Genomic DNA, 122942 nt, shown 5'->3' with positions numbered 1-122942 from the left:
GATTCGCGAACCCGCAAAGAACTCTCGGACTGACTCAAATGATTTGCGAACCCGCTACGAACTCCCTTACTGACTCAAATGATTCGCGAACCTGCAACGAACTCCCGATCTGATTCAAATGATTCGCGATCCCGCTCCGAACTCCCGAAATGACTCAAATGATTTACGCTCTGAACTCCCAAACAGACTCAAATGATTCGCGAACCCGCTTTGAACTCCCGAACTGATTCAAATGATTCGCGATCCCGCTCCGAACTCCCGAAATGACTCAAATAATTCACGCTCCGAACTCCCAAACAGACTCAAATGATTCGCGAACCCGCTTTGAACTCCCGAACTGATTCAAATGATTCGCGATCCCGCTCCGAACTCCCGAAATGACTCAAATAATTCACGCTCCGAACTCCCAAACTGACTCAAATGATTCGCGAACCCGCTTTGAACTCCCGAACTGACTCAAATGATTCGCGAACCCACTCCGAACTCTCGACCTGATTCAAATGATCCGCCAAGCTGCTCCGAACTCCCGAACTGACTCAAATGATTCGCGAACCCGCTACGAATTCCCTTACTGACTCAAATGATTCGCGAAACCGCAACGAACTCCCGAACTGAATCAAATGATTCGCGATTCCGCTCCGAACTCCCGAAATGACTCAAACGATTCACGCTCTGAGCTCCCAAACTGACTCAAATGATTCGCGATCCCGCTCCGAACTCCCGAAATGACTCAAATGATTCACGCTATGAACTCCCAAACAGACTCAAATGAGTTGCTCATTGTTGCTTTTTAGTTTTTCAGTATGCTATCCAAGCTATTTTAGTAATGAATATTGCATTGATCTTGAAGTTTCTGTGGTCATGATTGTTTGTGAGTTGCGTGTGCAACCTAGCCAGTGAATTGGCCCTTTCCACTGTGGTAAAAAATGGTGAGTCACATCCCTAATTGTTTGGAAGAAAGTATGCAAGATTCTAAGTTATTTCACAAATAATTTATATGTTTTTCCAACTTGCAGGAATCAGTAAAGCCAACTCCGACTATAGTTTTTCATGAAGCTTCAAACCCCCTCCATGCAAAAAGAGCCAGCATCAATATGGAGGGTGTCAACATTGTGAGCGCAGAAATGGATGTGATGAGGCAATGGAGTGCATCTTTTCTAATTATTTCATATTCAGTGTGGAATACCCCAAGCACATCACTCACATGATGAATTGTGTTGAGCAATACCTGTTTAAACTCTCCAGAAGCCAAAAAAAAAAAAAAAACTGTCTGTCCCAGTGCTCAAAATGTATAATCAATTATCATAATACTTTGATATTTCGTGAATAGTGCTAATGTAAATTTTGTAAATATGAGGTGTTTGATGTTATTCTGAAATGCTGATCTGAATCTGTAATTACAATTCTTTATGATATTAATTTAAATTTGTAGATTTGAAGTACTTGATGTTCTGAAATGTTGATCTGAATTTTAATCTACGTATTCACATTCTTTATGAGTGATATTAATATGAATTTGTAGATTTGAAGTACTTCTATATCTGTATATTTCCATTGTGAGTTATATTAATATGGATTTGTAGTTTTGAGGTACTTGATGTTGTTCTAACCCTGATGGGAATATAGATGAATCTGTATATTTGCATTATTTATTAGTAATAGATTAATGTAATTTTATAATGGACTTATTTTGTAATATGTAGATGTAGGTGAAACTCTATTTTCATTATTGATGAGATTTTTTAAATGGTTGGTGTTTTAAGGTTGATTTGTACATTTAAAGCCTTGAATATTTGAAATTACAGTAGCATTCTTTCAGTAATAGTAATTATTTTTGTTAATATAAATAAATGACTAGTTCTATGCACTTTGGGTGAGCTTTTTTTCAGTATTCATGGGTGACTTTTTTATGTGAATTACATTTTTACATCTTGATGTTTGTCAATTTTATGAAATATTTAATCTGGAAAGGACAAAAGAAATAATCATGAACCCCTTAAAGGTTCCATATAAAACCTTTTAAGTTCCCATATTAAAAAGGGTTCTATATAGAACCTTTTAGGGGTTCCAAATACGTAGCGCCTGATAGAACCTTTTCTTCTAAGAGTGTAGCTTTCATTCAACAGCAAATCATAACAAAGTGTTTAAAAAATAGATTATGAAACGTTCAAGATTATGTATCCAGCACGATAAAATCAACATACTTCAGAGCATTTCAAGGTAATTTCAAGCATTTTTTAAAATAATAGGCCTGCATTAAAATCCACTTTGGTGACCCATGCGGTGGTCAATAATTGATACGAGTTTAACTTCAAAAGAGTGTCAGACAGAAGCAGCGCAGGTTAATGAGGTTAATGTGTTTTGAGCTGCAGCGCTGGAGATCTTCTGCTGTGTGATGAAGCTGAAGGCCCCTCGCTGATGCTCCTCCTCATCCTCACCACTGGGACAAAGGCGCAGGTCAGGTAGGGTCACAGACACGGGTGACATCTGCTAATTGTCCCGGTGGGCCGGCGAAGCCTCGAGCAGTGAATACCAGCAGTATAGATGGTGCTGACGGCTGGCAGCTGCCGCCGAGGGCCACCTCTGGAGCCTTCAGCCATTATTTACAGCATCATAAGACCTTTGTGTGGAGGCTCCTACTGAGCACACACTCATCCTGCAGGAGACCAGCACTCTTTCAGCTGCATTAGAGTCATTACAACATTAAATCACCCTCCAAAAAACTTTATTTGCATGCATAAGTGGTATATTTAACATGGTTATTAAAACAATTACACATACTTTTACACAAAGTCTAAAGCACTCCATGAGAGAATCCATGCATTTTGCATTGTTATATTGTATTGAAATGCTTAACTGTTGCTCAGTTTTGTTCAGAGCAGATAGATGCACAAAGTCTGTCTATTTCTATCAGTTTTATCTTTGGTTTGAATAAAGAATCTATTATTTTATTATTTACATTTTTTTTTATTAAATGATGCAAATATTATGTCAATTAAAACAAATACACATAAATATACACCAAAGAACAAAAATATATTTCTACATATAAAGCTTTTTTTTAAAGTGCGTAATAATTTATAAAATACAAGTATTTTGAATTCAGTTGTATTGCCGACATATTTTCATTTCAAATAAAATTATTTGTGTATTTGATTTTGTATCTGTATTTCAATATTTAAAAAATAAATGTATTTTCAATTATTGTATTAAATGATACAATATTATGTGGCATTTAAAACAAATACACATGAATACACAAAATGATTATATATCCTATATAAAAAAATTAATGCATTTCTAAAGATTATTTTAAATGTGAAAATACAATTATTTTGTTTTGAAATATTTAACTGTTGCTCAGTTTTGTCCTTTTAAAGTAAAATGTGTCTGATATGTTTATATCTGTTGGTTTTGATATACAGTTATAAAAACATTTTATTACTATATTACATTAAAATGTATTGCTTTTTTATTTGGTCACTTAAATTATGAATCTGAATGATAAAATATAATATATATATTTTAAAATATTATTATATTATATTACATAAATATATTATTTTTATCAAAATGATTTCATGTTTTGCATTGCAATTTGTATTATTTAATATTTATTATGTAACCTAAATATTTTATTAAATAAAACGGTTTTCTCATGTCTTCAAAGCAAGTAACTTTAAAGTGTTTTTCTTCTGGAAGACTTTAGTCGATTAATTAGCATCACAACAGCTTCTCACGCGCTCGACCGCCGTAAAATCACACAATTGCAAATAACGACAAGCTCTGGTACAAAAAACGACACGACTCTTCAGAAGAGGGCACATTTTAACCAGATGCAGGGCAATAAATGGCAAAGGAAGCGTGTCACCCACTGAGACACATTCAGATGTTAAAGCGTGTAAAGGAGGAGTTTGAGATCTTTAAACATGTTAATTTTACACGCGTCTGTCTGAGCTGTATATAAGCGATCTGCTCAGATATCACGGGACTCAAGAGTTTATGGACACACTTGAAGAGACTGTCAGGATGCATGAAGAAACTGGCAATTCACCAGTGCTGGGAAAAACCTCTTTTTCCATCGCAGACATTCTGGATCCCTCCAAATTTACCGGGAAACATGACGAGACGCACGTCAACACGCGGGAAAACTCAAGTGAGTCTCAGCCATTCATGCGTTTCAAAAACTTAAATAGCATAGTAGTGCAACACATATTTCACTGTACGTTATGCAACTAAAACATATTTTTGAAAGTAAGCTATGCGTACGGCATTAAAAAAATATAAATTTTGTAATCTGCGAATTAAAAATACTACAGAAGAGGACGCTGTCTGATCACTTTTCTCGCGCGTCCTCACGTGTCTTTATCGAGATCGATCATAAAGGGAAGAAAATCTAAACGAAACGTATGCAATGTACATTTATTAACCGTGTTTTTAATGACAAAATTAAAAAACGATTATAAGTCAAACTGCGGTAAACACTCACGGACGGACGAAAGTCACGTGGCTTAATCAAGCATGTATCATCTTTATATATATATATATATATATATATATATATATATATATATATATATATATATATATACAAATTTATTTTTTAATTTTCAAAACGTTTGTATTACGTTTTAATTGTGTTAGCTCTATTTTTTTTATATAATTTTTTACTTAAAATAAATCATAAAGGAAAGAAAATCAAAACAAAACTTATGCAATGTAAACTTTTTAAACCCTGTTTTTAATAAGAGAAAAAAATGCAAATAATGAATGCAAGTAAATCACGTGGCTTAATCAAGCATGTATAATCTTTATATCGTTTATTTTCAAAAACAGATAACTTTTTTTTTTAATTTTCAAAACTATTTGTTATCATCTTTTAAATGTTTTAGGCTACTGTTACTTTTTTTTACTTAAAATAATTATATATATATATATATATATATATATATATATATATATATATATATATATATATATATATATATATATATATATATATATATATATATATATATATATATATATATATATATAATAACATTATATATTTTTTTTTCTTACATTTCAGTTTGTTCACTTGCAAATAAAGACAGTGCAAAGACGACGGAATCTGAAAACCCAGCTGATTCAAACAGTGTTTCCGTCGCGAAGGGGAAATCGAAGCGGATCCGCACAGCGTTCACACTGGATCAGCTGCGCATCCTGGAGCGAAGCTTCCAGAACAGCCACTATCTGTCAGTGTTTGAGCGCCACTGCATCGCCACGGCCCTCCGTCTGTCCGAAACACAGGTCAAGATCTGGTTCCAGAACCGACGCACCAAATGGAAAAAGGAACAAGAAGGTCATGGAGGAGAGGAGCAGAAGCACTGCGCACATCCAGCGTTCATGCAAAACTCTTGTATTTATGCGCTGCCTGGACATCACGCAAACCCTGTGCATTATTACACACCACCTCACCATCACCACACCCTCGTGATGTTCTGATCTCATTTTACTGTCTGCTTCTTTTGGGATGAGACCAAGAGACTGATCCTGAAGAATCAAGAATTTTAAAATCTGTAAATTAGAACCCTTAAATGTTCTTGAAGCATTTCCGTTGAAGAAAAGTTTATTTTAGGGAATGAATGAACACTAGCAATATATTTAATGTAATATTTAATGTCTTTTTTTTTTGTAATAATATGTATAATGTCTTTTACATTTGTATTTTATACCACATTTTAAAAGTAAGTGAATGTAAGAGGCACAATAAAGTTTATATTTTTTTGCATTATTGACTACTATCCAGCTTTTTTTAGCGGTATAAAACCGCTCATTTTGCTGTTTAATATTGAAAATGTGTGTTTTACCATATCAGTTTAATGTATTATCTTATGAGCACACACTGGTTTGTAATGCAAACAGTTTGACCGTTTAGTGCACGTTATTCTTCTTCTCATTATTTCCCGTGGCTAATGAACCGGAAGTCTTACACATAGGCTCACTTCACTTAATTTAAAAGTATTTTTTACAGTAGGCTACACAAAAAATACTTAATACTAAATATTTGCGTTTTATTTTTTTATTTTTTTTTTACTTTATTAGATTTTATATTAACTTTAATAATTTTCAAACCTAAAATTAGCCAGATATTTTTTTTTAAACACAGAAGAAAGTGAAGCGCGTCATTTAAAAAAGTGTCACAGTTTTTAAACCGGCCGCACGTAACCTAAATGTATGCTTTTAGTTTAAATGGAATTTTAGTCAATATAAACCGGTGATATGGTATTAACAGCTGTTGGTACACAAATGACCCGAAATTATTGTTCTACAGCGCATGTTTTATTTTATTCGCGCATGCGCACCTGCCCACGTGCATCCCTGTCGACGCTGATATTTACACTCTAAACATTGATTTTTAGTAGTTTTTGTGGGCGTGTTTTGTAACATATCAGGACACAACTCTGTATAATGACATGGGTATGACACAGGTATTACAAGGAGAGGGTGACTTATGAGGACAATAACCCATGTCCCCATTTTTCAAAACACTTATAAACCATACAGAATGAGTATTTTTTTTTTTTTTTGAGCAAGTAAAAATGCACAAAGTTTCCTGTGAGGGTTAGGGTTAGTTGTATGGTTGGTGTAGGGCCATAGAATATACAGTTTGTACAGTATAAAAACCATTACGCGTATGGGATGAACCCTTTCACAAAAACAAATGTGTGTGTGTGTGTGTGTGTGTGTGTGAAAATGTGTACATTTTTAGTTATAATACAATATCAGTCTTTCTACTTAAATGTAAAAAAGAACATAACTCATAAACGACTGAATTAAAAGCAGACTGATTTTCATATGGAGAGCAGAAAGATGTGTCAGACAGGAAATCAAATGATAAGCACAGAAGTGACTCACAGCTACAGTCTGGCTCATGATGGAAGAAGATGATGAACATGAGCAAACGTTTGAAATTACTCCAAATGAGTCAAACAGGAACACATCTGTCTGTATTTCTGCACATGGACTCGATTAACATTAAATGTCCGCTGGCACATCAATAAATAGTTGCTTTTCATGGTTTTGAGAGAACCATATAGACGTTTTTTTAATTTTCCAGATTGTGAATCAGTTTGCTTCATGCCAGTCGAAGCAGAAATGGAGTCTTAAAAAAAAAATATTAGCTCTTCAAGGCAAACATGCTCGAAAACCACTGAAGATTAAGAGAAAAAAATATATACAGAAAGAACAACTGATAGAGTGCTATTTCTGCAAACAAGACTCTCTTCAAAGAAAATATATATGCCAATTTTAAGAATTATTAAGTTTTAGCAAACACATTATCCTAAACATCTAATTATTGTAATGTGATATATATAATGTTACAAAAGATCCTATTTCGAATAAATGCTGTTCTTTTGAATCCTGAAAAAGAATCCTGAAAAATTAAATGTATCAGTTTTTCCACAAAAAATATGTAGCAGCGTAACTGTTTTCAACAATAATCAGATATGTTTCTTGATTATATTACAATGATTTCTGAAGGATCATGTGTCACTAAGTATGCTGAAAATTCAGCTTTGAATAAAATATATTACAATAGAAAACATCTATTCTAAATTGTAATAATATTTCACAATATTATCGTTCTATGTGTAATTTTGATCTAAAATATGCAGCCTTGGTGAGCAAAAAATCTTTGAAAGGGTTGAAAGTGTACTTACCTCCCTCTCTCTCCCTCTCAGTCTCCTCCTCTTTTTCTCTGTGGGTTTTGTCCTCCTCCTCACTCACTCAGAGGGGGATGTCAGCGGAATTCCATTCCACTAGAAGAGAGGAAAAACTGCCACAATCCACATTACATGCGACCTCCACGCTAGCTCCACTGATTCCATCTCCAGCAGTCTCCAAACATTTGGATGAACTAGACTATCTGACGAGTCCCGGCTGACTAGCTTTTGTTGTTCCAAAACACTTGGCATTGAAAAAGACACCATCTCTAAACTGTAGAAGAATTTGGTGTAGAAGACTGCAGAGGAGCATGCAGGCACCGAGGCTTCCTCTGTGTGCAGCTTTGTTTGCTCTGTGCTGGATTTTGACATTGGTTATCAATGAAGAGTTGGTTAATGCTGCCAAGCCCAACCAGAGAACAAGAAGCATCCAACTGAGCCAAAACAGTGGGATTAATTCAAAAAGAGATCTACAGGATGGATTTTCAGAAGACACTCAGATGGATGAACCTGGAGAAGAGGAGATGGTTGAAAAACAAAAACCGAAGGGTAAAAAAAAGACACCTGAGGAGCTATTAGCTGGTGAGTTGTTTTATAAAATGCTGAACATTTAGTAGAATAAGACATTTAGACTGTATTTGGTGAGGTTTTTGGTGGATGCAGCCTAGTTTCATGTAGGAGAAGAAGGCTGTGCTTTTTCATGATGACAGATAGCTGGCTTAACCAAAAGCTTTGCTGGCTCCTTTGAGGTTATGCAACATTTTTTTAGTGAAACCATGACTGGTCAGTCCACTGACATACTTTCTGCTGCTGTTTTTTTTTTCTTCTTTTTGTCTTTCATCTGGAAAAAAACTGTGATGAAGGGGGCATGTGGGAAAGAAATTACAGTTTTGGGCTAGGAAAGGGTTGAATGAGAATCACAGATGGTTTTTGAAAACATTACGGGTCTTGAATACGAAAACAAACCTTCTACAGGCTTCTCTGTCCTGTGAGGTTTGAGAAACACAGACAGGAAGAGAGACGGAGCCGACATTTGGTTTGAATTGAAACACTCGCTTAAATCTGATCTGTTTGAGACAGCAGTGTGTGTGTGTGTGTGTGTGTGTGTGTGACAGCTCTCCTTCAGTCGCATGGCCTGAAAATCATCAACAAAAGGAAGTTGCACAGCATCCTGAGGGAGTTAATTATTGCTCTTTTATAGCTCCGAAGATCTCAATCATCTTGCATTGAAGTATCAACTTAGTCTCACACGATTCTCCCAAATATTCTGAGCCAATTTGTCCTACAGTATAAAGCTGTAAAATGAATGTGGATTATTATTGAGACACTAACACATTACTGCATGTTTTCCTCTGAAGCAAAAGCATAAAGTCACCATTTTCAGTATTAATTTACATGTAATCTCATTACATGTCTAGAAAAAAAACATTAGAAATATATTAAAAAGATATTTCGGTAACTCTGTGCTGACAGTAAGCCTTTAAACATGCTTGGGTAGTAATTCATCCACGCTAAGCAGTGATTTATTTATGTTTACAATGATCTGGATTTAATCAGATAGTATTTCAAGCTTTGCTTTCACCGTCAGAGTGTTTTCAGCAGTTTATGACAACTGTAAAACTTTATAAAAGCTTTGATTTGTTAAATGTGTACAACTATGTTTGACATAATTCCAACATGTCAGTGTGACTCCTCCATGTGAAGATAAAACACCATCTTTTTTGTTTGTCAGCAGGACTTTTCGTTAGAGCCTTTATGCATGTAATTAATTAATTTTTGGCCAGTTTTCGGTGAATTAAGGGTATAGAAAAACAACCCAAACTTACATGACAGTGGTTATCATTTCCTCATTTATTGTCTAGCCAAGGCAAAGAAGGCGGCTGAGAAGGAAGCCAAAGCTAAGAAACCGAAGCCCACCAAAAAACCCAAACCCCCAAAACCAACAAAGAAACCCAAGCCCCCAAAGCCCACCAAGAAACCCAAGCCTCCAAAACCCACCAAAAAGCCAAAAGCACCGAAGCCCACCACAACACCAATGACTAAAACAACTAAACCAACCAGAAAGTCAACCATGGAGGAAGAGGAGGAGAAACTGATGCGGGAGCTGGGATGGGACACGTGTATGTTTACACAACCTTCAACACATTATTATTTTAAAGTAAATGCTATTGTGGTCTTCAAAAGTCTTTAAATACAGTCTCTGTGCTCAGTATTTCCAACAGATCCAAAGGAAACCGAGACTGAGAAACCCATTGGCCCAGACCATGGTATAACAACAAATACAACACAACACACTTACAATTAAAACCTTCTGAGCTAATTTAAGATCTTGAAATCTTTGGACCTGTTTGTAAACTCAGAATGAGAGTGGGTCTAATTATAAGTCACTGGTTGACTGACTTCCTGAGGAGTGTAAACATTGTTAAAAAAAATCCCACACACTTACATTAAAGAAGGACTTGAGACCAGATCTTGAGCGTGGAGAAGAAACCACATAGAAATCATGAGCATAATGCATACTTTACCTTAAATTTCATATGGCCTAAATTAGACAGGATGTAAAAATTGAATTAGTAGTCTTGGGTTGTTGTGTACAGAGCACATTAAGGCTGGAATACATTACATGACTTTTACACTAGGTATACACTTAGCGACTTTGTAGATGCTTGCAAAGGAAAAATAAAACATAAAAATAATGTGTTGTAAAATTGCCCCAAAATACAAAACACGTATGTCCTCTTTCAATTGGATGGAATTAAATCTGTACATACAAATATTGTATTCCAGCCTTTTAGCTGCCGTTTTCTTATCAAAACACTGCTATTCACACTTTCTCTCTGGTTTCTTTGGTATTTAACCTACAGTAGACGTCCACAGCAAGAAAGACGCATTTACACCGCCTACAATCAAAGAGCACGATCCGGATTACTGGGACGCCCGACGTATGTTTGTAGCAGCATACACACACTCCTAAAATGGTTCTTTATTAGCAAATTTGGCTTCACGAGGAAAATTGTATGTACTTAACCATGTCAAAGTCCCTTTAGGACAAGTCATATCACTAGGCAGCCATCTTTGAAACACCTATCAAATGGGGAAACATCAAATTCTCCAAAACTTTTCACTAAGCTTACAATAAAATGTCATGTTTGAAATCACCAAAGAAATCTGAAAATAACTGCCATAAATGTTGTCCCTTAGCTCAAACAGCGTTATAAAAAGCTTATTTCTCTGGCTAGATCAGTGAGTAGGCTATATATCTATGCGGAGTATCCTTATGCATCAGAGAAAGTGCGCGGCCATCTTTAAAATATAGTCTTTGAACTTGCATTTTTGCAGTAGCTCTATATAGCCTCGCTGTTTAATAGTAATTAGTTGGTGAGGTGGATTTACTTACTATAAACCTTTTTCACATTTCTCAGCAGCGGAAGTCGGCATAGTTGGTTAAAGTTTGAGGGCAGTAAATGGGAGAGTACCGCATTTTTTGCATTCCCATTTGCTCAAACAGCAAAAGAAAAACTCATGTTTTCAAGGAAAACAATTGAGAGAGCAGTCAGAAAAGAAAACGATGTCAAATTCACCGTCCCTCTCTTAGACACTTCATTAGAAAAACTGTTAGCGTTAACTTTTTTTTTTTTTGTACTTTGATGCAAAGGTGATATACAACCCGAATTCCGGAAAAGTTGGGACGTTTTTTAAATTTTAATAAAATGAAAACTAAAGGAATTTCAAATCACATGAGCCAATATTTTATTCACAATAGAACATAGATAACGTAGCAAATGTTTAAACTGAGAAATTTTACACTTTTATCCACTTAATTAGCTCATTTAAAATTTATTGCCTGCTACAGGTCTCAAAAAAGTTGGCACGGGGGCAACAAATGGCTAAAAAAGCAAGCAGTTTTGAAAAGATTCAGCTGGGAGAACATCTAGTGATTAATTAAGTTAATTGATATCAGGTCTGTAACATGATTAGCTATAAAAGCTTTGTCTTAGAGAAGCAGAGTCTCTCAGAAGTAAAGATGGGCAGAGGCTCTCCAATCTGTGAAAGACTGTGTAAAAAAATTGTGGAAAACTTTAAAAACAATGTTCCTCAACGTCAAATTGCAAAGGCTTTGAAAATCTCATCATCTACAGTGCATAACATCATCAAAAGATTCAGAGAAACTGGAGAAATCTCTGTGCGTAAGGGACAAGGCCGGAGACCTTTATTGGATGCCCGTGGTCTTCGGGCTCTCAGACGACACTGCATCACTCATCGGCATGATTGTGTCAATGACATTACTAAATGGGCCCAGGAATACTTTCAGAAACCACTGTCGGTAAACACAATCCGCCGTGCCATCAGCAGATGCCAACTAAAGCTCTATCATGCAAAAAGGAAGCCATATGTGAACATGGTCCAGAAGCGCCGTCGTGTCCTGTGGGCCAAGGCTCATTTAAAATGGACTATTTCAAAGTGGAATAGTGTTTTATGGTCAGACGAGTCCAAATTTGACATTCTTGTTGGAAATCACGGACGCCGTGTCCTCCGGGCTAAAGAGGAGGGAGACCTTCCAGCATGTTATCAGCGTTCAGTTCAAAAGCCAGCATCTCTGATGGTATGGGGGTGCATAAGTGCATACGGTATGGGCAGCTTGCATGTTTTGGAAGGCTCTGTGAATGCTGAAAGGTATATAAAGGTTTTAGAGCAACATATGCTTCCGTCCAAACAACGTCTATTTCAGGGAAGGCCTTGTTTATTTCAGCAGGACAATGCAAAACCACATACTGCAGCTATAACAACAGCATGGCTTCGTCGTAGAAGAGTCCGGGTGCTAACCTGGACTCTTTCACCTATAGAGAACATTTGGCGCATCATTAAACGAAAAATACGTCAAAGATGACCACGCACTCTTCAGCAGCTGGAAATCTATATAAGGCAAGAATGGGACCAAATTCCAACAGCAAAACTTCAGCAACTCATAGCCTCAATGCCCAGACGTCTTCAAACTGTTTTGAAAAGAAAAGGAGATGCTACACCATGGTAAACATGCCCCGTCCCAACTATTTTGAGACCTGTAGCAGAAATCAAAATAGAAATGAGCTCATTTTGTGCATAAAATTGTAAACTTTCTCAGTTTAAACATTTGCTATGTTATCTATGTTCTATTGTGAATAAAATATTGGCTCATGTGATTTGAAAGTCTTTTAGTTTTCATTTTATTAAAATTTAAAAAACGTCCCAACTTTTCCGGAATTCGGGTTGTAATACAAGGTATAGTGTTATAAATATACATACATGTTTAAAATCTGAAAATACCACTAATAGGCTAATTAACTATTATCATCTGACAGATGAAGTTCCAGAACCCGACCTCATCCCTAAAGTCAAGAAGCCGGCTAGCACTGATGACCCAAGTATATACTTACCTATCCCAGGTAATTAAGCACCAATTTACATCAGAAAAGTCTGGGAAAGGTGACACTTGTAGAAAAAAAACGGAGAAAAAAGGGAGTTCTGCACCCATAAACATCACTCACATTTTATTCAGACAAAATTAAAAAACTGATTTTACATGCAATTTTATTTATGCAGGTGAAAATGCAAAAAGGAAATGCAATGCAAATAAATAACATGTTGTGTTCTCTTTAAAAATTTATTTTTTTCCCATCTAGAGGAATCTACTAGCACTCCTCGAACAGTTGCCCCTTGGTATGAGGAATATGATTATTCTGACCGTATGTTTGCACCATTTCAATCTTTTATATTAAGTCTGCTTGAATCTGTCATTTTGAATGCTTAGTATATTTTATCCTAATTTGCTTTTTTCTGAAAATATAGTGGCGGCAAAGAAGCTGGAGGAAGAGCTGGAAAAAGCAAGAAAGGCCAAAGAGGAGAAGGGTGTGTAAATCAGTTTAATCTTTGTTCAAAAGTAAGAGAATGTGCTTTTATTGCATGTGTGCTGTAGGTTGTGGCTTGTTTTTGGGTGCTCTGCAGTAAATGAGATGTAGTAAAAAATGCCTTTTGATTTATTCATTAGAAAGTATTTAGCTGTCCAGTTAGTATTTTTGTTACAGATTTACTTTGACAAAAAAAAAAAAATCAGCAATGCATGACTATGAAAATGTAAAAATGTTAATAATGTTTGTTTCTTTAAGCAATATATATACATATATACACTTATTTCTGGCAAAATTCCATATGTTCTTAAGTAATTCATGATAATTATAAGCAGGATATATTCATAAAAAGATGGAAAATTATGAAATAATCATTAATTACAAACTAATCAAGTTTTTTAATGCACATTTACCTCTCTTTATTTTCATTAAATTCAGTATTTAGCTCCCTAAAGCAACAGTGCCTGAACTGACTGAAATTATTTGATTTATAATGAAATAAGGTTAAAAAATAAAAACTAGTTTTTCTTACCCATTGGCAGTTATTTGACAGATATTTCTTGTTTTTTTTTTCACGGGAAAACTAGATACAGATACATGTTTTTTTGCTGCCTTTTATTGAATAGATTAACTATAAAACAAGGCTAAAAACAACCAACTATTTCAAGTCTCAGTCTCTCCATTCCCTTACACAGCGGAAAAACTACGGAAGATGTGGGAAGAGGAGGAGGAGGAGAAGAGAAAGCAGACGGTTCCACATGCAGAGCCAAAGAGTGAGTATTTCTGGAAAACAGCCACAAAACACATTATAATCAGAGCAGAAACACACAGCCTTTTTAGAGAAGAGTGTTTTGTGAGCGCAGAATTGGTATTCTGTGAGTTCAGTGAACAAACTCTGAGCCCAAGGCAGAGCCGACATGGTCTTCCCACGCAAAGGTTTAGGTTTCCAGCTGGAGTTCAGCCTTTTGGACTCAGACTAAAACCGCTGCTGGCTCCAGCTTCAGCCTTTGTTCAGCACAACTGGTTTCCTCTGTAAAAAATGAAAGACAGTCAGTGTCTAAAATACAGCTGTCAGTGCTCTAATCACAGAAAGAATGAGAGTATTTCCTGTCTTTTAGAGTGTCCTCCTCTTGGCATGGAGTCTCATCGAGTGGAGGATGATCAGATTATGGCATCTTCTATGTCTCATCATGGATATTCAGCTCTGAGAGGACGTCTGAACATGCAGGTACTTAAACAGTCATACCATGTTATAGTTTTACAATTATCCAGATGTTGCATATTGATAACACCTGTTCCAAAAGTTTTTTTTGTTTGTATCTTTATGATTTAACGCCATGCGAGCTACGAAGGTTTTTAAATGTGTTCTTAGATAAAAATTCTAAAACTAAATCTGGCCATTAAAAAAACTTTTTATAAAGTCAACAGAAAAATAAAGAGTTCTGACAGACTTTAAAGCAGCACAGTGTAACTTGTTCTGTGTTCAAATTAGCAAAATGTTTATAATCGTAACTTATTTATAATAATACATTTTATTAAAACGCTAGAGCACCAAAAGCTACATAGTGCTGATTTAAACAATTACAATCCATCAAAATATGCTTCAAAGATAATTAATTGTGGCAAAAAGAACATAAAGGAGGATCTTTTCCCGCCAACCGAAATCTATGGGTTAGTCTGAAATGTTATATTCGACAGCAAGTGTAGACAAAACTACAAGATTGATTTTGTATAGTTTGTTTTGCATTTATAATTGAATTTCATCAATTAAAAAAATAAGAGCAAATATGCTTAAAAATACTCCAATGCTTTATCTTTTTCTAGTACAACCTATAATTAAAATTAAGATATATTTATCTGAGAGATAAAAATGATTTATCAAAGTAAAATAATAAACAGGATTATTTAATATTTTAAACCAAAAACAGATTACTTCCAAACTGACTAGAGCAGCTAAGTAAGACATATTGAGCTGTGCTGCTCATATGAGCAATGCATGCTCAAGTCTGGCTTGCATCATATTCTGATCTCCCCTCTTCATAACTTGAGGGAATATCTGTATATGAATGCATGAAAAAAAAATAGATTTTGAAGTGATCCTGTTTCCAGAGTTCAGCTGATGAGGATGATGTCTACGGTGGAGCGTGGTGTGCTGATACAGAGGAGAAGGAGCACTGGTTTCAGGTGAACGCCCATCGAGAGGTTGAGTTCACTGGCGTCATCACGCAGGGCAGGAGCTCAGATACACAGTAAGACATCATTTAAAACATTTGGACTCTTTCTGATCACAAGACGCCTAACTGGCAAACCATTCTCTCTTTTAGTGATGACTTCGTGTCGTCGTATTTCGTGGCCTTCAGTAACGACAGTCGTGATTGGACGGTGCTTCATGATGGTTATGCTGAGTGGGTCAGTTCACACACACTTAAAACAGCGTAAATCTACAGAGTTGGCCAAAAAATGATGAGATCACTAGTATTTTCAGCAGCTAAAAATGGTTTAAGGTCAGTTATTTCTATCTTTTGCTGTAGTGTGTCAGTAGAAAATATTAGATTGCATTTCCAAACATTCATTTTTCCCTTAATTGTAATAATACTGCAAGATTTTTGTTTGCTTCACACAGAGATCTGATCTGATCATCATCAGTCTGTCTGGAGTGACATTAAGAAACAGAACAAACTGAGACTCAATCCAGAAGAACTGTGGCAACATCTCCAAGATGCTTTTAAAAAACCATCCTGCAAAGCTACAGTGCTGTTAAAAGTTTAGGCACTTGTGTAAAAATGCTGTCAAAAATAATATCAGTTAACTTCTGTTAACTAAATTAAATCAACATTTGGTGTGAGCATCGTTTTTCCTTTTTCAGGAAGCTTTACAGGATGTTTTCTTGAAGCGTCTTGGAGATGTTGCCACAGTTCTTCAGGATTGAGTCGGTCTCAGTTTGTTCTGTTTCTTCATGTTATTCCAGACAGACTGCTGATCAGATCAGATCTCTGTGTGGAGCAAACAAAAATTGCACTGGATTATTACAATTAATGGAAATGCAATTTGATATTTCCTACTGACACACTACAGCAAAAGATAGAAATAACTGACTTAACACTATTGCTTTAGCTGAAGAAAATACAAGTGTTCTAGTCATTTTGGTCACCTCTGTATATTATAATCAAACATCATACATACAAAGTACATTTTGAGATTTTGACTAGTTTTAATACTTTTTTTTTTTTTTTTTTTTTGCCAAATCCTGTTGTTGTTTTTATTCTACAGCTCTTTTATGGGAATGTGGATAAAGACACTCCAGTAATGACCGAGTTCTCGTATCCAGTTGTGGCGCGTTACATCCGTATCCTCCCGCAGAGCTGGAACGGCAGTCTGTGTATGAGGCTGGAGGTGCTCGGCTGCCCATTACCCAGTAAGCACTGCAGCTCTCACCTTAGTCTGACAGAGTACTCATTAGTTTGATATAATGCTACAAAATACATTTATATGATATCAATCCTAATTATGAGATAAAAAGTCATAATTACAAGATAAAAGGTCTAAATTATGGAATATTTAATCATTAATTAAAAAGTCTAAACTGACATACCAAGACATAATTCTGAGATAAAATGTAAATTCTGAGACAATCATAATTATGAGCTAAAAAGTCATAATTATGAGATAAAGACATAATTATGAGGTAAAGACATAATTGAGAGATAAAAAGTCATAATTATGAGATAAAAGGTCTAAATTATAGAATACTAAATCATGAATTACAAAAAGTCTAAACTGACATACTAAGTCATAAATCTGAGATAAAAAGTCATAATTATGAGATAAACTGAAATTACATACTAAATCATGATTATAATAAAGGTTTTTGTGTACATACCATATGCATGTGTACACTGTGTTTATTTATAATATGCATATAAAATAAAGCTCAGTTAAAAGTAATAACTGTAATACAAAGTCTAAATTATGGCATACTAAGTCATAATTCTGAGATAAATTTAAATGACATATTAAATCAGAATTCTGATATAAAAAATCTAAATTATGAGTTAAAAATACATTATTGTGATAAACGTTCTAAATAATGACATTCTAAGTCATGAGTAAAAACGTTGGAATTGACGAACTAAATCATAATTATGAGATAAATTGAAATGACATACTAAGTTATAATTATAAGATAAAACGTCATGAGTTAAAAATAATTGTGATAAAAAGTCTGAATTATGATGTAATAAATCATAATCCTGAGATAAATTGAAATGACATACTAAATCATAATTATGAGATACACTGTCAAAGATGATTAGTTAAAAAAATCATAATTGTGATAAAGGACAAAAAGTCATACTAAAATCACAATTTTAGTATTATTATTTATGTCAGTCATAAATAATGAAATAAAATGTGATGATTTAAAAAATAATAATTATGGTAAAAATAAGTTATGGCATACAGAGTAATTTTTCTGAGATAAATTTAAATGACATAGGCCTACTAAATCATAATTATCAAAAGTCAAAATTATGAATATTAATTGTGGTTAAAAACAAATCTATATTATGACATACTTAGCCATAATTATGAGACAAAGTATGTAAGATTAGATATGACACACTAAGTCATAATTCTGAGCTAAATCAAAATTACTTACTAAGTCATAATTCTAAGAAAAAAAGCTAAATTTTGACAATCATAATTATGGAAAATTACATACTTATAAGCATGACATGAAAATTAAATTATGTCACACAAAGTCATGACACAAAAAAATCTAAATTGACATACTATGTCAAAATTATATTGACTTTTTATTTCTTTTAATCTCATAATTTTGATTCATCATGATTAAGAATGTTTGACATTTTATACATTTATACTGTCAATGCCAGAATTGTTGTGTTTTATTTTCTAATTAAAACATTTTAATGTCATGATTATGATGTTCCAGTGTATTAGTTTTTCTATGGGTCTCCATATCCAAGTCATATAAAAAAAAAATGTATATGTCATTTTTAAATACATTTGTAATCATATTTTTGTCACATAAGTCTAATAGCTCAAATGATTTTCTCTTTCCAGCTAGTTATCCAACCGAGAACGATGTTCCACCGACAGATGATCTCGATTACAGGCATCACAACTACAAAGAGATGAGACAGGTGAGACGTTTACAGCCACACAGCTATTTTCAAGGTCAAAGGGGGCCAACGCTGAGGTTCAGAAACACGTCAAAACGTGTCCATGCGTGAAGTTTGAACTCTATCTTGTGACTCTTTTGTGGTCTTGTTGAAAAGCTGCTATCCTGCGAGAGTTTTCATGTAAATGTGTATGTATAAAAACAGATGATGAAGATGATCAACGAAGAATGTCCCAACATCACCAGAATATACAACATTGGAAAAAGCTCTCAAGGGCTGAAGATGTATGCAATGGAGATCTCAGACAACCCTGGAGAACATGAGACAGGTAGTTTCCAAGAGGGCTAGATCAATAAACCAAACCAAAAACTGTTACTTTAAATAAAATGAGTGTCCTTTAAATTTCTAATTAGTCTAGAATGGGGGCAAAAATGCTCCTATTTTACAGTTTTCTAATTCAATAATAAAAACATTTTCGTTACAGAAATGTGACCCTGGAGCACAAAACCAGTTTTAAGTCTCTGGGGTATATTTGTAGCAATAGCCATCAATACATGGTATGGGTCAAAATTATAGATTTTTCTTTTATTCTTTTATACAAATCATTAGGATATTAAGAAAAGATCATGTTCCATTAAGATAATTTGTAAATCTCCTACTGTAAATATGTAAAAAATTAATTTTTGATTAGTAATATGCATTGCTAAGAACTTCATTTGGACAACTTTAAAGGTGATATTTTCGTACCCTCAGATTCCATATTTTCAAATAGCTGGATCTCAACCAAAATACTGTCAGAGCCTAACAAACCATAGACCAATGGAAAGCTTATTTTATTCAGCTTTTAGATTATGACTGGTTTTGTGGTCTAGTGTCACATACTTAGCTTAACAGTTCAAGTTAAAAGTTCCCATGTTTTCAATGTGGTCTCAACCTTTTGCACCTCATTGTGTACAAATACAGTTGTTTTGAAAATGTTAGTTTGCTAAGTTTTATTTCAATTTAAACTAACCTTGTTTCAAAAGGTGAGCCCGAATTCCGTTACACAGCAGGGCTTCATGGGAACGAAGTTCTGGGCAGGGAACTTTTGTTGCTCTTGATGCAGTTCCTCTGTAAGGAATACAATGATGACAATCCACGAGTCCACCGCCTTGTGGAGAGCGTACGCATCCATCTAGTGCCCTCGCTGAACCCTGATGCCTATGAGCTGGCCTATGAGATGGTGAGACAAACTTTTCAAACAAACATTCCCTGTTCTCCACCCATGCATTTCTCTTTATCATGCGAGTATTTATTTGGGCGGATGCTTGTTTGTCTAGGGCTCTGAGCTGGGGAACTGGGCTCTAGGCCACTGGACAGAGGAGGGATATGATATTTTCCAGAACTTCCCAGACCTAAACAGTATTCTGTGGGGTGCGGAGGACAGGGGATGGGTACCACGGGTCATTCCGAATCACCACATTCCCATTCCTGAGAATTTTCTCAATGGCTCTGTGAGTAAAATGTTTTAAGGAGTTATGTTGTATGGAGCCGATAAAGGGACATGGTGATGAAAAGTAGTAATAAGATGGGAGGAAATATATGCCTTCTCTTGCAAAAGTATTGCCTTCTCCTTGAGTACTTTGACTTGCAAAACTTTTGCGAGGGAAATAATTAATTTGAGGTGGGTGGAAAACATATTTAATTGCTTCTGCAGAAAAATGAACGCAGTTTCCCAGAGCAACGCAAATGTTTTGGAGGCAAAAACAGAGTTTTTTGTAAGTAAATACAACGTTTTTGGGTGAACGCAATGGTTTTTTTGAGAGAACGCAAACATTTTGCAAGTGAAAGCAGATGTTTTGCGAATTAACGCAAAGTTTTTTGGGGAACGCAGTAGTTTTGTAACAGAACAGAAATGTTTTGGAGGCAAAAGAAAATGTGTCTTGAGCAAATGCAACGTTTTTGGGGGAACAATAGTTTTGCGAGAAACGCTGATGTTTTGGAGGTTAAAGCAGATGTTTTGTAAATTAACGCAGAACTTCTCAGTGAACATAAATTAATTTATAATTTTTTTACAATAATAAAGTACACAGACAATGAACAAACTAAATTTTACAGTCAACATTCATAACGAAAACTAATATTGAACAGAACTCAGTATACTATTCATAATCATTATCTGGAGGCAGCGTGTCAGTACTTTTGAGTTTCAGTTTAATTTACTTAACAAATCTGAACTGTAGGTCGCTGCTGAAACTAAAGCAATCATCAGTTGGATGGAGAGGACGCCGTTTGTTTTGGGCGCTAATCTTCAGGGCGGAGAGAAGCTCGTCACGTACCCCTTCGACATGCAGCGTCCACCGCGGGCCACAGACGGCAGAGGAGGTCAGTCGGTGCACGAGTACCAGCACATGAACGAAGAAACCTGGGCCAGGATTCAGCGACAGAACGAGGGCGCTCTCCGCGAAACGGCGGACGAAAACCTGTTCCGCTGGCTCGCGATGACGTACGCACACAGCCACCTGACCATGACGGAAAACCAGCGCGGCTCCTGTCACACCGATGACGTCACGGGAGGCCAGGGCATCATCAACCGCGCCAGCTGGAAGCCGGTTGTGGGCAGTATGTGATGATAAGAAGTTCAAACAGTATAGTTTTATTTATTTCTTTTTTTTCTACTCTTTAAAAAATACATTTATATATTTTTTCACGTTTAGCACAGCATTTTATACAATTAAGAATAAATATTTTCCCATTCCACCCATGAAAACCCTTACCGCCAAAATAATTAAACAAACAAACAAGCAAAAAATTACAAAATCAATAATAAGAATAAACAATTTTAAAATAATTCAAATAATAAAAAAGGAAAACTTTACAATATTGTACACATTAACAGATGGATAATATCATTGCAGAAATAATAAAAACGAATAAATAAATAAATTAGCGCTGTCAAACGATTAATCGCGATTAATCGCATCCAAAATAACGTTTTTTGTGTACATACTATATGCATGTGTACTGTGTTTATTTATTATATGCATATAAATACACATATACGTAATATTTACATGTATATACATTTATATTTTATAGTATATAAAATATATTTAGTATATAAACGTAGCATATTTTTCTTAAATATATACATGCATGTGTTTGTATTTTAATGCACATAACAAATATACACAGTACACACTCATACATAATGTCAACAAAAACTTGCAATTAATAGCGATTAATCATTTGACAGCATTAAAATACATATACAGATAATAATTCAATACTCTAAACATACATTAATATAAAACAAATCAACATTGGTGATCATGTTTTCATTTCCACAAATCTCCTTATAATGATCAGTTAAGGGGGAAAGTCTTCATCTTTTTAGAAATATGTGATCATAGGTCTCAGAACTGTGTAAATGCAACGAAAAAGAAGCCCATTAAACATTCATTAAAACACTTTTTTACAAACCAATTACACATTTAGAAAGCACCGCTAATTATAAGACACTGTGCAATTATAAATCCTCTGTAGGTCTGCAGAAATATTTGTTGCATTGACATAGAAAACTCATTTTTTTCTATAAATAAAAGAAAAACATATCCTCTTATCTTTCAAAATTTCATTTTTCTGTGTTTCTTTAGGCATGAATGACTTCAGCTATCTTCACACCAACTGCTTTGAGATTTCCATTTTTCTGGGGTGTGATAAGTTTCCTCATGAGAGCGAATTGGCAACAGAGTGGGAAAACAACCGAGAGGCTCTTCTGGCTTTCATTGAGCAGGTTATAAAACACATACAAATCAGATCTCTTTGTGGCATAGTGGCTGAAGCCAGAAGGTGGACGGATGCAGAATTTCTATTTCCAGATAAACTGTACATTGTAAAACAGTGACAAAGCTTTAAAAATGGTTGATCATGTGACCCACAGGTACATCGAGGCATTAAAGGAGTTGTGAGAGACGTCGATGGGAATCTTCTAGCAAATGCCACGGTGTCAGTGGAAGGAATCAAACATGATGTCAAAACAAGTAACTAATTCATATTAAAGCCTGTTTTTTCACCATACAATAAAAAATGTCTCAATTCACAATTTCGCATTTCTGCCTTTTCTTTCCCTCTGAATTTGCGAGTTTGCATCTTGACTTTTTTTGTGTGCTGTCAAACGATTAGTCGTGACTAATTGCATCCAAAATAAACGTTTTTACTTACATGATATATCTGTGTGTACTGTGCATATGTATACACAGACATACAGTATATATTTCAAAAATATTTACATGTATATATTTATATTCATAGAATTTATATTATATATATAAATATATTTAATATATAAACATACCTTTTTTTTAAATATATACATGAATGTGTGTGTATTTATATACAGTAAACATAATAAATATACTCACTATATACTATGTGAACAAAAACTTGTATTTTGGATTAATCGCGATTAATCATTTCACACCACTACTTTTTTATATTATATTATATTATTTCATTTTATATCATATCATTTTATTTATTATTCTTATATATTTATTTTTAAATTGTGACAAAAAACTTAGACACATTATATCCAAACTTTTTTTTCTATTTCAAATTTATTGTCACAATTTTGAATTACCATCTCAAAAAACTTTTTCTTTAACCTGTTAACTGTCACTCACATTTTTGAACATAGGCATGATCCAAACCTAAATTTTTATAATGCATGACTGAAAATATTTTGTAACATGATTTTGATGTACCATTTTCTATGGAAGGCATTTTCTGCCAAATTTAAATAAATAAATGAAATGATTAAAATTAAAATTAAAACCAGATTAACGATTTCATTACAGAAAACTGTACGCAAAATATGTGACAAAATTGAGAATGAAATTAAATGATTTCATTTTCACGGTGACATACCTGTCAAATTGAAAAATAAAATGCAATTGGTGATTTCACATTTCATTTTCAATACAGTCTCGAGGCAAGACTGCCAATATTAAAATGAAAAGCCAAACGTGAAAAAGAAACTACACATACAGTTTTTACAAAGCTCTTTATTAACGCTCACGCAATAATAGTGACACAATTCAAATTTAAATGTCAATTTTACTTGTCATTTTAATTCCTCTTTTATTTCACTGTTTTCATTTTCGTTTTCATTTTCAAAGACAACCTGCATGCAAATTATATGTTAATGAGTGGGTGTGGCTCAATTACGTTGTTACGTGGAGGAGCTATAATGGCGGTTATGGCCAGTATAGCAGCAGAATTAAACCAGCTAGCAAACATTTCGGATGATAATGACTTCATTTTGCTACGAGTTGAATCTATATTGGATACACTTGGACATTTTGCAGCCGTCACAAACTCAGCAGACAGCAGATTTTCCGGGGGGGTCTCGTGGAGGCTCAGGCCGAGGAACTGCAGTGGGTCGAGGGTTTGACGCATGCTGGTCAGGCTGGTTGTTTCTTCCACATTCTAATGCTGCAGCAGCTTCCCGCAAAAGCTCACTAACAGATTCGCCATGTCTCGATTACAATATATTCACATTTTAATGTCGTTTCACACATTGTTTCAATCACCATTCAACTCATGCACACGAGACTTCGACGACTGTCTCTAGCGCCGTTACTTGAATAAGCCACACCCACTCATTAACATATGTAGGTTGAAACTTTGGTTGTCATTGAAAATGAAAACGAAAATGAAAACAGTGAAATAAAAGAGGAATTAAAATGACAAGTACAATTTACATTTAAATTCGAATTGTGTCACTATTATTGCGTGAGCGTTAATAAAGAGCTTTGTAAAAACTGTATGTGTAGTTTCTTTTTCACGTTTGGCTTTTTATTTTAATATTGGCAGTCTTGCCTCGAGACTGTATTGAAAATGAAATGTGAAATCACCAATTGCATTTTATTTTTCAACTTGACAGGTATGTCACCGTGAAAATGAAATCATTTAATTTCATTCTCAATTTTGTCACATATTTTGCGTACAGTTTTCTGTAATGAAATAGTTAATCTGGTTTTAATTTTAATTGTAATCATTTCATTTATTTATTTAAATTTGGCAGAAAATGCCTTCCATAATTTTCATGGTAATGCAATGTTTGAATTTAAAATGGGTTTCAAATGATGCATTTTGAGATTTAAAGTTTTCAAGTGATATATAATTTCTGATGATTTCTAAAGTGTGATAGAGAAAAAGGCAACAAAGAAGACTTTTTTTTTTTTTTTTTGACAAAGGTCAGAACTCCTGTTATGATGTAGATTCTTGCTATAAATTAATCTATTACTTTTCCTACATAATTTTTTAACAAAAAAAGATTGGTAAAATCTCTATTTAGGAGTCTTAGACCTTTCCAATGATATATAGTTTGTCATGATTAGATTAGGATTTAATTGTAATATAGTGAAGTAAACGTTGGGGACCCACAGAGGGGCCAGGTGGCAGTTAACAGGTTAAATTGCAAGTTTGTAGGAGAATTGACTTTCAAATTTATTATTTGATATATTGTATTATTATTTGTCAGTGGTTTTGCTGACCAAATAATTAGGGAATTGCTGCTTTGATGTGGCATATTTTTGTTTAGTATGGTATATTAATCCAAACTTCTTTTTTTAAAGCTGCCACTGGCGATTACTGGCGGCTTCTCAACCCGGGCGAGTATCGTGTTACTGCAAGAGCTGATGGTTATTCTTCTCAGACTCGTCTTTGCATTGTGGGATATGATGCTAATGCAACACCCTGCAGCTTCACTCTGACCAAATCCAACTGGGCTCGAATTCAACAAATCATGGCCCAGGGGAGGAAGAGGCCAAGACTGATTGCCAACACCCCTGTGAAGCCCAACAACCGTGTCAACGTGGAGAGCACAGGGGCCGCCGAGGGCCCCCAGAACGAACGTCTGCGCCGTGTGCGACTGATGCGCATGCGGAAGCTGCGTATGGAGAGAATGAAAGCAAGCACGACCACAGAGATGACCACAACAACGACGACTACGACAACCACACTTCCACCCACCACAACAGAAACCTCAACTATAGACACCTGGTTTGACCAGTGGTTTGACGTGGACAGCGCACCCACTCAGGATTATAACTTTGAGTACAGAATAGATGAAGATTAGAGAAGGATTGTATGGAAATGTGTGGAATATTGCCCCTTTAAGCTTAAAGCGTTCAGGCTCTTACATTACAGATCACGCTCTATGTGGAACAGTAAAAAAGACAGAAATATCATTCTTATTTAATTCAGGGGGTCTTTTGTGAGTAATCACAAGAATGAGGCATTACTATTGAATGATGGCAAAAAAATTGCTTTTTCTGAGCTGTCTTCAAATAACATGCTTGTTTGTGTACACAAATATTATAATGTGCACATGTTTTCTAATAAAAAATCTCAATATATCATTGTGTTATTGACTCACTTATGCACAATCAGTATTTATATATACAAATATAGCTCAGTGGTAGAACATTGCGTTAGCAGTGCAAAAGGTTGTGGGTTTAAATAAATGAATTTGATTTTTTTTTTTTTTTTTTTTACATATTTTTTTATATATTATATTATGTATACAGTTGGATGTAATGCAACATTTCTTTTCTGCCACGGCTCTCAATCAAGGTTGCCCTTCCCCAAAAAAATGTTTGGGCACCTGTGATCTAAACACTTTAGTTTTGCGCACGTATGTCAGGGACTTTTATTGTTTTTCTCTCCATCCGCTTTCACGGAGAGACTTTTGTTTTGTGCACGTCAGCTTGTGCGTGAAGGACTTTTATTTTGAAATGCCGCTTTCTGCCAGCTAGCAAGTTTCTGAAAAAAGAAAAAAAAAGATATCCTCGGAGACTTGTGTGAGCTGATTAAACACATTCAGCAAACTACTCTGGATGCCACTGATATTATAATCCATTATATAAATAATACTTGTTTTTTTCAATTCCGTAACAGCGTTCCAGAGACACCGCTGTCAGATTAGACAAATAAATAAAAGTTGTTTTGATCTGTTTAGATTAGCTGTTAGCAGATTTAGCTCCAGTCTTGGCTGTTTTACACACAGCAGGTAAGAATGATAATTCGTTATGTATATCTACAATGTCAGATGACTGTGTCTGTTCAAGAAAGATTAAGAAGGATTATGCCGTCGATCTCGGGGTATTTGTAGAGCTAGCACGACTGCTAAGCAGCTGTTTAGTCATCACTAGCCTGTTGAACTGTATTGAATCATTGTGAACCATCTGCTTTATAGACGTTTCGATAAACAGATCCAATGTTATTAAGTTTTGTGCCCCTCTTCAGAGGCCTGCATGGGCTGACCTGAGATATTTGGGTGTGGTGTACGTTAGTTGTTGAACATCTGTCTGGGCTGGTAACTAAAAGGTTGTAGGTTTAATCAAGATTGCAGGAGAATTATGTTTATCTGTTTTAGGATGTTATATTGACTGCAATCTTGCCTTGTGTTTGTTTACCTTGTCACATTTGAATAATAACTTTGTCTTTAATTAATAAAAAATTAAACACTTAGTTTAATTCAATAATAACTTTTAAGTGTAAGTTGCTCAGTTTAAGATATGCTAAATATGAATAAATTGGTTAGATCAACCTTAGAGTTGTATTTTTTATTATTTAGTAATTAAAAAAAAAAAATTAATAATAAAATAATCGGTTGATTCAATAATAATTAGCTCAGTATAAAATTATTTGCTAAATATGAATAATCAATAATAATAAAAAACAGTACTTAATCAACCATGGTGCTGTATTTTATATTATTATGTGATTTAACTATTAAAAAAAATAAAAACAATTATAATTATAATCCACCATGGTTGAATCAATAATAATTGCTGTGTAAGTTGCTTAGGAAATAAAAACACCTGCTAAATATGAATAATCAATCAATAAAACCAGTTCTGAATGAACCTTGTTGTTTAATTTTAGATTTTATTATTTTGTAATACTTTATAGAATAAATAAATAAATAAATGAATTAAGTAAAATAACAAAACAAACAAAATAAATAGTGCAGTGTAGGTTGCTCAGGATAAATCCTCTAAATATGAATAATCAATCAATAAAACCAGTTCTGAATGAACCTTAGTGTTTAGTTTTATTATTTTGTAATATTTTTTACTAAAAGAAATAAATTAATTTAGTAAAATAAAAATAAAAAATAGTGCAGTGTAGGTTGCTCAGGATAAATCATCTAAATATGAATAATCAATCAGTAAAACTAGTCCTGAATCAACCTTAGTGTTTAATTTTTAATTTAGTTTGTAATATTTTTTTTAAATAAATGAAGTAAAATAACAAAAAATGTTAAGAGCAGTGTTGGTCGTTCAGGATATAATCATCTAAATATAAATAATCATTCAATAAACACAGTCCTGAATCAACCATCATATTCTGTATTTTTAATAGAAACTGTGATTGTGTCATTTTTGTTGTGTCATTGCAGATCCTGTTCAGAAACACCATGAAACTCTACAGTCTGAGCATCTTGTATAAAGGCTCGACGAAGGCCAACCTGCTGAAGGCGGCGTATGATCTGTCGTCATTCAGTTTCTTCCAGAGATCCAGGTACAATATCTAGGTTCTAAGCTACAAAACTATTTTAGATGGCCAACAAAAACGTTCTCATTGCAGCGGACTGTAAACCGTTTCTGTTTTGCAGTGTACAGGAGTTTATGACGTTCACCAGTGCGCTGATTGTTGAGCGTTCATCATTAGGAACACGTGCAACTATCAAAGAGCAAGGTCAGTGATAACATTATCAAGAAGAAGTCTTATTAAATGTTTGCACTGGCCTGATTCTAGCTGTTGAGTTTAATTATAGCTTGTTCAGGATGAAGGACTAGTTATTAGGTTCACTTTGTAATTAAAGCACCAAACATTTCCATTGCCATTTTAATGTTTTAGTAGCTTTTATACACTATGTGTGTCTGTATTTTATAAATGTTTTTGTATAATTAATTAAACTTAATGAAAATAAGAAACATTGCATTGGCATCTAGCTGGAAAAAATTTGACTTTATTTCAGTTAATGTTTATTTCAGCTGTTTATTTTAAGGTTTTCATTCTAGTTTCAAATGAACTGACAAGCATTTACGTCACTGCATTTCTATCGAAACTTGTATGTCATGAATTTAAATGTATTTTTGATTCTTAATTGTTTTTCATATTTTTTGTGAATTTTAGAATTATAATCATTCTTATAATTTTGTTTGTTAGTCAACACATTACAACCCGAATTCCGGAAAAGTTGGGACGTTTTTTAAATTTTAATAAAATGAAAACTAAAAGACTTTCAAATCACATGAGCCAATATTTTATTCACAATAGGACATAGATAACGTAGCAAATGTTTAAACTGAGAAAGTTTACAATTTTATGCACAAAATGAGCTCATTTCTATTTTGATTTCTGCTACAGGTCTCAAAATAGTTGGGACGGGGCATGTTTACCATGGTGTAGCATCTCCTTTTCTTTTCAAAACAGTTTGAAGACGTCTGGGCATTGAGGCTATGAGTTGCTGGAGTTTTGCTGTTGGAATTTGGTCCCATTCTTGCCTTATATAGATTTCCAGCTGCTGAAGAGTTCGTGGTCGTCTTTGACGTATTTTTCGTTTAATGATGCGCCAAATGTTCTCTATAGGTGAAAGATCTGGACTGCAGGCAGGCCAGGTTAGCACCCGGACTCTTCTACGACGAAGCCATGCTGTTGTTATAGCTGCAGTATGTGGTTTTGCATTGTCCTGCTGAAATAAACAAGGCCTTCCCTGAAATAGACGTTGTTTGGAGGGAAGCATATGTTGCTCTAAAACCTTTATATACCTTTCAGCATTCACAGAGCCTTCCAAAACATGCAAGCTGCCCATACCGTATGCACTTATGCACCCCCATACCATCAGAGATGCTGGCTTTTGAACTGAACGCTGATAACATGCTGGAAGGTCTCCCTCCTCTTTAGCCCGGAGGACACGGCGTCCGTGATTTCCAACAAGAATGTCAAATTTGGACTCGTCTGACCATAAAACACTATTCCACTTTGAAATAGTCCATTTTAAATGAGCCTTGGCCCACAGGACACGACGGCGCTTCTGGACCATGTTCACATATGGCTTCCTTTTTGCATGATAGAGCTTTAGTTGGCATCTGCTGATGGCACGGCGGATTGTGTTTACCGACAGTGGTTTCTGAAAGTATTCCTGGGCCCATTTAGTAATGTCATTGACACAATCATGCCGATGAGTGATGCAGTGTCGTCTGAGAGACCGAAGACCACGGGCATCCAATAAAGGTCTCCGGCCTTGTCCCTTACGCACAGAGATTTCTCCAGTTTCTCTGAATCTTTTGATGATGTTATGCACTGTAGATGATGAGATTTGCAAAGCCTTTGCAATTTGACGTTGAGGAACATTGTTTTTAAAGTTTTCCACAATTTTTTTACGCAGTCTTTCACAGATTGGAGAGCCTCTGCCCATCTTTACTTCTGAGAGACTCTGCTTCTCTAAGACAAAGCTTTTATAGCTAATCATGTTACAGACCTGATATCAATTAACTTAATTAATCACTAGATGTTCTCCCAGCTGAATCTTTTCAAAACTGCTTGCTTTTTTAGCCATTTGTTGCCCCCGTGCCAACTTTTTTGAGACCTGTAGCAGGCATTAAATTTTAAATGAGCTAATTAAGTGGATAAAAGTGTAAAATTTCTCAATTTAAACATTTGCTACGTTATCTATGTTCTATTGTGAATAAAATATTGGCTCATGTGATTTGAAATTCCTTTAGTTTTCATTTTATTAAAATTTAAAAAACGTCCCAACTTTTCCGGAATTCGGGTTGTAAAATAAGTGTAATAACAGAGCATCGAAACAACTTAAACATGACTTAATGTAATTTAAAGTAAAATATTTAATTTGACATTACAAAGTGTCTCTTTAAGTAAACTTACGTTGCATTTTATTTGAGCATTATTATATTGTCTGCAAGTGTAGTTTTTGAGAAATAAACTTTTAAGATTTGAAGTGCATATTCAGAACAATTACACAAATGTGTTCAGAACTGCAGTGGATTAATTAATCGTTTGTTTGTGTGTTCCCTTGTTAGAGTACTTGTGTCACGTGTACGTGCGAAATGACAGTCTCGGTGCTGTTGTGATCGCAGACAGTGAATATCCCTCCAGAGTCTGCTTCACTTTACTTGATAAGGTGTGTCATGTTGTCTGTCTGTCTATCTGTCTGTCTATCTGTCTGCCTGTCTATCTATCTATCTATCGGTCTGTCTGTCTGTCTGTCTATCTATCGGTCTATCTATCTGTCTATCCGTCTGTCTGTCTGTCTGTCTGTCTATCTGTCTGTCTGTCTGTCTATCTATCTATCGGTCTGTCTGTCTGTCTGTCTGTCTATCTATCGGTCTATCTATCTGTCTATCCGTCTGTCTGTCTGTCTGTCTGTCTGTCTGTCTGTCTGTCTATCTATCTATCGGTCTGTCTGTCTGTCTGTCTGTCTATCTATCGGTCTATCTATCTGTCTATCCGTCTGTCTGTCTGTCTGTCTGTCTATCCGTCTGTCTGTCTATCTATCTATCTATCGGTCTATCTATCTGTCTATCCGTCTGTCTATCTATCTATCGGTCTATCTATCTGTCTGTCCGTCTGTCTGTCTATCCGTCTGTCTGTCTATCTATCTGTCTATCCGTCTGTCTGTCTGTCTATCCGTCCGTCTGTCTGTCTGTCTATCTATAAACCATGGCTTTTAAAACTATTTCAATCTTAAACTTAAATCCTTCAAACTTCACGCCATGTGTTACTAGTATAAAGACTGTAATACAAGTGTCCAAACAATATTTATTTGTTTTTTTAAATGAACTGTGTACATTTAAATGAAATTCAAATGTGTAAGTTTATATGAAAAAAAAAAATAATGTGTATATATACATATATATAAAATGTAAAATTCTATTTTGAAAATAATTTTCCAGGATTTTTCTTATTTTTTTTTTTATGATTAGGAATGATCATTTTCTCTCTGTAATGGTTTCGTGGTTGTCTGCAGGTGCTGGATGAGTTCTCCAGACAGGTCAACAGTACTGACTGGCTGTCTGGTTCTCCAGCGACCGTTCAGTACACAGCACTGGACAGCCATCTGGCTAAATACCAGGTGAGTTATGTTCACTAATAGTGAAACTGTGTAGTATAATGTCCACATTGTTATTCAAGGGTTTTAAAGGCAGTTTATTAGTAAACACAACACGTTTTATCACCCATAACAGTTTTAGCATTCCCGTTTAACAGAATCCACGTGAGGCTGATGCTATGACCAAAGTGCAAGCAGAACTGGATGAAACCAAAATTATTTTGGTGAGCATTCTTTAATACACACTTTTTGGATCGTTTCAATCATCTATTTCACCTACATTGTTATTCAGTCTGCTGTATGTGTAAGTGTGCCGTGACTGTACACACAGAAGAGTTTGTTTGCCTTTAATGCGTTGGCATTTGTATTTAATTGAATCTGTGCTTCCCCAGCACAACACAATGGAGTCACTTCTGGAGAGAGGCGAGAAGCTGGATGATTTAGTTCAGAAATCTGAGCATCTGGGAAACCAATCAAAAGCCTTTTATAAAACGGTCAGTATTTTACATGCTTATGGAACACAGCAACAGATCATGCAAGTTATACATTTGAAAGCTTCATTATATAACTCTCTCTTGTTATTGCACAAGCTTATGGCTAGTGATTTGAACAAATCCCTAAAACCAAGTATTACACCTAGCAACTACCATAAGGCAAGAGACCCGAGATGAATAGCGTTAAAAAAACGAATATATATATATTCCCTTACAAATATGTTTACAATTCTAAATGTAATCAGTTTGGTATTAGACATATTAAAGTAAGTTTAATTTTTTTCACAAAAGAGATTTTGGGTTTCTCTTTTCGTCATTCTGCAATTTAGAAAATGCTGTCAGCAGACAGAAAAAAAAAAAATTAGGAATTAGATATTATATAAATGAGTGTAAATGATATATGAAAAAATCCCACAATTCAGAATATAGATATGAATAAAACTGTAAAATTTGGATTATGTAACTACTAGCCAAGTGAAGAAAAAACTAATTTTGCGAAATCATCCTCTAAAGATATGTATTGTAATTGTCTACAGACGCAAATAGTTAAAGTCAGGATTAAAGTTATTGTTTCATTGTTGAAATATTAGCGTTTTTACAGAGGGGATTTTAGGTATCTGTTTTTATCAGTACATAAATTAAAAATTACTGTCAACAGGCAGAAAGAAAAAATAAATAAAGTGAAAAAAAAATAAATGAATAAAGTGGTGTATAAAATCAGGTGAATGATATATGAACAAACTCTCCAGTAAAAATCTTCAGAATATAGATATGAGCAAAACTGTAAAATTTTGTTTATGTAAGTGCTGCTAAAGTGAAGAAAAAACTCTTTTAAGATAAGTGTTATAATTTAATCTACTGATGTAAATAGATAAAGTCTAATAATAAAATAATTGTGAATGATTAAATCAACAAACACCTCTATATAAATGTTTAGAATATAGATATGAATAAAATTTGGCATTCATAAGTCCTACAGAAGTGGAGAGGAAAAAAACACAATAAAAAAAAAACACGTGCTTTAAAGATATGCATTATAATAACAAAATCTACAGACGCAAGATAAAGCTCAATTAAACAAACACTTACATTTTCTTAAAGGTTTTCTTTTAGGCAGAAACAACACATTATGCAAAGCCAAATATCCCAAAATCTCAAAATTGAAATCTTTTTTTTTTTAAACCACATGGAAAATACTGAGAAAGTTGCTAATGTGAATAGGCAAGATCTCACATTTTCTTCAGAAGATGTAATGTTGATGTTTTTATGTTGTAGGCACGCAAGCAGAACTCGTGCTGTGAGATCATGTGATCGGACTGAACCGGACTCTTCGGCCACCTCTTCTTTCTGGTTTTCTATTTTCCCCTCTTTCTCTCTGTCCTGGTGTGGGCTGGTGCTTTTATCACGCAGCAGTCATAGCGAATACACGAGAGGGCCGATCCAACGGTATACAACAATGGGCTCAGAGGGGGCTGATTTCCCATGATGCACCACACTCACTCTGCCATCGGTTTTCATGTTGTGTGAGAACTGGGTGTTCTTCTTGACGGTTCCTCAGGGTCCGGCACAAGCTCAAAAACGGATCCGGATAAAAGCATAGAGGGGCTCGAGTCAAACGTCCCCGCTGTGCCTTACTTTAGATGCAGGTGTGTTGAATTAGCCTTATCTCAACGGAGGACATGCAAGTAAAATGCTGTAATCTCTGTATTTCGACTCATTATTCAGCTTTGGCAGTTTTGACACGCCTTGTAGAGTGAACTCTTTTTAAATGTGAAAACGGTAAATAATGTGATAAGTATTGATGTGTTCATAGCGTTCGGATTCTCAATATTGTGTGTAAGTGACTGACCAAATTCAATGTTTCAGAGTCTGTTTGTGCACAATTCTAATGCTTTTTTTTCTCTTGGAAATGTAAATAAATTACTGAATGGTATTGGCTTTGGTTTCTTGCATCAGGAGTCGTTATTGCAATTTGGTTTTTAATACTTAAGAAAAATTCCTGCTATATATACACATTTGGAGGCTGATAACGAACATGTCGTGTAATATTTAAGAGTCCTAATAAAGCCTTAAAGTGTGTTTTTTTGTGAAATCAGCCCCCTTGACCCTTGTGAGACGGTAAACGCAGTTGTGTGTAAATCTGTGCTGTGTTAGTGATTGATCACATGACTCTCGCTGGACCTCTCAAATGTTGAATCAAATCTAACGACGCTTTGCTGCTAACAGCCTGAAGACTCGACTCCTGAGTCCTGGTTTCAAGTTAATGTGCTTTTTCTATTTCTGTAAAGCTTAAATATACATGCACAAACGTTTGGGTTAAACCAGCAGTATCTGGGTGAACCTGTCAAGATCATGTCCAGGTCTTATTTCACCTTAAAATCAGAAAAAAATCTCATTTTAGACCATTTATGTTTCTGCATTTTGACAATTAAGTTATATTAATGACATTTTCTCTCTGAATTTCCATGGGAATGTTCTTACTGTAAAAATAATAATATGTTAATGCATTCTTTTAACACTATCTTTTTATTTTAAGTTCTATTTATATTTTAGCATTTTGACAATTTGTCAAAACCCCCCAATTTGTGATATTGACATTTTTGCACAATTTATCATGAGAATTAAATCTCATTTTTAAAATATAATACATAAATTAAGAAAATAAGTTAATGCATTGTTTCAAAAATAATTTAATAATAGGATTTAAAAAAAAATTCTATTCTGTTTTGATTCCGGAAATGACATAATTAGAACCTTTTTGCATTCTGACGATTAAAAACAGTTTTCCCTAAATTTGTCCCAATTCGTGATATTAAAGATATTTTCTCATCATTCTTTCAACAATAAATAGAATGTTTGAAGTTGTATTTTGTTTAGATTTAAAAAATCTCATAATTAACATTTTTGTATTCTTAAAGTAAGAACACTCTTACGCAAACTTGCCCAATTTGTGAGAAATTACTTTAAAAATAACAATATTTGATGCATTCTTTTGACAATAATTAAATAGTAGGTTATAAAATAATAGCAGTAATTATAATAGTAATTAAATTTTGACTAATAGGAATAATTCTCCCCCAGTCATCATAATTGTACTGGAATAATGTGTATGTTGTAAAGTACTTAATATACTATAAAATGCCTTTCAGTTTATTTAGATGCAAGTAATAATAATAATAATAATGTATCACACAGTTAGGAATAACAGGATTTTAAGAAAAAAAAATTAAAAGTCTGACAGTAAAAAATGTCTTACAGTAATGAGAATTTGGGGTTAAAATGTGCATAACGGTCATGAAAACAATCTCAAATTACTGTCTTAAAATATGCTTTACTATATTTACGTAATTTTTCCTTTGCTTTTTTGAGGAGAAATATAACCCTCTCTTTGGGATTCACTCATCTTAAGCTCATCACTATGACATGTTCCTCTAATGTTGTGCTTTTTATACGTCAGTAAAGGTGGACTGAGAGTGTCGTGTGTGTAGATGTCTATGTTCAGTTGAGGTTCTCCAGCACTGGAAACATGACAGTGTTATATTGGGATCTAAATGAGTGTGTGTTTAATCTGTCTGCCCTCAGCAATGTACAAGTTACACTTCATGTGTATGACTAACTAACCAACTGCTGATGTAGTGTCAGACCGTTTGAGGTGCCTTTTTCTGGTAATTGCCAAACCATTGCCGGCTCATTTTAGAAGAACACAATCACTAAGTGATGTTTCAGACTAGTTGTTCCCCTTCACATACTCATTAATTGTACTAAAACTTAAAATGTTGACTAATAAATATTTGGCAGGAACAAAACATGCCTTTCATCAGTTTTTAACCAATAACCTGTGCTATAACTTGTCACATGATCAAATGAGTAGTTGATGTTGAAATCAAGTAGCCGAATCTGTCCATTTCTCCATTTTATACAGCTATAAAAGCATTATCAAAAGGTTTATATTAGCTGATGAACTATTGAACTGTTAATATGAATAGTAAATCTCATGAAACATGTCCAAGTCATATTTCATCCCAAAATCAAGACAAAAATAAAACATCATATATTTTTAAATGAGAACTTTAAGTTGTTTTTGCATGTTTTTGATGACGGGGGGTCATGATGATGGGATTGTCTTCGAAGTACATCAGTCACACAGAAAATCAATGACATCCAATCACTGGACATAAGAGATGAACTGATTGAAATGAAGCGATCACAAACCTTTAGCTTCTCTCTCTGTCAGTCTGGCCTCCTTTACCGCCTGCTTCATCACCGATCTCATGGCATCCTGGGTAAATTAAAGCACATGAGAGACTCGTCAGGTGAGCCAAACCACAAACACAGCTTCAGTTCTGTGTGAGGGCACAAACATACCCAGCATCTGTATCTGAATCCCTCGATTTCTTAATAAGCTAAAGACATAGCGTTTTTATGTTCAAAACACTGTCATGTGTGCTGTTTGAAAACAGATGGGGAAATTTTTTTTTGTAATTTATAATAATGAATTATAATAATATTATATTTTAGTATATTAAATAGCAATTAATCGCATGCAAAATGTGTTTTTTTTTCACATAATATGTGTGTGTGTGCTTAATAATTATATATAAATACACACATGCATTCATATATTTATATAAATGTTATGTGCAAATATTAAATAAATGTATATATAATATGAATTATATGAATATAAATATATAAATAAATGGACATATTTTGTCCATTAAATACAGCAAAATACAGGTGTAAATACACCAAAATACAGGTGTATCTCAAAAAAATTGAATATCATGAAAAATGTCTATTTTTTATCATTTAATTTTTTTAAAAAAGCTAACTTTCTTATATTCTAGATTCATTGCACACAAATTGAAGAGTTCTTAGTTTTTTTTATCTGAGGATTACAACTTACAGCTTAGAAAAATAAAAAATGTATCTCAAAAAAATTGAAAATATTTTAAATATTATATATTTTGAGCTTAATTAGTTTGATTAATTTTAAATATAAATACTGAGTACGTCTTGGGTTAGTTTAGAACATGCAACCACAATTATGGGAAAGACTGCTGATCTGACAGTTGTCCAGAAGACGATCATCAACACCCTCAGACACAGACACTGGTAAGACACAGAAGCTCATTGCTTCTGTCTCAAAAGAGTGCTGTATCAAAATATATTCATAGAAAGTTGACTGGAAGGAAAAAGTGTGGAAGGAAAAGGTGCACAAGCTACATGGATGACACAAGCCTTGGGAAGATTGTCAGGAAAAGACAGTTCAAGAACTTGGGAGAGTGTCACAAGCAGTGGACTGAAGCCAGAGTCAGCGCATCAAGAGTCACCACACTCAGACGTCTTCAGGAAAAGGGCTACAGCGGTCACATTCTTAGAAACAAGCCACTCCTGAACCAGGAAAAACGTCAGAAGCATTACACCTGGGGTAAGGAGAAAAAGAACTGGACTGTTGCTCAGTGGTCCACAGTCCTCTTTTCAGATTAAAGTAACTTTAGGGGAAGACTGGAGAGGCACAGAATCCAAAGTCCAGTGTGAAGTTTCTGAAGTCAGTGATGAGTTGGGCTGCCGTGACATCTGCTGGTGTTGGTCCATTGTTTTTTATCAAGTCCAAAGTCAATGCAGCACTCGACCAGGAGATTTTGGAGCACTTTATGCTTACATCTGCTAACAAGCTTTATGGAGATGCTGATTTCATTTTGTAGCAGGACTTTAGCACCTGCCCACAGTGCCAAAACCACTTAAGTGTTTTGCTGACCATGATATTACTGTGCTTGATTGGCCAACCAACTCACCTGACCTGAACCTCACAGAAAATGGTATTGTGAAGAGGAAGATAAGTAACATCCGACAAATAATACAGAGGAGCTGAAGGCTGCTATCAAAGCAACCTGGGCTTCAGTAACTCCTCAGCAGTGCCACAGACTGATCGCCTCCATGCCACGCTGCACTGAAGAAGTAATTCCTGCAAAAGGAGCCCCAACCAAGTATTGAGTGCATAATTAAACCTGCTTTAAATATCTTGAACATTTCTGTTTTGTAAATCTTTTTTTGATTGATCTTTGAGAAAATATACTCAAATATTTTTTGAGATACTGAATTTTTTTTTCCTAATCTGTAAATCGTAACTATCAGAATTAAAACAAAAAACTCTTGAAATATTTCAGTTTGTGTGCAATGAATAGTATACAACAAAGATTGCTTTTTATTATTTTTTTTTAAAATTAAATTACAAAAAAATAAAGCACTTTTCCATGATATGCTATTTTTTAGATGCACCTGTACAAAGAAAGAGAAATTGAAAAATCTTATCTCCCTCTCTTTTTCCCCAAAATATATTTATACTTGTGTAAAAATAACTTAAAAATGTCAATAATTTGTAATTATGTAAATTCTATTTAAATGTATATAAATATTTTTCATTAACTAATATGTAATATTAACATATATATGTAAATAATTTTTTTTTTTTTTATTATTTGTGTATATGTAAATTATTTTTGTTTTATTTAAATTATATATGTAACAAATACAAATATATGTATCCTTGTAAATAATATATATATATATTACAAATTATCAGTTTTATTGTATTAATAACAGTATTTGGTCAGGAACTTGTAACCATATAAAAAAAAGAAACGTTGGCATATAACCTAATAAAATAAAATTTGTAAATATTAAATAAGAAATATATCATGTTTTCTATTTCAGAAACGACAGTGCTCCTGTTAACATGGAAACATAATGTTTAGTCAAACACAAACTACAATCAAACCGCACAAAACTAACTGTTATTAATATATAATGGTGTCTGGCATTTCAAGGCAGACAGACTTTAATATTAATAACAGCGTATCCTCCATCATCATCACACGTGTGTACAGTCGTGGCCAAAAGGTTTGAGAATTACATAAATATTAGTTTTCAAAAAGTTTGCTGCTAAACTGCTTTTAGATCTTTGTTTCAGTTGTTTCTGTGATTAACTGAAATATAATTACAAGCACTTCATACGTTTCAAAGGCTTTTATTGACAATTACATGACATTTATGCAAAGAGTCAGTATTTGCAGTGTTGGCCCTTCTTTTTCAGGACCTCTGCAATTCGACTGGGCATGCTCTCAATCAACTTCTGGGCCAAATCCTGACTGATAGCAACCCATTCTTTTATAATCACTTCTTGGAGTTTGTCAGAATTAGTGGGTTTTTGTTTGTCCACCCGCCTCTTGAGGATTGACCAGAAGTTCTCAATGGTATTAAGATCTGGGGAGTTTCCAGGCCATGGACCCAAAATTTCAACATTCTGGTCCCCGAGCCACTTAGTTATCACTTTTGCCTCATGGCACGGTGCTCCATCGTACTGGAAAATGCATTGTTCTTCACCAAACTGTTGTTGGAAGAAGTTGCTGTTGGAGGGTGTTTTGGTACCATTCTTTATTCATGGCTGTGTTTTTGGGCAGAATTGTGAGTGAGCCCACTTCCTTGGATGAGAAGCAACCCCACACATGAATGGTGTCAGGATGCTTTACTGTTGGCATGACACAGGACTGATGGTAGCGCTCACCTTTTCTTCTCCGGACAAGCCTTTTTCCAGATGCCCCAAACAATCGGAAAGGGGCTTCATCGGAGAATATGACTTTGCCCCAGTCCTCAGCAGTCCATTCACTATACTTTCTGCAGAAGATCAATCTGTCCCTGATGTTTATTTTGGAGAGAAGTGGCTTCTTTGCTGCCCTTCTTGACAGCAGGCCATCTTCCAGAAGTCTTGGCCTCACTGTGCGTGCAGATGCGCTCACACCTGCCTGCTGCCATTCCTGAGCAAGCTCTGCACTGGTGACACTCCGATCCCGCAGCTGAATCCTCTTTAGGAGACCATCCTGGCGCTTGCTGGACTTTCTTGGACGCCCTGAAGCCTTCTTTACAAGAATTGAACCTCTTTCCTTGAGGTTCTTGATGATCCTATAAATTGTTGATTTAGGTGCAATCTTAGTAGCCACAATATCCTTGCCTGTGAAGCCATTTTTATGCAATGCAATGATGACTGGACGCGTTTCTTTGCAGGTCACCATGGTTAACAATGGAAGAACAATGATTTCAAGCGTCACCCTCCTTTTAACATGTCAAGTCTGCCATTCTAACCCAATCAGCCTGACATAATGATCTCCAGCCTTGTGCTCGTCAACATTCTCACCTGAGTTAGCAAGACGATTACTGAAATGATCTCAGCAGGTCCTTTAATGACAGCAATGAAATGCAGTGGAAAGGTTTTTTTGGGATTAAGTTAATTTTCATGGCAAAGAAGGACTATGCAATTCATCTGATCACTCTTCATAACATTCTGGAGTATATGCAAATTGCTATTATAAAAACTTAAGCAGCAACTTTTACAATTTCCAATATTTATGTAATTCTCAAAACTTTTGGCCACGACTGTATGTGCACAGACGAGTGAGACATTAAACCGCGCTGCGCCTCAGCGCCACCCACGGTACTGGAGGAGAACAGCAGGTCAAACCACAAGACCTCGCTTTCATACAAGTACTACCAACTATGGAGAATAACAAAGACTTTTAAACTATTTAAGAATTTTTACATCGCGTTTAATGTTTTTGTACGGTCTTTCGTGTTTTATTTACAGCCAAACGCGGTTAAAAGCGTTTCACCTGCAGTTACTCAGTCTGGCCGCTTGATGCCGCTGAAGAGTAACGCCTTTTTGATGACCTGACAGAAGACAAACAAACGCATCAACATAGAGGAAAAACAGAGAACGAATACAAAACACTAGTAAGTTTACCTTCTTAAATATCGCAGGACATTAATCAACACTTCTCCTAATAGATAAGTCTGTTTGTGCGGGAAAACTGCATCAAACTGCTGTCACTGTGACGCTAATGCAGTAGGACGTAAATATCACACGTTGCTGTTGACCTACACAACAGCCAGAATATTTATTTCATAAGTTTAATTCGTGCATTTCTATTGCGCATGCCAAAAGCACTCAGTATACTTTCTTTTGCATGCAAAGGAGAAAAAAATCTGATATGGAACACATGTATAGCTATATGATGAGGATTTGTTCATTATGTATGAAGATACACTTTTGCATGATTGTGCATGAAGATACACTTTCTGATTTATGATTGTGTGAACACTAAATGAGTGTGTGTTCAGATGAGGCAGCGTGTGTTCACCGGGTTGGTCACACAGATGCAGGAGCATCATGGGATTGTGGATCAAGAGGTTCATTTTCCAGTGAGGTCTGTGTGTTTGCTTTATTCTGAATCATAGTAGTCTTAACCTGAGTTGATGTGATGATGTGAGGTGTGTTTGTGGTTTGTTCTGTAGTGTTGTAGTGGGTCGTGTGCCTCTGGTGGGAGAGAAAGTGTTGGTGAAAGCGGTTCAGGACCCCCTGAAGACCATCAGCTGGACGGCACAGAAAGTTCAGACGCTGAATGGACAGGTGCTCAGAAAGGTTTTTGGCTAATATTTTATTAACATCCTCTTAAAGAGGTCGCTATAAGGTCAAGTTTATTTATATTTAGCCTTTTTAAACAGTATAAATGCCGACCAAAGTGCTGCACAACATACCAAACAAAACATCCTTGTACAATACATTTTTTAATACATCCTTGCAGAATAAAACTATAAGAAAATTTTTTTTATAGAATCTTATTGCTCCTAAATTGTAGTGTGCATGATTTAATTTGTGCACATATGTTGACTATTTTAAGAAAATAGAAATTTGCATGTAAACATGGGCCAACAATGAATATCTGTAACAATGAAAGGTTTAATTTGCCTTAATTATAAATAATGTTTTGTTTCTTAACATGATGGTTCTCAGAGGTTAAAATGAAATAAAATTTTTAATCTAAAAATGTAAATATTTGGTGTCGAGACGCTGCATATACATTATGCATTTAATGAATTACCATGTTATTTTTCAGAAGGTTTGTCTGTTTCTCTGGTTTCTTTCTGTCAGCCCTTCAAATCTCCTCCTCCGCTGCTGCGCTCCATGTCATCCAATCCCAAGCCTGGCATTTTAGGGACCAAACCCCAACCTCTGCTGAAATCTCCCAAAATACCACCACTGATTCCCAGCATGCAGCCAAATCCCGGTACACGATGCAGAGTTGTTATTATTGTTAACTGAAACTGTCAGGAAACATTATTGTTAAAGCAAAAATAAATTACATATTTATTTATTTATTTATTTTTAAAAGGCTCTATTCTGCTCACCAAGGCTGCATTTATTTGACTCATTAAAATTGTGAAATATTTTTACAATTTAAAAGAGCTGTGTTCGGTTTGAATATGTGTTAAACTGTAATTTATTTCTGTGTATTTTCAGCTTCATTACTCCAGTCTTCAGTGTCACATGATGCTTTCGAGTGATGTGTAATATGTAGCGGTCTCATATGTGACAGGTGGCATGATGCAGATGTCCTATCACCAGCAGATGTCCTGGAGCGGTGCGTTTGATGGATGGGGTGGAGGACTGAAGAGACACGCTGAGGTCATGCGAGGACGTAGAGGTGGACCCTGGTTAGACACAATGCAGAAGAGACTAGCATGCTTTAAAAAAAAAAAAAAAATCCAGTATGCATTGATTAAATGGATTTTAAACAGCTTTATGCTTCATTGTTGTCACATGACTGCACGACATTTCACATTATACTGTAATTTGGCTCCAAATCTAAGGAAAAAAGTAAAACATTTTGACCTCTTCCTAATAAAAAAATATGTAATTTGCAAGTTTAGTCTGATTAAATAATAAGGCAAAAGAGAGCTTGATGAAGGATCTGTATCAAGCGTTATACTAGATATGTAAGCTTAAGTTGAGTGCATTGCATTGTGAAAATTGTGAAATATTATTACAATTAAAAAAAAAAACATTTTCTGATTGAATTAACTCTAAAATGTTATTTATTCCCATGAAGCGCAGCTGAATTTTTCAGCATCATTACTCCAGTCTTCAGAAATCCTTTTAATATGCTGATTTGCTGCTCGAAAAACATTCCTGATTATTATCAATGTTGAAAACTGTTTATGGAAACCGTGATAAATGTTCTTTTTCTGAAATGTCTGATCAATAGAAAGTTCAAAAGAACAGAATTTGTTTGTAAATGTCTTTACTCCTCATTTCTAAACGATTTAATCCTCTCTCTGAATAAAAGTATTGAGCATTACAGATTTATTTCAGCGCCTCGTTCTGTTGTTTCTGTGTGACCGTCCTTGAAGACTGTCCTGATTTTAACATGTCTTTGTGGCGTGGCTCAGGGAGGACGGCGGCCTCCCTGACATTATTACAATATACTGCCCACCTCTTTTGACATTAAGGGTGGGCAGTATATTGAGTTTGTACGATATATCGATTTTTCTGCCATTCGATATGAGGCAATACCGTTTATATCGATATACAGTAGTTTGTTTGTAGGAGTGGGAGAAAAAAATCGATTCTCTGATGCGTTGCCATTCTCTCTTCAATGATTCTGAATCGTTTCTGAACATTGTTTATTTTTCCTGCACGTGTGCACGCATTAGACGCGGATGGCTTCATTGCACAGAATTTACACTGTGAGACACGTGCACATTGCTTGACAATCTGTGCTTCCACCCGCCGTGTTTTATTGTAGATATGCTTTAATTTCTGCCGTTTGCAATGCAGCTCAGTTTCTGCTGCGATTAAATGCACTTGCATTTTCAAATACTCTTATACGAATTTGATGTACACACAGTCAGTTATGTTTTCAGAGCAGGACAAAACATCTGATATCGAAATCGACCTGTGCGTGAATGCAGCCTGTTAAAGCGGCCACATTCTATGATCTCATCAGCGACAATCAAACAGCAATAATGATGAAATAAAAATCCTCAATGATTGTCTGTAAACTTTCGGACACTTAAAGAAAACTTATTTTAAATAAGTGATTGTTTTAAAAAAATAGCCTGCTGTGCTTGTATGATAAAAAAATTAATAAAAGTTGGTTTTGCAGAAAATCAATTTGTGCAGTAATATTGAAAACTGAGAATGTGACGCAAAGTGATATTGAGTTGATAATGACATTCGTAATTGAATTGAATTGTGAAACCAGTCTAGATTCAGACCCTATATTAAAGATAGCAGAACTGACATAAAGAGATTCCAACTATAAAAAAAAAGCATATAACTGCAATTTTGTTTAAGATGTAAAGTTGTAAAGATTTATTTGCACAGCAGAAGAATTAATTGGGGAAAAAATGTAGATCAAGAATCATTTTGGAAATGGATTGTGACACCCAGAATCGTAATTGGATCGGCTCATGAAGTACCTGAAGATTCCCAACCATAACAACATTGTGATGCATCGTTAATCAAATCGTGAGATACCCATAGATTCCCAGCCCTAGTAGTTTGATACTGAAAATATAGCGGACACAGACTGAGCTGCTGCAGAAAAAATGCATAATCCAGTTTGTTCTTAACATGTGACAAGCTTCATATTAAAGCATTTAAAAACTGGTAAGACATAGTTTATAGTTCCTTTCACAGTAGTTTAAGCAGCTCGGTCCTTCATATGCTCTGACAGACGCACTGTTTAATGTGTTTGAGATGTGCTGTCTTCCTGAATGCAGAACTTACATTGCACAGGTAAATGTGAGAAAGCCATGGAAATATATTTTAATGTTTCTGTCAGAAGTGCATGAGGCTTCTGTTCTGGGATTCTCCGCTAAACGTCAGTGAACAAGCACCAAATGCAATAATTATAAACACACAAGTCTATTTTTATGATAGCACTGAAATGAAATGTGAAATGGGATTTGTGCACATAATATAAAGGCTCACATGGTTACCTTTACTTTATTTGTCTTCATAGCCTTTAATATGTATTGTGTTGTTAGATAACATTGAGTTTATTTATTCCAAACACAAAAACGAAAATCGCAAATCGGCCCAAGAATACCAAGATATGATTATTTGCCCAGCACTAGTGACCATGCAGTTCTCAGATTCTCAGATTCAGATGTGTTCTCTGCAGGTTCTGCTGTTTTCGATGCCGTGTCTTGAGGACTTGTACTCACAGTGTTGTGACCTCTCAAAGGAGGCCGTGCATCCCACTGCACTTCTCAAAGTAAGAGCATTCAGTCCTCAACGTCTCTGAAACCACATAATACAAGCTCCAAAACTAAGCTTTTACAGCGATGCGCCAAACAACCTTTTAGTGAACAATTCTTACACTTTTTCTTACTTTGAAGAAGATTTGAGTAATTTAAAGAACATTTTCCCACTATTACAAAAAAACATGAAAAGATTCCATAGAAAAAAATGGGTATTAAAGTTTCTTTATTTTATTAAATGATACTCTAAATAAGAAACTAAAACTGTCCTAATGATTGAGTCATTAATTTATCTTATTCATTCAGATGGCTGATTCATTCAACAAACGAATCTTTAAGAATGAGTCACTGAATCATTGACTCATTCAATTAGTTCAAAAGCAGCAAATTCATTCAGTATCACTTACTTATAGAAGCAGTAAAGATTTGAAGGTCTACATTTTTTGCAATTATAATAAAAGGCCCTTTTCTTGCTAGAAAGTCTAAACTATCAATCAGATGACGGAAAACATGGAGTAGTTTGTGTGTTGATCATTTAGAGGTGGGGATGGGTATTATCTGTATTCATTGTTTTATCTAAATATATGGTGTATATATATATATTTGTGTGTGTGTGTGACCCTGGAGCACAAAAGCAGTCTTAAGTCTCTGGGGTATATTTGTAGCAATAGCCAACAATTCATTGTACGAGTCAAAATGATAGATTTTTCTTTTATGCCAAAAATCATTAGGATATTAAGTAAAGATCATGTTCCGTGAAGATATTTTGTAAATGTCCTACTGTAAATATAACAAAACTTAATTTTTGATTAGTAATATGCATTGCTAAGAAATTCATTTGAACAACTTTAAAGATGATTTTCTCAATATTTAGATTTTTTTGCGCCCTCAGATTCCAGATTTTCAAATAGTTGTATCTCAGACAAATATTGTCCTCCCAATAAACCATACATCAATGGAAAGATTATTTATTCAGCTTTCAGATGATGCATAAATCTCAATTTCGAAAAATGTACCTTTAAGACTGGTTTTGTGCTTCAGGATCACACACACACACACACACACACACACGCACACACACACACACACACACACACACACACACACATATGTATGTATGTATAACTGTGTTCATGTAGCTCCTCCACATGATCTCTCTTTTGCAAGTAGCAAAAATGCATCATCACAGACGAATGTCCTAATATCCTAATATTTTATTGGCATAATATAGAAATAGTTGGTGTCAAGGGCGTAGATTTGGTTTGAACATTGGGGGGGTTGAACGTTGTATGCTGCCCGTTATTTTTTTCAATTTTTTTTTTTTATGTGTATTGTCATTGGATAATTTATTTATTCCTATCTATCTATCTATCTATCTATCTATCTATCTATCTATCTATCTATCCATCTATCTGGCAACATGTTTTAACTGATTACAAATTCAACATATACAAATATGAAAGAGACAACATTTAGACATTTATTTTAAGATTTTTACATTCCACCTTAATGCATTTTAATTTTCTTTTTTAAAGGGAAACATATCTTTAAAACATTAAAGGCATTAATGTATACCCTAACTTTAAAAAGCTGCTGTTTTTCTATACTGTTTCCTATTTTATTTTATTGATTGAATGGCATCTTCTTTACCTGATCACCTGCTCCTCCTCTCCCTCTGCTGACTTTTCTACCCTGCAGCTATATTTACCTCGAATCTGTTATAAAAACATGTTAAGAGATTATAAACTTCATAACGTTATGAAATTTGTGTATAATCATCATTCATAAAATTCTAACATAGTAGAGATTATCAAAAGAAAGAAATTAAGTATTGAAACCGCCAGTAGGCGGCAGTGTTTCACTGTTTTAATGAGTTAGACACTTAAATCGTTCATTCATCCAATTCGTTCAAAAGTCAGATTAATTTAGTAAGAAAACAAAACCGATGTGAATACTTTTGTCGTTGATAATTACAGACACTATTGAAAAATATACTAGCAAAACAGACAGCTGCTTTGGTAACTTGTTATACTGATAGTTATAGCTAAATACATTGCAATGGATTAGCTAGCTAAAATATATGTGGTGTGTACTAACTATTACACAATATTCTCATACCTCATTCTCAGTACATGCTTTGCTTTATTTTTTTTTGCATCCCTCTCTGACCAGCAGTTAATTATAGTCCTCTGTGCAGCGCTTCTCTTCATTTTTGGCGTTAACATTAACCGTGTGCTCTCCCATTCAAACACCACTCGCTTGTTTTGGTGAAAGTGCGACTCATTGGTTGGGCGTTACCAATCGGTTCAATGGAGGGGGAGTATTTTTTGTCTGATTTATTATGACATACTCATATTTGATTAGGAACAAAATTATTTTTACAAAATAAATGAATTCTATTTTTTCATATTATATTTTTCATTTGATCTACTGTGATTTTCATGTTGAAATATTGGGGGGGTTGTAACTGATGTATTTGAATATTGGGGGGGTTACCTCCCCCCCATCCCCCCCATAAACTACGCCCCTGGTTGGTGTATGTGTATTTATTTAATTCACCCGTACGGATAACAGAACCGTTAACGCCAGAGCTTATCAATGCACCGCTCGTTCATAATTTAATACCAGGTCTCGAGTTTGATGTATAATTGTGTCCCTGGCTCTGTCTCTGTGTTGTAGTTCGTGATGGTGGACAGTGGAGGTGAACTGCGGCTTCCAGGAGGTCACTGGTCACCCAAAGCCGACGGACAGGACAGTTCGACGCTGGTCAACACTGCAGTCCGCTGCGTGAAGGAACAGAGCGCTCTGGACCTCTCAGCCTGCTCACAGTGGTCTGTAGATTTCAGTCTTCATTTCACTTCAATACAGTTATTATCGAGAATTATCGAGTTTTGTCTTGCCAAAGTGGGTTGTTATTGTTTATATATGGCTTTATATATATTTTATATGGCTGTAAGTCACTTAATAATAAAAAGAAAAACATAAGAAATGTTTTTTTAATACTCTATCATTCATAATCTGTTTGGGCTTCATAAGATTTTTGTTTTTTTTAAAGAAATTAATATTTTTTATATTTTGCAATAAATTGATCAAAAGGGACAAAACACATTTCAAACCTTACAAACTTTTCTATTTCAAATCAGTGCTGTTCTTTTGAACTTTCTATTCATCGAAGAATCCTGAAAATAAAAATGAAGTTCTCGAGCAGCATATTAGAATGATTTCTGAAGCAGTGGTGCTGAAAAAATTCAGCTTTGCATCACAGGAATAAATTATATTTTAGCATAACCTCACATATAAGACAGCGGTTTTAAATTGTAATAATATTTAACCATTTTTTACTTTATTTTTGATCAAATAAATGAAGCCTAGATTAGCAATAGAGACTTCTTCCAAAAACATTCACAATTTTACTGAGTCACGTTATGCCTTCTATACATTCATTAGTTATCGGCACACGTCTCTAAATGTCTTTCTCTCCCTGAAGGCACAAGATAGCGGAGCTGAGATATATTTCCGGAGATAAAATCGAGACAGTTGTGGTGTTGTTGCCAGATGTGTGGAATCTAGTGGGAGCAGACGAAGACTGGACAAAATTAGCACAAAAACAGCTGGTACTGACCGACTGCATAGGAAATTCAGATTTCTAAGGAGTTCAGATTTCTTCCCTGTCATCCAGGATGGTGATTTGTCACTTCCAGAAGGTCTGTCTGTGGTTGTACACCCCTCCGCTGGACTCAATCTGTCTGTCGTGTCTCTGTCCTCACTGCTGGAGCACCAGACGCCTCAGACGCGGGACAGCTGTGAGGTGGGTACTTATTATATATATCTATATTTCTATATGGCTCAGTCATGATTGAGATGCTGAGGCTCTGATGTGCTGCTGTCAGGTGAGTTTGATGGCAGAGGTGTTCAGTGAGATGCTTCAGAGGGATTTTGGGCTTGAGTTGTATCAGTGTCTGTGTCGTCTGCCGCAGGACCCCAGCGTCAAAGAGGACCGCAGCGCTCTCATGGTACACCAGATTCACACCTGTGTTACTTTAGCATCACTGAGATACTGGAATCATTTTAATGTTCTCATTCAATTATTATCTTTTATATTTCAATTTTTAATTCGTTTTCGTTTTGTTTTGTAAGACTTTTTTTGTTAAAGTCTATTTTAAGTTTGCAGCTAGCTGAAATAAAATACTTTTTAATAATTTTTTTTATTAGTTTATTTTATTTTTGTTAGTCTATTTTAAGTTTGCAATAAGCTGAAATAGAATACATACATACATGCATACATACATACATATATATATATATATATATATATATATATATATATATTAGTGCTGTCAATCGATTAAAAACTTTAACTAGATTAATCACACATTTTTTCTGTGATTAATCGCAATAAAAAAAGAAATGTTTTTGTACATTTTTAATATATTTTTTAATGTACTCATTTCACAGTTAATCAAATTAATGTAGAAACAACATAAAGACAGTATATTTTAAATACTTGTTTAAATGGCATCTTTTTATTTATTTATTACTGATATTAATACAGCTACTGATTTTTTTCTATTTTTTTACATTTATTATTAGTCTTCAAAAATATAACAGTTTTTAATTTAAGTAAACTTAAAACAATAATAAAGCATAACCCATAATAAATGTCATGTTTACTCCTGCCCTTCCTCTCTTAACAGTTAGGAAATATACAGAAATTTAATAAAGTTATCAAAGTTATATGCAGTCTGCACTGCATAAACTATAAATTAAATAGTTAATCCTTATTAAAGCTACAAAAGTTATTTAGTCAAGAGCAGCGAGTCATTTTCTCTGTTCCCTTTGTTCTTTAACTTTACTGACAGGAAGCTTTATTGGCTGCTGTCCCTTTAAGAGCAGACAGACACGCGGATCTCACCGTTTATATACTGTTTATGGATCTCGCCTCATTCTCTCACAACTCTTTTTGTTCATTTTAGACTTTATATAAATCATTTAAGATTGCTCTTATGAGGATAATCGACAAAACTGGCACTTTGGGATGTTTATTGTTAGTGCAAGCGCTTAAGAGAATTGGATTCTGGCGCCCTGTCTATGCATTGTGTGTGTGTGTGTGTGTGTGTGTGTACGTGTGTATGTGTCACATAAGCAGAGGTGGAAAGAGTACAAAAATATTCTACTCAAGTAAAAGTACCATTACATTAATTAAATTTTACTTAAGTACAAGTAAAAGTACCAGTCTAAAAAAATCAACTCAAGTAAAAGTAAAAAGTAGCTCATTTAAAATTTACATTTTAACAGCGGGAGGGAGTCAAAAATGGGACAGGCCAAGAGTGTCAAACTCAGTTCCTGGAGGGCCACAGTCCTGCACAGTTTAGATTTAACCCTAATTAAACACACCTGATCCAGCTAATCTAATCATTTAGGTTTATTTGAAAACTACATGATATGTGTGCGGGAGCAGGGTTAGAACTAAACTATGGCTATGGCCCTCCAGGAACTGAGTTTGACACTCCTGGGATAGGCCTATTAATCTCAAACTAGTTGTTTTTAATTAAAGGAATCAGTTATTTAGAATAATAAAACATTTGGGCTGTTACCAGGCAAATCAGTATCAACAAACTCATCTTTTAATGCAGAGGAAATGCAGAAGATTCATTGGAAGTGGCATTTAGATGTATTTACACACTGTTTAGTGCAGGACAAGAATGCATTTAACCTGCAGTTACAAATGCATGAATAATGTTTTGATATGCCAGACATAAAATGTTGAATGCTCATTTGAAATTATAAAAACTTAATTATATATAAAAAAAAAAAATTCAAAAGATACTTTAAATGTGAAATTAAAATGGCCAGTATGTGTCAGCAAGTCACTGTTAATAAGTGAGTCATTGCGATTGAACCAAATCATTTAAACGGTTGATTCATTCAGAAACGAAACACTGTCATGTTGCTCAGAGATGCAAAATTTTGCTTTGGTGGCTGTGTTTGGAATAAATTTTTGTTGTAGAAAAAGAGCAAAAACCGGCAATATGGTGTCTAAAACGCAAGTCTCTTAGTTTACTGTCCTGTTGTAAAAAAAAAAAAAAAAAAAATATATATATATATATATATATATATATATATATATATATATATATAAATAAATATATATATATATATATATATCAGTGGCGGCTGCTGGTCTTTCAAAGAGGGGAAGCTCATTTTCGGCCTACATTATAACCCTCTGATGGTCTTCATTTGTAGTGACACTCGGGGTCTTTTTGACCCCAGACAATAACATTTCATTTTGTAATAGTAAAATATTTACATTTTTTACAAATATAATTTTACTCTGTTCATTTATGTTTTTACTAAACTTTGTACAGTTTTTGGAGGATTTAAATCTTTTACATTTCTATAAATAAATATTTATTTAAATAGGCTTTTTTTTTTTTACAAAAAAAGAAAAAAGCATTTCAGGTAAAATTCACTTCATATAAAAGACCCAGATTTCTAACTTTCATACATGGGGATACCATGGATAATTTTATAAGGTTTAATGTAAGATTTTTGCCCATTTTTGGGGAAATTCAGTTTAAAAATTGTAATAAATCACTTTAACCACTAGATGGCTATAGTGTGTGTGTGTGTGTGTGTGCGCGCGCGCACATTTTCAATCTGTCTTAGTTACCAATTCAATTTTGTGGTGGTTCTGCATTTTACAAATATCAAGAAATATTGCCGCAGTTTGTCTTTCGAATACACTTGAGAAATCCGCGATCATGGGACTGAGCGTGAAACAGCTTCACCGACTTCTTATGGTGCAGACCGCTGTCAGTCAAAAGGAGATCGACAGATCCTCCAATCATCACGCGGAAGCCCAGTCTTCATTCACCTCCAGAGACGCTGAGCGTCCGTGGGCGGGACATAATCGCAGCATTTATCCAATGACCGTCTAGCTTCGGAGCACTGAAAAAAACTGTTCAAAGCAGCCCCATTGAAGTCAATGGACGCTCGGCTTCTTTAGGGAAATGCACTGTGACGCTACGGGAATGTATGAAAAGAAAATCGAGTCAGCCGACATGTAGCTGATTAACACAATACATAATACACAATAGTACATATTTGACCGCTGGTTTTTTTTTTTACATTAGAGGGGAAGCTGAGCTTCCCTTGCAGTCTTAAAGAAATCCCCACTGATCTATATATATATATATATGTGTGTGTGTGTGTGTGTGTGTGTGTGTGATTATGATTTTTAGAGGAAAAGACAGCATTCTTTGTGTGATTTTGATTCTAAATGATTTTGATTGATTTCATTCTAAATGCATTTCAACAGACTGAATCACACAGTGAAAGAACACTCTAAATGCGCGCGTACATCATTAAAACAACAATTATGATATTATTGCAGACGATATATATCGCACACTCCGCACCAGTCTTTTTGGCTAATTTGTTCAAAACCTCTTGCTAAAATGTCAAAGCATCATTTTAACCACCAATGCAATGACGCAATTATTTAGCTCACCTCTATATGCTTACGTGGGGTTGATGTCTTGTCGAGATTTTATAAACTGCTAGTTTGGTCTCCCTAGGCAAGCACAGCAAACACAGCATAATAGAGTATAAATATGGGCAGGGGTTCACTTCATTTCCTTCGAGTTCAACTTCAGAATATGACGGGGTTTCGTTTTCAGCGGTGTCTGCACCACTATCGCCTGTTTTGTCCGTCTGTATCTTTCTTGTGATTTTAGCGGCAGTTTGCCCTCCTGCCCATTATTTACTGACATAGCTTCCAGGGAGCGATTTTTTTTTTTACTCAGTAATTAATGTGTTTTAAAATGTAGCGAAGTACAATACTTCAAACAAAATATACTTAAGTAAAAGTAAAATTACAGATTAAAAAAAATACTTAAAAAAGTAGAAGTACACAAAAAAGCTACTCAATTACAGTAACACGAGTAAATGTAATTCGTTACTTTCCACCTCTGCACATAAGGGCATTCACAGACAGCGCATTCTCTTTTGTCTTGCCGCGCTTGAAATGTTTAAAAGCATTTAAATGAATAAGAGCGTGATCATATAATGTAAAGCTAGCCAACGGATGCTGCGTTAATTGCGTTAAATATTTTGACACATTAAACCAGACAAAAATTAATCGCATGCGTTAACGCGTCAACGTTGACAGCACTAATATATATATATATATAGAGAGAGAGTTAGATATAATTTTATTTTATTTTTTTAAGTCTATTTTAAATTTAGGTACTGGAAGTTCTTTTTATAGTTTTAATTTTAGCACACACTCTCATCTGGATGTCAAAGGGGAAAGCATACAAGCTCCTAAACAAACGTGGCTTTTATACTTTATAAAATAATTTTGTAGTTTTTAGCATTGTATAATTTTGTGTGAAGTCCACTTTTAATTTTGGATAAGTTTTTTTTGACCGAAACCAGTTATTAAACAGAATTAAATAGACTACTGTACCTTTAAGGTTTCTAAATGTAAATGACCTCTGTTATGATTGGCTGACTAATAAATAGGTGTTGAAATGTAAATGTGAGCCATCTAATGTTTTACTTAAAAAAAGAAAAAAAAAGAAAATCTAGTTATTAATGTAACTTTTACACATTTTTGTTCTCTGTAAAGGAAGATGAGCCCGAAAAGACAGACAAACAGACAGGAAAAAAGATAGGCTTGATCGATGCAAAGAAGAGAAAACTCAAAGAGAAGGATGGGGAGAGAGAGACAGAAGATGAAAGGGAACCTCTAAAAGAGAGTAAGAGTCAAAGTGCAGGAGGAGACAAAGACAGCGTAAGAAATCCCAATTCTCTTCTGCATCACGTGTCTGGTGCTTCTTCTCCGAACATCTCTGTCTGTGTGCTTGAAGGAACGTCCTCTGGGCTGGACCGCTCAACTTCCCCGTAAAGTGCTTCTCTCCTGGGTGTTCTTTGACCGTCAGCTGACAGGAAGTCTTCGAGAGGCAGACCTGCTCAACATCCTGTTGTCTCTCGGCCTGTTTCTCAGTCCTGCTCAGGTTTCACTTTCTAAGATGTTTTTATAGAATTCAGAAAAATAATGGTTTAACACACTCAAGGCAGACGTATTGTGATTGTATTGTTGTTCTGTAAAATAAAATAATTATAATTATTAACAATAAATTATTATTAAATACTTTTTTTATTTTAAAGACAAATAGCATGATTGTAATAGTAGTATATTCCTTTGTTTACTTTTACTTTTTGCTTACTATAATTCAAAGAATAAAATAAAAGTGAATATTTTGAGTAATGATAAAATAATACAATTATTATTTTTATTACTAAATTGTTATTAGTAATAAATAACAATTATCTTATCTTATCTAGTTATCTTATCTCATTGTTGTATTTAAAAGCCTTTTTTATTTTACAGTACATTAATATTGCAATAGCAGTATATTTCTTTATTGATTTAAATAGAATTCAAATAATAACATCAAATAATATTTTGAATAATAACAATAATTATTATTATTATTAAATTCTTGTTTTGTTACAGTAGTAATTTGCAGTACATTTCTTAATTGATTTGCTTAATTTTTAGAAATCAAAAATATTAAATCAAATATTTAGAGTAATCAGTATAATAATAATAATAGTCATTATTATAATCATTATTATTGTCATTGTGTATAGTTATATTGAGAAAAAATAGGTTTTCTTTCTTTTTTTGTCCTATTTTGATAAGTTTTAAATAAATAGTTAAATATAGCAAGAATTAGTTTTGTGCTTATTAGAGTATTGTTTTGAGAGCTTAAACCTATGAATATTAAAATATAAAAAATACGTATGTTTTTTATACATAAAGAAAAATCTACTTAATCCAAAGTGTTAACAAGTTTATTTTTCAGAAAATGTTATTGACATTTGTTTTTTCTTGTTTTAAGCATAAACAATACATTTCGATACATTTTTCATATCAAACTTATTTTCCTAAGTCTGATTGCTTCTCGAGTAAATGTATCTTGACTCAAGAATGTTTAGATATTTATACTAGCAGACGAGGACTGAGGAAGAACAATTTCTTGCAGTCTACTGACGTCCATTCAAACAATGATGTCCCATTTCTCCTCAGGCGCAGGATCTGGCTGCGGTCGGTGGGATTTGCCTCTACAGAAATCTGTGCAGTCACTGGTCAGACGCTGATCAGACAGACGACAGCGCCAGTGCTGAGGGTGTGTGTGCTGGAAATTATGCAATGTGATAAAGTGTGTAAACACATGTGTGTGTAGCATTATAAAAACGCCACTGTGTTCCCCTCAGGAAATAAAGACATGTTGCCCGGCCAGGCTTGTAAAGAGAGATCGTCCACCTGTCACACCGGTAACACAGATCTGGTGAACTACAGAGGGAATCTTATTAACTTACCAAACCTACTGCAGATGCTGGAGAGCACCAAAGCAGCCCAACTTGAACTAGAGAAGTGTGTCACTACTCTGCAGTCCGGACTCGGTGAGACTGGAATGATTTGGAGGAAAAGATCACCCAAATTTGCTGAAAATGTGCTCAGCCTCAGGCCATCCAAGATGTAGATGACTAAGTTTCTTCATCGGATGTTTTTATCAGCTGTTTGGACTCTCATTCTGACGGCACCCATTCACTGCAGAGCATCCATTGATGAGACACTGATGCAATGCTACATTTCTCCAAATCTGATGAAGGCACAAACTCATCTACATCTTGGATGCACTGAATATGAGCACATTTTCAGCAGATTTTCATATTTTGGGTGAACTACTTTGAAAACCTCTTGTGGCGTAATGCTTTATTTTTGCCATAATGTTCCATGGTTATTTAAATTGCTGTGTGTTGTGTGTGATTCAGAGGCAGCAGAAACAAGGCACGCATCTAATGAACAGGAACAGGACAATCAGAAAGAGCTGAAGAGGAAACTGGAGAAAACCGAGACGCTCAACAAAACATACGAGAAGAGTTTGAGAGAAAACAGCAGTCAGATGATAAAGATCATTGAGAAGATGCAGAGGATGCTTGAACAGGTGACATCCTTAAATGTTTGTTTTATATGCATTCTAGAAATTATTTTATATGCATTATTTTTTCAATACACTGTGTTTTTACCATTTAGACAACAGCCCTCACGAATGCAAATGCAGGAAAGGATGAGAAGGCGTAGAGACTCAAAAGCTCATCGGATGGTGATGCAATAGCGTTTGGACCAGCGAGAATAAACAAAAAAAAAAGCCTGCAAAATAATTACAAACTTCCTTTTTTAGCTTTTAAAAAAACTGTCGTTTTTTTTTCTGCCTAAAAATGATGCACATAGAGACAAGAATTGCATTCATGGACGTTTGTAAATGTTTTTATTAATAAAAATGTTTTGCTGGCTCATTTTAGAATGTATATGCATTCATATGAAACTATGTAATGTGCTTAATATGGAAAGGAAACATAGTGCTTTATTTATTTAGTGTTATTTAATTTTATTTGGTTATTAAATTCTGGCAGCTATGAAAGTATGATCCTTCCACACAACTGACAATCTCATAAACAGAGATGCAGATATGCAAACCTGTTTCTAGCCCTGTATACTGAAACTGTAATTATTTTTAACGTGTGAATAAGAAACTGTGTTTTAAATGACACACGCATGTCTAGTCAGGTTTTAAAGTTTGAGAACAAGCATGGAACCTTTTATTTTTTTACTTTTGTTTCAGATTGAACTTTATTGTAATTTAGTTTTATTGTATACTGAAGCATTTCCTTACTGTTAGAAACCACCCACTGCCATAAATATTCTTAATGTTGGTATAAGGATAGTCTAGTGTTTAGTCTAAAATATAGTGAAAGTTCAATTATTTTAGAAATACTGCCTGAATACTTTCTTGCCATTAAAAGAGTTTGAAGTCAAACCAAAAAAAAAAAAAAATCTGTGATGATAATCTATTGTGGGAATTAATGCATAATCTAGTCTAATAAAAAGTCTTAATTCATTAAGGTTTACAAACAGTAAGATATTGACTTGTTTGGATATGATTGGCAAAAAATTTTTTTTCCTTTTTCTTTCTTCCTCCGGGACCATTTATATTTTCTTTTAATAGCCTGTTTTGAACAGTTGCATGTTTAATTGTCTTCCAGCTGAATTAAATGACTGATTAAAATAGAAAACACATGCCATGTTATATATATATATATATATATACACACACACACACACACACCTGCCTCAATCTTCAAATGTCTATTTATTTTAGTTTCATCCTGTGTTTTTGAGCCAACGCGACAGAAATTGTGCGGCTTTACAAACAGAACCTAGGCGAAGGCTTATCTCATTAATAAGTAAGGTCATTGATGACGTTGCTCGGTGAGCGTCGTGAATCGTCATGCCACGTAACATAATTAATATTCAAACACCAGTCTTTCGCGCTGAGATTGGTCAGCTGCAGAGCCGATGAACGTAAAAACGCAAAACGTCCTTTTACGTAATTAATATTCATGAGGAACAAGTTTTCATATTTAATCGCTAACACTTGCTTTTTTATAAACAAATATAGTGTTTTTTAGAAATATAAAACGTCGTGTGTTATGCTGTAAGCGCCAGCATGCAATAACACAATCTGAGAGCAAAAACGAGTCGTTTATGAGGCAGGAAATTAGATATTTTGAGTGACAGCTGCGTGCTTTCACTTTCATTTACCGATCGGATATCGTGCGCAGGTTCGTTCAAAACTTTTGTCGCCTAAAATCAACGATACATTCGATATTTAGTAAAATTTGTGGGTGGGTTTTTCCCGTGTGACGTCTAAATATCATAAGCAGTGCTCATGCAATGATAACCAATTGACAAGGACACATATCCAAAAGAAACGGACCTTTTTCTCTCCAGCTTCTGTTTTTCATCATGCCTTTCGCCCAGTATTGGTGTTTATGCTGCCTTGCATTTGCAGTTTTATTCTGTGCTCTTTTTGTTGGTAGCCATGCAATGAGTGTCAACACAGACACAGATGCCTTGCCTTTTCCCTGGGATAAGATAAGACTGCCAGAAACAGTGAAACCCCAGCATTATAACATCCTGATACACCCCAACTTGACCTCTCTGACCTTCACTGGAGTCGTCCAGATTCTCATAGAGGTGGAGCAAGACACCAGAGCCATCATCCTTCACAGCAAGAACGTGCAGATCTCCAAAGCTCAGCTCTTGGGCCCTAGACATCTTCAGGATCTTCAAATCAGTGAGTTTGAAGCCTATGAACAGATCGCACTCTTTTCTGATGGCTTCACATTTGAGAAGGGCAACCATGTGGTGCATTTGGAGTTCTACGCCAACTTATCAGACAGTTTTCACGGCTTTTATAGAGGCAGATATACCACAAACAGCGGAGAGGTCAGGTAAGACAACCACACCATTGGTGCTTGAGTTTTAACTCTAGGTTAATTTTTGGAAGGTTGTACTCAGACTGTATTTGAAGTGGATTTGAATATGGAAAAACCTCAAAAAGATGATTTTTCTCCCTATAGGATGTTGGCGTCCACTCAGTTTGAGCCGACACATGCCCGAGCTGCCTTCCCTTGTTTCGACGAACCTGCATTTAAAGCCAACTTTACCATCCGTGTGCGCCGGGAGTCCAGGCACATTTCCATATCCAACATGCCTAAGGTACACACAATTAACCATTTCACTCTGTTAAATATCTGATCTTTATTTGATCTTTATAGTGCAGGTGAAATTGACCTGCATTCTTCATCAGTGTAATTCAACAAAAAACAAAATGTGAGAAAAAAAAAAACTAAATTGGGAAATCTTTAACATGAATGGTTCTCACAAATTTCAAATAAATAAACTTCATAAGAAAAAAATACCAATAAAAAAAAAGCATGGGTAATTGATTGTAATAACAGCATAACGGTCAGTGTTTATAAATTACACAATCTGCAATGCGATGCAACAACTTCAAACACATTATATATATTTCTTTTACAGACCGTATCATGTGCATGTAAACTAATGCAAGGTTATTTCTTCCAATAGCTGAGAACTGTAGAAATTGCCGATGGGCTGCTCGAGGATCAGTTTGACACGACGGTGAAGATGAGCACCTACCTGGTAGCCTTCATCGTCTCCGATTTCCAGTCCATCAGTAAAAGAAGCCAGCATGGAGTCGAGGCAAGTCGATAACATGACCAAAAGTATTATAAATACACATTATAATATACCTATATCTTATTACACTGTCCATTGACTCTGCACAACCTGAATCCTGATATAGATATCAGTGTATACTGTTCCCGAAAAGATCAGTCAGGCAGAATATGCTCTTAACACCGCCGTCACACTGCTGGACTTTTATGATGATTATTTTGACATCCCATATCCACTTCCCAAACACGGTGCGTGTGAAAGTTCAGCACTCACTATCTTTACTACTGTTGAACACAGATGCATGCTTTAGTTGCTGTCTTTGTAGGATATTATATCACTATCTGCCATGAAATAATTGGAAACTAATCAGAATATTTCTTGGCTTTTTAGAACCTAATTCCGGCTGTAATTATCTTTCACTTGCAGATCTTGCAGCGATCCCAGATTTCCAGTCAGGTGCTATGGAGAACTGGGGCTTGTCGACTTACAGAGAGTCCGGTTTGCTCTTTGACCCTGAGAAATCTTCTTCCTCGGACAAACTGGGAATCACCAAAGTCATTGCCCATGAACTTGCCCATCAGGTTGATATTTCTATTACTAATTCAATCTAAGTAATGAATAATGAACAGCCAGTCGGCCTTTATCACAAAATAGATTGTTAATGACCATCTAGGTGTTAGAATACTTAACAAACAAATTAATATAATGTGTGTAAAATGCATATAAAATATATATTGTGTTATATACATTTTATAAACACTGCCATTCAACTGTTTTGGATCAGTAAAAAAAGTTTTTTAAAGAAGTCTCATTAAAGCTACATCTACTTGATCAAAAATACACAAAAAAAAACTGTTATATTGAGAAATATCATTACAACTTTAAATGATGGTGTTCTATAGTAATATACTTTCAAATATGATTTATTTTGGTTATGCTAAGCTGTATTTTCAGCATTATTACGCCAGCCTTCGGTGTCATATGATCTTCAGAAATCAATATAATATACTGAATTATTATCAGTGTTACAAACAATTGTGCTTCTCAATATTTCTTTGCAAGCTGTGACAGTTTTTCAGATTTCTTTGACGAATAAAAAGTTACAAAGAGCAGAATTTATTAAAAATGGAAACTTTTTCTAAGTCTTTAAACTTTTTATCAAAATAACACATCCTTGATGAATAAAGACGAAAAAGGGATGCAGCATAAAATCAATAAGTGTAATACTGCTTTAAAATGTTGCTGCCCCCCCCCCCCCCCAAAAAAAATTCTGTTTAATTTAATTAAGTTTTTGTTTTTCTAAGCAAAAAATAAATATATATTTTCCCCTGATTTAGAGAAGAGACCCACTAAAATGTAATTCAGTGTAACAATCTTGCCAGGCATATGTACAACAAAAATTTGTTTATGACATATTAAAAGATTAATTACTTTCACCCCAAATACCAATTAGTTCTCATTTTGCATTTTTTTTATTTTCAACCATCCTAGGTTTTGCCCATTTTTCAGTAAGAATTGAATATGCTCCCTTATTCTTTTATATATTTTAATATGTACACGTCAGAATAAGCATCTTGTTTGAATTTTTACATAAATATTGTGTTACACTGAATGACATTTTAACATTGTTTCAACCAAATTTGTATATTTTATTCTACAAAAACGTATTTGAAACACTTTATTATGCATTCTATGAACATAAAATCACTTTTTTAAATTTCACTTGTAATGTCTTTGACCCAAAGGTTTTAATTTCTTTTAAAAAAGTGAAAAAAAATGTTTTTACTGACGCCAGATTTTTGAACAGTAGTGTATACTGTGATAGCTATGATTGTACTATTATAGAAAGAGAGCTAAATGATGTGTTTCATGAAACCAGCCCAGATATGTAGAAAGTGTGTTGAATCTGATGTCTAGTGGTTTGGAAACCTGGTCACGATGCAGTGGTGGAACGACCTGTGGTTAAACGAGGGCTTTGCCAAGTTCATGGAGTATGTGTCTGTCAACATCACCCACCCCGAGCTGCAAGTGGTGAGACCGATTAATACAGCTAATGGCTGAGATTGTGATCACATGTGATTATAATTGGTATGATCTGATTTCGAGGGCCTCTATTTCAGGATGATTATTTCCTGGAGAAGTGCTTCACTGCTATGTCAGTGGACTCTTTACCCTCCTCGCACCCCATTTCCACTCCAGTGGAGAATCCTGCGGAGATCAGCGAGATGTTTGATGACGTTTCCTACCGGAAGGTTTATCTCTCTCTAGAATCCTTACAGTTGACTTTCCCTGATTACAATTGTGCTGCAAGACACACATTAGATATATAAATGGTTGGGAACACTGGTTAAACTATTTATTTCTTCTTGAACATTGGTGATATTTTCCCACTTTGGGTCATTAAGGTGCATGCAAAGATATCACACATAATTGTGTTTTGGAAAGTCTGAATACATTTTGGTGACTTCTGTGATGTTAGGGTTCAAACTGACCCCAATTTGTATCCTGAAAACCTTTATTGACTGACTTTTTTATGTCTGGTTCTCAAACCCTTGTGAGATTACAAGTTTCTAAGACTTACATTTTCAGTTATTTTCTGAGATTCAGAAGACTAACTACCAGTCTATGACTGTGAAACTCAAATCTATAAAGTTAAAGCAAATTCTCCTTGGATGAATTTTTATAAAGTGTTGATTTTTGGCAATTGCATGGAAACCAATGGTAGTCAGATATCTCCAACACAAATGGAGTACCCAACACAAAAGAAGGTTTAATTTGTTTTAACATATCTACTGTTGCTCTTCACAAACTCTGAAGGGTGCATGTATCCTGAACATGTTGAGGGATTTCCTGACGCCTGAGGCTTTCAAGTACGGTATTATACACTACCTGAAGACACACAGCTACCAGAACACAGTGAACGCTCACCTCTGGGAAAGTCTTACCAATGTAAGTTACCACAGTCAGCTCCTGTGCATGTTTCTCCAGTCCTTGAATTAATTTAATCGATTGCTCTAGAGGCCAAATGCATTTTCAATCTCTTCAGATCTGTACTTCTGATGAATCGGATTCAGGGAGACTAAAACTTGATGGATTCTGTTCCAAAAACAGCGCTGAATCTCCAGCCTCTGTGAGTGCTGCTATAAATCGATTTACATTTAATTACATGTTTATCTATTATTATATTTTACTGGTTTTCAATATTTAATTAAATGGTTTATATTTACAATAAGTTAAGCTATTATGTTTCTTGACTAATATGGCATTAGTATTAGAAATCAACCAAATAACTGGTTAAATGATTAAAAACCTGTTCTGACAGAAATGGTTCATGGAGGACAGTGTTGATGTTCGTGCCATTATGGACACCTGGACTCTGCAGGAGGGCTTTCCTTTAATCACTGTGGAGGTCAAAGGTCAAGAGGTCACCCTCAAACAGGAGCGCTTCCTTAGAGAAGCAAACTCTTCAAAGACTTCAAAGTACTGGCTATGGAATACTAAACTACTGTTTAATGCGTACTGTGCATAAATTATAAAAATACTATGTGCAAAAGTAAATTTATCATACTGTATTTTGCTTTTAAAATTGTATGTTATGGCTAAGAAGATAATTAAAGAAAATCATATTTCATCTTGAAAAGGTCAAGTGCATTGCATTGAGGCCTACAAAGAAGATATTTTATTATTATTTATATACTTTAGTATTGTTTAGTAATATTTTGAATAACAGTACCTTTTTATATTTTCTTTTTCCTTTTTTTAGTTTAATTTATCAGCCTCTTAGTGTGTGTGTGTATATATATATATATTTTTTTTTTTTTTTTTTTTTTTTTCTGTATAAGTTTAATTTATTATTTATTTATTATTTTTTTGTTATTGTGGTTTAAGTTATTCACCTAATATTGACATTTTAATTTCAGTTTTATTTCATTCACCAAAAACGATATTTAATAGTTTTCGATTTTGTTAGCAATAGCAACACTCGTTTTTATGAAAACAGACAATTTGCCTGCATGCTGCAGAAATAGTAAATATAGTAAGCTAGTATGCTACTCTCAATATAGCCTTAATGATATTCACTCAAAGCATTAATAATTTTTTTGACATTTATTATTTGTATGTAATTTCTCACAGGACATCGAGCTTCCTGTGGCAGGTTCCTCTGACTTACATCACCAGTCACAGTAGTGCAGTGCAGCGTTTCTTGCTGAAAAGTGAAAAAGGTTTGTCTGAGCTATCAGTTTTAAACCAAATCAACATATTTACCTTCTGTTATACTGAAATCTGACCATCTGTTTGCAGATGTGTTGTACCTGCCAGAGAAGGTGGACTGGATTAAATTTAATGTGGACCTGCGGGGGTATTATATTGTACATTATGAGTCAGGAGGCTGGGACGCTTTGATCAACCAACTCCAGCAGAACCACCGTGTGTTCAGCAGCAACGACAGAGCCAGTCTGATCCACGACATCTTTCAGCTGGTCAGGTGAGGAGACTGAGCTGGTGCTTCTTAAAGGAATAGTTCACCAAAAATGAAAACTTGCTAAAAAAGGGCTCACCCTCAGGCCATTCAAGATGTAGATGAGTTTGTGTCTTCATCAGATTTGGAGAAATGTAGCATTGCGTCAGTGTCTCACCAGTGTATGCTCTGCAGTGAATGGGTGCCGTCAGAATGAGAGTCCATAATCCACAAGTAATCCACAGCACTCCAGTCCATCAGTTTACATATCTGTTTTGGTTTGCAAACAGTGCTTGACCTTCACATTTCAAAGATTTTTTCACTGGAGGAAGCATTTTTATGGATTATGTTTTGTTATGGATATGGATAACTCATATTTTAGCTGAAAACAGCAGATTACAGTCAAAATATCTTGATGGATTAGTTTTCTACAAACATGCAGCTTTTCACTTGATAAGATGTTAACTGATGAACTGGAGTGCTGTGGATTATTGTGATGTTTTTATCAGCTGTTTGGACTCTCATTCTGACGGCACCCATTCACTGCAGAGCATCCATTGATGAAACACTGATGCAATGCTACATTTCTCCAAATCTGATGAAGAAACAAACTCATCTACAAAAACACATTTAAATCAAGTGTCATTTATGGTAAAGAGAAATGCAGAAACACACTTTTTAAGCAAATAATTTGGCGAAAAGACGTTTACGACATCATACATTTCTAAAAATCACCAAAACGTCTGCTGATTCAAAGCTAGCAAGACTTCACATATGGAGAAAAGCAAAAGATCCAAACAGTACTTGATTTGATTTAAGTCTTGTTGCTATCATTGCAAACAGTTTATTTCTGTTCTTATTCAAATGTGTTTGTCTGTTCTTCAGCATTGAGAAAATCCCACTGGACAAAGCTCTGAATCTGAGTTTGTACCTCAGTAAAGAGTCTGAGATCATGCCGGTGACGCAGGGCTTTAATGAGCTGGTGCCGCTCTACAAACTCATGGAGAAGAGAAACATGGAGGAACTGGAGAACCAGCTGAAGGTTGTGGTTGCAAACATGAATAAGTCTAGTTTAAGATAATATGTGCAATAGTTTGGATGCTGAGTTACTTTCTAGGGTCTCAGTTTAGATAAGTTTAAAATCTCATGGTGACCTTTTCTAAAGTAGCTGGCCTGGGAAAGACAGCAACATCCGAATATTCATTATATCTATAAGGACTTCAGATTTTCACATTGCAAAAAACAAAGATTGAATCACAGAATCCAGTCAAAAAATGGAAGTTACTTTATAATTGAGAATAACAAAAGGCTGTTCAAATAATCATCAGCTAGGTTTCGATCCAAAGATGCAAATTTAATTTGTTTGCAAAACTGGAATATCGCATAAAACATTGGCAAATAAAGCAATGTTTCCGTCCAATGAGTCAAAGAGAACAAAAGACACTTCCTGATAAACTGGCACTAAATATCTCTAAGAATAGTAGAAGAAGCCACTGAATATAATAATTGTCATATTTATTATTAAATGACTTGCGTTTCAGAGTGAGCAAACGTAACACAATAAATGCGGTGAGTGCTTTTAAAGGTGGATGCCTTCTGTTTGAGAACGCAGTCATGTAAGATTATACAGTAATACTTTGATGACAGACTTTCCTGACAAACAACATAAAGATGCTGTGAACGAGATCGGTCCGCTGGTTAGACAAGTTATCCCGTCTCATAGCGCAAAGTCACATTACTTTTTCAATGCGCATGGAGGCATGTATAGTAAATGTGTTTCCACCGTAGTTTATGCGCATTTTTTCTTATCGGATAAAAAATTTATTCTACTCAATTGTGCTCATACATTTTTTTTAATGCACATTTTTTTTATTTATGCATGCCTTGGCGTTCCCATTTTTTTACTTCAGTCAAAGAAGCACAGAAACCTGACAATTAAAAGTCTAATTTAATTTCAATAAATATTACAAATATATAACTATTGTACAGTAGAATGTATTTCTAATCATAATAATTATAATAATACAATTTATTAAAGCAGTTTATCAATCCATATTGTGTGCAGCACTTTATTTGCCAAAAAAAATGAAAGAATTAGAGATTTATTAAATTGTTTTATTAATTAATTTGATAATCACCATCTTTATGAATTCGGGTTATTAAAAATCTTTTTTATTATTAATTATTTATGAAATTTGTTAAAGTCCTTTGATTAGACTTTCTTATTTATTATTAAAATGTAATTAAACTATTACAACAGAATTTGGTAATTTTTTTTAATGCATTTGGGGTGTAGACATGCCGTTGTTGATTTGCTGTTTTAACAGGGTCATTTAGTGAAGTTATTCAAGACGCTGATTGACCGCCAGAGCTGGTCTGATGACGGGTCTGTGTCCGAGCGGATGCTCAGGAATTATCTGCTGTTGTTCGCCTGCGTCCGTCGTTACCCGTCCTGTGTCAGCACTGCCACTCACCTCTTCCAGCAATGGAGAGAATCCGATGGCAAAATGTGGTGAGAGTTCATCTGAGTCATGTATCATCAATATTATACATACTGCATTCTACTTTCATTCATCCAGACATGTGTTGAATGCTTCAGGTTGCCTACAGACATCAGTTTGGTGGTCTACACTGAAGGGGCACGTACAGACGAAGGCTGGGACTTCCTGTTAGAGAAATACAAGAGATCTGTCTCACCTTCAGAGAAGTGGATGATTAAAGCCGCCCTCTCGTACACTCCATTGACTCACAAGCTTCAGTGGTGAGTCTGGATTCAGGAAGCTGCTGAGACATCACATTTTTATAGTTGACCCAAACTTGACATAGATGATGGTGCATGAATCATTAAACTGTTTGGAGTATATATGATCCAAACGTCATCATTAATATGCAAAAGCATGATTCAGTTCTCAATTTTTCAATCCTGCGCGCCAGTAATAAAGACCTTGACTCATTAAACCTGCTCCATGATGCGTTTCTTTCTCGTTCTGTCTAGGCTTTTGGAAAGAAGCATTGAAGGAGAGATCATGAAAACTCAAGACCTACCATCAATGGTCATCACTGTCAGTAAAAACCCAAAAGGTTTCAAACTCGCCTGGGACTTCTTGAAATCCAACTGGGGGACACTTGTGAAAAAGTGTGTAGCAAGCTTTCAGATCTTTCTTATGAGCTTGTTATATGTCAAATTAAAGAACATTCTTGTTTTATGGTGGTTATGACGCATTCTAGCATGTTAGATTGTGAATGTAAGTGGTGCATTAAATCCAAATCCTCCTTTTAGGTTCGATCTCGGTTCGTCTGCAATATCTCGCATGGCGGTCGGTGTGACCGATCAGTATTCCACCAGAGAAATGCTCGATGAGGTACTTACTAAAAGTAAAGTCTTTTTAAAAAGTATGAATGCAAACATTAGTTAACATGAAAATTGAACTGTACTTCTACAGCATTTATTAATATTAGTGAATGTTAGTGTTATTAGCTAGCATTAGATAATACATTTTAAATTAACATATGGAAGCTTCTTTTGCCACTGGATAATAATGTAAATGTGACTTTTTTCTTGCTATTCTTAGTTTATATCTCACAATATCTATTTTTATTTCTTTTTTCCACAACTCTGGGACTACATCTCACACTTTTTCAAAAAATTGCAAAATATAAACACTGTTCTGCAAAAGAAGTCTGAATTGGGACATAAACTCAAAATTCGGAGAAAAAAAGTTGCAATTAACTTTTACTATTTTTTTATTTCATGTAAAAAAAACAAGCGTCCATACTAATATGCCCAAACGATTGACAATGATATTTTTACCAACATTAACGAAGATTAATAAATGCTTTAAAAATAGATTGCTCATTCTTAGTTCAATGCATTTGCTAATGTTTTAAGCTTTTAACAACATGCTGAGGTCACATGGCTTTACATGAATCATGGGTGACCGATCATTTCTGGTTAATGGCATTCGTAAACAAAAGTCTTGAGTTGGCACTGATTGGTGTCAGTAGAAATCTAAAAAGACTGTGTTGTTCCTGTAGGTTCAGTCTTTCTTCGGGTCACTAGCGCAGGATCAGGGCTCTGGGCTCCGCAGCATTCAACAGGCCTTGCAGAAAATCCAGCAGAACATCCGCTGGATGGACAGGAACGTGCCACTCCTGAAAGCCTGGCTGGACAGAAACAGTCTGTGATTGAGTCCTGACAAACTCTAGACGCTTGAAAGTGTGTCTAACAGGGTGTGCAACTCAAGACTGCACCTAGTTTCACCTTGGGTACGGCACTTTACAAGGACCTTAACACTGGAAGAAACCAGCTCTGATATGATCACACAGAACATGAACAGTTTTGAAATGGCTGCAATAAAATAAAAAAAACGTGGGGTCTAAATAAGTTTTAAAATATCAATGCTAAATAACAACTCAATGAAACCAGCAATGCACTGAAATGAGTTTTTACTGAAATACACACACAAAAAGTGTTCATTTAATCAAGAAAATAAAAATCTAAACCAAAACGAAATGTATTTAATAATCAAGGCAGTTTTACATTAGCATTTTAATGATATGTTTCTATTCCAAATTGTTTGTGACTGTAATTTAAAAAAAAAAAAATTTTTTAATGACATACATTAAATAAAGAATTTTCATTTTTAGGTAAAATATCCCTTTAAAAATGCTGAGGTAAATGCAATGTTACGTGACTTATTGTTTACACACGGTGTTTTATTCTCACGGTTGAAACACGATCGAGTGTTTTCATTAAGATACAATACCTCTCGGTAAGTTTGTCTTTTTCTTTCAGGGTTGTTTGTGATGTTTATTCATTTTTATTTCGCATTGGAAATTGTAATAAAGAGAAAGATAATTAGGAACCGTTGAAATGAGGCACATTAAAGCGTGCCAAAACGCCATTCAATGTTTGATTTTCGAACCATTTTAAAGCTCAGACTTTTTTGTGTCATACAGGCCCGGTTCTACGGGGGTGCTTGAGGGTGCAAGTGAAAGCACCCTCAGATGAAAAATTATTAATAGCGCACATAATGCCGAAAGCCAGCATGCCGAAAATAAAACACAGACGGATTTCACACTCTTGCCTATAATAGGATAGCCTACACAAAATAAATAAATTAATAAAATTAAACAAGTATATATATATTAAATGAATTATTTCGTTCTGCTTTCATGTTTAATGCATTGTAGTTGTCCTTTCGTGATCGCGATACTTATTGCGCGCGCACTGCGCAGACACCAGGGAAAACGTAAAAACATTCAAAATACCTCAGCTGATAAACATCATGTCGACAAGACGCGCTGTGTTCTGTGACCTTTTTTTCCACTGCCCAAGGACAAGCATGTGAAGAGTCAGTGGCTACAGTTCATATTTACTAACACAGAAGTTTAGCCCGAACCTCGCGTCATTTTAATGACGTTTCTCCAACATAATGTTCTCCAACATAAATGCTTTCAACTCTGGATTCGCAAGCCGTTTGATGGAAGGTTACAGTACTGAATATATTTGGATTAGCTTCTTCCTCCTCCTCCGAATCACAACCTGTAAGTATTATTATTAATAATTGTAGCATGCTCAATAAGTAATTTGTGTAACGTTATGCGTGTTGTGTAACGTTAAGCTAGCGCAGCTTCTTGGTCTTTTGCTGTCAATTGTTTTGAACTGCTTGTCGTTGTTATTGGAGTTGTCATAAAGAATATAGCAGCAATACCTTGGTGTAATAACGTTACTGCAGCAGTGCTTTATCAATATGTTTATGCATAACGCTAACAATGAATGACTGATTGGGTGTTGATGTGTTGTCATGGTTGTCATATTGTACAGACCCGGCAGTCAGCGCTAGTGCATTATGGGTAATTGTTTGTTGGGAGTTGATTTATGCGTTATTACAGCAATATGGTTGGGGTTTGTGTTAGTAAAGTTACGTGTGTTTATGTTCAAGTTAGGTTGGATGTTCTTGGTACATTTTCTGCTTTGTTATGTAAAAATGTGTCTCTCACCGTCATGGAGAGAGACGTGTGTAAGGCAGTGACTTTTGGCCATTCTAAGAGTGTTCAATTGAAGTTGAAGCCGGTTACAACAAGGGTATTACCACAGTGTTGGTGGGCTATGTGTGGCATGTTTTAATGTTTTGCAAAGTGAATATTGCTGCTTGTTTACATGCTATTCTATTATTTACTGCCAGATCGCATATTGTGTAACATAACAGCAATTATAGTAGTATTGTTGTATACAACATCCCCAATTTTGGAATACTATGTTTCAGACTGATGACTGAGCTATTTCCTACGATTATGTAAGCAGAACCCTCACTATATTCAGAAGCACCCTCAGTGATTTGGTTCTAGAACTGGGCCTGGTGTCATATCAAAGGTAACATTTTATTTAGATCGAACTCGATGCTATAAATGGTCATTTCCGGTTGCCAAAGTCAGGTAATTCATTAAATGAATCGCTAAACCTTAACTTTGTGACACCCAGTCATGGTTTAAAATTACAGAAACTGGTTTTATTAACGTTTTGTGGATTTTACTGACATCCTTTCAGAAACCACAAACACTTAATATACTAGTAAATGTTTATTATGGCATTAAAAATTATTTCATTAATAGTTGTCAAAAACAATGAAAATAAATCAAACATTTAAATGACATATTTACATAGGAGCAAGTTAAAAGTGCAGCTTAAAAGACTATTAAAGGCTATATGTAACCTGTAACTGATCACAGCTTGATTTATACAGACATAACTGGATATCAAGAGTTTAAACCACCCACCTGGTAAAATGATTTGGCACAGTATCTTACCCACTAAGAAATCTCTGAATAACTATAAAAAAAACTATAAAACAAACACGCTGTTCTGAAACACCAACAAGTTAATGTTAAATCTGTAACAGCTAAATGGAGATATGTTACAAAAAACAACTACAGGACTGGTGAGGATTTTGCCATTGGTTAACCAGATTTTAAAACTTGTTCATATTTACATGCTTTATCAATCAAATGCCCAGAAAGCAACGCAGCCCAGTTCACTAATGGCAATAACCCACACATCTAGACAGACTCAAACACATCTGTACTCTCCGAATACTGTCCAGTAGCCATTTCCTCTCGAATGTGATGGGAATGATCTTCAGGTCCTCCGGTCATAATCGCTGACCATTCTTTTGATGTGGCTGAGTTTGGCCTTCAGGTGCTTGCAGCGCTTCTTCTTCACCAGGTAATCACCGCTCTGCAGAGACAGTGGAAAATACATCAGATAACATCCTCCACCATTATTCCTTTCTGTGAGAAATCTTGGATTCAGCTTATTCTTACCCTCTTTTTGTCTTTCAGCGCGTTGTACTCGTCCATGGCGTCCTGTTACGAGAGAATGACTGAAGTCAGCAACAAGCGGAGTGACTCAAACGCTTTCCAATGCTTATGTTATTATTCACAGATAATACAGCGTAACCAACAGTTCCACTGTAAGGCAAACAAGTCATGCACCACTGAGTAAATCTGACAAAACTCAAGTCATACATGTTCATACATATGTTTATATATTAAATTCATTTATAATATAAAATTATATGATTATAAATATAGACTTGTAAATACATCTAAATATTTTCTAAATATATACTGAATGTGTGTATTTATTTATAGATAATAAATATACACAGAACTAGGGCTGGGCGATATATATAAAAACAATTATCTCGATATTGTCCATTTTTACGATATTCGATATATATCTCGATATGTTTTCATTTGCACTTAAATAATTAAAAAAAAAGAAAACAAAAAAAGACAATTTAGATTGAACAGTGATCACTGTTCAATCTAGACCAAGTGATCACTTTTTATTAAATGAACACATATGTAACTGAAGTAGTGCAAAACAAGTACAGAAAGTACACGGTCAACTTTTTTAGTGCATGCAATTCACAATTTAAATATGCAACTGGGGAAATAACTAAACTGGGATAAGTATTTTTTATTATTATTATTTTATTATTTTTTTTTACAAGTTTTTTTAGTTAAGAACAAGTCTGTCAACTGTCTGCAGTTTTAATCTGTCTATCTATCTGTCTATCTGAATACCAAAGACTTTTGCACTGTCTATATTATGAAAACTGGTAAATATAACAGTGAAAATCCCTAATAGTAATTCCAAATGGGCGTAGTCTTAGTCACAATTAATCGTGTGTGTGTGTGTAATATATATATATATATATATACACATACAAAATTGTATATAAAATTTTATATTTTACACAATATTTATTGTACTGTAACTGCTTATTTATTAATACTAAGAATAACAATATTAAATGTTATATCAAATATCAATATTAAACAAATTATTAAATAATCAATAATAATATTATAAAAATGTATTTCAGTAATTATTAGTTCTCAGTAATGGGAAGTAAAATTGTAATTAAATATGAAAAGATTTTTCTTGTACTAAAAATAATAATATTAATAATAAACAAAATGTATTATTTTGCTGTTGTTAATGAATATAACTTATATAATCAAATTATTTTATAATAATAATAGTAATACTAAAAAATAATGAGAATATTCCAGTACTCATTAATTCTCAGTAATGAGAATTAATGAGTCTCATCGCCGAATCTTGACGACTTCTCATACCAGGAACTGAGGACTGCCCTCCTGCAGATCATCGAGCTCACGGTCCACTTCAGCCAGGCGCTTGTTGATCTGATCCATTTCCGCCTGGAGCTCCTTGTACTCCTGATGGTCTTTATCAAACAGGTGCTTGTAATCCTCTCTCTCTTCATTATTAATAATGGGAGGGAATTCACTGGAAAAACAAAAGCACTTCCATCTCATCTGGAACGTCATGGACTCGGAGCTGGATTTCAGTGGTGAGCTCACCTGGAGAAGTCATCGTCGTCCAGCTCATCTCCAGAGGAGGCGTAGTCCGTGTCGTGATCCCGTCTGTCGGCAGTTCGTGGGCGTCCAGCGCGACGTTTCTTGGGCCGTCCAGCAGAGCTGTTCATCTCTGATCCGCTGCTCAGTGGGACTGAACTACGGACTGGCAACTCGTGCTCCAGCTCCCTGAACAATCAATTTGACCAATGAATCATGCAAACTTAAAATTCACATAAAGACTCAACACAGGACAGATTACACAAGACATCGTTTTCATTCCTACAGTGTCGTCATTTGTTTCTGCTTCTAAGAAAGCACCATGTAAGATAAAGTACACATAGCTGAGGTATTCGTCATGCTGTTTCAACAAACATGATGGTCAGTCTACATAATGCACATTATTTCCAGAAATGATTCAGACCCGAGAGGAACACAAAAACTAGGAAGTGAAGTGAAATAACCTCCTTTATCTCATGCAACATCTGACAAGGCTTTATTTAGTGTTTCTGTACGACCCGTTCTGTAACTCAGTCCACTTTCGTTTCATTCCTTTCAAGCAGCTTACAGCATTTTTCATTTGACAGTCTCAAGTGTCATGTTGAACTAGCAAATGGTTATGAAATCATAAAGATTTGCAAACAACGGCATCATAGTGCGATCTAACTTAAACTAAACGTATCATTTTAAGTCAAGCACAAACACATACTTTAAACTGAAACAGCGATTTTGAAGTTGTGATAATGGCTAACTGCAATCATTTTTTATGAGATGGTATGTAGATAGATTTGAAAAATATAACAAAAATATGCATGATTTTTTTGCTCAGATTAGCATAATAATTCTACCGTCTTAATGCTAATTGTAATAATAATAAAAAATAATAATAATAGTAAGTGTAGCACAATACAGTTCGGCACATGCTTTATGTGGATAGATTAAAAAATTATATTAATTATATGAATATTGCTGTCAAACGATTAAATCACATCCAAAATAAAAGTTTTTGTTTATATTTTGAAAATATGTACATTTACATGCATATTTATATTCATATAATTTATATCTAAATATATAAACATAACATTTATCTGAAATATATAAATGAATGTGTGTGTATTTATATTTACATAAGTATGCACATTACACACACACATGTTATGCAAACAAAAACGTATTTATTTTGGATGTGATTGATGGTTTGACAGCGCTAAAATACAATTTTTTTTCATTGTTTTCATTATTTTTATACTTTTAAAACACACAGATCTGATTTCAACACTTTTAAAACGATTTTTAAAAGCAGCTGAAAATCAGATGCAGTGTGTTGAAAGCCAAACTCTCCGTCAGATGATGGCTGTACTCACACAGGACTCTCACTGGGGGGAGGTTTGTCGTAGTTTGTGCTGTTGTCATCTAGATAACTTCTAGACCCTCCAAACTTCATGGGATAGTCTGCCAGCATCGGCTCAGGTTCTCCATTCACATCATTCACCTGAGAGAGACAGCAGCAAGACGTGTTTGCATTGGCACATTATCGACAGTTTTCGTTATTCTCATTATTTTAATGTGAAGAATATTTATGAGATTCACTCTTCTGCTGTAGGATGAATTCTTTGGTGCAAACATGTTTCAGCGTGTCTATCCTGAGGCAGTAAACAAATACTATAGGAGGAATCTTCTCCACACATCTTCTCTAGAATCACGGTCTGATTTAACATGAAGTGCAGTCTGAAAAACACATCCCTTTCGCTGCACATAGGTCTGAGTTTCTGGTTGAACCAGATCGGCTTGAACATTAAACTAAATAACACACAAACATATGCCTCTGCTTAGAAACACAAATGTTTTGATTTTCTATTTAGATCCACCATTCATTTTTTTATAAAAAACGATCTTAAAATATCACATTCAAAACATACATAAGTATGCCATAAAATGCTATTTGTTTGCAATCATCCACTGAATATCTACCATAATGGCCCCCAATTTTTTATTTTGTATTTATTTTTTTAAAGTAAAGCAAAATATTGAAACAGATTTTTGCATAAAGAAAAGTCTCTTTTTAGGACCATTTACATGTCTAGCACACATATTTTTATTTTATTTTTTATTTATGACTGGTTTTGTGCTCCAGGCAAATATGTGACTGAAACTGTCACAGCAAACCACACCCAGAAACCAATGACAAACGCTTCCCTCCCCCATCCACCTTCACACACACACACACACACACACGCGCGCGCACACACACACACACAAACAGGTCTTTCCACCTTCAGCATGCTAAAAGCTATAGAAAACCACACAGGCCTCCTATATTCAAAACCAGACAGACGATTCCTGAGAGAGATAAACAGGTTCATGTTGTGTGGAGGCTGGAGGACGTCAAATAACTCTTTGTTTGGCAACAGAAATGAGCACAGGTGTAGAATTTATACCTTCTGTATGGAAACGGCCAAATTGTAGTCCTTTAGGTCACATTATATGACTAGAACAAAGGCTTGTAGTTGAGTGACTACTAAAAATCACAAATAATCTCCAATATATTAACTGCCATTCCTACACCATTGAATAGAGAGCAAATGAAACCTTCTCTCGACCTATACATTTAGACAAATCTTCCATACTGAAAAACGTGTGTAGGATTTAGTTTGAAAAAATAATTACAAAGCAACGGCAAGTTAAACATTGTATTAAACATGACATTTTGTAAAATGTGCTCCAACTTGTCTTATTAATAACTTTTTAAAAAAACGTTTTTACACTGCATTTGTTTCTAAAACCTTGATTTTCAAATGTTTTTTTTTTTTTGAGATTATACTCACAAAAAGCTTTTTCTAGACAAATAAATGGACATTACCAGGTTTTATATTCATTTGATACTAAATGACATTCATATTTAAAAACAAATAATAATTTAATTGTATTTTTTATATATATAATTTACTTAAATTGACAAATTTTGTATTTATTTTTTTATTTATATTTCATTAATTCTAATTGTAAGAATTTCCATGACATTTCTAGGGCTGGAGATCACAATATTCCTGATATTTTCTGGTGATTTCACCAAGTACAACCTGTTCCTAGATCAACACCCTTGTTTACCCTGGAACAACATTCCAATCAACCAATCAGAATTAAAGGATACGTTTCTGTTGTAGGCTTACTGTTTGGGTAAGGTGCTTCTACACCATTGTTTATCAGCTATCATTCCCCACTGATTTTAGGAATAAATTATGTGTAGGGTTAGGGATTGGTTTAGGTCTATATTTTTGGACGGTAATGTTGACCTGGCAAAATCCCAGCGACCCGAATAAACTGATAATGTGAGAAATGTCTGAACAAATGCTGGTTTGACTGTACATCAGCTAGCAATGCAAAGAACAATAATATCATGCTCACCCAGTCCTCTACATCCTTTGGCGAGTTTTGATCATCAATTTCTTTCACGCGGCGCCACAGGATGTTATCCTTCCCATTATAATTGATCTTTTGACGGGTTTTAATGGCAAAAACCATGATGATGATGAGGGCCGCGGTGACAACGAAGTCCAAGACAAGAGCGATTGCCTGAATGAAGATAGAAAAAGCTCACTATTAGTGCACAACGACTTAAATCAGCCATGATTTACAACACTGTGTTGATTTACCTCCTGAGGATCCACCACGCAGTAGTGATACAGATACTGGTTCACGAACGCACCCGACATCTGAGGCTGCTGGTAAGCGGCGCACATGGCATAAACCTGATTGAACTGCATCGTTCCGGACGACTGGGCCATTGGGTAAACCGTCACCAGATAGACTATGGTGGCAACTAACATGAGGAAAGCCATGATGGCGCTGATGATGATGACAGACAGGTAGAACTTCCTTCCCTGAGCCACTCTCTGGTGCGAGATGATCATGATGAAGATGACGAGCAGAACGATGAAAGTGATGATGGCCATGGCGATCATGAAACCCTTGCCCTGCCTGGGGTCGTTCTGAGAGCCGAGGATCCCATAACCGTAGCCTCCATATCCTCCGTAACCTCCACCCATTCCATAGCTGCCGTATGAGCCTCCATATGATCCTCCATAAGAGCCTCCAATAGAGCCGAATCCAGCCGCTCCTGCATCCGTGTCCCAGGCCAGAGTCGAGGCCACGCACACGAAGATGCCCACGCAGAAGATGATCGACATGACGCACATGATCTTTATGATGCCCGGCGGAGACGTCCAGCGGTAGAAATGCTGGAACTCATCGTCAGGATAGTACGAATACGCAGGCTGCGGGCCAGTAATACTGGAGAGAAAATGGGGAAAACCAATTTAGAAACAGCCTTTTTAGAGACAAGATACATTCTGACTATATGCAAACATCTCAAATCTTTTAGATGAATTGATTAGGGATTAAAGATATTAGTGAATATCTGTATGTTTTTGGAGAGAAATTGACTTTTGACATACCAATATAGCCTATAATATTCACATGACAAACATTCACACTAATGCAAAATATCAGTGAGTATATCTAAATTATCATTTACTTTGGCTCTTTCTTTGGCTGTTTTTCCATTTCTAACAATACCAGATTTTAAAAGCACTATCAAACTTTTTTTTATATTCAATATTGTATGGTATAATTTCATTTAAAGTGTGCTAGTGTGAATGGTATGTTGTTTAGAAACAGGCAAAACATGGTACTTATACACATATGATATATATAGATAGATAGATAGATAGATATACACACACACACACACACACACAAACAAACACACACGCACACGCACACGCACACATACATGATATGCAATTATGAGCTATCGGTTTCAGAGCATTGCCAGCCTTCTCAACCGAAACAGAATAAATAATAATAACAACAATAATATTTTTTTATATATATATATTATACCAATATGGTCACTGAATGTGGGAACAGCCTACTGCCCAATAATCATCCATAGCCCTTTATTTATTTAATATCTCCAGTTACAGTTCATTCTGACTGTGCAGTTCAATTCCTCACTATAAGACCAAAGGCAAAAGAGTTTTTAAAAAAAAATTTAACCCGTGAAACACGATCCAGAAAAGGTAAAACTCAACACTTACAATCCATCCTCTGTTTGATAATCATAGGGCGGAGGACTTCCGTGCGGCTTCGAAGACATTCTAACAGACAAAAACAGGATTATTATTAAATACACAAAGTATAAAACTAATATAAATCATATCACCATTATCAACTAAACGTCAGTCGTCATTACGACGGAGCGGAAAATAATCCAAATTGACAATTAGTGGGTAAAACCCAGTAAAAACTGTGTAAAAAAAATATATGATATTATAATATTTAAGATTAATACACAATGAGAAGGCCAGATTCTGAGACTCTTCACTAATTCACGCAACTGAGTTGTTTCTGAAGTAGCCTTAGTATCATCAGATCAGTTATTCTAAGCATCAATTATCTCATATCTAATTAACGCAGATATTAAGCACTGATATAGAAGCTGATATTAATTATAGTACGGATAACATAATATTATATATTTTGTGGTTTCACTCTCACCTGTTTGTGGAGCTGCTCTCGCGCACTGACTGTCACTGCGTCACTGTTCAGGTGCGACAAACAACCTGTCCTTAAGATGATTAAGCCCCGCCCACACAGAGAGACACACCCACGCACACACACAGCGAGAGTTAAAATCTAAGGAGTTTCCTAACTAGACAACCTCATGTGCTCAAGACTTATACCATGAACTTATAACTCTCTGCGTTTATAATGCCTTATTATCATATACAGCACCTTAAAATGCTGTCTAGATAGGAAGCATAGTATATTTTGAAACACAGCCATAAATTGAGCTCGTCTGTTATCAGACACTTTACAAATAAAAGAGTGACTCTGCAGGTTAACAGAGGTGTGGTGAGACTTCTATTTTGAAGAGATGTTTAATGGTTTGTTGTGGAAATGGAGATATGATGGAACTGATAGAGATTTCTTTAAAATAGTGGTAATGAAAGTATTTAGGGGAATAAGGAAAATTATCTTTATGTCCTAGAATAGTGTATGAACGTTATTGTATTGAGTTCAGATTTTTATGTTTATGTTTCAGTCAGCCACAGAGGGAAATGGAAGCATATACTAAAAATGACAGGAAGTAAACAATAGGGATGATTAGAAGAGAAGTTAATTTAATCAATCAAAATGAAGAAAACATTGCATTTCCTAACCTACAAATATATGTATAATTTTTTTGAGGTTGAAAAGTTGCTCTGTTGTGTCTGAAAGTGCCTCCGGGCTGGGCTTTTTTTTATTCAAACATGTCCTCAATTACAACAAATTTGCATGAAATGCTTTGACTTTTCACTCTTTACATTGTTTGCATTTAAATCACCTGTTTAACTTGTCATGCATATACAGAAAAACAATGAATTTATAAGGACAAAGCTGTTGTTCAGATCAAATACACAGTAGCAGAAAAATGAATTGAATAGTGCATACAATCATAAAAGAAACTTCAGGTTTAAAAAAAACAGCAGTTCTGCATACATGCACAAACTGAACACAAAGTATTTCTTTAAACATTCATGCACTTCTAGTCAGCATTGTGAAATATAAAATGTAAAAAAGTATTTTCAGTCAGTGCTCAAGACTCAGCGCGTACATTAAGAGCATGCAAGTTATCGATCCCTCATTGGATTACTGTTTGTAATATAATCCAGATACAGTGGTCACATGTTCAGTGTAATACGATGTCCTGGCGTGAAAATGAAGGACCGTCGCAGCAGGTTTGAATCCAGTGCTGCCCGCTTCAGCCGTAACCATCGTTCCAGCCCATGACTTTGTCGTACTCATGAATCCTCTGCTTGATGTATGAGAGTTTGTTCTTCAAGTACTCACACCTTTCCTTCTTCTCCAAAAATGAAGGATCCTTGGGACAAAAACACCATCACAGGTAATTAAAATTGTTTAAACTGCATTCCACAACCAAACTGAGCAACTAGTCTTTAAAGGAATAGTTCATCCAAAAATGACAATTTACTCAAAATCAGGCCTCCAAGATTTAGATGAATTTGTTTCTTCATAGGAACTGATTTGAAGAAATGTAGCATTGGATCACTTGCTCACCAATAGATGCTCTGCAGTGAATGGGTGCCGTCAGAATGAGAGTCCAAAAAGCTGAGAAAAACACCATAATAATCCACAGCACTCCAGTGCATCAGTTAGTCTTAGAAAGCCAAAAGTTGTGTTTATCAGAAACAAATTCATCATTAAAACGTTTTTAACTTTAAATCGTTGTGCAGATTTCTTTCTTGATTCAGATGAGAGAACTTTTTCTTTGAAGAAACAGAAGTCTTAATGATGGATTTGGTTCTTACAATAATGCAGCTTTTGGCTTTATAAGACATTAACTAATGGACTGGAGTGCCGTGGATTATTGTGATGTTTTGACTCTCATTCTGACGGCACCCATTCACTGCAGAGCATCCATTGCTGACACACTGATGCAATGCTACATTTCTCCAAATCTGATGAAGAAACAAACTCATCTTCATCTGGGATTGCCTGAGAGTGAAGATATTTTAGTATATACATTTTCTTGGTGAACTATTCCTTTATTGCAGCTGAGGTTCTAGAAACAAATCTGTGTGTCTTGACTGTGTCACGACCGGTTTATTTTCCTGAGCTATCACTCAAAATATGACTCAAACTGACTTTATAGAGGAGCCACAGAGGAGTTATTTCCTCCTCTTGAAAAGACACAATGGGGCAAATCCTGTGGGAAAATCAGCCTCCGCCCCTTCCTCATCCTCCTTCCTTTCTTTCAGCACTCACGCTTCACAACGTTATAAATCAGCCAGACAAAACCTACTGGCCTGTAAAGCCAAGACAGAATCTTAGTATTTCTTCTTCTTTTTTTCTTTTTTTTAGATATATACATCTTCTGTGCTGGTTTTCTCAGGAAAAGGATTTCAATATCTATTAAACTAAGCTGAGATTACTACACTTTTTGTAGATGTATTATTAAATTGCCTACATTCACGCTTGTCAAGCATATACTTGTGCATGGTTTAATTTGAACAGTAGGAATAGTGTTGTTATATGACTCTTATGATTGTGAATGTGGAATTGTTTTTACATTAATCCCCCAAAACAAATGTTTAACGATCAAAATCACATTGTTTTCACAAGTAGCTTATGTATGATGCTGCAAGTGACAGAATGGGATATAAAAAAAAACCTTTGAAAAATGATTTATGTTTTTTTTTAAATAACTATTCAAATGGATATCAATAACTCACCATTTTCTTCCTCTGATATTCCTGCAGGATTTTGTTGATGCGATCACGCTCCTACAATCATAAATGAGAGATCTTTTTTTTTAAATTATTCTTCTGAAATGCATGACATTTTTATCCAAAGGTAATTTGTCAAAGAACCAATATTCACAACAAGCAATGCCAGGTTTATCAGACCAGATTTAACTAGATTTAGGAAGCAATGTATTCGTAAATGTTGAAATTAACATTAACTAAAATTAATAAATGCTTTAGAAGTATTTTTTACTGTTAGTTCATGCTAACTGATGTGACCTATTGTGAAAAGTTATTTTTTATACATGATAACTTTTGAGATAAAATCCTTTGCTTCAAGTCATTTCTGTGACATTTATCAAGCTAACACTGTTTTCAAACATTTGATAGTAACAAATTCAAATTCAATTCATTGAACATCTGTTCTTCTAGTGTCCAAAAAGGAACATTTAGGAAACATACTGCAAAGACTAGGATTAAAAAAATAGTTTCTCCAAAACACATACAGAGACATGAATTTATAATTGATGAAATTTTATTACAAGTCTCAAAGGACAGACTAAAGTAAATAAGCAAATTAATAGCAAATTTCGACTGACCATATGACTGGTGGGATTTTGCGGTAAATTCTGCATCATCACATCCATTTCATCAAACTTCTTGAGTATGGCTTGAACTTCTACATGCAGCTCTTTATACTCTGAATACTGGTCATTAAACACGGCTTTATACTGATCCCGCTGCTCATCTGTTCGGATAGTGGGATATTTACTGCAGGGAAACACAAAACACAAGGGTGAGCTCAATCACAGATAAAAAGCATCTCATTAGATTGTGAAGCAAATACTCACGCAATGTAGTCCGGCATGATCACAGGTTTAGGAGCGTGTCCAGCTGGAATATGCCCTTTCACAACTTTGGGCTTGGCGACAGAAGTGTGTGTGTGTTGTACCGGCGCGGAGACTGCCATCGGCTCCCTTGGACCATCAACAACCTATTAAAGTGTAAAGAAGGATAAAAAATAACCATCAATATTCTCTGACTATATCACGTCCTGACCCTTCACTAAGCCCCGCCCATCTTAGTTTTAATCATTAATAGAGTGCTGGAGGAATGGTTTTTTTGGGCCAAAACCAAGAAATTTTGTTATATAAGTCATCCAAATTGGTTTCCAGTTTGCCCTTAAAGGCTGTATGCAAAACATTAAACTAATAGAGATATATGCAATGGAAATGTCTGCTTGCTAATTGGAGCAGCAAAGACTTATATTACATACCCAGAAATATTAATTTGAACTAACTGCTATACATCCACATTTTTTAGCAGATGGCAATGCACCATGGGTAAACACAAGAACAGACAGAGCCAAAATACTTGCCAAATGCACAGCAGAAGGAGAATCTCTTGGCTGCATCTATTAAACAGAAGCAGAGTTGATTCAATTATTGTTGTATTCATTTTTGCAACTATATTAAATTATAACAAATGAAGATATGAATATGCTGGAAATTATACATCATGATTAACAGAACAGGTATGACATAACAATACTACAGCAATAATGGTGCTCTATGTCACAATATTACAGCCTACCTGAAAAATATTTAGTTTTATTTACATTTTTGTTAAAATGTTATTGTAGTTAAAACTACATCTAAAACATAAAAAGTTACCTGAAGTAGAATAAACTTTAAACGAAGAAAAAATAAAATAAAATTTATTTTCATAATAAAATAATATGCACTTTTTTTTAAATTCCAGCTAGTTGCCAAAGCAAAGTTTCATATTTTAATTTTAACTTGATGTACAAAATTCAATCTTGAAATTTAAATGTAAAACCATACTGTATACAACAAACTAATAAAAATTACAAGAACACAAAGAAAACTTACTAAAACTTTAAGAAAAATTAAAATAAAAAATAAAACACAAGAAAAACTAATTCATAATACTATAATAGCATCTTGATACTAAAACTACACCGTTTTAGAATATAATAGGCAACAGAAATAGAAACCAAAATATAAAAATCTCACCTCCTGCCCATTACGTTCTCGTAGTCGTCGAGCCGCTTCGTGCCGCCACAGTTTTAGACACACTATGGCTCCGACCAAGTACACGATCATGGTGATGAACAGGAAAAAGATTGCGGCCGTCTGCCCAGCCTCAGTGCGACAGAAAGCGCCATTGATGCCATTATTAAAGTACTGATAGTTGCAGAGTCCACCTCGGAGAGTGTCATTTACGTAGACGCAACCAGCCGCCAAAAACAAGAGCGCGAGAGCCAGGTTTATGAAGAACTCCGTTAAAGGCCACCAATTTGAGTCCAGAAGGATAGTTTGATAGTACATGGTCATTCCCAAGACAAGCATGATAATGGTCACTATCCACGCCAATCCCGCCACAACGAGGATGAACGGCGTCTTGGGTCCGGTGTAGTAGGTGTTGCCATAACCGCCTCCATAACCGCCTCCATAACCTCCATAACCCCCGCCATATGCCCCACCAGGCTGCGAGTATCCAAACATGTTATACCACTCATTGTCTTTATGAATGTAAGCACAAACGCATGCAAAAATCGCTGCTCCAAGAAGCAGCTCGATGCAACCAAGAATACGTAAAAGTCCAGCCCAAGACTTCATGTAGGCGTAGCGCTGGTTGTATTCCTCAACTTTTTCGCCGTATGTCAAAGCAGTGTGCACCGTTCGCCCGTCAACGGACTCCACAGGGTTGCCCAATAGCATTGCTTCGCGCTCTTTACGTGAGTTATAACTGCCTCCGGATCCGCCGTACTGGTCTCGGTAGGAACCGGAAACCGACGGCGAGTGCGGCGGAGAACAACGAACGCCGTCAGTGGTCGTGTTCTTGCTGCTCGAGCCCAACATTGACTTCAGCTTGCTGCTTCCGCTGCTGGACCTCAAGAAGTTCTTCCATGAGTCTGGGATGAAACGGTGGACGGGTTTGATGTCGATGGCTGAGTCCCCGTTGTCCTCGCTTCCACTGGGGTCAAACTCGGGGCCTATCGGTGGCTGGTTCGGTAGGGGAGGTGGTGGAAGAGGTTCGGAGTATAAAGAGTCAGATGTCCTGTGGTTAGTCAAGCTGTGAAGACTCGGGAGTGAGCCTGTGGACACGTCGTTGTAGTGGGGCATGTTTCAGACGCAACGCCGAATGGAGTCTCCTCCAGAATTTGCAATTATCCCTAGAGAAACATGAAGTAAAGAGGCTTTAGAAAAGATACAGAAAACTGGTTTTAGTTCTTGTAGATTAGTGGTTCCCAACTGGTCTGTTGTCTGAAGTCTGTTCTGAACATCGTTTACAGGTGATTCTCAATAAACTAACAATTATTCTAATTTGTTGAGGTAGTGAATTGGTGGGTTTTTGTTAAATGTGAGCCAAAATCATCATAATTAAAAGAACCAAAGACTTAAACTACTTCAGTCTGTGTGCATTGAATTTATTTTATAAACAAGTTTCACAATTTGAGTTGAATTATTAAAATAAAATGAAATTTTCCTCAACATTCTAATTTATTGAGAAATACCTGTATAAAAAGTGAGAGCCACAGTTTTATTCTAAAATTTGAGAATTCTAAAATTTCTTCTACTCTTGGCTGCGCATCTGTCTTTTTTTCCCCGGCTATTTTGCAAAGTTGAAACAAATTAAGTAGCCTTAACAACTTTTAAATAGAAGGTTCCAGATTACCGATACCTTTGTTGTTGATGTTAAAGGAAGTACAAACACTGTCTTATAGTAAATACATTTTTGCTTGCTTCTGCATCAATTATGGTTCAGTTTTGGGTCATTAGTTGATGTGCAATGTAAAATCTGGGCCCTGAAGCAAAACCAGTCAAGAACCGTTATTAGAGACAATGATGAATGGTGTCTCCTCCCTTAAAGGAACATGAAGTAAAAAGGTTTAGGAAAAGATCTAAGAAACTGGTTATAGTTCTTGTAGAGTAGTGGTTCTCAACTGGTAGTTCTTCTTCAATTTAAGATTTGCACTCTACAGTTGGTCAAGTATCTGAATTTTATTTTACCTTTGCAGATATAACAAATAAGTAGCTTAATTAACTTTTAAATAGGAGGAACTCCTAAGTGCCATAAACTTTGTTGTTGACGTCAAAGGAAGTGCATCCAATCAAATACTGTTAATTATTAAACATGTTTATATTGAGGAAACACAAAATTGAGAACCACTACTAGGCCTACAGAGAAGATAATATGTGCTAGAACAAGTTTGTGTTACTGTAACAAAGTATGCAAAATTATCTGCTTGTATATTGGTTTTAACATACCAAGATAAAGCTTAATGATTTCATCAGTGCAGGAAATGCCTCTCTACAAGTGAAAGAGCACAAGAAAAAGCTAAAGCATGAAGATATTATGCAAAAACCCGTCTCCAAAGCAGATAAGAGGCTATTGACACAAATAACCACCATTCGGGATACCAGGAAGTGGTACAAGAAACAAACCCCTTGGGAGCAACAGTGTCTTAAAGGGAAGAAAAGTGAACTTGTTAAATGATGATATATATTGAGAATTTAATAAGTAATAAATGCATAGTCAGAAACTAGAACTGCTATGTGGGAAAATTATACACGTTAGCATAATTATACAAAAATACTTGACTATGTAATGCTACAGTTGACCAAGTATTCCAGAGACATGTGAGATAAATATTTCTCTTGATCTACAAACCCGATTCCTAAATAGTTTGGGACACTTTACAAATTGTGAGTAAAAAAGGAATGGAATAATAAACATGGCCTTGTCCCAACTTTTTTGAGATGTGCTGATGCCATGACATTTAACTTCATCAACTTCTTCTTCCCTTAAAATGATAAATTTTCTCAGTTTAAACGTTTGATATGTCATCTATGTTGTATTCTGAATAAAATACAGAAATTTGAAACTTCCACATCATTGCATTCTGTTTCCCCCCCCCCCCCCCCTTTTTTTTAAAGTGTCCCACTTTTTTGGAATCGGGTTTGATTGTAGAATATATGTTCTCGGACACAGGTGCTCCTTAGGTCAGGCGGTCCAACTTTGTAACCTGAACATAGCAGCGACTGAAACAGTAACCCGTCATCCACTACCAAGAGCGTTAACTCTAAACCCACAAGAAGATACGACTGCAACCCAAACATTTACACCACAGATAGATTCAAGACAACCACAGAGACAGAAATGAACATGCCTGTTCAAGAACTAGACGTCTGATTGGGTAATCACAGACTACTAATGCTGCGTCAACACCATAAAATAAAGAAAACAACAATCTCCATGTTACACTCTTCCTTAAGCATAGTTTACCTGATGAAACAACAAGAGAAAAGTATTATGGATGAGGGGAAGAAAAAAAAAGACATTTTTATGGGATACCTTTCACACGCAGACACTGTGCAAGACTTACATTGACCTTGAGTTCAGTGTGTCAAACCTCATTTATATGATATTTGTGAATCCAAAGCCTGAAAGACACAATTATAATAATAATAAAAAGTTATATATGAATAAATGCAATCAACACATTCACGAAGAGCCAAAAATACCTGTATGTTAAAAAAAGTACTAAAAGGTATCAAAAGTAATGCTATGCTTTTTGACCATATATATATATAATATGACATATAAATACCATAGTACAAGATAATCGTTTTTTTGTGGGTTGCTGGCAACAATGTAACTAATTACCAGTAAAGAATAAAACAACATTTTCGCGCCATTTAAAATTCTAACGTTACACTATAACGAATCTATTTATACATTCCTTGCTAAACTGAAACAAAGCGCGCTTAAGAAAAACACCGCGGGATCAACAGGTCAGCGAAGTTTAAAATATGGTTATTTATCCTCAATAGTGCGTACATCTACTCTCAAAACTACGATACCTGCTTAATTTTAGACATATGTCAAATTTAAAGCAAAAGAACGTTTAGTAAACTGGAACTAAACGACATGACAACAACAGCAGCAGCACTGACAGACAGATGTGTTTATAATAAAACCACAACGATCACATCTTTATAAATGCGGCTTAGTTCTCATATACAAGTGTATTATAGATAAAGGTTAAAATAATACACTTTAAGGATGATTTCGTCTTACCTTTTCCACTATCAAAGAGGTTTTTGTTCCTCTACTTTTTTTTCGGAAAACACACACCAGGTTTGGAAAGTTGTACCACGTGATGCAGCCTATCCCTGCGTGTGACGTCAGCAGAGACGTGAAGACTTTACCTGAAGAGGGAAATAAAATATCGAGCTGCTGTGTTAATTCATTAGAAACTTCTTTCTTCTTTTTTTCTCACAGGTTTTAAGAGCAATGTCGACTGAAACTGGTGACTAACGTCACGCTGAATATACTCAGAGTCTCAGGTGACATCATTTGCATGATATTTATCATGCAGATAGGTATATATATACATTTTTTAAGAATAATATATTTGTTTACATAATAGAGTATATAATGCATATACTACTAAAGTAACTAAAGTAGTTATAAAAATGCACATTGGGGATATTAGCAATATTTAATAAGTTATAGGCCTATTTTGAATAAATCACACGTGACTCACTACAAGAAGAGTTTGTGCTTCCTCTGTACTATAAAGATGTAATTTATATTCAAATCATAAGGTGGATATACAGAGGTTCATGTTGTTCCTCATGCCGTCTTTAATCTACAATGGTGATGATGTGTTTCCTGACCTAAATTTCTGTGATTTACATATTTGCAAATCATCAGTGTTGTGCAGTCACATCTTGCTTACTCTACATTATTTGCTGAGAAAAACAACATGCTGTTTTTACTGTGTTTACTGTTTAAACAAGAGTTATCTCTTCATGTGCTGTCAGTGTGATTTTTGTCATTTCCAAATGTATTTCGATAAAATTTGAAAAGGCTAACAAACAATGACTTTCAGTTGACACATGGAAAGCAGTTTCGATTCAGTAAGTTGAGGAACTAATGAAGCGTTTAAAGGAAGAATATGTGGAAATAGGCCCAGTACCTGCTTTAAAACAAAGTCGTAGTGTTGTTCAGGTGAAAACAAAACTATTTCTCGAGCTGAAGACAAAGATTAGTTAGGCTTCTTAAATAAATATGATCTGTAATAAACATTTACAACACCCTTCTTACATCACACTTCTATAAACACACTGGTATTGAGCTGCATAATTGATTTGCTAAATATTATGTCTTTTTATGGTCGACCTCTCGTTCACATTAATGAATAGGAGCTCTTTCAGTAACAGCTGCATAACCTAAGGACTAACTTTTAATTAAAATTTTTATTTGTGTTAAAAAGTATTTGTGTTGCAGTAGAAATAAACACACACACAACTGAATCAAATACTGAAATATTAACATCCCAGCTATAATAGGGAACAGACCTTTGGAGAGAACAAATGTTATGAACAAATGTTCATATAAAAACAGATAGAGAACAGAAATGTATATAGAAAGAAATGTTCTAGTAATGTTTGCAAAATTATGAAATGAAATGTTTCCTTTAATTTTTTCTTTCTCCTTGGAGTGTTACAAGCTCTTGGTTCATGAAAAAGATCTGAAAGGTTGCAAATCCAGAGTTTTGCGTATTGTGTGTGTGTGTTTGAGAGAGCGGGGTGGGGGTGGGGGGGTCACACAGTCCAGTCAGCTGTCTTAACCGTCTGTGTCTTGTGTTCTGCAAACACATTTGAGCTTCATCACTGTGTCTGTCACGCAACTGTTCTCCTTTCAGGCTCGAACTGATGGTTAAACTAAGGACATTATTAACCTTCTTTATATTTATTTTAAAAAGATGAAGCTCACAATTATGGAAAGGGGCATTACATTTCCGATGAGTGTTTGCGGTGTTCGGCCAATTACAATGCACTGGGTCAGTTGACCAATCAGAGCAGACTGTGCTTGTTGGAAGGAGGGGCTTTTGTAGAAAACGACTGAGAGAGGCATAGAGGACCTACAATAATTTACAGTATTTGAAAAATAATGTGTTTTTTTTTTACATTAAAGCATGTCAACATATTCTGTTACACCAAACACACCAAATAATGATCTTTAAAAGAGATGCACCCGTCTTATGGTTCCCAACAGTCATCAGAAGTGAGAAAAAAAGTGTTTAATACGTTTTAAATGTGGATATTTATATCTACAAAAATGCATGGATTCGCTACAAGGGGCCTTTATTAACCCCCTAAACCATGTGGGGACGTTTTTTTTACAGATGCGTGCACTTTATTTCACATCTTCTAAACAGTTGAGAACACTCGCTTACCCCCATTGAAAGGCTTGGAAGAGCAAGGGCAATTTTTTATATAACTTCAATTGAATTATTCTGAAAACGGTAAGTCACATATACATAGGATGCCTCAAGAGTGAGTAGAACATGGATGAATTTTCATTCTTGGGTGAACTAACCCTTTAATGGTCTTTACAATGGTACTGCACTGTATAAAGGCTCGCGTAAGATCACGTGATTTTTAGCGAAGTCACAACTTTCAAAACTGTAGTATGTAGCTTCTGTATTCTGTAAGTTTTTTATCTTCTTCTTCCTCTTCGAAAAGACGCAGTTGTTAAACAACAATACAGTCCGTTGCACACGCGGTACTTCAGTCCCTTACTGACTATATTTTTTTATATTCCTGTCCAAAATTAAATATGACGTTACTCTACACAAGGTTTATAGTTCAGTCAAAAAATAACGCGCGTCCCCTTTAAACAACGACTCTTGCGCCGGCTGGAAATGGTCGCTCGCGCAGTCGACTGTGGAATTTACTGAGGAAAAAGAAAACATTAGGTAGATGCTAACAGTGAAATACGCTAACATTTCAGCCGAACACAGCCTACAAACGAAGACGACTGAACATGACACATATTAAGGTAGCTAATGAAGCGGAATGATGTCATAAAAAATAATATTCCAGTCACCTGGGTTGTATTTACGTTTGTGTGTGATTAGACGCTAATAGCTAGAAGCTAGTTAGCAGATCGCTAATGATACCTCAACAGCTAATACAACTTTATGAAAAATAGTAAGTTGACGTAACGTTACTATTTATTTTTGATACTTTGGAGTTACGAAAGTGTTATTTTTGTGTGCTGAAACGCTTTGAATGTTGTGCTTTATTAGTTTCTGACAGTGCAGTAGGCAAGTAAATTAAATTCAAATGGATCATTAGAGACTTTATCTTAGATAAATAATGATACTGTTATTAATATTGAAATAATAAGCACTAATAAACGTTAAACAGTTAATTTAACGTTAGGTGAATAACGTAATGAACAGCTCTTTCGAAACAAAACTCAAGACAGAAATCCTAGATAGTTACTATAGTCGGAGTGAATTAATTTAGTATATTGTGTTTGTATTTATAGTTTCCTGGTTAAAATGTATTGCTATATATAATGTGTTTTTGGTCAAATCTTTGATTTGCACTACAGACCTTGTGAAATCACACTTCCACTTTTCACTTCACAATAAATCACAGCAAAGTAAACATCCAAAATAGTTATTGTGAATTCAGATGTTTAAAATATAAAATCTTACAATTATACAAATCTTCAGATTTAACCCGCTAACTGCCACCTGGCCCCTCGGTGGGACGTCTATGTTTACTTATATATTACAATTAAATCCTAATCTAATCATGACAAACTATATATCATTGGAAAGGTCTAATACTCCTAAATAGATATTTTACCAATCTCTTTTGCTAAAAATGATGTAGGAAAAGTAATAGATTAATTTATGGCAAAAGTGCACCTCAAAAACATACATCATAACAGGAGTTCTGACCTTTGTCAAAAAAAAAAAAGTCTTCATGTTGCCTTTTTCTCGATCACACTTTAGAAATCATCAGATATTATATATCACTTAAAAACATAAAATCTAAAAATGAATCCTTTGAAAACCATTTTAAATTCAAAATCATGTTACAAAATGTTTTCAGTCATGAATTATAAAAATTCAGGTTTGGATCTTGCAGGTCTATGTTCAAAAATGCGAGTGACAGTTAACAGATTTAAATAATAGCCATACATATTTTTTCTCCACTTTTTGATTATTTGTACTGAAGCATTGAGACAACAGCTTGTCTGTTTGTTTTTTATTATTTTGTCTATTATTGTCAGTAACTACCAAGTATTCACTAGTTAGATTCCTAAGACATAAATTTGTTATATTAATAAAAATGTGTAATTTTTGACTTTATCTCAATTGCTCCAGTTTCTCTGCAGGGGTAAGTGAGGCGTATCGTACCCCGTCCTAGGATGGACAGCTATTTTAAGGCTGCTGTCTGTGACCTGGACAAGCTTTTGGATGACTTTGAACTCAATGCAGGTTTGAGGCTTTTGCTTTAATGATATTTAAGTATTACAAATATTAATATTGCACTTCTCAACTGGTGAGGACGACACAATTCCTCTATTGATGTAAATTCAACCACTTTTGCCATTCATTTAATTGATCATACCTTCTGTATAATGTGCATGCATCCTATAGTTTATGTATGTAGTTGGTAGTTTTTAAATTATCATTTTATTTGAATATATTTTAAAATTCTGTTTTATTCTTTTGATGGAAAAGCTGAATTATCAGCATCATTAGTCTTGAGTGTCACATGATCATTCAGAAATATGCTGATTTGCTGCTAAATTATTATTAATTATTAATTGGTACTCAATTAATAATAGTTGTTCTTAATTTTATCTATTTTGAAAGGCATTTTGCTGCTTCATATTTTCATGGAAACGATGTTAATTTCATTTTTCAGGATTATTTGAATAGAAAGTTCAAAAGAACAGAGTTTATTTGAAAAAGACATTTTTAGTAACATTATTATTATTGCATTTTTTTTTATCGTACTTATCCCAAACATAGGAACACTACTAAGTCATGGTTTTCACAAAAATATGAAGCATTTAGTATTGATAATAAATAAATAAATGTTTCTTGAGCAATCTGCATATTAGACTGATTTCTGAAGGATCATGTGACACTAAAGACTGAAGTAGTGATGTTTAAAATTCAGCTTTGTATCACAGGAATAAATTGCATTTTAAAAAATATATTTAAATATAAAAGTTATTTTAAATTACAATAATATTAACACAATATTTTCTGTATTTTCAATCAAATAAATGTTATGTGAGCATAAGAGACTTCTTTCAAAATCATCAAAAAAAATCTTTATTTCAAACTTTTCACTGGAGAAATCTCATATATTATGTGTTATTCATAATATATAATATGTGCAACAATATATATCCTATGTTGTCTTATCTTTATGTGAGTTTTATGGTATCATAACATTTATTCCGGTTGTTTTTTTATGGCTGATGTTTTCGTGTTAGCTACATTATAAATTAATATGATGTTTTACTTGATTTTTAGAGGAGATTGAGAACAAGACCACCACTTTAACAAGCCCTCCTTCTCTGGACGCCACAATCGTTCCTGGTCACCATTTGGACCTTCAGAGCTTCGTACCAGAGCAACAAACGGCCTCGCAAACATTCCCAGATGTCAATGCCCTGCACTATGGACTTGCATCACAAAGTAGTACCTTTAACCAGAAAGATTCTTATTCAAATGAACGGCCGCTCACAGGTGTGGACCTCCTGTCCTCCGTTGATAGCAGAGGCATTAAAAGTTCGGCTCCTCCTTGTCCAGACCGCTCCTTGAAGCCGGTGTGTGATCTGGTGAATGATACGGGTTCTGCAAACCTCCAGCAAGCTGATAGTCAGGAGGACTTTAAAGAACTGGACGTTCCTGAGAAACAAACTAACGAGGAGCTGCTAGTGGATTTCGAGAGTCCTGTAGTCTCTTGTCCAGAAGATGCTTCTAACGCCGGTGAATTACCAAAACATGACTCTGAGGTTAACTATAACTCATTCAGCCTGCTAGATGTCATATTACCGACTGTTGGTGACCCACATGGATTAACTAGCATCACTCCTTTGGAGTGCAATCGAATTGAAAGTGCTGAAGACTCAAAATCCAATGATCAGAACAGTTCTCCATGTGAAGTCTCAGTAAACGAGGAAGTTAGTAATTCAGATCCTCATGCTACAGATGAAGCTGTTTCAGCAACCAGTGAAGATCATGCTGTGTCACTCCAGCCGGATTTAACAGATACACAACTACCTGAAGATCTCCGTGTTAAAACTCTAGAGGATCCAGCTGGAAGTCCCTCCTTGGAGAAGGAACCTTCACTATCTTGCTTGCCGATGGCTGTCTCTATGTGTGGATCCCTTGTGGCCTCTTTAGACCCACAGGCAGCAGTGATTGAAACCAAAGATGTGGCTGAACTGGAAAAAAAATCAGCAATTCAAGAGGCTGAAGAGTTCATTCTTCCGTTAGAAGAACCCTCAACACCATTCTCTTCCAATAGACCTGATTCCTCACCTGAAGATGAACCTGAGCTTGTCCAAATCATGTCGAACACAGAAAGAGCAACTGCTGTCTCGGGCCATTACCCTGAAAGAAACTTTAAGCGCAATTTGTCGCCGACAGAAAAACAGTTTCCGTCTCCGCCCTATTCAGAGAGTCCAAATTATTCCTACGATTTAAGTATCGCGAACGATTACCTTCCTGAAAGTGACCAGACTGTGATGATGGTTACGGATGAGGAGCTGGACGCCTTTCTGATGGGTCAGGGTGTGGAGATCAACTCTGACGCAGGCGCAGAAAAATTCGCAGATGACGGCTTTTCAGAATTTAACGGAAACGTGGAAGGCTTTTTAGACGAGGAGCTGCAGAGCTGCAAAGTCGAGACGTTTGCTTCTCCTGAGAGCGATGGTTCACTTCAATATCTGGAGGAGAGCGAAGGTTCGAACGTTTCTTCCTCATCTCAGGACAGCAGCCCGCTGAGGACAGACACCACACAAACTATTAGCCATGAAAATGCAACCAGCCCTGTTGAGATTCAGTCAGTTTGCACCCCTCACCAAGAGTCAAATTACGGCGGAGCGAGACCAAAGCAGTTGTCCAACCGAACCGCACGTGCACGGCCTCCATCTGAAAGACACCGGACTGGTCATGCTGAACCCAATGTGCCATGCCTTTCTTCAGAGAATGGCTCGCAAGTTTCTCCTTACCAAGATGAAAATAACTGTGAACCCCCTTCTTATCAGCAATATGATACCAGTTACAGCCATGATGAGCTTTCAGAGCCGCCACCATATCCAGGAGAGAGTCCTGATCCACCAGGACACGAGGCCGAGGATCTGGGGTCAAAGCAGCCTCCTTGGGTCCCGGACTCTGAGGCTCCTAACTGCATGAATTGTGAGCAAAAGTTTACCTTTACCAAGAGGAGACACCATTGCAGAGCATGTGGGAAGGTGAGCTTGTTGTCCCTCAGTGTCAGTACCAACAATTATTTGGAAGATATTAAATAGTATGGAGTCTTACGATTTATTTTTTTAAAGAAATTAATACTTTTATTCTGAAAGGATGCATTAAATTTATCGAAAGTGGCCATAAGGTTATAAAAGATTTGTTTCAAATGAATGCTGCACTTTTCTATTCATCAAAGAATCCTGAAAAATAAAATGCATCAAGTTTTCCACTGAAATAAGATGCACTCGTTTTCAGAAAATAATAAATAATAACAAATGTTCATTTAGCAGCAAATCAGCATATTAGAATGGTTTCTGAAGGATCATGTGACACTGAAGACTGAAGGAATGATGCTGAAAATTCCGTTTTGATCACAGGAATAAATTACATTTTAAAATGCATTCAAAATTCTCCCTGAAATTCGAATAGATATTTTAAATTGTAGTATTTATTTCACAGTATTACTGTTTTTACTGTAATTTGATCAAATAAATGCAGTCTTGTTGAGCAGAAGAGACTTTTCTCAAAAACATTGACTTTAACATTAACATAAAATTTTTACTTTAGTAGTTATACATTTGATATAATACAATGTAACAATAATAATTTGCTGCATTGGTTTTATGTGTATTTTACTGCACTATATGTATGTGCTGGGAAAAAATTAATCGCATCCAAAATAAAAGTTTGTGTTTGCATAATATATGTGTGTGTACTGTGTATAATTATTTTGTATATATAAATACACACATATGCATGTATATATTTAATATTTGTATTTATTTATATATAAATTATTTATATATAATATAAATTATGTATAAATGTATATACAGTATATACATGCAAAAAAATTTAAATTAATACATGCAAATGCGTGTATTTATATACAAAATAATTAAAACAGCTCACACACATATATTATGCATTAATTTTGCGATTAATTTTTTTCCCAGCACTAATATATATATATATATATATATATATAAGGGGTGTAACGGTTGACAAAATTCACGGTTCGGTTCGATACGATACACTTGTGTCACGGTACGGTTCAGTACGTTTTGATACAGCAAAAAGAAAGAAATGCCAGAGAAATTTCCCAGATTTCTTTTTTTTATATTAAAACTAACATAATAAAGTGCTATTTTTTACTTTGAGTAGTTCTGGAGCTATAATTGATTCTTCTTATGAGCATATAAAACAAAACAGCTTCCTGGAAAAAATTTAATATTGTAGTAGTTATAAACGAAGGTTTATTTTATTTCAAATTAACATTTGAGGGCAGCAATTGTATTAATAATTTCAAAATAAAACCGACGTAATGTTACTTGCAGGCATTATAGCCTACTATTCCTGCCAAACTTTCATGGTTGCGGTTAGTGTTACTACAGTAAATCCTTGGTGAATGTTGCAGATCTGGATAGTTAATTCACGACACAATGTTTCTTCCTGGTTTCCATGCGCTGTTTGATCCGTTAATAACGGAGAAATGTGAATGTTTCTCTCTAGATCTCGCAGCGATTTTATTACTTCTGTGGCAAATTCAAATGCTATGTTTGCCATTTGATGTTGGGCACTGTTGTGGTCGCGCCGGCATCTCTTACATTGAGCGCGCTTGCCACGCGCAACGCGCCTACATTTGAAATAACGAAATTGTAATTGAAATCGGCATTATTGATTATTATATGATTTTTTTAAAAACTTTGAAAAAACATTTTTATATAAAATTATTAGTAGAACATTTTATGCATCTTTATTCACCTCAAAGCATATCCGCTCCCGCGCCCCCCCCCTGTGAACTCTGGCGCACCCCTGAGGGGGGCGCGGACCCCAGGTTGGGAACCAATGAATTAGTGCATGCATATTAAGTTTATTGAACCGAACCTGTGACCACAGCTGCATGATACAAACTGAACTGAGCGATTTTACCTACATATTATTATAAAACAGTCTAACAAATATATTGAACATTTAAAAAAAAATCTCAATGACCCCAAAGTATTTATTTAATTTTGTATAATTGACCATTGTCCCAGGATGGTGATTTACTTGCTATATAACTCTGTACTCTTTCTCTTCACATAAAATAGTTTAAACACTGATCAATATTTTAAGTATCTTCATAATAAACAATATATGTACAATCAGGCAGTCATTATTTCAAAATAAACCCTTTGAATCCTTATCACCCTGTCAGGGGTTTATTTTGTATACATGAACATAATTAGAGTCTTAGTAATGTGTTTGCTTCAGTTCTGAAAGTGACTTTGTAACTTTTTGTAGTAGTTGAGTGTCCCCGGACTTTTGGAGGTGAAAGGCAAATAACCGCAGTGTGAATCAATGAATTAACATGCAGTCAGCTGCGTTGATTTCGAGCAAAGGTCTGTGTTATTGTGTTCTAGTTTATTTATAACCACAGGAAAGCCTTAAACCTGTAGCCCGCTGCTTTAGACAGCAAAAGTATTCATTTTATGTATTGGTGCGAGGTCTTTTGTTTTATTACGTCAGTGTGTGGTTTATGTTTCTCTGGAGGTGCTAAATATAGAGGCAGATTTACTGGGTCAGCAGAATGTATTTTTAGCGTTGATATAGTTTCCCGCTTGAATTGCAGCACTGAGTTTCTGTTTTCTAGACATATTGGGCCATTAATTAAAACGGGCTAAAGGACACAAGAAGGTTTTCTCCAGATTTATGTCTGATGAAGTACTGCGTTTATTCAGTCATTGAGTGAATAATGTTGTCTGCTTTGCAGGTGTACTGTGCAAACTGCTGCAACCGCAAATGCAGACTGAAGTATCTGGATAAAGAGGCCAGGGTTTGTGTCAACTGCCATGCTACCATACAGAAAGGTGAGTGCTAAACTACTTTAATATACTCACCAGCTGGCTTGATAAAAATAAATTATGTTCCAGTGGATGCAATGCACTGTACCTTTAAACATCCATTACAACAACCAAACATTAAAGGGATAGTACACCCAAACACAAAATTTTGCTGAAAATGTCCTCACCCTCAGACCGTCCAAGATTAGGTTGTGTCTTCGTTGGAACAGATTTGGAGAAATGTAGCATTGCATTACTTGCTCAGCAATGGATGCTCAGCAGTGAATGGCTGATAGAAACATCACAATAATCCACAAGTAATCCACACCACTCTAGTCCATCAGTAAAGATCTGGAGAATCAAAAGCTGATTCATTTTGATTGACCCATTTCTACACTTAGGACTACATGAACTAAAGGCATAGATGGTTTATATTTAGCTGCTGTTATGTGGTAAACAGAATTTAGATTGATAAAATTAGTTTTTGAGGAAGAACTATTTGAAAGCACTCATTGTATTGGTATTGTGATATTGGCATTAAATCTTTGAAAGCGCTTTGTTTGATGCACTTAGTATGCATTAGTTATGTCTATGAAGTAATTGGCTCTAAAGGCCCATTTGCAAATAAAACGATAACAGTAATGAAAATGTTGAAAGAAAAATGTTCTGTAAAAATAAATATTACATTTAAATATAATTAAAAAGAAAGTAAACACTGTTACCAACAGGGCACTCAATATTCTGGGAAGTTGTGTGCATTGGGAATCATATTTTTGTTCTTCAAATAAAGCCAAGGTAACACTCATTTTACCCTAACCCAAGTCTGCAAGGTTTGTGAAACTAAATATTCATTAGTCATTCAAAGATTTGTTTAAATGATATAAATGCGTATTTGCTGAATCCTGACGCAAACGAGATAGTATTATAATGTTTGCCTTTCTATTAGGCCTAAAAAAAAAAAGTTTGGTTCCGGTTGGTTGTCAGTTGAGGTCATTGGTCGGTAGGGATTTTATTATTTTTTTTTCTCCAGTGGCAGTTTTACACACACACACACACGCGCGCTGATTTTAAATGTGTGTACCGGTACTTTTACGACAGTGATTCTGTATTCCCGTTTAAAGTCTGTTGTTGCCATAGACACGCAAAACGCACACACACACACACAAAAAGCCTTCGCGGGAGTTTGACAGGCGATCTCATAGTAGATTAACATGGAGGATTTGAACTTGAAAAACGGAGTGTACAGACATCTTTTTGTAGTCAAACAACATTCTTTGTTATGCTCATTTATGTGGTTTATTTTATTTTGATGCTATAAATTAACTAGAAGCAAGAGACGATCAGTTAGTTTTAACTGATGATCTAACTTACAGCGATCTGTTCGACACATTCAAGAGCCACAAAACGGTATTTATTGTTTACATTTCTTTAAAAAATGACCACATTTGAAAGGTGAAATAACCAAATGAGACTTTGTTTCATATTAAAAGTGAGCTGGTAATGTTAATGTCCTGTCTGTCAGCATGTTGTCAGTGCCCTCTCTGTTCCGCGATATATTGTTGACTCCCCCCGTGTTTCTCTTAATGTTACGATTTCCAAACCTTAAGTTATAGCTCACTTTAGGAATTGACAGTTAAAGGGTTTTGATGCAATAGTTAATGGTTTTTAACGGATTACTTAAGTGTAAAACAGCATTTAAAGGAAACTGTAATTTAATTAACGATGTGTGAAAGACCGTTCTTCCCCAGTCTCATAAAATAAATTTGGGTCGCACATAAATTGACAGGGTCGGTCGGAAACCGGAACCAAACAAATTTTTTTTTAGGCCTTACTAATAATATAAAAGCATTATATCTTTATAATACTTTTTGTATTGTTCTTTTGTATTATATTTGTTATAGTAACAGTTCTATCTGATTATTAGATCAAACAGAAAAACTTATCCGCCGATGCAGATATTTGAAAAATGCCAAACGTCAGCTGATATATCGGCCTTGGCGATATATCAATCGACCACGATATGATATGAACTCTGTTCTTTTAAATATAGAACAATTTTGAAAATCTATCAGTCTTTATTAGTTCTGATAGATTGTAACTCTGATTACTAAAGGTGCATTTACACAAAAAAACAATAACTATAGACATAAAGTTAAAAAAACAAAACTCTCTAACTTTAAGAAAATAGTAGCATCCACACAAAAATAAAGCGATAACAACATTGAGAAACAAAATAGTTGGAATAATTTTCACTGATTTTTTTTTCATCTAATGAATGCTAAAAACTTTTAAGCGCATGTTGACGTCACATTCACGAAACTTTCTAGGAGTAAAGTCTACAATTAGAATAAATATAATGTTATTGTTTATGAATGTGGATGCCGATAGAGCTATTATTGTATGTTTTTTTGGTGTAAATCAACATACTATTACCAACCAATAATTGTTTCAGTTGGATCAACAGAGGGCAGTGTCAAAATCAAAAAGTGATGAAGTTTTTGACAAAACCGACTGCCTGATCCCTTTCTCCTCTGTTTTCTCCACTCATGTAGCACAGATTTCAAGTTTTTACGACAACAAAGCTTTATTAGCGCACATCTTGCCAGCAGTGAATTCCCAATTTAATCATTTATGACTGTTTTTTTTAACCTTCATACATGTTTTTAATGGCTTTTTTTATACAATAGTTTAATAATGTACTTTTATTTTTTTAATGACATTGATATCCTTAGTTGATGCAATGCTGTCATGATGATGCTATTTTAGCATTATTTAAAATATGAATAAATATTTAGTTTGTGTTTATTTTTGTATCTTCAGATTTAGTTTAGGTTTAATTTTGTTAATTTATTATTATATTCTCTAATAGTATTTATTAATATTTTGAATTGGCTTTTATTTTTTAATTTTGAATGTTCATGTTTGTTTTCGTAATTTTTAATGTAATTTTTATTAGTAAAAAAAATATATATTTCAGTTTAATTAATTTTAGTAGTATTTTGTTTAATTGCCAAGGCAGCTATTTTAAGTTCTTAATCTCATAAGTGTATTTTATTTCATTAGCTTTACCTCTTTTTTTTTGTTTGTTTTAGTTTCAGTCTGCAGTAATAACACTGGCTCACTTGCGCCCCTTTTAAAACAAACGGATCCCGTATCCTTTTAATTTATGTCCAACTTTTTTGTGGACCAAACATCTGAAGCTCTTTTATTTTTCAAGGGCTGAATTAATGGAGAAGATCAAGGTTTTAGTTTTGTTTTGGCAGGTCTATGGCACACAGAGCGTGCGGTCCATTTGCACATTAAAAAGGACATTAATGAGTTCTCACAGTGTTTGGTGCAGGGCTGGGTGGAGCCAGGGCTCTGGTGCATGTCCTTGAGTGTGTGTGTGTGTGTGTGTGTGTGTTTGGTATAGGACCCACCTGGTGCAGTATTCGTGACACTCTCTCTCATTCACTCTCTGGGTTGAGGAATAGAGTTACACACACATAAACACACACACACACACATCTCGTCTTCAGACGAGGAGGGTTTGTCACCACTCTCAGCCCAGAGAAGCCATTAAATACGACCTCTGTGCATGTGTGTGACGGACTGACTGAGCTTGCACTCGCAGCCAGAAACGTTTGCTTGTTCCAGGATAGACGACAACTCGGTGTGAGCTTGCAGAAGTGAGCTGCGCCCCATCCGGGATGAGAGAGGCTCAAGGATGCGCCCTCCATCTCACTCACTCGCAGACTCTCTCTCGCTTAACAGCAAGGGGGACACTTCCTCTTTCGCTCGGCGCTCACTAACACGATCCTAGGAGACTAACAAGCAAACCATGATTAACCTGGAAGAGAGTTAATTTAGGATGAGGTAAGCTCACTGAACTGAATCGAAATCGAGCCCTCTTGATGCTCAAAGTATAATTGATCGTTTTATTTGGTTAACTCTAAGTTTGTAACTTTTTGGCACCGTCTTTAGTGAATTTCCACATGCTGAAGGACGTTCTGTCCTGCTGGTTCTTGGCTTCATGGTTCCCATCTGTCTTCTTGTTGTAGCTGTTTTCACAGGCAGCCAGTATATTCGGCTTTCATGCTTCTAGCTGTTTTGTTTGCGAGTGTCACAGGCAGTGCCAGTGTAGTCAGGTCGATGAGCATCTATGAGCCTTAATCAACATAAAGCACAGCGTGGCTGACTCATGGCTAGAGGAGGTGTCAACACATTGGGCTGTGGCTGCATTGGACATCCTGTTTCTTAAATTTGTTTTGGTGGATCGTTGCCCATCACTTTAATATCAACAGTACTGTGATTGACACTCACCGCTCTTGCTTGTAAATGTTTGATTTATTAGAATGTGACTCAGCTGATTGAAGTTTGTACTTTGGACTTCAGTCATCATTTGGTTTACAATACTAGACAATAGACATTTATAACAAAATATTTGAGTGTACTTTTTATATATTCACTACCATTCAAAAGCTTGGAGTCTTTAAGATGTTTTTCAAAAAAGTCTCTACTGCTCTCCAAGGCTGCATTTATTTGATCAGGCAACATAAAAAAGTTGTACAATTGTGAAATATTATTGCAATATAAAATAACTTTTTTTTTTAATGTGAATATGTTTTTAGATGTAATTTGCTCCAGTCTTCAGTGTTTCATGATCCTTCAGAAATCATTATATTGTGCTGATTTGCTGCTCAAAAAACGTTTCTGATTATTATCAATGTTGAAAATGTTTCTGTGAACAGATTATTTGATGAATAGAACATTCAAAATAACAGCATTTATTTGAAATTATGTTTTGTGACATTTTAAACATACTGTCGCTTTTGAACAGATATTAAATACTGTATAAAGGTATTAATTTCTTTAAAAAACAAAATCTTACTCCCCTTAATCTTTTGAATGGTAGTGTATTATAAATATATTTGACCTTTGAACTGCTCTTTCACTGCATTTAAAGTGGCAGTTCACCCCAAAATGAAAATCGTCATCATTAAAGGGATAGTTCACCCAAAAATGAAAGTTTGTTTCTTCATCAGAACACAAACAGAGATTTTTATCTCAAACCATTGCAGTTTGTCAGTCATATAATGGAAGTGGATGGGAATCAAGGCTTTGAGAGTAAAAAAAAATACACAAACAAAACAAAATTAAACCCTGCAGCTGGTAACGATACATTGGCTTGTAAAGACACAAAACGATCGGTCTGTGCAAGAAACTGAACAGTATTTATATTGTTTTTTACCTCTGATTCACACAATGTCCGAACTGTCCTGAGTGCGTCAACAGCCGGCGTGTCACGCATCTTCTTCTTCTTGCTTTACGGCAGATCGCAGATTTATAAGTGCATTACCGCCACCTATCTCTCAAATGGACCATTGACACTCTATCTACAATCTCAATTAGAAGTGTAAATGGTCCATTTGAGAGATAGGTGGCAGTCTCATGTTGTTATGAAGCCATATTACTTTTTCATTTGTTGAATACAAAAAGCAGAACATTGTCGCTTTTCTTTCCATAAAATATAACCTATAAACCAGGGGTTATCAATCTCTGAAAAGCACCATAAAAGTAGTTCATACTTGCCAGTGTGCTACTGAAAGTCATCCAGAAGTCAGATGAGTGAAGAAACAGATTGAATCATATTCACTGTGCTGCACTGGAGGGAAGAATTTTCTAAATACTTTTATGGAACTTTTTGTGCTAAATCTCTGTTTTTGTATTCAACAGAAGATTCTCTCACTCATTCTCTCTCCCAGCATGACCTTTCATTCACCACACTGTAAAGACTGATTTAGGAATGGCTGATTTTGTGTGTTTGTGTGCAGCTCAAGCCCATGAGAGAATGATGAGCCCTACTGGGCCCAGTCCCAATCCCAACATCCCATCAGAGTACTGCTCCACCATACCACCCATGCAGCAGGCCCGCGCCGCCGGCACCCTCAACTCTCCCCCACCCACCGTCATGGTCCCTGTGTCTGTCCTCAAACACCCCGGTAATGACGGTACACACTGCACTCTGAGCCAGAGTTATAGCTCTCAGTGACTTCCACTTAATATAATTAGTTCATGAATGAAAGAGTGTCTGCTTCCCAAATTTCCATGCACTACGAATCATATAGTGTGCCAGACTAGGTTAGCGTGTTAACTGTACACTACTATGTGAAAGTTTTGGGTCAGGGTGATTTTTAACAAATATTTCCGTTCAGCAAGTATGCATTAAATTGATCAAAAGTGGCACATTAGTAGACATTTAAAACGTTACAAAAGATTTCCAATAAGTTCTAATCTTTTTGACTTTGAGTTCATCAAAAAATCTGAAAAAATAAAACGAAGCACCGTTTCCACAAAAATATGAAGGAGCACAACTGTTTTCAACATTGATAATAATCAGAAATGTTTCTTGAGTAGCAAATTATTCTGATTTCTGAAGATCATGTGACACTGAAGACTGGAGGAATGATGCTGAAAATACAGCTGCACATCACAGAAATAAATTACATTTTACAATGTATTCAAATAAATAAAGGTGATTTTAAATTGTAGTAATATTTCACAATTTCTAGTGTATTTTTGACGAAACATTTGACCCAAACAAAAAGCAAACTTTTAAACGGTATTGTAATTGGTGTAAAAAAATATAGAAAACAGAAAAAATAGTTTCCTCTTCATGACACCAAATATCATGGATATTTTATTTGATACACCTATTTCAAGTCAGTGTTATTTTAGTGTCATTGATATACAGTCATAGTGTTAAATTTAAATGTTTTAGTAAATGTGTTCTATTTTCGTCATAGTTCATGTGTCTGTATAGTTATTCATTTTATTAAAATTGTAGTTATTTTAGCATTTTTTAAAAAGTGAAATAAAATAAGAATGCAATGATGCATTGGCAACAAACTGAAATGTTAGATATTTATATACATTTTATTTCCAGTTTAACCTTTTATTTCAAGTAACAAACTTATATATATGGTTTTAGTTATATTATTTGTATTATGTAAGTTTTAGTTCTGAGCAATAAACCTGTTTCAAGCCTTATCCTAACGAGTTGCTGTTTGTGTTGCTCCATGTGTTCTCGTAGGTTTTCCACGTGAGCAGAAGCATGTGTGGTTTGCTGATGGTATCCTGCCGAACGGTGAGGTCGCAGACCCCACCAAACTCTGTGTACAGACCCGGAGATCCTCTCAGGAGTCGAGTCCAATAACACCAGACCCGCCAGGGGTGAGACTGCTAATTCCTCTTAACTGATGCTGGAGAGAACTGATAATGGCAACTTAAGTCATTAACTGATCTGCTGCCTTTCAGCCTGATGGTATATTGCCTGGTGAGTGTGATGAGAGCGCAGGAGGAAGTTCTGACAGCGCTGTGGAGGTGAGCCGTCCACCCGTCAGAGGCCCGTGGGACTACGGCCTGCTCTGTGCGGTGGGCAGCTGTGTGCAGAGAGCGGTCAGTCTGGTGCCAGAGGATGATGAAGGTCTGCCTCCTCTGCTCTTTACCACAGGAGAGGAGGAAGATGGGGGTGAGCACTTTCAAAGGCTTAAACTAGAGGGTAGTCTCATTTTGATTGGGCTCGATAAGTCGACATCAATATTTATCCCAAAAAATGAATGCACTAGTGTCGTCCAAAAAAAATAAATCAAATTTCGAATATTTGTTGAATTAAAAAAATAAAAATAAATCCACATTCGAATGCAAAAATGTTGCCCCTTGTTTGTGGTGCATGAAATGCGACGACGACGATGTAAGTGTCATTGCATTTGAATGCTTTTGTTATCCTATCCAGTTTGAACCCACTAGATGCGGCGCTGCTATGGTTTTCATTTAATATATTGCAGAAAACGAGAGCATCAGTGTAGAGAAGATGTTGTTTACGTCAAAACCGAAACTAAGCCATTCACACACATGCATATTTATCACATTTTCTAGAGGGGGATATATCAGCATTGCACTCGCGTCTCACTCGAGACCAGCATGTTTAGATAGCCATGGAAAATTAATGTAAGTTCAACTTTTTGAAAAACATGTCTCAAGACTTAATGGCATTTTTTCCCCCTTCCCACTGTATCTCATGTTTTAAATGAAGAAAGTAGCCTACTCTTGTGATTGGTTTTCGGTCCTTTGTAATAAAGAATGCATACATGCATGGTGCTGTTTTTCTTTCTAATTGTTTAAGCAACTTTATTATTAATATATATATGGTTTATAAACATTATGCACTTTTTTAAAAAAAATAGTTGTGTTATTTATTATGCTTTGAAGAAACATAATCTTTTGCTTGATCTGCCATAAGCCAAAATTTTTGTCCTCCTAACTGAAATTATGCCTTTTAAATTGAAATATAATTCAAATTTTGACAGCCCTAAAATGCACAATATCGAAAATAAACTTGAACATGAACTCATGTACTTCATCTACAGAGCTGTCACTTTTGCCATCCTTTCATTAAAAAACTAGTGTCAGTTACACACACAAACTCAAGTCTTCGCAATGACCAACCAGAATAAAAGTATGGTTCAATTTGAGTAAATAATTACAAAAATATATTGCTGTTGTATAGTATAATATATTTCTCCTCTCAAAAATATTATACAACAATAAAACTTTACTTTTAATTATCATCATTAATATTGTTATTGTAATTTTAAGGAATATCATACAGCCAAGATTTCATCCATGTTTTAATTCGGTATAAAATTTCTGCAGCACTTTATTTGACCAAAAAAAAAAAGAACATATTTTTTGCTGGAAATTAGTAGTTATATTGTTGTTTATTTGTTCAAGTTTGAAGAATTTGCCTCTTTAGACAACTTTTTTGATGAAACAGAAACGCAAAATTTGGGAAAAAATATTTATAAATAAAGAATAAAAAGCAGCTTATTCTGTAGTTTACTTCTAAATAATTGAATTATATTCAGGTTTCTTCTCGAGGTATAGCAAATATGTGGAATTAATTTTCTTCTCCAGGAATGGCATGAAATGAATGTTGCATTAAATCAATATTGAATTAAAATGTTGTGATAACATTTTTTTACAGTATTGGCAAACCCCACTAAACAGGTGTTTTTTAGACATACATTGGACTATTCGATGAGAAATTTAACAATTCATGCCATCAGGCTCTATTGCAATGCCAGAATGGGTCCACGTATGGCTTGATAGACGACAACAAAATGCTATTCACTTACAGAAGTCAGTTAATATCCTGATTGAGTATAAAATGACAAAGTCTCTTACTACCTTTAACTGAAGCTGCTTCCATTTCGGTAGTTTTTTTGTGACCTCACATGAGTCATTTTGCTGTTGCTGATTCTTGAGGGAGTTGAACTGTTTTTCTGTCATTGCATTCTAGATGTATTAATTGAGGAACGTCCTGCTGCTTGCCAAATATTGCTGCTGTTGGAAGAGGGAGGCCCACAACCTCTGACCTTTGTGCTCAACGCCAATTTACTGGTGAACGTCAAGATCGTCACATGTATGTTAGTCTCAATCTGATTAAAATATGTGATCATGTCCAGCTTGTTCATTTACCTTCTCTTTGTCTGTGTTGAAGATGGTGGGAAGAGGTGCTGGTGCCTGAGCTCTAATGGTCTTCAGGGAGTGGGCCAGAAGGAGCTGGTGTTTATAATCGAGTGTCTCCCAGAGGAGAACAGCCTGCCTAGAGACGTATTCAGTCTGTACATTAATTTATACCAGGATGCACAGAAAGGTACGTCACACAAAACACTTCACAGTACAGACAAACACATTGTGCTTGGTTGGTTTTGAGATCTTAGGCTTTTTGGCTTTTCATGAAGTGATGTTTCAGACTAGTTGAAAGAAAAGAAATACAAAATAAATTTTAACTTTTGTGTCTGTACATTTAAATTACAATCCATATCTTTAAAGGCTGTTTTCTCAAAAATGACTTTTTGCTCGACTTCAGTCGCACTGACATACACCAAACTTTACAGTTTTTATACATTTTATTGCTAAAACCATGGTGATTTTTTTTTCTGGCTGTTTTTTTCTTGAATGATGTACTTCTCAAAGTAAAAATAATATTAATGATAATGATAATATAACATATTACCTTTAATAATTTTTTTATTAGCATTAGTAGTAATATAATTATTATTATTAAGGAATAACTTACAACTCTTACAATTTTATTATCCATGTTTTAATTAATACAGTGCCATTTCTGTACTGTAGCACTTTTTGAAAAAAAAATAAAAATAAATAAAAATGCATTTTGGGGGGGAAATTGTATAGTGTATATATTGTATATTTATATTGTGTGTGTGTGTGTGTGTGTATATATATATATATATATATATATATATATACACACACAAACACACATATATATATATATGTATTGACTAAATTGTTAAAGTTTCATGAATTTGTCCTAAACAAAAGTTTTGATAATAAAAATCTGTTTCTAGAAATGCATGCAAATTAGTGCATATTTTATAAATTAATGCATAATTTGCATATTTAAACATACCATACCAAAACATGTTTGCGGTTCTTAATGTGTAATCAGTTAACTGAAAATGTTCGGTGATATCTGTTAGTTTTGAAATTACTACCCTGTTCTTCCATAGTGTCTTGCCTTAAAGGGGAGACAAAAATGGTCATAATGAGTTTTTTCATGTTCATATTCCATTCTCTTTCTGACTTTTATAAATCAAGATTTTTTACTGCTGTACTGATAAATTAGTAGCAAAATATTTATACTAACAGAAATATTTAGTTGTAATGTTTATTTTGTGATATTTATAGTGTTTTTTCTTAATTTTCTCACCAAAGGGAAGTTCATTGAGCACCTTGGAAACGTAACGTTCACTGACAGTTTCCTGGGCAGTAAAGACCACGGGGGCGTCCTGTTCTTCACTCCAACCTTTCAGTCACTGGATGGTCTTGCCCTGCCGCAGGTATCGTTCCTCTGCGGTGTTTTGATCCAGAAACTAGAGGTTCCCTGGGCTAAAGTGTTTCCCCTCCGACTACTGCTCGCTCTGGGGGTGCAATACAATGGTGAGCCCACATTAAAACATCCTTTAGACACTGTTTTTATAAAAAATATTGTTTTTAAGAGATATAATATGAGCTCATAGCACCCTCTCCTCCAGTCTTGTGATGTGTTGTTTATTGTTACAGTGTACCCCTGTACTTTGGTGAGCGTGCGTTTCCGTGACTCAGTTTTTAAAGAGACGGGACACACCATCATGAATCTGCTTACAGTACGTGTTCACATTTATCCCTCAAGTATTGTGAGTTTCATGTGAGTTTGCAATGCACTGTTTAAAAATGTATCAACACTATCAAAATGTACACTGTTGTTCAAAAGTTTGGGGTCGGTTAAAAAGTTGTAAATTTGACATTATTGCATTGTACATTAATGCAAAGCCAAGTGTCACATGATCCTTCAGAAATCATTCTAATATGTTGATTTTTCTGCTCAAGAAACATTTCTGATTATTATCAATGCTGAACACAGCTGTGCTAAACAGCAATTGTTGTGTAAACTAATAGATTTTACTTTTCAGGATTCTTTGATGAATAGAAAGTTCAAAAGAACAGCGTTTATTTGAAATAGGAATCTTTTGTTACATTATAAATGTTTTACTGTCATTTTTTTTTTAGGAATTTAATGCATCCTTGCTGAATAAACACATTTCTTTCTTAAAAAAAAGTCCTTTTGAACCTTTAAAAGATGGTTTTAAAGCTGTTTATGGCTTAATGGTTCTCAAAGACGAAAGATATGCAGTTAAGGCCAAGATCGTAATGCAGACTATTTGTTGCTAACCTTAAACACAGTATCTACATTTTAGGTTTAATGTGGTTTAAATTAAAATGTTATAATATGCGAGTCATTTCCCCCTAAAGGGGTTTAAATCAGAGATGTTTGGTCAAGCTGTTTTTCTAACGTTTTTCTGTTTTGGGATCAGCTCAAGACAAATATAAAGAGCGCTCAAGACTTAAACTCGAGACTTCTCCATGTGTACTTCAGCTCTGGGCAACTCTTGATTTCTGAGAATTAAAGAGTGTAACTAGAGTGCTTTCAGGTACACTTATGGACACTTTTCTGGATGCAGGCATGGAAAAACGTGGCCCATCTCTGCAAATTAAGTTTATTGTGCATCTGAATTATTACTGGTTATTCTACTATGCAGATCCATTTTAGTAAGATGAATGTAAACATGTAAACTGTTGGCCCTCTAAAATCCTTTATTAATGGCTTAAAACACTTTTTTTTTTCAAGCAGTTAACCAACATTCAAAATATTCAATGCAAAATATTCAAGGCTTAACTAATAATCAAGTTGTACAATAATCAAAGCATTTTTGCCTATTTTTAATTATATGGACAAAAATAACATTACATAATACATGTCACACATGTATTATTATAGGAGTAGTTCACTCACAAATGACATTTTGCTAAAAATGTCCTCCTCCAGAGACTATCCAAGTTGTAGATGAGTGTGCCTTCATTAGAACACATTTGGATAAGTTTAGCTTAGCATTACATCACTTGCTCACCAGTGGATGCTCTACAGTGAATGGGTGCCGTCAGAATGAGAGCCCAAACAGCTGATAAAAACACCACAATAATCCACTCCACTCAAGTCCATCAGTTAACAATTTATGAAGCAAAAAGCTAAAACAAATTTCACTGAAGGAATTGTTACTATGGACTCATATTTTATCTAGAAGCAACAGTTTGAACTATAAAAGCCTTATTGAGGGATTTGTTTCTTACAGACATGCAGTGGTGTAGATTACTTGTGGATTATTGTGATGTTTTTATCAGCTGTTTGGACTCTCATTCTGACGGCACCCATTCACTACAGAGCATCCATTGATTAGACACTGATGCAATGCTACATTTCTCCAAATCTAATGTAGAAACAAACTCTGAGGGTGTGTACGTTTTCAGCAAATTGTCAATTTTTATTGAACTATTCCTTTAACTTTGGGCCTTGTAACGCCAAATCCTTGTTATCCACCTTCATTCTTGTGATTTGCTGATTTTGACACAGGATCTGAGGAACTACCAGTACAGTTTACCGGTGGTGGAAAATCTGCGCGTGCACATGGAAATGGGCAACAGCTACATCGACATTCCCAAGTCCAGGTTTAATGAGGTCAGAGTTATGTTTGAATTGTGCAGCAGTCAGGCTTCAGTGTTGTTGTGTTGTTGAAGGTGTTGTGTTGTTCTGGCTGTTGTAGATGCTGAAGGTGGTGAACTCCTCTAATGAGCACGTGATCAGTTTCGGCGCCTGTTTCAGCACTGAGGCTGATTCTCACCTGGTTTGCCTGCAGAACGAGGATGGAAGCTACCAGACGCAAGCCAACAGTATACCAGGAAAAACCAGGAGAGGTTCGTTAGTCACTGCTATTGCTAAAAAGCTTTATTAACTTAGTGTTTTCTATTGAATGTCCTAAAAGGGTTTTATTTTTCAATCAGAAGGACCAACATTTCAATCATTCTAAGCCATTGTAGTCAAGTAGATATTTTATGCAAAATCGAAATATCAAATGAAAATCAAGGCATGTTTTTCCCAGTGATTTTGACTAAATTAACACAAATAGAATTTGATTAATCTGTTTTTTGTTTTTTTTTTATTACATGAAACGCATTATTCCAATTTACATTTAAAATAATCAATGCTTTTTTTATCAGTGTTTTTGACATTAAAAAACGCAAAGAAAACACATTTATTTTAATCATATTTATTTATATGCACAAAAATGTTGCATAATACTAGGGCTGTCAAATAAATTAATTTGCATCCAAAATCAAAGTTTGTTTACATAATTTATGCTCTGTATACAGGGTTTCCGCGGGGCCATAAAAAGTCATAAATTAAACAATAAGAATTTAAGGCCATAAAAAGTCATAAAAACCATTGTATGGATTTTCCATACAAGGTAATAAAAAACATTTAGCCAAGTCTTAAATTGATATGCTAGTCCATTAATTTGTTCTTCCATCAAAATGCGCTCGCAGCAGCAATGACATTCATTTGTTTCGCCTGTTGTAGTTCTGTATGAGGAATCTGGGTGGGATCACACTGGTATCACAGCGTTCCAGAACTACAAGGTCCATGCGGCAGCATACAGACTTGTCAGAAAGGACTTCACAGAAAAGTCACTGCTTAGCTTAATTGAAATCATCCTGGCTATCACAATGGGAAAATGTACCTTTAACAATCTATGGCTCGAAGACGGTGCGTTTAGTAGCTGGCTCAAGTCCGTCGCTAACAATCGGTATCAAGCATCCAAACACAAGACGCGGAAAAGCTGAACTGAGTAGCTGGTAACTCGCCCGCTGTGTTCGGTGCGGAGAGAGAGAGAGAGCCGCGTATCACGGACAGTCCCTCCTGCACGTGAACGAACAAATACTAATCGCAGTTTTGAACAAACAAAAGGATGTGAAAGAGCCCAATTCAGTACCACGGTGTTCAGGGCTCACGCAGAGAAAGACATCTCAAAACGCTTGTACACCGAATTTGGTTCTTTTTGCTCTTGTGCCGACAAATACATACAAAATATGTCAGAAAATACCCGCCTTGGAAAGTTTGCTCGAAAAAACTTTTTTTTTTTCAGGCCGCCTGTATCCGGGATCTTGTCCTTTCGGTCATGACCCAAAGCTCATGACCATAGGTGAGAGTAGGAACGTAGATTGACCGGTAAATCGAGAGCTTCGCCTTGTGGCTCAGGTCTTTCTTCACCACGACAGACCGGTACATCGACCGCATTACTGCAGAAGCTGCACCGATCCGTCTTTCAATCTCCTGTTCCATCCTTCCCTCACTCGTGAACAAGACCCCAAGATACTTAAACTCCTCCACTTGAGGCAGGAACTCTCCACCAACCTGAAGAGGGCAAGCCACCCTTTTCCGACTGAGGACCATGGCCTCGGATTTGGAGGTGCTGATTCTCATCCCAGCTGCTTCACACTCGGCTGCAAACCGTCCCAGTGCATGCTGAAGGTCCTGGCTTGATGAGGCCAACACGACAACATCATCCGCAAAGAGCAGAGACGAAATCGTGTCGTCACCAAACCTGACCCCCTCCAGCCTCTGGCTGCGCCTAGAAATTCTGTCCATAAAAATTTAAAGTGACCATGCCTAATTTAGCTACTAGCTGCTGTAATGTTAATCCAAGAAAATACAAGAAAAATCACTCACTGCTCTCGACTGCATTACTTTGTAGTTTTAACAAGAATTTATGCACAGTCAAACCAAAAATTATCCAGACTCCAGATATAATTTTTGATAAACATATTTTACTAGTAGGTACACGACACTAATACATTTATGTAAGTGAGTATAAGCAAACTGTGACATATTATACCCAAAGAATCTTCATACAGTGAACTACTAGTGAAATAGATAGATATAAATGTTTTATCTATCTATCTATATATAAAATTGGGAATAAAAATTATTCAGCACCTTATAAAGCACCATGCATTGCTTATGTGTTTTTTTTTCTGAATTGCTAATGCAACCTTTTCACACCACAGTCTGAACAAAATGAAACATTGCTTGGTAACTGGTCAACAAAGTATTGATAGTTGACAATAACAGTTGTCTGTAGTTTTGGTTGATTGTAATCCATTACGTACATTTCTATCAAAGTTAAGACATTATCAAGACGAATTTGTTCTGACAGAGTTTAACTCTAAATTCTTGTCATATTTTATAACCATTTTAGAAGCAATAGCAAATAAACTGTAATAATGTGAGAAATGTTGAAGGTGTCTGAATAAATTTTGGTTTGATTGTATATTTCATTTTTACATTGAAGACTATCCAGTGCTATTTTACATTTTAATTATTCGGTTTCTGTACCTGGACACCTACAAACTTGAAAAAAACTTAGACATTATGTAAATAGCAAAAATAAATAAAAATGAACGAACATACAAATTAAACTATTTCAAACAGGGCCCACTGTTACAACCTTCACGGGTCCCCGCTGACCCCAGGTACGGACCTGTGTGTGGGTGTTGAATACTGTGACCAAACACCAATAACACTTGTTATTTTGGAAAGTAATGCCATAAAATAATTGTTACTTTACAATGTTACAATTGTTAAGTGTTTTTATGTTCTTGATACTCAAGAAAAAGAAGGTGAAGGCTTCAGTTTCTTAATCTTAAGAAATAATAGAATAACTCTTTAAATAATAAAACTTGTTACTTTCAATGAAAGTCAATAATAAAAAAAAACCTTTTGAAAGGAATTTTAATGACTGAAGTTATTTATCGTAATTCGTGTAGGTCATAAATTCAAATCCTAATAGTCATAAAGGTCTTAAAAAGTCTTAAATTTGACTGATTAAACCCTGCAGAAACCCTGGTATATATTTGTGTGTATATATATATAAATACATATACATGTATGTATGTATTTCTGAAATATTTACGTGTGTGTGTGTGTGTGTTAGTGTATATATATATGTATATATAATTTCTTATTTGTATATTTATGTATTTAAATATATAATGCAAATATATAATGCATATATGTCTTAAATATATACATGTATCTGAGTATTTATATATACATATAAATATACATTTATGTGTAAACAAACATTTTTCATCAAACAATTTGACATCCCTACATAATACATATTATTTTACCTAGATATATATTTGTGAAAAAATAATAAAGGCATGTTTTCCTAATGTTTTTAACTGAAGAAGGTTTTTAATTGCTTTTGTATGCACAAAAATATTTAGATAATAATTTAATCTTACCAATTAAATTTTATTTTATATCAGATAATAAAACATCTCTATGTTGTGATAGTCTTGTCTTGCAACATGCAACTATTTAATATTATCAAAATCTTTAGGAAAACCAAACTTTCAAATGTACTTTGGTCGGCACCAAATGCTTTAGTGTGAAATCACTCTAAGTTGTTGGTTGTGTAACATTTGTTATGTAATGTGATTAGCGGATGTCTCACCGGACCTCGTCTTTCATTTGCAGTGACTGGAGCTAGTTTTGTGGTTTTTAACGGTGCTCTGAAAGCCTCATCAGGATTCATTGCCAAATCCAGCATTGTTGAAGGTAATGCTGTCACACAAATCACTTTCAAATACTTCCTCCGATCAAAACGTTTAATCATCATGCTGTCCGTCTTCATCTTTAGACGGGTTAATGGTGCAAATCCCTCCGGAGACTATGGAGGGTTTGCGACAGGCCCTCAGGGACCAGACAGACTTCCAGATCCCCTGTGGAAAGGCAGATTCGGAAGAGACACGGGAAAATGTGAATGTACGCTGGGTGGACTGGACCACACCTGTCAACACTGGGTACCAGCCATTTATCATGTACATTAACACAGCATAGTTGAGCAGAAGAGACTTTAAAAAAAGTATTTTGACCAGTAGTGCATGTTCTCACCAGACGCTTGCTTGTGGAGGTTCTGTATGCCAATACTGTACTGAATGATAAATCACTATTGATCTGTTTGGCTGCTGATGCCAGTGACCTTGAAAAGGTTTTATGCATTAATTAAGCACCATTTAATATTCATTCTTTGACTGTTAAGATGCTGTGTCAGGTCAAATTTAGGGGTGGTGTTGGCGCAGTGGATAAGATGCATGCCTTTGGTGTGAGAGACCCAGGTTCGAATCCACTGTGAGACACCAATGTGTCCCTGAGCAAGACACTTAACCCCTAGTTGCTCCAGAGGCGTGCGACCTCTGACATATATAGCAATTGTGAGTCGCTTTGGATAAAAGCGTCAGCTAAATGTATACAACAAATTTAATTCCCCTAAGACTGTATAACGTGTTTGCATGTTTGCAGAGTCACCAGTCCGGTGGATGGCAAGTCTCTAGAAGGAGTGTCCAGCTTCAAGATCCAGCAAGACTCAGAGTTTGAGATGGACGGCCGAACCATCAGGTGTACTGAGGTGAGTACAGCATGATGCCTGCAAAACAAGGGATTTACTGATGTCATCTCTGCTCCATGTCAATTACACAAATGAATGTCCTAACTCCCATCAGGTCTTCTATCTGTTGAAGTCTTCAGACGTCTCTCTGTCTGCCATCCTCACGTCATCGGCTCAGTTTCAGAGAGAGATCGCCACGGCCAGCTGCGCTGCTCTCTGTCCGCACCTCTCTGTGCTCATGGCCAATGGGTTTAACTCTCTCGCTCTTCGGGTCTCCACTGACTCAGACATGGTAAATTATTTTATTATCTTTATTTTTCAAAATCACATTTTTTGAGATACTGAATTTTACATTTTCCTAAGCTGTAAATCATAACAATCAGAATTAAAACAAAAATCTCTTGAAATATTTCAGTTTGTGTGCAGCGAATCTGTAATATAAGATAGTTTGCTTTTTTTAATTAAATTACAAAAAATAAAGAACTTTTCCAAGATATGAATTTTTTTTTAGATGCAAATGTGTGTGTGTGTGTGTGTGTGTATATAGGGTAACACTTTAGAATAATGGTCCATTAGTTCATTAATTAATTAACATGAACAAACAATGATCAATACATTTATTACTGTATTTATTAATCTTTTTTTAATGTTAGTTAATGAAAATACAGTTATTCAATGTTCACATGCTAATTCACAGTGCATGATTTGAATAATGCATTAGTAAATGTTGAAATTAACATCAACTAAAGTTGTTCACTAACATTAACTAATGGACCATTATTCTAAAGTGTTACCATATATAATATTGTAAAATTGCACTACTAATATTTATGGCTAGTTTAAATTGCTCTAAAGATATTAATAAATATTACAAATTTTACATTTTTAAATGTATAATAAAAAAATATAATAATTGTTAATACTAGTATTGCAAAAATAAAAATTTGCAATAATAATAATTCTAATTTGTTTATTTCATGCAATATATTTAATCTAATGTTAAAAATGTGAAACATTTGAAGTGGATCTAAACCTTTCATCAAAGTTGTCTTAAAACCTAAAACCAAACTTTGATGAAATTTTTTGATCCACTTCAAATATTGACTACTACTTATATATATTTTATGCAGCCCTTAAAACAAGCACAGCGAACCAGGAGCCTTTTTTAATCACATTTAAAATCGCAATATTTAGCAGAATCATTGTATTTTTATAGGTTGAGTACCAGGCTGGCTCTGGTGGCCACCTCCTGCCTCAGAAGTATATGAATGATCTGGACGGGGCTCTAATTCCTGTCATCCACGGAGGAAGCTCCTGCGTCCCACATCAGGCCATGGACATGGAGTTTTTCTTCTACATCTCACTGAGCATTTGAACACTTGTGACTTACAAACTTTCCAGCCACAGGCACCCGTCAGACCAATGAATCACAGACAGATAGACAGACTCCGTATCTGATCTCTGACAAGGTATGGAGAGTTTGATGCATTTTAGAGGAAAAGGGGGCGATCCCTGTATTAGCGATCCTTTAGAATAAAGAAAAAGGTCTTGGATCAGCAACAAAAATAAAAATGTGAGAACTATGCTGAAGTTTGCTTCTTCAGTCTTGTTTCCAGGGTCTGATGCTGATCAGTCAATGTTAGTTTGAATGCGAACAGAATTGTTTATGTATGACTACGAGCTCAGATATACTGGTAATTATAATCGTTACTTGATTACACACAATGCAACCGAGCTTATGAAGTGCTATTTCTTTAAGTCTATTTTTTTCTGAGCTGGAATCTGTTTTTCCCATCCATCATAATTTACCATATGAAGTAGCTTCATGTGGATTTAAGAATCCATATGAACGTTTTATGTACTAATTATTGTACTTTTTTTAAGTACTGCGTCTTCTGATTAATCATTTTTCTCGATCTGTAAAATACACAGGATGAAATGCGCCTCGGTTTGATTGTTTAAAACATAAATATGAAATCATCTGCTAATTCGATTAAGCTTTTATTAAGCTTAAATACTATTTTTGGGGCAGACAGTTCATGTGTTGATTGAAAGTTATATTTTTATAGGGCATCGAAATTACAAATTATTATACATTCTGCTATTATATCCCCAAAAACCGTAATGAAATGCTTGTGAAAACATTGTTTCAAACCAGATATTATATTTACCAGAAAAGTTCAGAGTAAAGGACAATAGGATGATCTCAATGAAATGCTTTGCTTTAACATTTATATAATTATTTTCACACTACTGCATTAATTAAACAAAAGGTCATTTACTTATTTTACTAGTAGTTTATTTTAGTGGACAAACTGAAAACAGCCCCATCTGTTAACACTACAAATGTGTTGTTGGTGTGTCCAGCCTGGATTGAAGGATCCTTAGAGCTTTAAATGTTGGCCTTAAAAAATAATATCAACACATCTGAACACTTTCAATGATTTTTAATTTAAAAAAAAATGTCAACCCACAATAATGCGAGTCAACAAGGCTGACAAATGTCCTCAATATACTCCAGGCATTAAAATATCTGTAACTGTTTGACAGATTGAAGAATTATGAAATATTCTGGATGGTGTTTCTGAATTAAGTAGCTATTTTATAAATGCAATAACCTTGAGCTCTTTCTCTAGGCTGTGATCCTATAATTTTACCTTGAGCTTAAAATGTACCTCAAACCTGCAAAACAAAGATTTTCTTTTTTTTTCCTCAAATGAATTCTGATTATTTTAATGTCAAGTTTATGAAATCATTACTTTTTAAAGGCTGCATCTTAACAAAAACCTAAATTCATTAATTTGCCAAATGCACTTTTATTGTGGTTCGTAAAAGCAAATACAGGGCGAGTGATTGTTTCTTATTTTTTATCCAGTTTTTCTTCATGGTGATAAAACAGACCATAAGCAGTGATGAATCTGTTTATTTGATACATTGACTGGTATATTTAAATAATCTGAAGGCTTCTATAATTCTGTCACAAGCCAAATATAAATGTTCTTAAGATAGACATGATTATTGTGGAAGGATTGAGCATTTTATAGACATCTCAGATCCTTATTTGGGCTTTGTGGAATATTCTGGGAGTTAAATTACTTTCTCACTGTTACTGATTAACTAAATCATCAGTATTTTTATGCTTTACAAAAAGCTGTTAAAATGTACCAGTTTGCATAATGTATATCTATTTATTCATGAAAACCAGATTTATTTGATGAATGATCTGGTATGGGACTTAAGGATGTTCTTCAAAACAACATTCATTTCTAATATGTATCTCATGTAGAATAAAATTTTGATAAATATGCAAATGTATTGTCTCGTGCTCGTTTATGACATGTTTCTAACAGACTTTTGTTTTGCCATTTAGATGAAGTGAGTTTTTGTAAATGGGCAAGGGATTTGCTGCAAATGTACTGCTTACATTATAGTTCTAAGTGTTTTAGTTTTTAAAAGACTTCGTGAACATCAAACATGGCACACAAGCAAAGGTATGTTCCATACACAATGACTCAAATGTATTTTGAATTAAATTGTTTGTTGGCAAGCTGAATTTCTGTGCCAGTAATGTCTTAGCTTTGAATTGAATGGTATTTTAAACCTACAGGTCATTTAAATGTTTTTGTATCCTGTTTTCTTAGCTATTGAAGCTTAATCCACATTAATTGTTCCAATTGTTCCTGTTAAGTCAAAATCTGTGCAAAATGTGCAAAATCTGCGCAGGGATATCTTCCACCCTCACACGAAGCTCACATGTTGATTCCTATTAGAATGAATGGATTTTTGTCCATGAAAGTTCAATGAACAGTAGAAAATGTGACCTCACCTTAAGAATGCATTATTTTTTTGTTTGTTTTTGATTAAACTGAAAGGTATAGATGATATTTGTTCTGTTTGAGGGACCAGCAATCATTTGGTGTCATTTGGTGTCACAACAAATACTATTGTTGTCATCATCAGGTTGGGAGATGGGATCTAAAAGTGCCCCGGAGCCTCTGCTCGTAGCTGAAAGGATTCCTCCTGTGCAAAGCATTCTCAAGAGACTCCCTGGAGCCCATCAAAATAGGAGAACACGAGTTAGCAAGCTTTTTTTAACTGTCCTTTACGGTCTCCTGAATTGGCAAGTCTCACCGATAGTTGGGAATTGGAGCTGTAGTGGTCCATTCCTAGTTTCCTTCTCTGGATGATATTTTCATGTTTTTTAAAGTGGTAAAATATAACTTAATTCACACCATATTTCTGATATTATCGATCAATCTTATCAGATTAACTTTGATCGTTCACTTTTATTTTATTTCCGTGAGTGCAGTACACCTGCAAAGCGTCAGCACTCGTTAGCTTGTCATTAGCGTTTTCATTCGAACCTATCGCTGTTTTCTTTTCTCCTCTCCCTCGCTCCAGTTTTTCACAAGTTCATCAAACAACCGCAGTAAGAATTTTCATCAAGCACGGTGAGTAATGGCTTCTCCTATCACTGTTTGTCGCTGATGAGGGATTCACACGTGATAAATGCCGGGAAATAGTTAGGCTGACAGAGAAGATTTCAGAATTAGAGACACGCATCCAAATTTTATTTGAGGACAGTAAGAATGTTAGGGCTCTAGATACGGCTTTGGATGCGTCTAGCTCAGGGATTCCTGTACATTGTTCGGTTCCGGAAACAGAGCCCCTGCAGCAGGGCAACTGGGTGACGGTGAGGCAGCGTAGTCGTGGGTCAAAACACCGCTCCTCTGTTCCGATCAAAACATTAAACAGGTTCTCCCCACTCAGTGATGCACCCACTGAGAAACCTGATAAAAGTGCTCTGGTTATTGGTGATTCTATTGTACGGAACGTGAATATAGAGACACCAGCCACCATAGTCAAATGTTTACCGGGAGCCAGAGCGCCTGACATCTTGGCAAATTTAAAAGTGCTGGCTAATGCTAAACGTAAATACAGTAAGATTGTTATTCATGCCGGCGCTAATGATGTTCGACTTCGCCAGTCGGAGATCACTAAAAATAACATTAAAGAAGTGTGTGAACTTGCAAGCACGATGTCAGACACTGTAATATGCTCTGGTCCCCTCCCTGCTTACCGTGGTGATGAGATGCATAGCAGATTGTCATCACTCAATGGCTGGATGTCTAAGTGGTGCCCACAGAATAACATAGGTTTCATAGACAATTGGACGAGCTTTTGGGGCAGACCTGACCTGTTTAAAAGAGATGGTCTTCATCCCTCCTGGGGTGGCGCCACTCTTCTCTCTAGAAATATGGCAAATAGTCTTAGTGTTTATACTTGACTAACTGGGGCCCAGGTCAGGAAGCAGACAGACTGGCTAAACCGACCGTCTGCTAGCTGCCTCCCATCACAGAGGTCAGTTAATTCTCAGCACATAGAGACTCTTTCACCTAGATATCACACTATAGAGACTGTGTCTGTTCCCCGAACTAGAAAATACAAAAAACGTCCAAACCAAGTTAAGATTAACAATTTAATTGAGGTTCAACAAATAAAAAACAGAAGCAATATGGATAAACAAATGATAAAGCTTGGCTTATTGAATATCAGATCCCTTTCTACGAAAACACTTTTTGTAAATAATATGATCACTGATCATAATATAGATGTACTCTGTTTGACAGAAACCTGGCTAAAACCTGATGATTACATTATTTTAAATGAGTCCACCCCCCAAGATTACTGTTATAAACATGAGCCACGTCTAAAAGGCAAAGGTGGAGGTGTTGCTTCAATTTATAACAACGTTTTCAGGATTTCTCAGAGGGCAGGCTACAAGTATAACTCGTTTGAAGTAATGGTACTTCATATAACATTATCCAAAGAAACAAATGTTAATGATAAATCCCCTGTTATGTTTGTACTGGCTACTGTATACAGGCCACCAGGGCACCATACAGACTTTATTAAAGAGTTTGGTGATTTTACATCCGAGTTAGTTCTGGCTGCAGATAAAGTTTTATTAGTTGGTGATTTTAATATCCATGTTGATAATGAAAACGATGCATTGGGATCAGCATTTATAGACATTCTGAACTCTATTGGTGTTAGACAACACGTTTCAGGACCTACTCATTGTCGAAATCATACTCTAGATTTAATACTGTCACATGGAATTGATGTTGATGGTGTTGAAATTATTCAGCCAAGTGATGATATCTCAGATCATTATTTAGTTCTTTGCAAAATTCATATAGCCAAAATTGTAAATTCTACTTCTTGTTACAAGTATGGAAGAACCATCACTTCTAACACAAAAGACTGCTTTTTAAGTTATCTTCCTGATGTATCCAAATTCCTTAGCATATCCAAAACCTCAGAACAACTTGATGATGTAACAGAAACTATGGACTCTCTCTTTTCTAGCACTTTAAATAAAGTTGCTCCTTTACGCTTAAGGAAGGTTAAGGAAAACAGTTTGACACCATGGTATAATGAGCATACTCGCACCCTAAAGAGAGCAGCCCGAAAAATGGAGCGCAGCTGGAGGAAAACAAAACTAGAGGTATTTCGTATTGCTTGGCGGGAAAGTAACATATCCTACAGAAAAGCATTAAAAACTGCTAGATCCGATTACTTTTCTTCTCTTTTAGAAGAAAACAAACATAACCCCAGGTATTTATTCAATACAGTGGCTAAATTAACGAAAAATAAAGCCTCAACAAGTGTTGACATTTCCCAACACCACAGCAGTAATGAGTTTATGAACTACTTTACTTCTAAAATCGATACTATTAGAGATAAAATTGCAACCATTCAGCCGTCAGCTACAGTATCACATCAGACAGTGCACTATAGACCCCCTGAGGAACAGTTCCACTCATTCTCTACCATAGGAGAGGAAGAATTGTATAAACTTGTTAAATCATCTAAACCAACAACATGTATGTTAGACCCTATACCATCTAAGCTCCTGAAAGAGGTGCTTCCAGAAGTCATAGATCCTCTTCTGACTATTATTAATTCCTCATTGTCATTAGGATATGTCCCCAAAACCTTCAAACTGGCTGTTATTAAGCCTCTCATCAAAAAACCACAACTTGACCCCAAAGAACTAGTTAATTATAGACCAATCTCGAATCTCCCTTTTCTGTCCAAGATACTAGAAAAGGTGGTATCCACACAATTATATTCCTTCTTAGAGAAAAATGGTATATGTGAGGATTTCCAGTCAGGATATAGACCGTATCATAGTACTGAGACTGCTCTCCTTAGAGTTACAAATGATCTGCTCTTATCATCTGATCGTGGGTGTATCTCTCTATTAGTTTTATTGGATCTTAGTGCTGCGTTTGACACAATTGACCACAACATTCTTTTGCATAGACTTGAATACTTTGTTGGCATCAGTGGAAGTGCATTAGCATGGTTTAAATCTTACTTATATGACCGCCATCAGTTCGTAGCAGTGAATGAAGATGTATCCTATCGATCACAAGTGCAGTATGGAGTACCTCAAGGCTCAGTACTAGGGCCGCTACTCTTCACGCTTTATATGTTACCCTTGGGAGATATCATCAGGAAACATGGTGTTAGCTTTCACTGTTATGCTGATGATACTCAGCTCTATATTTCTTCGCAGCCCGGTGAAACACACCAATTTGAAAAACTAATGGATTGCATAGTCG

General features: G+C 35.2%; 8 protein-coding genes and 1 pseudogene across 14 annotated transcripts; 6 read left to right on the top strand and 3 right to left on the bottom strand.

Annotated features, from left to right (window-relative positions):
- The first annotated feature begins 3797 nt into the window (after positions 1 to 3797).
- On the top strand, positions 3798 to 5767 carry pnx (posterior neuron-specific homeobox). Of its 2 annotated transcripts, none has more exons than XM_059539346.1 (2): positions 3798 to 4156; positions 5093 to 5767. In XM_059539346.1, the coding sequence occupies exons 1-2, from the start codon at positions 4003 to 4005 to the stop codon at positions 5485 to 5487; spliced, it is 549 nt and encodes a 182-aa protein (XP_059395329.1). In that variant the 5' UTR covers positions 3798 to 4002; the 3' UTR covers positions 5488 to 5767. The 2 variants fall into 2 exon arrangements, with proteins under 2 accessions (XP_059395329.1, XP_059395328.1); XM_059539345.1 differs by having other exon boundaries at positions 3828 to 4156; positions 5072 to 5765.
- Positions 5768 to 7758: 1991 nt separating this feature from the next.
- Positions 7759 to 26141, top strand: aebp1a (AE binding protein 1a). Its single transcript, XM_059538752.1, has 20 exons — positions 7759 to 8291; positions 9572 to 9829; positions 9920 to 9976; positions 10574 to 10651; positions 13049 to 13132; positions 13370 to 13432; positions 13536 to 13595; positions 14290 to 14367; positions 14713 to 14822; positions 15704 to 15843; positions 15919 to 16003; positions 16865 to 17009; positions 18680 to 18759; positions 18943 to 19066; positions 19764 to 19960; positions 20058 to 20231; positions 20961 to 21339; positions 22374 to 22513; positions 22661 to 22760; positions 25359 to 26141. Exons 1-20 carry the CDS (start codon positions 8021 to 8023, stop codon positions 25859 to 25861), a joined length of 3126 nt encoding a protein of 1041 aa, XP_059394735.1. The 5' UTR covers positions 7759 to 8020; the 3' UTR covers positions 25862 to 26141.
- A 368-nt stretch (positions 26142 to 26509) lies between these two features.
- On the top strand, positions 26510 to 34294 carry LOC132127149 (synaptobrevin homolog YKT6-like). Its single transcript, XM_059538814.1, has 8 exons — positions 26510 to 26794; positions 28201 to 28311; positions 28406 to 28488; positions 30840 to 30940; positions 31787 to 31891; positions 32026 to 32091; positions 32260 to 32361; positions 33637 to 34294. Exons 2-8 carry the CDS (start codon positions 28208 to 28210, stop codon positions 33670 to 33672), a joined length of 597 nt encoding a protein of 198 aa, XP_059394797.1. The 5' UTR covers positions 26510 to 26794; positions 28201 to 28207; the 3' UTR covers positions 33673 to 34294.
- Positions 34295 to 36455: 2161 nt separating this feature from the next.
- LOC132127035 (cell cycle and apoptosis regulator protein 2-like) lies at positions 36456 to 57265 on the top strand. The gene is made up of 18 exons (XM_059538646.1): positions 36456 to 36491; positions 36596 to 36674; positions 41525 to 41621; positions 41710 to 41824; positions 42347 to 42496; positions 42806 to 42909; positions 43645 to 43705; positions 45384 to 45476; positions 48142 to 48293; positions 48950 to 49076; positions 49142 to 49270; positions 49353 to 49475; positions 54098 to 54262; positions 54339 to 54485; positions 55565 to 55664; positions 55753 to 55941; positions 56314 to 56486; positions 56576 to 57265. The coding sequence occupies exons 1-18, from the start codon at positions 36456 to 36458 to the stop codon at positions 56621 to 56623; spliced, it is 2088 nt and encodes a 695-aa protein (XP_059394629.1). The 3' UTR covers positions 56624 to 57265.
- Positions 57266 to 57967: 702 nt separating this feature from the next.
- Positions 57968 to 68580, top strand: erap1a (endoplasmic reticulum aminopeptidase 1a). The gene is made up of 18 exons (XM_059539245.1): positions 57968 to 58836; positions 58966 to 59104; positions 59477 to 59611; positions 59715 to 59835; positions 60014 to 60168; positions 61505 to 61618; positions 61708 to 61839; positions 62405 to 62536; positions 62634 to 62717; positions 62910 to 63067; positions 63722 to 63810; positions 63890 to 64073; positions 64932 to 65088; positions 66374 to 66558; positions 66646 to 66807; positions 67042 to 67182; positions 67327 to 67408; positions 68082 to 68580. Exons 1-18 carry the CDS (start codon positions 58349 to 58351, stop codon positions 68229 to 68231), a joined length of 2808 nt encoding a protein of 935 aa, XP_059395228.1. The 5' UTR covers positions 57968 to 58348; the 3' UTR covers positions 68232 to 68580.
- Positions 68581 to 70724: 2144 nt separating this feature from the next.
- oclna (occludin a) lies at positions 70725 to 78574 on the bottom strand. Its single transcript, XM_059539244.1, has 9 exons — positions 78498 to 78574; positions 78038 to 78097; positions 76592 to 77228; positions 76344 to 76511; positions 74303 to 74430; positions 72942 to 73124; positions 72696 to 72867; positions 71370 to 71411; positions 70725 to 71283 (listed from the first exon to the last, which is right to left on the bottom strand). Exons 2-9 carry the CDS (start codon positions 78094 to 78096, stop codon positions 71185 to 71187), a joined length of 1488 nt encoding a protein of 495 aa, XP_059395227.1. The 5' UTR covers position 78097; positions 78498 to 78574; the 3' UTR covers positions 70725 to 71184.
- Positions 78575 to 79207: 633 nt separating this feature from the next.
- On the bottom strand, positions 79208 to 86704 carry LOC132127395 (MARVEL domain-containing protein 2-like). Of its 2 annotated transcripts, none has more exons than XM_059539242.1 (7): positions 86630 to 86704; positions 83284 to 84446; positions 82626 to 82661; positions 82099 to 82241; positions 81847 to 82018; positions 81236 to 81286; positions 79208 to 79863 (listed from the first exon to the last, which is right to left on the bottom strand). In XM_059539242.1, exons 2-7 carry the CDS (start codon positions 84394 to 84396, stop codon positions 79744 to 79746), a joined length of 1635 nt encoding a protein of 544 aa, XP_059395225.1. In that variant the 5' UTR covers positions 84397 to 84446; positions 86630 to 86704; the 3' UTR covers positions 79208 to 79743. The 2 variants fall into 2 exon arrangements, with proteins under 2 accessions (XP_059395225.1, XP_059395226.1); XM_059539243.1 differs by having other exon boundaries at positions 86661 to 86704.
- A 3255-nt stretch (positions 86705 to 89959) lies between these two features.
- Positions 89960 to 117589, top strand: LOC132127747 (zinc finger FYVE domain-containing protein 16-like). Of its 5 annotated transcripts, none has more exons than XM_059539822.1 (18): positions 89960 to 90127; positions 91484 to 91586; positions 92640 to 94588; positions 97342 to 97438; positions 103225 to 103401; positions 104484 to 104623; positions 104708 to 104921; positions 106752 to 106874; positions 106953 to 107108; positions 108197 to 108421; positions 108545 to 108627; positions 110430 to 110534; positions 110620 to 110770; positions 114399 to 114479; positions 114562 to 114724; positions 115224 to 115329; positions 115424 to 115600; positions 116525 to 117589. In XM_059539822.1, exons 2-18 carry the CDS (start codon positions 91517 to 91519, stop codon positions 116681 to 116683), a joined length of 4176 nt encoding a protein of 1391 aa, XP_059395805.1. In that variant the 5' UTR covers positions 89960 to 90127; positions 91484 to 91516; the 3' UTR covers positions 116684 to 117589. The 5 variants fall into 5 exon arrangements, with proteins under 5 accessions (XP_059395805.1, XP_059395806.1, XP_059395803.1 ...); XM_059539823.1 differs by having other exon boundaries at positions 91473 to 91586; positions 103225 to 103392; XM_059539820.1 differs by having other exon boundaries at positions 91473 to 91586.
- Positions 117590 to 119254: 1665 nt separating this feature from the next.
- Positions 119255 to 122942, bottom strand: part of LOC132126953 (ankyrin repeat domain-containing protein 34B-like) — a 6006-nt pseudogene continuing 2318 nt past the window's right edge.

This window comes from Carassius carassius, chromosome 45, assembly GCF_963082965.1.
Source record: "Carassius carassius chromosome 45, fCarCar2.1, whole genome shotgun sequence".
NCBI lineage: Eukaryota > Metazoa > Chordata > Actinopteri > Cypriniformes > Cyprinidae > Carassius > Carassius carassius.
Note: the sequence above shows the minus strand (reverse complement) of the source record. Positions and strands in the feature narration are given on the sequence as shown.

Bases quoted from the DNA above. Each gene is read 5' to 3' on its own strand.
- pnx (XM_059539345.1), top strand. From the start codon at position 4,003: ATGGACACACTTGAAGAGACTGTCAGGATGCATGAAGAAACTGGCAAT. The intron at 4,157-5,071 runs GTGAGTCTCAGC...CTTACATTTCAG, and splicing joins CAACACGCGGGAAAACTCAA to TTTGTTCACTTGCAAATAAA.
- aebp1a (XM_059538752.1), top strand. From the start codon at position 8,021: ATGCAGGCACCGAGGCTTCCTCTGTGTGCAGCTTTGTTTGCTCTGTGC. The intron at 19,067-19,763 runs GTAGTTTCCAAG...TTGTTTCAAAAG, and splicing joins CCCTGGAGAACATGAGACAG to GTGAGCCCGAATTCCGTTAC. The intron at 21,340-22,373 runs GTATGTGATGAT...GTGTTTCTTTAG, and splicing joins CTGGAAGCCGGTTGTGGGCA to GCATGAATGACTTCAGCTAT.
- LOC132127149 (XM_059538814.1), top strand. From the start codon at position 28,208: ATGAAACTCTACAGTCTGAGCATCTTGTATAAAGGCTCGACGAAGGCC. The intron at 31,892-32,025 runs GTGAGTTATGTT...CCCGTTTAACAG, and splicing joins GCCATCTGGCTAAATACCAG to AATCCACGTGAGGCTGATGC. The intron at 32,362-33,636 runs GTCAGTATTTTA...TTTATGTTGTAG, and splicing joins CAAAAGCCTTTTATAAAACG to GCACGCAAGCAGAACTCGTG.
- LOC132127035 (XM_059538646.1), top strand. From the start codon at position 36,456: ATGACGGGGGGTCATGATGATGGGATTGTCTTCGAA. The intron at 49,077-49,141 runs GTACTGACCGAC...CCTGTCATCCAG, and splicing joins AATTAGCACAAAAACAGCTG to GATGGTGATTTGTCACTTCC. The intron at 55,942-56,313 runs GTGAGACTGGAA...TGTGTGATTCAG, and splicing joins TACTCTGCAGTCCGGACTCG to AGGCAGCAGAAACAAGGCAC.
- erap1a (XM_059539245.1), top strand. From the start codon at position 58,349: ATGCCTTTCGCCCAGTATTGGTGTTTATGCTGCCTTGCATTTGCAGTT. The intron at 63,068-63,721 runs GTACTGGCTATG...AATTTCTCACAG, and splicing joins AACTCTTCAAAGACTTCAAA to GACATCGAGCTTCCTGTGGC. The intron at 66,559-66,645 runs GTGAGAGTTCAT...TGAATGCTTCAG, and splicing joins GAATCCGATGGCAAAATGTG to GTTGCCTACAGACATCAGTT.
- oclna (XM_059539244.1), bottom strand. From the start codon at position 78,096: ATGTCTTCGAAGCCGCACGGAAGTCCTCCGCCCTATGATTATCAAACA. The intron at 71,412-72,695 runs GTATGAGAAGTC...CTCTCGTAACAG, and splicing joins AGGGCAGTCCTCAGTTCCTG to GACGCCATGGACGAGTACAA. The intron at 71,284-71,369 runs GTAAGAATAAGC...CTGTCTCTGCAG, and splicing joins CGCTGAAAGACAAAAAGAGG to AGCGGTGATTACCTGGTGAA.
- LOC132127395 (XM_059539242.1), bottom strand. From the start codon at position 84,396: ATGCCCCACTACAACGACGTGTCCACAGGCTCACTCCCGAGTCTTCAC. The intron at 82,662-83,283 runs GTGAGATTTTTA...TCTGTTTAATAG, and splicing joins GAGAACGTAATGGGCAGGAG to ATGCAGCCAAGAGATTCTCC. The intron at 81,287-81,846 runs GTCAGTCGAAAT...TTATGATTGTAG, and splicing joins AAAATCCCACCAGTCATATG to GAGCGTGATCGCATCAACAA.
- LOC132127747 (XM_059539822.1), top strand. From the start codon at position 91,517: ATGGACAGCTATTTTAAGGCTGCTGTCTGTGACCTGGACAAGCTTTTG. The intron at 104,922-106,751 runs GTGAGCACTTTC...ATTGCATTCTAG, and splicing joins AGGAGAGGAGGAAGATGGGG to ATGTATTAATTGAGGAACGT. The intron at 114,725-115,223 runs GTACCAGCCATT...GCATGTTTGCAG, and splicing joins ACCACACCTGTCAACACTGG to AGTCACCAGTCCGGTGGATG.